This window comes from Hesperophylax consimilis, chromosome 16 (genome assembly GCF_061612785.1).
Source record: "Hesperophylax consimilis isolate HC1 chromosome 16, BYU_Hcon_1.0, whole genome shotgun sequence".
In the NCBI taxonomy this organism is placed as follows: Eukaryota; Metazoa; Arthropoda; class Insecta; order Trichoptera; family Limnephilidae; genus Hesperophylax; species Hesperophylax consimilis.
Window position 1 is genome coordinate 632,038 of NC_142851.1, and position 144,179 is coordinate 776,216.

Here is a 144,179-nt window from a genome sequence, read left to right on the forward strand (position 1 = left end):
TGACAAGAGGTATGACCTTACTAAATGCCCTACCAGCGGATATAGATGTGTTTAATATCACTATACCATGTTTTAAAAAATATATGTACATGTATTGTTAGTTTTAATAAAATTGTACCATAATTGGACTTACCTGTCTGTCGTACAATAATAAAAAAAAAAAAAAAAAAAAAATAGTAATAATATTTCCATACATTTAATGAAGACTGAGTAAGGTTTGGAAGAGAGGGGAGGAGGGAGGTATTAGGAAGTATTATTGTAGTAATTTAGTTGTCCTCGAGCTGATGGTCCTCGGTGCAATAGCGTCTATACCGAGGGCCCTCTGGCTGTGAGGGCTTTAGGGCCGCGGCTCAAGAGCTATCACTTCAAGTTTCATAGAACTGTCTTTGCTTTCACTTTCAAACTTAAAACGAATGTAAACATGATGTTCGATATTGTTTTACGGGCCTTGAATATTTCACTACTCGCTTTTTTATATGGAAGTTAATTTTATTTTAAAAAATACTGTTGTTACTGAATAATGATTGAGAAAATAGTAATTTATGCAAGTCTTTTAAATTTAAATAAATAAATCTATTTACTTCTAGTTTGAATGAAATAACTTTGTTTGCACAACACTTTATGTATATAATTCAAAATAATAAATGATTGACATATGATTATTTTTATTTTTTTTATTTCTGTTTGAAATCCAAATGTCTCAATAATAAGAGCGAGGTGAGGATTTTAAATATGTCATTTTGTATGTTTTTTGGAGAGACTGTTTTCGGGATAAAAGCAGACAAAATATTCGATTGAGAAAATGGTAGTTTTTACGTGAAATAAACTTTTATGCAAATAAACGAGTCGATTTACATTCCGGGACCTAAAGCAATATCGCGCGTCATGTTTTCGTCGTAAAAGTTATTGGTATATTTTGTAAATCTTAATGTTCTAAGATTTTTTGCTAATTGAGGCATTTAAAAAATATGTTTTCCTTTTTAAAAGGAAATTAAAAAATAGACATAATGACGTAGAGATATGCATAGCGCGTAGTTAAACACGATTAAGGGGGTAGTTCCGATACCGGAGCTAATACACAGTATGGTTTATTTAAATTATTTTTTTCAAACTGTTGTCAATATGTTTATTGTGTCATTTGAAAGAGTCCTCCGGAAAAAGAAACACACGAGTGTTTTATTGTGTATGGTCGAGTTTCACGATGTGCTCGTGCATGTACCTATATAAACAAGGCCACGAGAGGTGTCCGCTGGAGTGGTCGCCGGTGAACTGTTTAACACAGAAACACTGAACACTGAAATACTCGAACTAGAGGCTGAGTTAATCCGTCACTGGCAGAGCCGGCCGCAGTCCATCCCATATTATAGCCCGTTCTGCCTAGTGATGGTAAATCCCCAGTCTAACCAATGAGGTTGTCTTCTGCAACTAAATTTCACATTATTTACAACCGTATCATATAACATTACAGCATATTGAGGACAGAACTCTTTGAATTATTGGAAAATACGGAATAGTAACGAAGATTATAAACCGTCCAAATGACGATTTTTGAGACCGGCCGATAAACAAGTGATATTGTGTACTGCAGCACTGACATTCGAATTATACTAAATTGTCTCGTGTACACGATTGTATTATAATGTAGGGTCAGTGGTCAACAGTGAACCAGTAGGACACAGTGAACCACCACCTCTACAGCACTAAATTTAAGTGTGTTAGTGTCGCGCTTAGAGTAACAATATAAAGAGACCTCACTATGCAAAATATTGAAAGGAAGTCTTGACCTCAAACGACCAAAGGGTGTGTGACGAACTGATGCAGGGTTTTTTTTGTTGTTTGTTTTTGGGGTGTTATGCGTGTTGCGCTAACTCCTTCTTTAGCCGACGTTTCGGACAGCGTTGCAGTGTCCATCATCAGGGCAGATCCGGTAGATCCGAAGATGTTCACATCTTACACATCTTCGGATCTACCGGATCTGCCCTGATGATGGACACTGCAACGCTGTCCGAAACGTCGGCTAAAGAAGGAGTTAGCGCAACACAGCATAACACCCCAAAAACAAACAACAAAAATGCTTTTGGCCGTGAGAATCTAAAAACTTACCTGATGCAGGGTTGTCACAACTTAAGTAAATTAGGTATTTTGTCGTGAGTCGTAAATAATTATAATCAATTTATGTTAGATTGTTGTGTTTATTTAAAGACAATGGATTTTAGATAAAAAATACAAACAATCGAACTTATTAGTACATTCATAATATTATAAAATAAACTTCAGTTCCAACAAAAAAGTTTAAAAATGAATGTAATATAGATAAACAATTGTAAGTGATATAAATGTTGGCTTAATAGCAAAAGTGAAAAAGTACACCAAAAGTTATAATAATTTCTTAAGCGGGTTATCTGAATTATTATATTTCTATTTTATTTTCATGGCTGTACTTCATTTCTTCTGCATTTAATGTAAGCGCCTGTTCCTAAACATCTGAAAATATCATTCTATATTAGTTAGTAGTAATTAAGTACTTTAATTTTCAACAGTCATTAATAAAAAATAAAGATAAATAAATAAAAGAATGTTAATAATAAGGAAATTTTGCACCATTTTTTTGTGATTTCAAAACGGATCAAAGAAAATTAGCCAGGGGAACTTTTGGCTATTGAGGTACCGCGAAATCCTTTAGACGGAACTTTATTTGGGTTTTGTTAAAGTGCTCATTTAAGGCCGGTTGCAGTGCACGACCGACGGTCGGTGGGTACCTACGGTCGGTCCTGACGATCGCTTATCACCGACCGACCGTCGCACAGTGGGCTGAAAATCGCCTTTCATAGACATAGAGACTTGAATTATCAAGGGTATTTTTTTGGCCAGAAATGGATTCTGATGATGACTTCTGGCGACGTTACTGTGTATGTTGTACTGGAAGAATGGGGACGAACTAGTAGCAGTAAGACCATTATGAATCAACATGGCTATTTTAAGTACTTCGGAACAAAAAGTCAATTTTTGAGTAATAGAAAATGATTTTGTTATTGGAAAAAGCGAAGTGAATAATGAACACTGCCTAGCTCGTCGGTCGACCGACGCACAGTGGGCTGAAAATCGCCTTTCATAGACATAGAGACTTGAATTTTCAAGGGTATTTTTTTTTGCTAGAAATGGATTCTGCTGATCATTACTATGCTATAAAATGTCGTACGAAGCAATTGCGTGTACAAATGAAGGAGTTATAATTTTTTTAAGAAAAAATTGTATGGCGCTGACATTAAAAATGAGGCTATCTCTGGAATCATAAGGTTGGCCGTTCTATCTTTACACACAGATGATACTACTATTTATTTGTATTTTTTTGACATACTTCATATTGTGGCGCAAGGTGCGATTCTTTTTTTAAAAATCCTAAAGTTGAAAAAAAATTTTTTTTTTGTTGATGAATCATTTTAATGCTTAAATGCTTAAATGCTTTACATATGAGTATGCTTTGTCTAGTTTACAATATTTTATTTACACTGCAAGCCAAAACACTGTGCACAGTGGGCTGAAAATCGCCTTTCATAGACATAGAGACTTGAATTTTCAAGTGTATTTTTTTTGGCTAGAAATGGATTCTGCTGATCATTAATATGCTATAAAATTTTGTATGAAGGAATTGCGTGTACAAATGAAGGAGTCATCATTTTTTTAAGAAAAATTTGTATGGAGCTGACATTAAAAATGAGGGTATCTCTGGAATCATAAGGTTGACCATTATATCCTTACATACAAATATACTACTATTTATTTGTATTTTTTTGACATACTTTGTATTGTGGCGAAACTTGTGATTTTTTTTTTTAAAATCCTCAAAGTTGAAAAAAAAACTTTTTTATGTTGAAGATTCATTTTAATGCTTAAATGCTTTACATATGAGTATGCTTTGTCTAGTTTACAATATTTTATTTACACTGCAAGCCTAAAAGCATTTAAGCATTAAAATGAATCATCAACATTAAAAAGGGTTTTTTTCAACTTTGAGGATTTTTAAAAAAATAATCGCACCTTGCGCCACAATATGAAGTATGTCAAAAAAATACAAATAAATAGTAGTATTTTCTGTGTGTAAAGATAGAACGGCCAACCTTATGATTCCAGAGATAGCCTCATTTTTAATGTCAGCGCCATACAAATTTTTCTTAAAAAAATTATAACTCCTTCATTTGTACACGCAATTTCTTCGTACGACATTTTATAGCATAGTAATGATCAGCAGAATCCATTTCTAGCAAAAAAAAATACCCTTGAAAATTCAAGTCTCTATGTCTATGAAAGGCGATTTTCAGCCCACTGTGCGACGGTCCGCTTGCGCACGCGCTCGACCGACGATTCTCGTACGCACTGCGTAGCGATATACGCATGCGTATGGTCGGTCCTGCACTGAACGATTTATGAAATTTCATACAAATGACAGGCAACCGACACAAGCGACCGACGTACGCAACGACCGTCGGTCGAGCACTGCAACCGGCCTTAACAATGTGCTAAGCAGATTGCTCTGTGATACTTGGAGTTCAATTTTCTCCTTTCGTTGCATCGATCCATTTTTTCGTCTATTTCCATACTTTTGAAATCTGTAAATAGTTAAAGATTTAATAAAAATCCAATTTAAGCAAAGCCATGATTTTTTATGACGAAAAAAAATGTCAACACAAAGTTTATTTCATCTCTGTCCGTTCGCCAAAAATAAAGCGTTATTATTATGAGAGAAAAAGATACTGAGATACATTTAGAAGCCGAATGAAATGGTTAAGTTGAATTCTTATAATTTACGCAAGATTTCTTGTTGGTAAAACATATTAATAGTGCATTAAAACGCATACAAAACGCACATTTATTACATTTAAACAAAAAGTGAAAATATTGTTTAAATATTGGGGAAGTTACTAGCTGTTTCCTATTTAAGCTTATTAGATATTTCAGATCAAAGCTTGATGAATGATTCTTTAATAAATACCCTTTATCCTTTTGTACTTCGGTTGAAGCACCCACACACTGCACACTTAATTAACGGGTACGTAATTAAGTCAATATATTTGTACTTGTCGAGTTGTTTGACAAAAGACATTGGTGTGATATTCTTTTGGTTCTAAAAGTAGCTAAATATGTTAAAGACCCTGCACACCCAAACGGATTTATAATTTTGTGTAATAAACGTCCATCACCAATAGCTTCAATAGCTGATCACAGGGGTTCTATAATCGTTCAAAGATAAGGATAATAAATTAAAATGTACTGCATTTTGGATTACCGCCATCTTTTGAGATCATTCAAAACCAAAATTACAAATAAGAGATTGGATAGTCTTCATGTGTCATATAATTAACTAAAGCCACCATGAATTTATGTTATGTTTAGTGCAGCTGTTCCAAGAAAAATTATGTAAAAGATAAGTAAATAATTCGAACCGTTTTAACATCCAGTTTGGATGAAGAAACAGAAAAAATCTTTGCATGATTCAAGCAACGATACGAATTGGATGGAGAATGATGAGATTGAATCGACAGACAAAGTACTGATGCAACCGTTAGAGAGATTTCTGAGACTCGTCTGGACGTAGATACGAGAATTGGTCGTAGTAATGAAAAATACAAGAATAAGAATATAATATAATATACTAGGAAAGCTCTTGAATCAGTTTTCTTAGACTACTGACACGAGGTCCAAAACAATGTTCTTTGACCAATGTGATAAATATATTATCCCAAAACGTATTATATCTGGAAGCAATAAAGGCCAGTTCACAGAATTTGAACAATTCATTAAATAAGTTAATTTTCAAGTTCTATAAAGGTTATTCATGTTGCTATAACATTATTATTGGACAGTTGTTTTATAACTGAAATAATAATAGAACTAGATTTTAACTTTGAAACTTGATGAAAATAAAGTAAACTTGAGAGGCAGAGACAGTCATATTACAAATTTACTTTTACTTTTGCTATTAACATTCGGTCAATCTTTTGTTCATATCCTAATACAAAAAATACGCAAATTTTTTAATTATTAGAGTTTTCATATTGTATGATAATGTTTTTAAAGCTCTAGCTATTTTCATAATACGCTACTTTGTTTTTGATAATGGGTTTTCATATAGTGTAATTAAGTTTCTAAATAAAGCTCTGATTATTTTCTTAATATTTTAGTTTGATTGCAGGGGCTTGATAGCACAATTTAAAGGAGAATTAATGTGCTGGTTCACCGTGTGCCTCTTCGGTTCACTGTGTATCGTGACTGCGGTTCACTGTCTACCGTGACTGCGGTTCACTATGTACCATGACTGCGCTTCACTGTGTATCAGCATTGTGCAGAGTGAACCAATTTTTTTTATTTTATAAAAACCACTACATCTAAATAACTCTGCGAAAACGTGTTTATGCACATAAAAAACCAAACAAATACCGAAGACGACAACATATATTTAACCTTTCTACGCCAAATGTTGGTGAAAAAGATTGACTCAGAGAAAGAGTGGTTCACTATTGACCAACTGACGATTGTGTACATAAGGAGTGTTCCCTTTGAGGAAAAGGAAAGCCATCAAATTTTCTATGTAAAAATTTACTAAGAAATAAAAAAGGCAATATTACCAAAATTTCATAGCATAAAATACAAATAAAACCTTCACGTAACCCACAAAACCAATATAAACACACATCACTCACAAACACACAAGATTATTTTCAATGTACTATTTTTTTTTTTTTTAAATATATTATTATGTATTTTTAATTTTAATGTATAATTTTTCTCACTAAATGTATTATGTAGTTTATATTTCATATTATAAAATGAAGGCCTCAGCACGGGCAAGCCACCCAGTGAGGCCTACATTACTGGAAAACCTGAATTGTAAAAAATATTGTACCTAATAAAAAAAAAAAAAAAAAAATCCTTCACTACATTCATCATTACAGTTAGTAATTTTTTCTGTGTATTTCAAATGCTCTATATACATCTTATTTTTTATTTTTCCATAAAAAATACTGTTTTAGAAACAAGATAAAATTATCTTTCTGGAATGTGCATTTAAAATAAACATTACTAATTCTAAATAATAAAATTTGAATATCAAACGTGAAATATGTTGTCAAAAACGCTAATCACGTTTTTACTTATTTTTTTACTGCAATCATACAAAAATTGAGAGAACTCGATATTTCAAAACCAAATTCGGTTTTTTGGGGAATTTATAAGAAAATAATATTTTCACTTTTATCTTGTTCATATAATAAAAAATTAGAAATAATTTTCAAAGTTAAGCCAATTGTTACGATAGCGGCGGGAAATATTAATTATTCATTTTGGCCATTTATAGGATTTTATTTATGGATTCCAGTGTAAAGGTTTCATTGAAAAAATTTTCTTTCTGGCCTCAAAAAATTAAGTATTTCCGCATGATAGAAAAATAGATAAAAATACTTTTATAAAATATGGACGCCCGGTCATATATGACTCTCAAATGCTGGAGGGGTTAAGACATTAAATCATTTAATAAAGGTAGCTGCCAAAAACATGGGAAAATTAGTTGTGTAACGGACGTTGTTGGCCACATTACTTTTTTTTGTTAAAATATTTTTACATTTATAAAATGTGCCAACTCCACGCCACTGGCAAAATCCCCACTCCCCGCCACTGCTCATTTTGTATCCCGTTTCGGCCGAAATTTTTATTTTATTTTTACTTTCTAGATTCTTATATTCCATGAAGTGGTGAATCATTTAAATTTACTGAATTTAAAGTTAATGTTCTTTATACAAATAAAACGGCGTCATTTGCGCCTCACAATTTTTACCTCAAATGGGTTTATTTAAATATTACCTGGCTTTTATAGACTTAGAGGCCTTGTGTTTTCTCGGTAGGGAAAAAAATTTGTTACCTAAAAACCCTACTAAAATTGCATGTATTATCATCCAGCATCAGCACCAGCGGCGACCTACAGCGGCCATATACTACATACGTGTCTGTTTGTGTTGTGTTGGGATCGGGGTAGGAAATTTCGGCTGCGACCTATTGTTGGAATCCTTCCGCATTTGCCGTTGGGAGTAAGGAAAATCGCAGAAAACCTTACCCTGGAAGGAGCGGCCGAACGTCAACTTGAAACGGATGCGGCCTTCAGTAACATCGATATATGATGTCCTGCATTTTGTGGTGTGTGTGTGTGTGTGTCTGTTTTTATGTTGATATATACTTATGGGAAGATAGAAAATAAACATACATATACGTACAAATTATAAAATATTATATAAATATATAAATAGATATATAAACATTATATATTTAGGAAGGAAGTCGGGAGTTTAGGAAATACCTACTGCTCGCTATTCGTCCGCGTCTAATTCTGGTATGTACCATATGTGGTCATGGTCCATAAGGATGTGTTTGGGTAGTCTGTGTGAATATTTGAATGTCAGGTCGCTCGGAGCATTGTATTGTCCTATGTCTCATATGAGTGGATTTTTACTAAGTCTGAGTGATTTGTAAAAGGGTTCAGTCAGTCTGTGTGTGAATTCGTATAGAGTAAGAATTTGTTCTCGTTCGTGTAATCTCTTCAAGTTTGTTCTGAGTCTCGTGTTGTATGTGATTTTAATGCAGAGATTTTGAAGTGTCTGTAGTTTCGTGTGGTCTGAGTGTGAGATACTGCCCCATACGGGAATCGCATAAGACAGTACCGGGCGAATAAGCGAGTAGTAGATCAGGCGTTTGGTTTTGGGAAGTAGCGGGCTTCGTCTGTTGAAAATTTTTTTTTTTTTTTTTTGTTCTTTATTCAGTAAAGTTTATACATAACAGTAAACGGGTAAATTTGTGGCCACCACACTAGGCACATGCCCGTGTTGTAGTGGTCAATTTTATGTTAAGTATAATAATACAAATTAAAAATAAGTTGAATGAAAACAAAATAATATAAAAATAAAATAAAATAATTTATACATCTAAAACAAGTATGAAGTATAAAGGAATTAAAAATAATGCAAAATATCTATATAAGTTTAAGATATATGAATATAAAAAATAGGTGTGGAAAACAGAAAAATTTAAAATAATATAAAAAGTATATCAAAGAAAATACGTATTATTGAATTAAAAATAATACAAGGAGCATGTATCAAAAAAAAGAAAAAATACAAGTACATTTGTGTGATTAAAATAAAATTAAAAATGTAGTAAAAATACAAGTACATTAAGTACAAGTGTATTTCTAAAAAAAGAATACAAATACAATATAAAATCAAAGAAAGTACTATTTGGTAAGAAAGTAGGGATAAGTTATCTTGATGAGCGATTTGCATGTGCGTGTTATGGTAACATAGGTGTATAGATATATATCGGCAATTTTTGTGTAAATCCACGTTTGAGCTACGGCTAAGGATATGTACACAAATGTGGAATTATTGTCACAATATTTTTCGTAATAAATACTAGAGTATAAGAAACATATCAGTGGTGGTAAATATATATTTTTTTTAATGATGAATATGAAAAAGAAATATATTGTTTAGTAATATACAAGTTATTTAAATTATTTACTGGTGATATAGGTTCATATGTTCCTTAAAGAAATTTCGTCCCTTTTCAGATATCCATTTATGCACACCGGTTGCAAAGTGAGTAAGTGTTTTTGATGTTTTGATGTCGTTTTTTAACGTGTTGAATATTTTAGGTGCGATGTATGAGTATTGCCTTTGTGAAAAAGTGGTTTTTGTTACAGGAATTATGCATTTTCCGTGCTTTGAGTAGCGTGTATGTATGTCCGTTTGTGTAGAGTTTATCAATCCATTTTTCCAGATATGGATAAGAGCTATCTTGATATACAGTTGGCGAATATCAAGGGCTGTGAGTTTCTTGAAGAGTGGCTCTGATGGATGAGAGGGGGAACATTTGAAGATGACCCTTAGCAAAAGTTTTTGAACGGTCACTAGAGGGTAGAGGATGGATGCTGCACAACCTCCCCATCCTATAATGCCATACGTTGCTATCGATTGAAATAGAGCAAAATATACAGTTCTTAGAGTGTTTATATCAAGGATTGATCGTAGAGAATAAAAAATATGGCATAACTTACGGAGTCTCTTAGTTATGGAGTTAATATGGGCCTCCCAGCGTAATTGGCTATCTATAATGACTCCTAGGTATTTTATTTCATTTGATGGTTTAAGATTTGGGCATGAGCAGCAATTATTGGGTGATAGTGGAGATGTGTTTAGATTTTGTGAGCAAGTGTGAATGATTAATTTGGGAAGGTTTTCTGGGAGTGTGAATTTACGGATTGAAAAGTGTATGCATTGTGTTTTTTGTACATTTAGGGTGAGGAGGTTGGAGTCTAGCCATTTTTTAATTTTGTTAATACCATAATTTGCCTTCTCTATTGACGTCTTCCATGTTTTGCTAGTGAATATGATAACCGTATCATCAGCAAAAGATATTATATTGCCATCAATGTCCAGTTTCAATAGTGAGTTCATATATATGAGAAATAGGAGCGGACCTAGAACACTTCCTTGGGGCACACCGTAGGAGATAGATAGACATTTACTTCTATATGCTCGGTTTGAGTGAATAACAGTTGTTTGCGATCTTTGTGTAAGGTAGCCTTTAAACCAATTTAGGGCAGTACCTTCTATCCCAATCTGTTGCAGTTTTTTTAGGAGAATGTGATGTGAAATGGTATCAAAGGCTTTAGATAAGTCTAGAAAGACAGCAAGAGGTTTATTACCCTTATCAAGGTTATCGGATATCAGTTTGGTGAAGGTTGCAATTGCATCATCAGTACTACGGTTTTTGCGAAAGCCATACTGGTTATTTGAAAGGATTTTATTTTCCTCAAGGAACTTAACCAGTTTTAGTTTTACTATTTTTTCAATGATTTTGGAGATTGTACTCAGTAAAGATATTGGCCTGTAACTATTTCGAGAAGATCTGTCACCTGATTTGTAAATAGGGATAATTGAGGCATGTTTAAGAGAGTTTGGGAATATACCGGATTGGAGGCTAAGGTTTATAATATGCTCTAGAGGCTTGGCTATAAGTATTTTTAAATGTTTTGTAAGTTTAGTAGAGATTTCATCTATTCCTGTTGAGTGAGTATTTTTTAAAGTTGATATGATTTCTATAATTTCTAATTCTGTGGTGGGGGTGAAAAGGAAAGGACTATATCTCAGGGGAGTCAGGGATATTTCGTTTGCAAGTTCATGTTCCGAAACACTATTTTTTGCCAGGATAAGATTGGAAAGGTTAGAACCAATTGTGGTGAAAAACTCATTGAAATGATCTGCGATTTTTTCAGATTCATTACCTGTGTTTGTTAGTAATTGACCATCAACGTTAATCTTGTTTATGGGTGTTGTCGTTACTTTAGTGTAAGATATGTCTTTAATGATATTCCATATTTTTTTCTTGTCATTCTCTGCGTTATTTATTTGTTTTTTGTAGTAATCTTCTCTGGCCTTTAAAGTAATTTTTTTGCACACATTTCTGTATTTCTTGTAGAACAGGTGAGATTCATAGTCGCTGGGATTTTTTTTGCAGAGTGCGTGGAGTTTATCGCGCTTACGAATAGAGTGTAGGATACCAAAAGTTATCCAAGGCTTAAGTTTAGAATCATGGTGTTTAGTTTTGTGAGTTTTGTCTGATGTAGCGTTGGTTAGATGGATATGTAGTGTGTCAACAAGAGATTTGCAGGCCAGACTGGGATCACTCTGTTTGTAAACATTTAACCAAGTTTCCTGAGAGACCAGGTCATAAAGTGTATTGTAAGATATTTTCTTTTGTGTGATTACGTGTTGCAGTGGTTTATGTATTTTATGAGACAGAGATGTTATGGTAGCGTAGTGGTCTGTGACAGTGCATTGGTATACAAGAGATCTGTTTTTTAATTTACATTTTGAAAATACATGATCAATACAACTCACCGACGAGCCAGATATCCTGGTAGGTGCTGTAATGGCTGGGACAAATCCTTGTAGTGTTAGTAGGTTTATATATTCATTGACTTGAGGATGTGTGCAATTAATTATATTTATATTGAGATCACCGATAATAAGGATATTGTCACAATTTTTCACACATGATAGAGATTGATTAAGTGAGTTTAGAAATGGGGTTATGTTAGATGTGCTTGGTGATCGATATATAGAAAATATAGTTACATGGTTATCTATTTCAATTTTGAGACAATTAGAGTCGTTGATTATGATTTCGTTCACTGAGTGAGATATATGATTTTTGAGGAATACGATAACTCCCTCGTTCTGTGTTAGGTTATTCTGTGTGTTGTAGTGTGTGTAGTTTGTTATGTTTTTTGGAATGTAATTTTCATTGATCCAGCATTCACTTAAAATGAGTATGTCAAAGTCTGAATTTAGATCTGTGAGAACTAACAATAGTTCGTTGAAGTTACGGTTTATGCTTCTGATATTCATAGAGAAAATTTTTAGGGCAGGTTGAGTTAATATTTTTTGGACTTCGAGAGGACTGTTTGTCTCTGTACATGGAATTATGGACAAATTGTCCAATTGATCAACTATTTCTTCCATTTTTAGTGTTTGTATAAAGCATAGTAAGTTGTAATGGTTTTGATGCAGTTACAATAACACATTTTTTACATGATAAGAAAACTAGATTACTGAAAAGAGGTGATTGTATTAAGTTATTTGATCGATTAAAAACAATGATGGGGTACATGCTTTTGTTAAATGTCTTTGGGCTAGAAAAATCCAATAATATGTTTTTTGTAACAGAGAGTATCAAGTAATATATAGATGAATATATAATAATATACAGGAGAATCAAGTAAAATAAAAGTATACCAAAGGATGAAAATTGATTATAAGTTATTTGGTGAGGGAGATAAAAGGTTTTTGGTTTTTTCATTGATAAGTATAACGGGCGTCCCAACGTCTTTGCGTACATATACTTGTCCCCCTCTGGTCCAGGCAAACTTAAAAATATTGTCTCGTGTAGCCTTACGTGCAAGAAACCAATGATGTTTAGCTCGAAATGTCAAGTGTTCATTGATATAAATCTGGGAGCTCTTTCCTGCCATTCCTATGATATTTGTGTTTAGTTTATCCTCCCGATTTGCAGATCGCTTGTTAAATGTTTTTATGTCATTTAAGAAGATGTCACGGTCATCGTTTGTTTTGAATCTGAGGATTATCGGCCGTTGTAAATCCTTGTTGGTTTTTTGTCCAGTGCGGTAGGCTGCTTCCACGTTTTTCACTTCTGTTCCGGCATTTGTAATTTTTTGGATATTGAAAACAACATTTTTTAAGTCTTCTCCGCTTATTTCCGGGATTCCTCGTATTTCTACGTTTTTCGACCTGTTTTCCCTGTCTAAATTTTCAAATTGTCCTTCTATTTGCTCTAAGCGCGCTTCAAGATCACAGTTTTTTTTTTCAAGTTTTTTGTTTATATTCTCGAGTTCGTGGACTCGAAGTAGAATATCCTCGTATTGTTTACTCATTGCTGAGATTGTGGCGAGAATTTGGGTGTTTTGGTCGAATATTGCGTTTTGTTTTAATAATAGTTCGTTGTCCAAAGTTGAGGCACCGCTGGCAGTGACATTGAAAGCCGGAGTGTCAGATAGGCATTTCTTGCATTTAATTTGGGCGCGTCGCTCCTTAGTGAGTCGACGGTATGAGGTCTCTGCCACTCCGCTGCAGTGCAAATGGAATATTCCCTTGCACACGGCGCAGGTAAATACGGACTCGTCGGAGAGGGTGGGTTCTGAACAGGCATTGCAATTATTCATGTTGTGGTTATGTGGTTAGTTAGGTGGTAAAGTTTTCCTTGCGCCTGTTGGCAGGCAAAATTCGTAACACGAGTGATAAATTTTGAGTAGTAGTGAAGACCGCTGAAGAACTAAATTCACTTTTATATTGGGTTAGTAAATGATCCAATGTGCACTAAAAACTTTGATTTCTATTATTTATAAAAAAAAATATTATTTTGATGTTTATAAACACTGTCACCATCTACTGGGCAATAGTTGAATTAAAAATATTTTCCTTCGCAAGTTTGCAAGCGTTGCCATCTATTGATTCGTAGGCGTAACTCAGTTTATTTTATAAATTTTATGTATGTAGGTATTTACTGACATCTATTGACTAGTAGATTAAATATGCCATATGTAGGTAGGGCATCCAAATAATATGTTAAAATCTCGTTTTTTTTTAATTTTTTGTAATGAGTTTCTATTAAGAATGCGATTTAGTACATACATAAAATTAGTTCCAGAATTTCCGCCGCACTATGATGCACAGATACACAAGTTATATAATGTTTACATTAAACTTTTGCGCTTTATTTCACTATTTTATACGGAGCAAAATTATACTTGACGTCTGTCATTGACTTTGTTATTGTTAGTGTGCCGGTAATTGGTTTCATCATGCCGATCGCTTGTCGCGTGCGCGTGTGCATCTTTGCTTGGTGAGATTTCCAGTTGAGGCGGGAGTCCATGGTCAGGCCCAGATATGTCACTTCATCTTTCCATTCAATGCTGTGTCCTCCCATTTCGATGTAAAAGTCAGGTGTTCTATTTAGACTTTTTCTCGTGAACATGATGGCTTCGGTTTTCGCCTCGTTCAATTTCAGGCGCCATTTTTTATAGTACTCTACGAGCGCGTCGAGCGCCCTCTGTAGGTAAATAGCGGCCATATTCGCTTTCAGCGAGGAAACGTAAAGTTTGACGTCATCTGCGTAGATAGATAGATTGCATCTCTCGTCTCGGGGGATGTCGTGGGTGAACAGAATGAAGAGGAATGGTCCCAGTAAACTTCCTTGTGGCACGCCTTTTGGAATCTCACGCGTTGAAGATAGCACGTTCCTTATGAACACTCTGAACGATCTATTCTTTAGGTATTCCTGTATCAGCCTCGTTAGGTATATGGGAGTGTTAGTGCGGTGCAGTTTGTGCACGAGCCCGTCTATCCAAACGGTGTCGAATGCCTTCTCTAGGTCGATGAGCGCGGCGGCGGTGAAACGATGTTCGTTGAATTTTCTTGCGATAAATTCCGCTACTCGGGTTAATTGGTGGGTTGTGGAGTGCCTCTTTCTGAAGCCGAACTGTTCGTCTGGCAAAGTCTTGTTATCGTCGTGGTGTGGGAAAAGCCTGTTGAGTATAATTTGTTAAAATACCTTGCTCAGCGTAGATAATAGGCTAATCGGCCGGTAACTTGTCGGCTGCGTTCTATCTTTATTCGGCTTTGCGAAAGGCAGCACGGTCGCCGATTTCCAAATCTGGGGAAAATGCCCGGTCATGAGGCAGGCATTGAACAATTCTGTTGTGTAGATGATGGCTTTTTGAGGGAGATGTTTGAGTAGAATGTTGTGAATTTGATCGCTTCCCGGCGCCTTGTTCGTTCTGAGTCGCTTGATTGTGACCGCAATTTCACTCGGCGTAGCGAAATGAATATCTTCAGCGTTTGTCTGCTCTGCTCCGTTCAAATCTCATAGAGAATCAGCTACGATCCGGTCCGTAGCCGGGTCGGAAAGGCCGTCTGTAGCGGCGTAGGCTCTCTCGAACCCGTCGGCGAGTGTTTCAGCTTTTTCTTGTAGCGAAAGCGCCGTCTCTGGGCCGTTCAATTTCTGTAGCGGGGGGATTGTGAAATCTTTATGTCTCAGCGCGCTAGCCTTTTTCCATAGGGAATTATCCTCCGGCGAGAGCGACGCAACTTTTTTGTTCCAAAGTTCGCGCTTGAGTTCTGCGATTTCGGTCTTGATTTCCCTCTGCAGGCCGTTGTACGCTGTCTTGAAATATTCGTCTCGCGTGCGGTGGTACATGCGTCGCAGGCGATTTTTGTCCTTGATGAGCGATAAGACGTGTTCGGGAAGCTTGATCGTGTATGAATGTACTTTTTTGAGAGGAATGTGTGTATCTTGTGCTTTTTGAAGAATCTCTGTGAGAGTGCTTGTAGCTGCGTCGATTTCTTGTGGCCAGCGCAGAGTTCCCGAAGTGAGATGAATTCGTTCGTTGACTTCCTTTTTAAATCCTTCCCAGTCCGCATCCTTATAATTGCGCTGTTTTCTGGGGGTCCTTGAAGTTGTGCCGCCTATAGTAAAGCTCACGGGCAGGTGGTCCGATGACAGCTCGTCTAGGGTGCGCAGTGGAGATATTGTCTTAACATTTTTCTCGAGTACGATATCCAATGTACTCGGATATCTAGAAAGTTGCGAGTAGTACGTAGGTCTGTCGGGCGCCATTATCGAATAGGTATTTGTCTGCATGTGTGTAAATAAAAAAAAATTAAAAAAAATTCCTCTGTAGTTATTCCAATAGTTGTGTTTGGCGTTCAAATCGCCTTCCATCACAACAATTGGTCCCAGATTGAGCAATTTATTGAGGTCTTCTCTCAGTAGTTTACCTTGGGTGCAGTATACGGCGATGATGGTATGCGCTCTACCCTCTATGGTGACTTCGATAATCGTGGCTTCAGCGTGCTTCAACTTCGGAGTGGGTATTCTTGTGGACGTCATAGATTGTCGAACGAATATTGCGGTTCCTCCGCCTGATCTTTCCTGTCGATCGTCTCGATAAATCTCGAAGCCTTGCACTCTCAGCGGTACGCTTGGATTCAAGTGGGATTCTGATAGGAGAATAATGTCGGTGTTTAAAACGTTTGCCAAAGCGAGCAGTTTGTCTGTCTTGTAGCGCACGCTAAATGCGTTCCATACGAGGACTTTCACCATCTCGGTATTAGGCATCGAGGGTGTCTAGAAGCTCTATCAGGACGACGAGCTTGTCTGCTCTTGATGTGCAGCGGGCGAGCTGTGATCGCATCCTCAGGAGGCCTTGGAGCAGTGCCATCATATCAAGGTTGTCTTCTGAAGAGGTGGACGCGCGCACGGGCTCCTGCTGTGGGCGGGGCTGGGGGCGTGGCTGTGGAGGCGGCGCGGGCTCGCGCTGCTGTTGTGCGGGGGCGGTGCCTCCGGCTACGTTGGCCCATGTGCGTCCATCCGTCCTAGGCTGAGGAGGTGGCCTGCTGGGGTTCTGTTCTGCCGGCGGGCGTTGGGCCCTTCTGGCAGGTTGCTGCTGTATTGAGGTGACGTACGCTACCCGCTTGGGGCAGCCTCGGTAGTTGGCGGGATGCGGGCCTGAGCAGTTGCAGCATGCGGCGGGCTCGTTTCTCGTCCTCTTGGGGCATTCTGCCGAAGCATGCTCCAGTAAGTATTTAACGCACCTTGCTGTGTGCGAACAGTTTCGGGACCCATGCCCGAAGTCTTGGCACCTGTAGCACTGGGTGCCGTGCTGAAGGTGATTGCTCCTGTGCTTCTGGAGTCGAATGCGGCAGTGGCACAGGTATTTTACGGCCGCACGCAGCTGTCCCATGTTGACTTCCTTATTGAAGTGAGCTAGGTATAACGGATACTCGATTGAGGCGGTCATCTTAACCACCTTCACAGCTGGGAATCCCTGCGATTCCAGGTCTGCCTTGATGTCCTCCACTTCTACGAGCGGCAGGCCCTTGATGACGGCCTTTTTCATTTTTTCCGCTTCGGCCGTGAACGTGTGGAAGCTGCGAGCCTCCGCTCGCAGCCCGTTGGTAAGGGCGCGATGGTCCTCCATCGAGCGCACGAAGATGTTGGCCGTGCCGCCCCTGTTGTATTTAAAAGTAAAGAGCTTACTACACCCCAGATGTCCTTGGACCGTGGCTGTGATCTGCGCGTGTGTCATGTTCCCCAGGGTCATCACAACCGGGGGAACACGGTCTCTCTTGCCGGTACCTACGGGGGAGAAAGAATGATTAGTATTGGCACGCTTATTACGCGGCGCGCCGGCGCCTTCGCTTACCTCGGGCAACTCTTCGAATCGGTTGCCACACTGGAGCGGTCGAGGTCCCCATGGGGACATGGGCCTCTTCACGGGGTTGGACGGCCTCGTCCAGCCTCCATCCTGGGGGGCAGCCGTCTCCATCGGCTGCTGCGGCCTCGGGGGCGCCACGTAGGCCGACGCTGGGCCTATCGGGGGGCGCCTGGGGGCAGGACTGGGTCCTGTTACCCAAGAGGGGCCTGCTACGGGCTCCGTCATCTCGGTTTCATTGGGCGTGGTGGCAGTCGTGGTGGTGGATGGTCTCCGGGTCCTTGGGTTCTCGGGGCGGGGCTGTGGTGCGGGGATCGTAAGGCGCACGGTCCCAGTCTTCCTTCGAAGCGCTATCTGGTGAGCGCCGGGCGGTACCACGACCGGGGAGTCCTCGTGGTCTGCGGGGAGCATCCTCGTCGGGAACATCTTGACTTGCGGTAGTCTGTGCTTCCTCTTAAAAAGGGAGCACGTCTCGGGTGCTTGCGGGCGGTTTGTAGGGGCCAGCGTTAATCTGCGTTGTTTTAAGTATTTGCGCTAAAAAGCTTTGCCTTAAGAAAGGCAGTTGGGGGCGCGAGCGCCTGCTCAGTGGGCCGGCGGGATTCCTCCGGCCGGCAAAAATAATGGGGCCTGGCTGATTACTCAAGCCAGACAAAAAGACTTTTGTGGTTATATCGCAAACCACAAAAACTCCGAATATCTTTTCTTTTTCCTTTTCTGTTCGGCTTGCTTGCTGATGCTGAATATCTTAATCTTTCGGCCGAAATGGCCTGAAAAATCTTACTCCTAAAACTATCGGTACCGTATCGCGCACGTACCCCGGCCAAGCGGTACGATGTTCAGATTTTCTGTGTACAAATTTACTAAGAAATAACAATTTATTAAATGTTACAAATACCTATTTTTTACTAGTAGATCTCCTCGGCGGTAGTTAAATAAACACTATTTGCGATGTGCTACCACTGAGGAGATATTTAAAATGCCGTATTTTAACGAATTTGTATAACCATTTTTGTACAATTATTTTTACTTATTTTTCCTCTACAAAAATCCAGGAACCTCTTAGCATAGTGAATCTTTTCTCTTTCTGAGCGCTATGTCACGGGGGTCCTGCGAAAAATACTAACTTAACCATTTTACAAATTTGATCTCTTCAAGATCAATTTTACACTTTTATTTTACAAACTTTTCTTATTTTTTGTCGTATCTTGACAAACTAAAAATCTAGTTGTCAAGATACACATTGTTATAACTGCTATGTAATAAAACTATGTAATTGTAATTCAGGCGAGGTTGCAAAATCTTTGCAAACTCCTAAATTTAAGCGTCTGCCTTCGGCTATACCACCGGCAAAATGAATATGCAACATTTTACGGTGGCCTATGTACGCGTTTGTGGCGCTGATAGAATCCCCACCCTTTTTCGGCCGACAGCCAATGTCGGCTGGGAGTCAAGCTTATTGAATATAAGTAGCGACACAAAAAATATTAAATCAGTTCAACTTTACCACCAAAACAAGCATTTTATTTTCAACAAGTGACTCCTGCCCACCAACTGCCTCACCTTGCCTAGTTTTCTGCTCCAAACCTTCTGGTGTTACCTCATCAAGACCAGCCGGCCCTGCTTAGGAAAACCGCCAACGCAAGAAGCGAGCAGAGACGACAGCATACCCAGTGCCCAACATTCACCGAGCACCGGGTGCGGGAGGCAGATTGACATAATTTCGTACCACTATCATCATCGCATCAGAGCATTCCCATCAGTTGAAGACACGGTTTGGAACCGGCGCCTAAATCTACAGTCTTGTGCGGACTCCCGTCCAGTACAAGTTGCGAGATGAAATTGTTGATTCTGAATTTGAAATAGGATACCGACAAATATGTCGTTTAATTTCTTACATGTTTCATATTTCATGTTTCGTATAAATTTATTAGTTTATCTTCTTTTTCAATGAAAAAAATGTTTATGGCAAATCTACCAATCTGATTTATTTTTTAATAAATGTGCCAAGTTTAGTGGCAGATACAGATGTAAAGCGTCTTAATATATTCCTTAAGGCATAACATGTTATTTTTGGGGATGCGTACACATTGAGGACAAATTTTCCACAGGACCCCAACGTCGGAGGATGCCCGGTTAGGTGCCAAAATTATACGCATTGAGGACACAGAACTCGGAAAAAATATTTCACCTTTTTATCGAAGCGAAAAATGTTGCTAGTGCAATGATGGAGGACTCAGCTAGCAGTGCTTTGAAATGAAGACGCCTAAGTGGAAATCTGACGCATCTGTCCACTCAGCTACCAGCAGTTGAAGCCGATGTGATTTAATGGATTCCATTATAAACAACAAAATAAAATTTAAGTTAAATTTTCTTTTAAATATATTTAGGAGACTGACTCTCCAAGAAATTAAAAATCGAAAGCATTTATTAGTTTGCACTATTCATAAAAAAATTAAAATGATAAAATATATAGACAACCTAATTTAGAATAACTTTAAACAAAAAATTCAGACTTTGTGGACATTGTATTATAATATTCCTGAGTGCACATCCCTAGTCATAACTACCCTTGCTAAGCCCCATCCATACATAACAGTACAGACAGACCATTCACATTCACAGCAGTTTACGGCTGCTAGTGCCAGTGCTAGGGCTGTTTAATGCATGCCTGTGATATTGAACCTCGTTGGCTATTATAGGCTAAAGGCTATAGCATACTGGCTATTGGTTGTGGCAAGTGTCTGTCTCTCCTCTTGACATAATGACAGATCTTCAACAAATGTGTCAGTTTGCATGGATGGAAACAATTTAAATATAACTTTTACATAAAAGAATCCCAAGCAGCTTGTGAAAACTAAACGAAAACATTTTTTCAATCAGCAGTCTCGGTGATTTTTAAAAATATACCAATGGGATTGGGAAAAAAAAGCATGATGCACACTTGATGAAATATTAGTAAAATGAAACGATTCCATTCCAGATAATGAAAATTCATTTAATTTCTACGACAATACAATAAAAAAATATTTTTTTTACATTTTTTCATTTAGGTTTTACATTTTTAAAAATATTTTTGTTTGTGCATTTTCAATTACTAGTGAAATTTTATTATGGGCAATACTGACAAAAACTTAAAAAATATTTTTTTTATTTTATTTTTTGTTTTTTATTTATTTAACGGCAATATAAAGTAAAGTAAAAAGATACAATATTAAGTAAAATAAAAATATAAAGTGATGTAGTTTGTTCTCAGTCCTCCTCACTAGGTATTACTGTTCCGAGGCGGACTGTAGGTTGTTGTATGTGTGTTGATCATGATTTCCTCATCTTCTTATTTGTTGGTTCCCACAAAATATAAAATAAATAAAGTAAAAAGTATTTATGTTTGTTGTCTGTAGGTTGCGTTGGGGTTACTTTATAAATTTAATGATTTCCTCATCTTCATGATTAGTTAGCCATAATTTGATGTCCTTTTTAAACTTTTCTATATCCATGGTGTTTTTAATTTCAATAGGAAGGGCATTATATAATTTTATAGCATGGAAATAGTGGTTTTTCTGGCCGAAAGATGTATTTAATTTTGGAATGTTTAGTAGATTTGAGAATTTCGTCCTTGTAATGTAGGTGTGTTGTTCAGCGACGTACTCATATTTTTCTTTAAAATTGAGTAGTGCATTTTTGGAAAAATTCTTTTGACGGAGTACTTATACGTACCTTCAGGATTATTTTTATTATTACTTTTAGTGTTTTAACGAGCTGCTTCATGTGAAGGTTTGAGGTGTCTGTATTTTCATGTATTGTAACTAACAAAATATCCGACCATTATATAACAGGAGTAGTAATCGGGAAAGAGGTACTTACAAAGGATTTAAATAAAAAAAGGGAAATCATTGATAGTAAAATGGTATATTCTAAATTAAAACTAGTAAATTGGGGAAAACTATTACAAACTGAATGTCCCTCAGAACTGTACTATAGTTTGAAAAATAAATTTGATAATATTTATTCGTCCTCGAAGAAAGAAATATCATTTGTAAATAATCTTAGGCACAGCAATCCGTGGGTTACTGAAGAAATCAAGAACATGATTAAAAAAAGAGATTATCTTTACCGAAAATGTAAGAATAGCCCAAATAACCCGGTATTTCGTTTGGAATATACTAGACATAGAAACAAAACAAACAAACATATTAATATTACTAAAAACGCATTCCACAAAAATGTAATAAATAGCTTAAATGGAAACCCGAGGAAACTCTGGGACGAAATAAACAAACTAATAGGAAAACCTAAACAAAATTTAGATAAAATAATCCTTCAACATATGGGAAATCAAGGAGACACAAAATTTTTATGCGATAAATTTGCTACAACATTCGTAAATGAAATAAAAGACATTAGACACAATTGTACTACAAAATTTTTAGATCGTAACATGTATACAACTCCTGCTATTATGTCAATGAGATTTAGACCTGTAACAGAAAAAGATATAAAAAAAATAATTAATGATATGGATGTTAAAAAGTCAGAAGGCAACGACCAAATAAGAATTAAAGACCTGAAGTTAATTGCTGATAATATAATTCCAGTCCTTACTAAATTAATTAACCTTTGTGTAAATAAAAGCATCATGCCTGACGAACTTAAAACATCCATCATCAGACCTATTTATAAATCAGGAAATCACAAAAATTTCACAAACTATCGACCAATTGCGATTCTCTCGTGTATTGATAAAATTATTGAAAGAGCTATTTTTAACCAAATACAATTTTTTATAGAAAAAAACAGAATCATAAATCCCATACAGTACGGATTTCAAAAAGAAAAAAGTACTACACAATTACTTTCTAATTTCACTGACCACATAAATTGTCATTTAAATGAAAAATATTACGTTGGAATAATTTTTATAGACTTTAAAAAGGCCTTTGACACATTGGACCATCAAACATTACTAAAGGCAATGGAAGAATGTGGTATTAGAGGTCCTTTAAATAAAATGTTTAAAAATTATCTGTTAAATAGAAAAATTAAAGTTAAAATTGACGGAATTTACAGTGATGAAATGTTAACAGACACTGGAGTAGCAACAGGGTCGATATCGGGACCTACGTGTTATTTAATGCAAGTAAACAGTTTACCTAACGTAATAAAACGTTGTAAATGTTACATGTTTGCAGATGATACTTGCATCATATGTGCTGACAGAAATCTACAAAAAATTGAGGAATTTTTACAAACAGACCTAAATAACATAATTAAATGGTCCCACGACAATGGAATTATTATTAACGCAAAAAAAAACAAAATATATGCTTATACACTCTCCATATGCAAGTTGTCAGGATAAAGAACTGCATATAAAAAGTCATTCATACGATTGTTTTCACACAAAAAACCAATCTCTGCCATGTAAATGCCCAAACATAGAAAAAGTTTACCAATATACATACCTTGGTCTTACAATAGATGTCAATTTTAACTGGTCAAATCACATTGAAAATGTATGTAATAGATTAAGATCCATATTAGGGAAATTTTATCACCTAAAAAACTTTGTCAATAAAAATATATTATACTGTATATATAATGCATTAGCGGAATCAATTATAGGATACGGAGTAAATAGTTACGGATTAACGTATAAAACGTACTTAAATAAAATAGAACAATTACAAATCCGTTTCCTAAAATTGATATCGGGCAAAAAAAAAATACAATTATGTGTAGGCGATTATAAAAAAATGTTTTCTTTGTGTAATGTGCTCTCTATACATAGTAGGATAGATTACCAACTAACGCTAGATGAATTCTGGAATACAGAATTCAAAAAACCTGTAAACCATAACTACCCTACTAGGCATAGAGAAGCACAAATGTTTATTATTAAAATATCGCAAAATGTATACGGAGATAGAACAAAAAGACATAAAATTCCGGAATTGTTTAACTCATTACCAGAAGATATTAAAAATGAGACATGTCATTCAAAAATAAAAACGAAAATTAGATCGTTCTACCTCCGTCAAACATAAAAACAATTAATATTGTGGTACCAAGATATCAAGTTGAAATTAAATATATTGCTATAAGCTAATAAATAGAAAAAGTGAGAGATTTCTTACAATTAAACTGATTGATCAGTTTTGTAAGATCTAAGTAAGAGAAAATAATGTACAAATAAAAAAAAAACTGAATAAACACATATAAAAAAAAAAGGCAAATCCCCATCCAATAATTCCATATTCTATGCTTGATTGGCAAAAAGCATAGTTGACTTTATATAGATCATTTTTATTCAGTATATGGCGTACGTTTCTAAAGTAGTACATGAGTTTGGTAAGTTTCTTTGTAATGCTATTTATGTGAGTGTCCCATCGAAGATTTTCATTGATTTCAACGCCGAGATATTATATATTTTTGGAGTGTGTTATGGTGGGGCAGTGACATGATGGCGTTAAGTTTTTTTCCTTGACAATCATGTATTTTGAGAGCATAATCCTCAGCTGGTTGTCCTTTGGCCGTTATAGAAAATGTTAAGTATTTCATTTTGTTGACATTTAGTGTAAGTGAGTTTGTTTTAAGCCATTTTTGCAGAAGTAAAAACCCATATTCAGCTTCTTTATAATTGGTTATTCAATTTCTTAAATAAAATAAATTCATATAAATTCATTAAATAAAATAAATTCATATAAATTCATTAAATAAAATAACGGTCAACAAATTATTTTTCCTTTTGTGCGTATGTTGCAGATATCCTTAATATAAATCACAAATAATAAAGGTCCTAAGACACTTCCTTGCGGTACACCATATTTTATTGGGAGAGGTTTACTTTTATGCTTTTCAAATTTAACACACCGTGTACGTTCTGACATGTAACTTATAAGCAGGTTTAAAGTTGTGTTTGACATCCAGATTTTTTTTAGCTTCTTGAAATGTATTTTATGGTCTATTGTATCAAAGGTTTTGTAGGTCTATAAATATCGTCAAAGATTTATTTCCCCTGTCTAAACTTTTCGTGATCGTATTTACGATATCATCTATAGCGTCGGTAGTACTCAGGTTTTGTCTAAAACCATACTTTTTAGAGTTTTCGATAATAGGTTATTATCTTCTAGGTACTTCATAAGTTGCATTTTTCCAATATTTTAGAAAAGGTTCTTAGAAGGCTTATCGGTCGAAAGTTATTGATTTCATTTTTACGGTTACCGGATATATCATCACAATGATAATTGATCACAGCTTTAAAAAATCATGGAAAATGATGAAACGAAAACTTTATTAACTGGCTTAAGTAGGTTAGGTTAGGTTAAAACAATTTTTTTTCATAGTTTCTAATGACTTTACATCACTTTTTAAAAGTGTGTTGAATTGTCACTGTGTTGAGTTATCATGGAATAATTTATCATGGTAAATCATAATTAGAGTAACAATTGCGATGTGAACCAAATCATTCCGCTGCCACACCTGACACCGGGATGGAGATTAATTAATAAAGGAAGGGCAGCTGGTTTCTCCCTTCCATCTCTCAGTACCTCTTGCCTCCTGCTTCCTGCCTCCTGCCTCCTCCCTGCTTCCTCCTGCTTGCTGACTCTTGCTTCTTGCATAAAATAATCCAACAATCAACATTAGTCTATCTTTTTCATAGAGGACAGGACTTACAGCTGGTAGAAATTCCAAATTCGATATTTAAAAATATTATGCATTTAAACTCGTAATACAACGAGACACTGGTGAATCTGCACCACATTTCGAGTCGATTTTGTTAAACTTTTTTGTTTTTGTTTTGAGCTCTATTTTCGAGTATATTTTTTAATTTGCGTCGAAGTGTAGTCCCGGCCACTTTTTTGTAACCCTAAGCTATCCAAATAAAATGAAAAAATGTTAATTTATTTTTAATGAATCAACAGCTTTTCACTTGTACCTTCTACACCGTGTATAACCAACATCAACTAGATCACAATGCCGAGACACTGAATAAAAACGGCCTACTAACTATTCGTATGAGATCCTCCAAAAATGTTCTCTTGCAAATTAAGAGGCCGATTTTATTCAGCGTTGTAGCAGACGAAATTGTGAAAAAATTGTAAGCTTTTAATTAAAACGGTAGAAAATTCAACCCAAATACATTCAAATATACTATAAAGAATTTAGAAAATGAACAAAAGCACAAAACACCCATTTATATTTTTTATTATACTCGTATTATGCATTTCTGAAAGAAAAATCCTTAATTATCCATAAACTTGAAATAATTATTTGCATGCATCAGATACCGTGGAGTGGCCAATCAGATGTTGTAAAAAGATATGTGTTTATATTTAAACAAATAAATATCCGAACGCATTACGGTTATCGTGCCCAAGTGGGCAATATGAAGGGGCGTGCATCCGGTCTGCTCTACCCGCCACTGCAGCTAACGGCTGGCGCTGGTGACTAGTGGCACCGATGCGGACCGCAGTCACCGCGGCCGGTGACAGACCCACTCGACCTGCTTACTGCACTAAACTGCTGCAACACACAATACGCAGCACACACGTGCCGGTACATAACACCCCGCACCGGCACTGCCCAGTGACCAGTGACCGCTGTAACCAGTGACCAGCGACCATGAGCTGAATGGTAATTCAAGCCTTTCCTAATAGAACCAATGTTGTTCATTTCCGAAATCTATCATCATCATTTGATGCGTTACATGATTCAAAGCATTGTTTTGTAACCCTCACTCTATTTTTAAAATATCTTTGTATTGCACTGCTAGTTCTTACTTGCTTCCATTTTTCACGATGCCGCTACAGAATTTGCTTTTTGTAACAAGTTTTAGTTCTAAGAAAACTGACATTGGCTCCTTTTGAAGCGAGCTAATAATAATTATAATAATGAGATAAAAAAGAATTTGGCATTCTCAGGCTATAAAAATATTATCATTCGTTATTTTGGCTACTGGCATTATACCTAGCTCTCTCATTCAAAATTTAGGCGTATTAGATCTATCAAAAAAATTATATATAAAAATGCAAAAATCAGTTATTTTAAATACATGTTGGATAACGAAAGATTTTTTAAATATTTATGTTGAGGGATCAGTAGGATTTATAGGACCTGTTAGGAGTTCTACCGAGCCTGTAATGATCTGCCCTTTTTACTTCAAACTTTTCCTTCTCTTCTTTCTACGATAATTTTCCTTAAGTCCCGTAGGTAACTTTTCCATAAGGCTTTGGTTATATATATATATCCGGGGAGGGAAGGTCCTCCCTGCCGTCTTTTCTTTATTACACACCCCTTCAAGAGTGTACATCCTAGTTTGTCTACGTGACGTACGACCTTGAACGTACTCATTTCACGTGACGGTTCAGTATAAAAAGGCTTCACCGAACGTTGTGTTGGGTTTTTGTTTCTCGGTTTAGAAACCTAGTTATTTATGTATGTGTGGTATCCCTTGGTTCTTTTGAGATAGAGTGAGTTGAATCCATTACCGCTGTGTTTCAAAACCATTTCATAAACCTTATCTTCTAAGTCGCCTGCTCCCCCCCCCACTAGCTACTCGATTCTACCTATCGTAGGGTAATGTGAATATAATAAAGTGTTAGATTTTATATATGTGATATACATACGATAAGTTTATGGTGTTAGTTGTCGGCGCCATCCATGTATATATTTTGGGAGGGGAAGGAGAGGAAAGGAAATGAATTTTTTTCAAGCTAAGATTGACTCCTCCTCTTACCAAACAAAACTGATGGATGATAATTTGAGCAAGGCGATCGATATCTGCGTGTCTGGATATCACAACCGGCCGGGTCTCCCCTTGTTCCAAATCGGCAACCTTCACGCCAGAATAAAGAAAACCAGGTCTCATCACCAATTTCAGAATTGCCCCAATCTCAAACACCTCCAGGAAAATCTACTTTACTGAGTGTAGAAGGGGAAAACCATGACATCCCTTGTCACGAATCTAGTCGCGAAAATGTGACACGCAAGGTCCTAAGTTACGTGCCACCTCCAGAAAACGTTGTAACTCCCACGCCGTCGGGGATTTACATCCCTTTCTAGGTCAATACATAGGTAACACACGACGATCTTGTCGACATTTTGCCTGCTTATTAACGATAGGTTGTGTGCCTACCCATTCAGCCAATTATCATGTGAGATATATGTAAGGTCTACTCGAAATGCCAAATTTGGGATGAGGACTGTCTGTATTTTAATATTTGGTTCCAGTATTTATTTTATGAGGTTACTAGCATCCTCGTGTATTAGGTATGGGTAACTTCTACTGAATACCTATCCTCTCAGGTAAGGTATAAACGGATAATTGGTTTGATTTTTTGCATTTAATTTAAAGAGGCTGCCTACCTCTCGAAAGATACCTGTTGAGAAAAGTTGTTCGGTTGGTAGTTTTATTTCGGAGATTACCATCTCCCTCTTTTGACTTTAGATTTGTTTTTGTGCATCCCAATTCGTAACTTAGAAAGTCAAATAATAGATGAAAAGTATTAAATTAGAAAGTCAAATAACAGAAGAAAAGTTTTCATTTCGTTCCGTCTGGTTGCATCCGATCGCTTTCAATTTGGGACGGCATACGCTAGCAAAACTTCCCCTTTGACTGACTGTACTCCGCGCCTCTCGGCCTATATATGAAAAGGTCGTTGGCTCGTCTCTCGCTCACAGCTGATTGACGGTTCGCCTAGCACATCCCTGTTAATGATAACATTATTTGGGCGGCAGGTGTCGTAAACTTAGGCCCTGTACCTCGGTTGTATCCGTCTTTTAAAAAGGTCCTCTGAAATTTAATAAATAATATAAAAAACTCACCCAGTTAGGCACCTCTCATTCCCAGCGTGAAGCTTACCTGGTTACACTATATAGCTAAATCACTTTAATTTTCGACCTCCTCCCTACGCTTATAAAAGGGTAATTAAATATTCCTGTAAATAAAATTGTACCTCCCTAACCTGTTAGGATTCGAACCCACAGTTAATAATCTATTTGATTCTCTGGTTTTCGGTCTCCGTGGATAGAATGCCATCTCGCCAAATCAATAACTTAGCTCGATTAAACACTTCCTGCCTTTAGGTACATTCACTCTATTTTGAAAACGCAATCATTATTTTTATTATTTTCATGTTTTTAAGACAAGCAATCTAGTTCGAACTGTATACGAAATCACGTTTAAATCAACACAACTTTATAACACAATCGCGATTGCACAACACCTGGCGCCCCTGAGGTGGGTTTTTACAAAACGGCGCTCTACAAATTATCCAATTATTATTATTGTCATTATTATTAATTGTTTTCCCACTGAGTCGAACCACTTTCACTTCACACAAACACCGGATCAATAATCTTTCACTTTAATTCAATATTCCGCAATATTCTCTAATACCATTTGAATTCAATAATTAACTGCAATTTCAAACAACACTTCTGATTTGTATCCCTTTCTCGGGGCTGTCAATGCACCCAAGTTCAAAACTCGACTGTCCGTATTTTATCCCTTCCTGTGGAATGTGTTCACTTAAGGCCTGTCTGTCAATAAATCTCCCGTCGTTGTCTAAACAAATTTTTTTTTTTTGAGCTCGTTCGTTTCGTTTATTTTATGTGAGTGTCCAAAACATCACAAGCCGAACCCTCTGATATAAAAATATCTGGAGTCGGTGAATTATTTTCCCATTTGATCTCTGGTGAGTTGACGTGTTGTTCTTGTATTGTTTTGTATTTATTTTGCTTATATAATGCACTTGCATAATGTTGATTGACTAGATGATCCTTTGTGGAAAAGTGTGTGGAAGGTTTTAGTTTTTCCCATGGGGAAGATTTAACCCGGACATAAAATAAATTTATTTCACATAATATCATACAATAAAAATAATACAATACATAATCATACAGTAAAACATGCGGAAATTTTGACTAGCCAACTAGGAAGATGGCTAGCTAACTAGCTATATATATATATATAATTATTAGAATATAATATTGCAATAAAAAAATTGAATGAATTTTGTTATTATTTTTGTTACATTCGTGTGTAAACTATTATTTCCTCCAAAATCTGCTACCTTAGAATTAAAAGGTTGCTTTTTTAAAAATATTTTTAGTGATTATAGATTATTGTACCTTATCAGGTCGAAATTATTGTTTCCTAACTAGGCAAATTGCCCGTTCCAAGGAACCAAAAATATGTGAAAGTAAGTGTAAAATAAAAAAAACAATCGATCTATATAATAACAATAATGATATGTAGAGAGCGAGTACATTATATTGAGTATGTGTTTTCTTATCGAAAGTAGCCAATTGGGTAAGTAAGAATACAAATGTAGTATTATAAAATAACGGAAAAAAGCATACTATAACGATGCTTGAAATGACTTTGGCCGTGTTTGGTGACAAGATCTGAATAGCCAGGTACTTTCTCAAGTTTCTATTCCCCAACTCCATCCCCTTCCACTACCTAGATATAGAAATATGTAGAAGGGATAAAATGCCAACGGAATAACACGAATTCGTCAAGTATGAATGGCACAAAATAATTCTCATAGAGTTCAGTTATTAAGAAAAACATAGCATTGGTACTTTCACAAGTCAAATAACACGTTATGACTTTAATAATGCCCCCGATATATCAACTCCCGCCGCCCGCGCCGCGCCGCGCTGAATGTTCCGCTAACTTCACTTGCATATTAGAGTGCCCCCCATTAGGGTGGACACCCGAAGGGGACGCCCTAGTAGGGTGGAGGGACACCCTAGGGCTTAAAGCAGATCTGGAGGGATATCAAGAAGATTCTTGACTTTGAGAAATGTATCGAATATTATACGCCATTCACAGCCTGACTTGCACAATTTTTTGCTAGTAAAATTCCAAACTTCCGACATTTTGTCGATTTGGTTTTCGAGGCATTTTTATGTTCTTGTTTGCGTAGAAGATTTACTAGTATAATAACCAAATGATTTACACATTATAATTGAGAGGCATTCACGCTATCTTCTTTTCACACGAATACAAACTACACATATAAGGCACTCACACTGAAAAGATCTTACGATAAAAGTTAATTACCCACTCGCTTCTCGTGAGTCGTAAAAAGAGTTTTCTGGCCAGCTGTGTTTTTGGGTCATTTTTTGGCGATGTTTATGGGAAATGCCCATTGAAGGCAGCGCGTTAGCCAAAACAACCTCTAGCAAAAAATCCAAAAACACTTTGAGGCCGAGTGAAATGTAAGTTTACCCGCAGAACTGTAACAATGTGAAAGGGTTAGTTGTTCATTGTTCAGAGCGGTCAGCAGAAGGGGGAAGGAAAGGTAGGGGGAGGGTTGCTTTACTAAAACGGCCTGTAAAAATGTAACGCCTCTCTCGGGGTGAAGTAAGCTCATTATTTATTTATTCGTAAGCTATCCCTTAACCACGTGCCCTGGGATAATTTTTTGCCTTTTAAAAATTGACTGACTCTCCATTTTCACAGATTCCAAAATGTTTGTTTCGTAATTAGCGGCTAAATCAACACAGTGTAGGATCTTTTCACAGTAAGATAAATTCCTAAATATTGGGTACAAAATCTTTGTAAATTTTTTTTTTTGTAAAGTACAAATTAATATGCTTACGTCTTTAATGAAGGGATATAATTATTCATCTGAATAACAATCTTGTTAATCCACAGTGGCGTTCAGGAATGACTTCATTTAATATGAAATAAAATATAATTTTATTTAACTTCGACTGGGAACTTTCGGACTGCCACGTAGTACATTATCCAGAGAAGTACATCTCCAGCCCCAGACCCAATAAGGGATGAAACCGTCCGAGGTGACAACCATTTTCAAAGAACCCGCACCCACCTGTCGGAGGAGTTGGGGGTGGGTGGGCAGGTGCAGGTGGGAGGAGGTGGAGCTAAACTTACCAAATAAACATATATTATTTCAATAAATGTTTTACCCAAACAAGAAAGGAATTTCAAATATACTTTTTCAGAAGTGGTTTGCAATATCTACATGAAAAGAGAGAGCCCGAAGTTAGTGTGCAAACTGTATAAAAGGGTATAGGGAATATAATATGATTAAAATACTCCGATACCCTTTTCCCCGGCTTATTTTTGTTTCATGTGGTTTATTTTTCCACGTGTTTATTATTTGAAACTGTGCGGCATGTTATGTTTTAATATTGACTGTTGTGTTTTATGTGTTGTGTTTTACTGTTAACTGCTGTGTTTTCTCCTTTGAACAATATATTATGTATTTAAATAATGCTGGTGTGTTTTTTGTACATTCCATCAATTTTTTATCGTGCTTGTATTAATTATTCGTATTATGTATTGTTTAGTTTGTATAATAGTGTATTCTCTCGTACCCAAGTCTGCAAATGACGTTATCTAGCATCTCTATTATTTAACCTTCAACTGAATGCACCCGTGAGCTAATGCAATACAAGCCCCAATTATTTTAGATTTTCCTATACAATACGTATATAGGCAGCTTATTCAATAATCAAAATATATTTTTTACATGAACTTGGAACACAGAACAATTATTTTTAATCATAACTATTCATTTAAAAAATACCCACACATAATTAAACATTGTAAAATTTTAATCAGATTTTTTTTCAAATCCTAATATGAGGAGGCTTATGTAATGGCTTTTGAGGAAAATTAATTCAAATTATTTTTTTTTTTACATTAAATTAAATTTTTACACAAGAGACTGAGGAAAATAACTCGCCCCAGGGCCTATGAAATCTTTGGGAGGGTCTTTTTAGGAAATGAAGGATGGGAAGTTATGGGAAAGAAAAAAGGTACGAGATGTGGGTGAGAATTTAGGGATGAGGAAGTGCAGGAGGGACGGACGTATGAAACAATTCCTCCCCGTACGGGGCGAAGCGATGTTTCAATAGAGTATTCAACCAAACTCTCTTGATCCAGTTGGTGGACAGACAAATCCACCGCTTAGACCTAGATAAACCTCACCCTGTGAACCCGGAACCCCTGCTAAGTCACATTTCATTAGTCATTATCATTCCCAACGGTCTCTCGTGCGACCTAAAATTATTCCTAAAAATGGGAAAGGAACGTTAATCATATGAATATGTTTTCACTTGCACCTAAACAAGTAACTGAGTTGGTAAAACCATTCCCGTATCTTGCTGATATTATATAGGATCCCGTAATAAGTTGATACAAACAATGCAATCATTTATAGTAGTAGACTATAACCTGCGACCTGATAACAGTAAAGTTTAATTGTCAAATAATCCAAAGCATGTACTACTTAAGTCTCGAAATCCCCACAAATTGAATTCAAATGGTTGATTTGTGCGAGCTTAGTTATTATGAACTAACAGTTGGCAGTCCTTACAAGCTTGTATTATTAGGGAATCTTGTTGCAATCAGAGTTAGCCGCAGTTCCACGAAGAACAGTTCCACATTTCAACGATTCCGCGAGTTAGTTGACCAAACACACATACCTAAAGTGGAGTTGAACGCCGGCCTAGTGACTAGCGAGGGGGAACCGAGCCGGAAGATTGTTAGTCTGAAGCTCCTGCTTTGATATAATACTACAAACTTCGCAATATCCTCGTAGGTATAGAAATACTAATAGCACAGGCTAACAGGGAGCCGTAACGCGATCAGCTTCAACTACTAATAATTAATCATAGTTGATTTATTGAGGGTTGTATCTTACGCCTTAGTTATAACGATAATTCTAAACGAACTTGGACATTAAGGGACAATTAAAAACAGTTTTAATGTTAACTCTTGTGTTTTACTCTTAACTGCTGTGTTTTCTCCTTTGAACAATATATTATGTATTTAAATAATGCTGGTATGTTTTTTGTTCATTCTTTTAATTTTAATAATGGTGTATTTAACTCTTAAACCCTACCTGGGGTACTGAAGTACCCCTTGGTGTTAAAAATATCAACAATTTTGACAATATTGCACTGTTGCGAAAATCGCTCTAGATAATCTACTCTCGATAAATGGCGCGTAATTACGTCGGTAAGCCGTGACCTCCCGGTAAGTGCAGTCGCGTCCACAGGTGTTCCGGGGTACCCCAGTACCCCGTGGTAGGAATAGTGTTAGTTATTCCTTCCAGTTATACTTGAATTACTGAAGTTGTTTTTTGACACCTCTCTGGTAAGTTTACACATTATTTATGATTTACTTTACTTTGTGATAATGGCTAGAGTACAGTGTTGATAGAGATGGCCTGCGCCCAGTAACGAGACATTCATGGACTAATAATGTGTTATGAATGTAATGACAGTGTAATGAGGTGTTGTAACCTTGGGGGGGGGAGTAAAATTGCAGCTGCTTTGTTTCTGACGACGAAGAGCTAAACCTAGGAGAAGATTCAGAAGATGAGCCCGACGGTGTTATTGAGGATTTCTGGGACCATTCTGAAGTCCCATCTCATGAAGACGGTGATCAAGTGGAAGGAGATGAAGAGTATTTAGTGCCTGACAATGATGGGGCTGGTATGAATGAAGAAGATAGGCGCTTGGTTCGTGTGCTAGATTCTCCATTAGTTCGGTAAAGAAAATGTCATAATAATGTTATGGAACTGACTGCTCCCGTACAAGGTCTTAACAGAAACCTGACATGTAACAATTGGTTCACGTCTATACCCACGGCCAAGAAGTTACTGGAAAAAGAGATAACATTAGTTGGAACTGTAAAGAAGAATAAACGAGAAATTCCTCGTGAATACTTGGACACTGAAAATTGAGAAAGATGCACCTCAATGTTTGCCTACGACGGACCTCTCACATTTTTGTCGTATTGTCCTCTGAAGTCAGCTAAGAAGAAAGCTGTAATCATGCTGTCCACCATGCATGACAGCCCTGACAAGGATAATGAAGTGTACCTTCCAGAAATAATACATTTCTATAGTAAAACTAAATGCGGGGTGGATGTGTTCGACCAACTTTGTAAGAAGTACTCAACGTCCAGGAAGACCAAAAAGTGGCCCATGTGTCTCTTCTACGGGTTGCTAAATGCCGTTGTTGTCAACTCTTGGGTCTCATTCAAGCTGTCAACTAACATTGATAAAGAGAAAATAACTAAGCGGTGTGAATTTCTTAAGAGTTTGTCAATGGCACTCATATATTCTCATATGAGAGCGAAATTTCAATGACCAAGTTTACCCCGGGATATCAGAGAAACTATACGTGCAGTCTTGAATATTCATAGTGAAGATCATAGGCCAATCCCTTATAATCTCAAACCTGGTCGCTGCTGTTTTTGTCCGCGCACAAAGGACAGAAAATCTCGATCTGTCTGTAACACTTGTCGCTACCATATTTGTTTTGACCATCAATACAAAATCTGTCCTTCATATGACGACAAAAACGTCCATTAGTTTTTATTAATAAATTTTATTGTCTTTTCTTATTACTTTGCCATAATACAAATAAAATTTAAAAAAATATCATATACTTTTATTTTATTAATTTTTTTCTGCCCGGGGTACTTCAGTACCCCGTGGTAAGAATAATTACATTCCCAGAGTGGTAGGGTTTAAGAGTTAACTCTCGTACCCAAGTCTGCAAACGACGTTGTCTAGCATCTCTGTTATTTAACACCCACACATAATTAAAGATGGTAAAATTTTAATCAGATTTTTTTTTAAATCCTAATTTGAGGAGGCTTATGTAATGGTTTTTGAGGAAAATTAATTTATTTTTACACTAAATTAAATTTTTCCACTACCATGAATTTAACCTGTAGCTGCCGAAAACCCGACTACTAAAATATGGTAACTTTAGAAAAATTAGTAATAATACTGACAAAAACAAGCATGTTGTATAATTTGCGGTCAACATTTATTACAGCGCGCTGCCAACTACTTTAACTGCGTTGCTTGATTAAGGTTTGTATTAATTTGATCCGCTTTCGTAGAGGTGACGCACTTTAAACATCTGATGGAGATTTAATTAGTTTTCAGCTCACCCTGCTCACACAATATTATATTATACAGGAGTAAACGGCGCGGCGGTGTTACACATCGAATCTTGGCAGACTGCAAGAAATATAAAAAAATATAAGAAATATAATATAATTTTATATATATTATTAAATTTTCATTAAAATCAAATTCAATAATATGTGTAATATTAATTAAGTTCTGCAAGTATTTTTTGGTTTTTGTTATTGTAACAGCTGTTTCGGCTTTCAAGGCCATTTTAAAATTGTGGTTTTAGCCACGTTTAGACGACTTATTTATATGAATCCTTCCCAATTTAACCGGTAGTAAATCATTTTAAATTGGGAGGGGGTAAAATAGAATCATATAAATAAGTCGTCTAAACGTGGCTAAAACCACAGTTTGAAAATGGCCTTGAAAGCCAAAACAGCTGTAACTTTATTAAATATTTTCAATATATAGGTTTCCTGGAAGACTCGGGTGGACAAACTATGTTTTAGTATTAAAATGTTTACTCTTTATTTTCGAGACCGTAGAAAATCCATAAAACAATCTAGAAAAATGTATTTAATAAAAACCAAAAGTTATTTTACATATAAAATAAACACTCTTAGCCTTCGAAATCAACCAATGTCGTATAAAATGCTTAATTTTGTGCTTCGCGTAAGTATTCAATTATCCGCTTATAATCTCAATGTTATATTTCGCATTTGTCAGAAATACACTTGAATATATATCGCCAAATTGGAATCTAAAACATAAACTTTATATAAATAGTATAGAACGTATTCAAAACAAATTTATAAAATATCTTACCTCCAAATTCAACAATATCTTTGAATGTCCATTTTAAACTTTGCAGTAAAGGCGAGTAGTAGCTTATTAAAATTTATGCATATAATTTTAAACAATAACATCAAATGTACCAAACTTCTGTTTCTTATTAATTTTTACATACCTTTGAGATGGACACGACATACAGTGCTATTCCACACGTCAATTACAAAACAAATGCAGCATCTTATTTGCCAAATAACCGTGCTCTTCACTCTCTGAGTTTACAGTTGATGTTAACGAAATATTAGAGTTGTTCACACACATGAAAGTAATAAATATAAGTCAGATTTCTCGAATACATAATATATTCATTACTAGTACCCGAAACTTGTGTTCATTTAATTATTGCTCATTTGACTGCTCACTTTTCCGCAGGTTTCCCGCAGCTTCGCAGTAATGCGCAGCTTTGCAGTAGTGCGCAACTTCGCAGTAGTGCGTAGCAGGGCATGGAAAGGTTGAATTTTGTTAATCAAAATTGAATTAGTAAGTAGGGAAGATTTAAATTTCCAGGAATACGAACGGTACGTAACGCCCGTGAAATGATTCTCGATGGGAAACTTTTTAAGACGTGTTTCTTAAGTTTTTCAAAATAAGTAATAATTCTGTGGAAAAATTGCCCACCTTACTTCTACTTCCAGTAAGTTGTGTTAGGGTTTAGGAGTAACTTTTTATATGAAGTCATTTTGTAACTACCTAAGTATGTGTTGATACATTGTTACGAAGGTACCCATATCATAAAAAAAGTGATAAAAAAAAACGAATAAGGGTATACAAATCTTTGATACTTCTTAAAAATGTTTAAAGGATTTTTTCACCGTAAATTACATAATACTTATAATACCAGCTGAAGTAGCCGAATTTTTTTTTAATCACATTTAGACAGTAAGTTTTCCCTCATTTTGAACGTCAAATGTCCAAAATTTCGTCAAGATTTATTTGTTAAATCTGAAACCGCAGAATAGTCCCAACGCAGAATAGTGCAGTTCTGAAAATCCGGTACGACCGAGTGATGGGGGTAGGTTTCTGGGAGGTGATTCATTGGTGAGGTGAGTCGGGTAGATCTAATGATTTATTTACAAAAAGTTCATGTGGATTCACCTCCCGAAGTTAGTGCACTTTACCCCCGGACACCCTGTATAAAGGTATCGATGCTAACAGCTGTTGAAATATATATATATATATATATTGCATTTATCTTTTTTATTATATATTGAGCAATTTTTTAAATGTTAGCTTAATCAGCGTAACATCTATTAGCGACAAGTGATGTTGTATTTCAGTGCTACAACTTTCAGTTGCATTTCAGTGCTACAACAGTTCGGTCGTACACAGTATTCGTTTAGTGAACTGCCGCGAGTATCGAGTATCGTTCTACATTACCTACCTCGCAAAGTACCTCGCCCGGACGGACGAGTGTCTACGAAAGAACATGGATGAAATTCTCGAAGATATTAAGAGCGATATCGCAAAGATCACCTCTGTTAAAGATTCAAGAATAAAACTGAGTTTGGAAAACAACCTAAAGAAACTAGAAGAACAAATTATAATAGAAAATTGTATCTTACAAAAAAAATGATTAGTCTACAAGAGCAAATTATAACAAACAATGAGCACTATAATGAGAAATAAGAGAGTTTCATGGTAAAAAATATAAAAACATATGCGCAATCCACAACAATTCGCACAAAAAATCGAGAAACAAATTTCACAAAAGCACGCTATCATAATATCAACGATTAAAAACTTCAAGGCTGAAGAAACGAGCAAAAGAATTGAAAAAAAAATAGATTTAACCAAAATGAAAGTTGGTGTAACTGAATTTAAAAAAAAAATAATCGAAAAATCATAATCTCATGTGCAAAAAAAGAAGACGTACACAAATTGACCACAAACATAAATGAAATATTCGGCGAAAACATGAACGCTGAAGAAACAAAAAGATAAAACCAATAATGATCGTAAAAAGATTACAATCAAATTTATCAGAGGATGAAATTGTCCTGGGCATAACTCAGCAAAATGAGGGGCCACAAAATTTCCGAAAAGATGATTTCAAACTCATAAAAGAAATCAAACTCAAAAAATTCGACCAACAAAAGACGTCCCAACAAGACATGTCAAACTACTTACTACAAACGTCAGGAACCATCAGAAAAAATACTAGTTAACATTTGAAAAATCAATATAAAATACCAAAAAGTCCCAATTGAAGATCTTAACCCCCTTACGCAGTGTTATCATTGCCTGAAGTATGGACACACAGCATTAAGATGCCTGTACAGAGCGCAACCTCCTAATTGTCCCCATTGTGCAAAAGATCACACCCTAGCAAAATGCACAGAAAGAAACAATAAACCAATCTGTTACAACCGTTCCTGCAATAATAGAAAATTCAAAGCAAACATACCAGAAAACCACCGTGCTGATAGCATCAACTGCACATACAGACAAAAAATGCTTCAAATCGCCAAAGAGAGAATAGAATATGAATAAAATTGCACACCTCCTTATTAGCGATAAAAAAAACACAAAGGCTCTCAACAAGTCCGTTCTCCATAAAATCTAACTCCAACAGTGAAACGAACAAAGGTGATTCACGGCTACTAATGAATTTCAATATTATTATTTCTTCGATATGGATGACTTTGTGGTAAATGCTATAGATAAAACTATATCAATAGACGAAAGAATATATACATCGGTGAACGAAACAAACAACATATTAGCGATAAATTCCGAAGTTAACCTGACCATATTTCATATGAATGTAAGGAGCATAGAACGGCATTTAGACGAACTACTGGTAACAATAAAATCACTTTACAGACTAGACTGCATAATATTAACAGAGACGCATTCATCGAGCGATATAAATTATAATATTCCGGGTTATACATACTATGCAACAAATAAACAAATTAATAAAAACAGCGGAATCGCAATATTTATATCAAATAAATATGTTGTGACTTTTGACAGAGAAATCCACATGCACAATGTAAACATTTTGAATATGGAAATCAGTTTCCAAAAGTACACCTTTAGCATATTCGCTATATATAGAACCCATGCCTCAATATTACCAACCTATGTAGATGAACTAAAACACATTCTTCTTGCGAACAGAAATAAGAAAACCATCATTGTCGGAGACATTAACCTCAATTTCGCAAATGATTACTCATCCAAAAATAACTATCTGAATATGATGGCAGAATTAAATTATATTCCGTGTATTAATTCATTTACGACAATTATCCCAGGTCAACGACCTTCGTGCATAGATCATGTGCTCACAAATATTGAATGCAAAAGTTAGATAATGGAGAAAAGTGCCTCGGTATCTTCATTGACCTCCGCAAGGCATTCGATAGCATATCACATTCCAAACTAATAGAAAAACTAAAGCAAATTGGAATAAATGGAATAGCGCTATCATGGTTCCAAAGTTATTTAAATGAGAGACTCCAATATGTTAAAATAAATAATACCTTTAGTGAACCCAAAACCACCTCTTTTGGCATTCCGCAAGGAACTGTCATCGGTCCAATCCTTTTTACTATTTATGTAAATAATTTGTTCAAACTCCCAATAGTTGGAGATATCATATCGTATGCAGACTACACTGTACTGATAACAAAGGGAAAAACATGGGAAGAAACAACGAGGATAGCAAATTCTAATATAAACACTCTAAAAATATGGTTTAACCAAAATTGCCACTAAAAAGTGAGAAAACATATTTTATCCCATTCTCATTGAAAGAAAAAAACGTCGAAAATAATGTTCGAATTAAAATCCACTCTGCCGAGTGTGAAAATAAAAAAGAATGTAATCATGTGAAATGTTCACCCATAACGGAAAAAAAGCATTAAGTATCTGGGTGTTATAGTCGACAGTCAATTAAAATGGAGCGAGCAAATCAAAAATACCATAACTAGAGTAAGAAAAATAATATATATATTTATTAGATTAAGAACAATCCTATCATCCAGTATGATTAAAATTATATATTTTCTCTTTCCCAATCCATATTACAATATGGTATAATCGGTTGGGGAGGGACTTTCAAAACTAACTTTTCACCTGTAGAAAAGGTTCAGAGGTTAATTTTGAAAGTCATCCTAAGAAAACCATCGATATTTCCAACCACGCAGCTGTTTGACTCGCTTAGGGTTCTTAGCTTAAACAATTTTTTTTAAAAGAATGCACTGTTACAAACTCATAAAGACCATTTCAATTCAACAATTTCTACAAAAATAAGTAACCGACCTAGATCACGTGGCAACTTGGAAATTCATAAATGTAAAACTTATGCTGGTCAACACCATTATACTTACATTATAACATTGTTTAATACCCTTCCGGATAAAATTAAAACTGAAAAAAATTACAAAACTTTCAAATCAGAAATCAAACAACTTTTAGATAAACCCAACGGTTATCACAAGATTTAATTTCATTGGATACATTTTTCAAATAATTGTTTATATGAACTCATTTATAATTTTTATTGATTTGATTTTCCTAAATTCACGTTATGAATTTAGGAAAATTGATTATAAGTTAGTGAAAAAAAATATTTTAAAAAATTTGTATTTAAAAAAAAAAGCTACATATATATTTTTTTACATATCCTCTAAAGTTATATTATGCGCTTCCTAATGTGCGTTTATTGTTGTTGCATTTTATTAAGTACCCATTTCATACAAGATTGCCAACTCGGTCATTGAACAATTTACAACCAGTACTGTACCTACCTTCTTTCTAAGTTCTTCTTATTTTTTCTAAGTTTAATAACTTTTTTATTACTTAAGTTATATTTTTTAGTTGGTAATTAAATTTCTTAATTATATTGTGTTATCAAATTTATCATCTTGTTTTATAACTATTTGTTAATTTTTAGCTAAATCAACTAGTGAAATTTTACAACCTATAAACCATAATGACTCACAACACTCCCCAACTTAAACACGAGAAATTATTTCTCAATTGAGTTGGGCAGTTTTCGTTAAAAAAATTCTAATTTTTTCGCAATCAGCCTCAAAATATCTACATTTGTAAATTATTGTAATGTGTTTGCATATTCAATAAATAAAATAGTATATGCAGTAGGGTGGTTACAAGGTATAAGGGGAAAAAATATTTTCATTCTAATTCCGGCCTGACCCCTCTAATATTTGCCATTTGTCTATAAAATAAGATTTGGAAAGTTTTAGCTCTATTGGATAATGTTAACCTGTGCCTCATCGAGATTAAATATGAAAAAATGATTTTTTGCAAAAAAAACTTAATTTAATCACTCTTGATCAAATTTTGTTTCCTTTGAACACTATACATTATTAACAATATAATAAACAACATCATATTTAATAAAATAATATAATATATAATAAAACATAAAACAAACATTTTATTCAACTTGCAATGTGTTTTGATACCACTGCGGGAAATACTGGTCGCTTCAACGGAACCTGCGTTTTGTTGGAGCAATTATTAGAGAAAAATCTTCTTTATTTACCATGTCGCCACCACATTTTAGAAATTATTTTCAAATCAGTTTTTGATTTAAAAATGGGCACAACTACTGGACCCCACTCAAATATTTTTAAAAACTTTCAGACTGGGTGGTCGAAGCTAGACAAGACAAAATACAAAACTGCAATTGAAGATAAACATATTAGACATAAAATAGGGAATTCAGATGAAATATCAATTTTTCTTACAGAACAATTAAAAAACAAACAGCCGAGGGATGATTACAAAAAATTAATTCAACTTTTGTTAGTTGTGTTAGGACGTACTCCCTCAAAATATACTTTTTTCAGAGTTCCTGGTGCCATTCATCACGCTAGATGGATGGCAAAGGCCATTTATTGTTTCAAAATATATCTTTTTAGGGATCAATTTACATTAAAAAATTTAGAAAAAAAAGCTATTACTGACATTTGTTTATTTTTAATAAACATTTATGTAAAGGCGTGGTTTAATGCCCCCAAACCCACTTTGGCCCCCAACCAAGACCCACAATTTTTAAAATCTCTTGTAAAATATAGAGAAATCGATAAAGAACTTGCAGACAAGGCACTGTCTAAAATGATGAATCATCTGTGGTACCTCAATTCTGAGCAAGTCGCATTTTTTTTCTTCGATGAAAATTTAGAAAAAAGTGTCAAAACAAGCATGGCTGTAAAAAGTCTACAATTAATTCCAATTGAAGAACAAACATGTGATAGGGATGTGAAAGCAAAACTCAGTCTCCATCAAGTGGATAATTTATTGGACAAAGATACCGATTTTTTTGTTTCTCATCAAACTCTAATTTTTTTCAAAAGATTTGAAATTGATACAGAATTTTTAATTTTTAACTCTAATTTTTTTCAAAAGATTTAAAATTGATACAGAATTTGTAAATACGGATATGGTGTGAAAATGCACATTATTTAAAAGCAAAAAAATATAGTGAACGGTTTCAAGGTTGTCAATGACAAAACTGAAAGAGGGGTAAAATTAATCCAAGACTTCAATTCCTGTTTGACATAAGACGAAGAACAACGACAGTTTCTGTTACAAGTTGTATCGGAATGTCGAAAAATTTTTCCTGACTCTTCAAAAGCCAGGTTATCTAAGCCATTTACACCTTAATCTGATAATTAATTGTAAATTTAAATAATAATAATAATAAATTCTTTCTTTCATAATGCTTTCTTTTGTATATTTTGAATAATAATACTTTGAACGTTATTTCTTCTTGTTTTTTATACCTTTTTGCATTTCTTTTCTCGTAAATCCATCATTTTCAATTTGAATTGTGCTGTATTTACTTTGAAAACAGTTTTAACTTCACCCTTTTTTATGTACCAGTTGAAAAAATAAATAAAGCAAAATCTGGACAGCACGTGTAATTAAATCTTGCAATATTGAAAGGTTTTTTATAAAAAAAAATTTTTATAGAAAGTTAAAATCCAATCTTGATGAGGCACAAGTTAATCTTATTCAATTGAGCTGAAACTTCACCAATCTCATTTTTTAGCCAATTGGCAGCTTTTAGGGGGGTCAGCACAAAAAAATTCCAACATTGATTTTTTGTAACCACCCTAATATGCAGTCATACAAACGACAATCACAGATCATTTCGGGTGCATTTTTACGTACAATTACGTAAAAAATGTTTACTAATACAAACTCTAACTCCGGAGAAGGACAACGGCCGACGCAAAACGGTCAACATAAAATGCCCTATTACAATTATGATTATTTAGATTACTAGATAAAGAGAAATGGCACAACATCTTCAATTGTAATTGTACTTTGGGGATCATTGGTGAGAGGCACGAAATAAAAGACGTGTCGTGAAGGTCACAGTATTTATTTGAGTCAGAGTAGCCGTAATGAAGAGATGACGTAGGACAGATGTATTCACCGGATGCTGGGTGTGTTGGCAGGTCAAGCGCGGCTCAGTGAGTCGACGCCGGGCGCTGTGACGGGACTCGATGACTGTCAGGCATTGGCGATTTTGGGAATCAGTACTCCAGTGCTGACGGGAAGGCCGGAGGTGCGGCGGACCTTGTAGGCGGTTGAGCGGGAGCTGCGTAGACCAGTGAGGATGCTGCGTGTCCTCGTGGTGGTCATGATGCGTGGATGAAGCGCTGGTCAGAGACGCTGGAATCAGGGCGCTGTAATCCGAGTGTCGCTGGCCAGGGACGTGGCCAAGACGCTAAGATGATGTCCCTATGGAGTCCATGATTGTATGGGCGAAGCCGGGTGTATTGTCCTTCGCGGGGGGCGTGGGGCGCACCGATTATCACTCGCGAGATTTGTCCACTGACGGCAGATTGATGACTGACTGATTGACTGCTCACTGCGTCGGACTTATTTATTTTGTACGTGTACGAACACAAAGGACGCGGGTTTCTGCTTTCTGATTAGTCGGCGCGTAGGCGACCGACTTACGCAGAAGCGCCAACGAGAATGTTTGTATGTAAACGTATGAGACCGCACATAGTGAAGGCAGGTTCAGATTTGTGTATGCGCGTAGCGGCGCCGATAAGCTTTACCGGAATGAATTCTTAATTCCTACTCGCCGGTGACGCCGGTTAGTGGCGCTCATTTTATTGAGCAGGAAGATAGTGTCAACATGAGCGACCTGTTGATGAAAAGAAACACTCTACACACTGTACACAAGTTTTATTTCTTAATTTCAAGAAAGTATTCTCCAAAAGTAAAAAAATTTTCGTCTGACGAGCTCGAAATTTTGTTAAAACTGACAGCTACTGTCAGCTACCGCACAGGTGGCGCAGATTTTACCCATGTTGTACGTGTCCACAAGTCGGCGCCAACTGCCGCCGGCAAACTTGGGCACTGAGCACCGATAATCTGAAAGTCGAAACACGCGTCCTTTGTGTTCGTACACTACGGCCGGTGGCAACAGTAGGTAGATGAATTGCAACTAAATTGGAGCCACTCGTTCAGTCTGGGTGTTTCGGGAATCTTCGGCAGCGCGGCAATTATGCATAGACGGTAGACTCAAACCTTCTGGCGAGTTGTCGTAATGTACCGGACCGACTTGCGATCGTATTGTCGCCGGTAGGCGAGTATACCTGAAGCGATACCTAAAGCAGGTAGGTTGCTTTGTGTTGTTTACGATTTCGGCTGCAAGTACGTACCTGCAAGTACGTACCTAAGTAGATCCTATTATTAATGAGTTAATCTGGATTCTTCTCGACGCCACAATGCGAACAAATGCCTCAAACAATTTGAAAAAAAACTATCAACGCACGTAAGTACCGCACAATTCATTGATTCCAGAAAACAATCATCAAAATTTAAACCGGTTAAGCCATGGATAACTTTTGGATTAATTGTATCAATCAGACACAAAGAAGCACTATACAAAAAATTTATCCGACAACCTCCAAATGAAACACTAAAGAATCACCTAAAAGCATACAAAAACAAACTTACTTATTTAATAAAAAACATAAAAGAAAACTATTTTCGGCAATAATTAGAAGCAACGGAGAACGATGCAAAAAAAGTCTGGCATGTTGTAAATGAAATCATAGACAAGAAAAAACATTAAAAAATGAAATACATAGCATTACACATAACAATATTAAAAAACGATGCAAGAAAAATCCTTTAGATGCCGCTAACATATTCAACAACTTCTTTGCAAATGTAGGCAAAAATCTTGCAAATCAAATTCAAAATGTACCGTCCAATGACGTACAGAACCTTAACATTAATATCTCAAACAAAATTGACATGTTTCACCTTACTTCAGAACAGGAAATTGAGCAAATCATTTCAAGCATGAAGGGAAGATCAGCACCAGGTTTCGATGGAATTACTGTCGAAACACAAAAAATTATCAAAAAGCATATCTCAAAACCCTTAACACATTTAATCAACATTAGTCTCCAAAGCGGAATATTCCCAACTGTATATAAACAAACCATCATTACTCCAATTCATAAATCTGGCAACCCAGAAGAAGTGACAAATTATCGTCCAATATCGCTGATCTCAAACATTGCGAAAATCTTTGAAAAAATTATCAAAAAAAGATTGACTGAATTTATTGATAAAAATGACGTAATTCAGGGGAACCAATATGGATTTATGAAAAATAGAAGTACCCAAGATGCAATTGCCAAATTATTGAACATAATCCAGGACACATTAGACAAATCTTTGAAATGTCTCGGAATATTCATAGATAAAAAGCTTTCGACAGAATACTGTCCAAATAATAATTAGAAATATCTCATGATAAATTTATTGAAAAATTGAATTGTGTTGGGATAAATGATAAAGCTCTAAAATGAATAAGAAGCTATTTATTTGAACGATACTAAGTAGTCAAGATAAACAACTCACTTAGTCTACCACTAACAAGTAATTTCGGGATACCGCAAGGCACAGTACTAGGCCCCTACTATTTATAATTTATGTCAACGATATTTCCGAACTACCACTTAACGCAAACATAATATCCTACGCCGACGACACAGCTATCATAGAGAATGGGATCGACTGGAATATAGTAAACGAACAAGCAAATAATAGCATGAAAACATTGAAACAATAGTTTGATACAAATCTTCTCTCATTGAACACTAACAAGACATACTATATACATGTCTCAATTAACAAACTACAAACACTCCCTAACACTAAAATAATTTTTCAAAATAACAAACGAAATTAAAAAATATGCATCCAAGGCTGTTCAATATTGAACTCAGTATCAGAAATTAAATATCTCGGAGTGATAATGGAACAACGTATGAAGTGGAAAAGACATATCTGTTAATTGGTTAAGCGTATCAGAAAGTGTGTATATATATTCATAAGATTAAGAAATATTAAAAAAAAAAAAAATAACCTTCAAAAAGTATACTACGCACTAATCCAGTCGTTAATTCAATACGGAATTATTGGATGGGGGGGGGGGTCATACAATTAGATTCTAACCCCGATCAAAGTGGTCCAGAAGCTAATCCTCAAAGTAATCCTCAAGAAACCCTCCACGTATTCAACATAAACACTATTTACAGATTTTGGGGTGCCCCGAGTAGAAGCTATATTCAAGAAAAATGCAATTATCCAAATTTATAAAGATAATACAGGGTGTATCGGCACGTACCCGACAAACTTTAACCAGCTATTCTTAGCATATTTGGAGTAAAAAATCTTATGTGCACTTTGCTGTCCGGTAACGTTTTTTTTTAAAATTATTTTTCATATTTTCACCACATGTCACCACTGTTTTATCCTTTGTCAAAGTTTGAAAACCCATCTGGCAAATATTTTATTCGAATTCCGTTGAATAATGCACGTGTGTACCTATATTGGCGCACTTTTACAATCACAACGAAATGGCACGGCACCATTCGTCTCATTCTTAACTATTATTATTTAGTGTGTGCGAAAGAGCGAAGACGCTTTTTGACATACTTGCTTATAACAGCTGTTGAACACGAAACGCAATGCCAATGACAGTGATGTAGTGTGGACATTTTATTTTTTTTTGTTTTTAACTGAAAAAAAATGCTACCGGACAGCAAAGTGCCCATAATATTTTTTACTCCAAATGTGCTAAGGAATAGCTGGTTAAAGTTTGTCGGGTTAGTGCCGATACACCCTGTATAGTCAAAAAATTTGAAACCCACTTATCTAAAAGATATCAATTCAATATCAAAAAGGACTACCAAACAAATGCAAAATAACTATAAATATTTAGGAATAAAGTATTTAAACAACCTTCCGGTTGAAATAAAGAAATTAAAGGATATTAACATATTTAAACTAAAACTGAAGTTACTCTTTGAGAAATAATTGCCTGTTTTTCCCTTTATTGATTTTTATTATCAGTCTATACTCATCTCCACTGTATTTAGATTTTTTATCTTTATTTATTGTTCGTATCATATATATAAACTTACTATAGCATAATGGTATTCTATTTTTCTTATAATTAATGTGACTTTCTCACCAAGCACAAGAACCAGTTTCTTCATTGGTGAGATTGCGAACATAAATATATTTCGTAATGTAAATATATTTTTATGTACTCATATTATATCCTGTATCCACTTATATACATTAAATAAAAATAAAAAATTTTTAAAAAATGTTTTGTTTTTTGTCATATTTATTTATATAATTATAACTACTGCTAATTTAAAAAAAAGCGGATTGCATGCCATTAACGAATGAATGAACAGGTTTCTGGTTAACTTATAGTTAATTTTTGAATACATTAAATATTAATTTTAGTAAATTTTGAATACATTAATTATCACGATATCGGAACACGTTGACCGTACCATCATCAGGAAACCGTGTGTGCTCAAATCATTTTCATCCTAAACGTTTAGACTGCAATTTCCTTCAGGTTCTTTATAATCTTTGAGCATGCTGTGTGGAAGAGATAATGTAATATACCCACAAATGAGGTATCGTTGCTCAATCTGAGAAATGTTATTTTAGTTACTGGTTGTTATTGTCTAGCTTTGATTAAGCACCATCTATATATTTCACAAAAATGGCACAAAAAATAGACCAAATTAATAGGTATTTCTCTGAAATCGTATGACATTACAGCAGTTAATATACGAAATAAATATCGGTCTTAACCCGATCGGCATGCATTTGGCAAGGTTGTTGGCGCGGTTCACCCCATTCCTTGTGAAGGAAGGTACAATCATAAATTTTTTCCGTAAATATGTAAAGTTGTGCCTATATTTGAAAAAAGGAGACAAACACAATGTAAAAGCTTATTTAATGGGCATAAATTAATTGATATTATTACCATGTAACCCCCACTCTCCCTTGTCCCACCCCACCACACCCTCTTTGAAGCTCTGCCTCGTCTGATATGTTTTTATCTCGCTTTATTTTAATATTATATTTTATATCTTAAATGTTTGTACCTAGACAAGTTTTTTATAATGCTGTCTTATAAACCTAACAAAGTCGTTAAAAACAAAATAATTTTTTATTTGATTAAAGTGTCAAGCCACAAAGTAGACGATTTTTTGATAATTATATCCTATTTTATATGAATAATTTTGTAAATTCATAAAAATTTTGCTCCATAGTAAATATGTGTACGTTTCCCATTTTGGTTCAATATGTAGTGTATAGAATCCAAAACTCAAAATGTGAAAATAAAAATCATTTTGTGTTATTTATTAATCCTTTACCTGATTCAGACCTGGTTTAGCAAAAAAAATGTTGGTTTGGTGACGGCTTTGTATTCAAATTACAACAACACCTCGGTAACAAAATGAACGCTGTTCCTTGGTTTCGCTTACGAGTTTGAACGCTTGTAAAAGGAGTTTAATCAGAGTTGGGTTGTTAAGTTCATCTCCATATTTGTGACGTACGCTATGTGGTGTCATTTTTTAAATGAATTTAACACTCCCGTACCGGACGGGGGGAACACACTTACACTAACGAGAGTTTTATGCTATATCTAAGTTGTTTTTTACACCACATACTCTGTAATTTAGTTAATCCTAAAAAAACTATTTGGTTATCGATCTGCATTTAAAAAATATATATTTTATTTCTAGTTTCTTAGATATTAAATAATTTGTACAATATTCCGGCAAAATTCCTGTCCCCTGCCCCGCACCTCAGCTTCGTAGCATCGGCTAAAATTCCCCCGTCCCCATCCCCACTATCCGCTCACCACCGAGAACGATCCAGCGAGCTACGAACTGGACCGTAAAAGTTGCATTTTATGGAAAGGGCTAACTCCCGGTCGCGTACACTGCACTACTGGTATTTCCTTTTGCGATGCTAAAATGTTCACTTGCCGGACAAAGATCGGCCTGTCTAGCTTGCATCCGGTAAATGTTTCATGTTTAGAGACAACATTAATATTATATCTGTCTCTATTTCTCACATGGAAAAGAAATCGGTCAGAAAGAGACACATATTTTGTATACATTTTTAAGTAATTTGAAGGAACTTGAATAAAAACAGAGTACTATATGGTTAAAAAGTCTATCGCAAACGTCTGTTAAATTTTATATTGGGTTATAGTTGCTAATTCTCTTAATTTTCGTGGTAAATAATTCTCTGCAAAACCGGACTAGTTTCGCCCTGCTATGGGCATCTTCAGACTGGTAAGTAGTTCATTCACACCTACTTATGAAATGGTGTTTATAAATTAATATCTATTTCAGGATTGTAAAATATTTATTCTGTACTTTTAATATTAGAATTTATGTAATCAGTCGGCATGTATTTATTGCAGTTTCTTACGGCATATTTACCAATGTTTTAAATTAGATCATAAAATTCTATGGTTTTAATTAATTTGTGTGAAAGCCGCACAAGAGCCCCAACAGTCCTATCCAGTGGAACTATGGCATCCCCAATTGGGGTATTTTGTGAGGCTGAAGATAGTGGGGATGGCGAGGGGGAGGATATGGGTAAGACAAAGGTGGAAGTACATGCATATTCACATCTAGTTACCATATAGGCTTAAGTCATTTCAAGCAACGTTTGGATTCTACATGGTGGTCTTTCACTAGGGCGATACTGAAAGCATCTACCGCCCTGCAACTTGATATTATATATTTTTTCTTTCATAAATATTACAGCATCCGTTGTCGAAGGGTAAGGCTCTATACTAGTAAACCGGAGGTCGCGGGTTCAAATCCCGGTGTGCGCAAGTAAATTTTAATCTTTGTGATATTTCACAATTTACTGACTAGAATTCATTTAGGTTGTTGCTTGAAATAACTTTGACCTTGTTTGGTGACCAGTACTGAATAGCCAGCTGTTTCCCCAACTTCCTCTTCTCCATCTTCTTCCCCTCCCCACTACCTTTAGCCTTACAAAATACCAGTACCGGCTCGTGACTTTTGGGTCTACTATTAATTGTAATATTATTACTCTTTCAAATTTTATTTGATTGATTTGTGTTATTTCACAATTAATTAATTAAAATAATATATAGTCTATTTGCGGCACGTTCCAGAGTGGAAGATACTATCAGTATAGCCCTGGTGTAAGACCACCATTCAGAATTGAAACGTTGCTCCAAATGGCTTTAGCCGTGTTTAGTGACTAGATCTGAATAGCCAGGTACTTCCTCACCTTCCTCTTTCCCTTCCCCACTTACCTTCAGCCTCACAACATCCCCCAATCGGGGATGCCATAGTCTCACTGGCTCCAGACGGGAGCAGTTGGGACTTTTGTGAGGTATTCACTATAAAAAATAAATTAAAAAAAGTATCGCCCTGGTGTAAGACCACCATTCAGAATTGAAACGTTGCTCCAAATGGCTTTAGCCGTGTTTAGTGACTAGATCTGAATAGCCAGGTACTTCCCCACCTTCCTCTTTCCCTTCCCCACTTACCTTCAACCTCACAACATCCCCCAATTGGGGATGCCATAGTCTCACTGGCTCCAGACGGGAGCAGTTGGGATTCTTGTGAGGTATTCACTATAAAAAAAATTAAAAAAAACTCTACACCTAAAAGTTCCGAACCGCCACTCCAACATACCCCATTTGGGAATGCCATAGTCTCACTGGTTCCAGAGGATTGGATAGGAGCAGTTGGGACTGTTGTGGTGTTTTATATAGAAAAATCAAAAACAGGAATATCTGAGGTTACAGTAAAATATAATTTACTCCACGTTTAAGTTCTAAAAATACCTTTTTTTTCACTATATTCGAAAAATTCGTTGTATTTCGAACCCCTCGACATACAAACGAACCCATTATTTATGGTAAGGCAAACACTACGATTTGACCCTAAATGTAAATATACTACATAATATCATAAATTAGGAATTATAACCTTCACTAACATCTAAATATTCCATAATATTCGAAATAACATCCGTACCTAGTTTAGTAGTGGTAGGTTTTTAAAACTTAAAAATATGTATTTATAAATAGATCCATCATTTACGGACCACCCTGTGCAACAAACTAGCTACGCTGTAATCGCCAATCGCCAGTCGACATTCAGAATCGAGGAGTTATGCTCGTTATCGGCCCGCCTTCCCTGTTTTGTATGGAAAAAGGCGCATTATTATCTAAATTCATTAGAATATTAACTACGACTTTATTTATGAAAATATTTTGATAATGACTTCTGAAACACTTCGAATATACTCCCCCCTAATTATTACTAAAACAAATTACACAATATTATGCCATTAACATCCTTTAATAAGCAAAACAAATTGGGGTCTCTAGTGACCCCCCTTCGGATCTTATGTGATTTTTTTCTCTCCGGGACGAAAAGGTTAACTAGACAGGGCTTACATTTGTATCTACATCAATGGATTTACCACTTCATGGAAAATAAGAATCTAGAAAATAAAAAAGTTGAGTAAAACTGGCATTGGTAGCTCGTGGGATATTTTAGTGAATTATTAAAAGTGAAGTAATTAAAAGAGCTTCGCGCACAGCTAACGATAGTTACATATCGATAATCATACAAAAGAAATTATTTCAGAAACGTTTTTCCGTATAAAGCCATGAAAATGAAAATGATACTTAAATCACACAAATAAATAATTTGTTGTTCAGGAAATTCTTTTTCACGCTAAAGTTTTTTGTTTATTTTATAAGAGCAGGCAATAATAAATTCAATTCTTTGGATTATTATACACTTCTTTGTAATTCTAATGGCCTTGGTATATTAAACACTTTCATGATTTCTGTAGTATTCTGTCAATTTGCTCCTGACTATTAGCTGAATTAAAACCTTTATGTGATTGAAGTACCCAGTTGGTACCTTTTTTCGTTTTTAACATGGATGTTTTTATGTTTGAGTAGAAGTCTAACCGTTTGAAACATCTCTACAATAATGAAATAAACAATTTGACATTAACTTTGGGTTTGTGGAGAACGCTAGTGGGCGGAAAATGGTTTAGTTAAGCTTTCACCACCTAACGACTGAAGAAGTACTCGGGTTACTTCAAATGCTGTACTTATATTGAATTTGACACAACCTTTGGATTCGTGGACAGTGCTACATGGGGGGAAATGCTTAAGTTTACGTAGGTACACAATTTATAAAAACATTGATTTGTAAAATTATTAACTTCAACACAAGCTTGTCCTAGTGAAGTTAAAAAATCTAATGTAAATAATGATACAATGTAAAGAAACAATAAAAAAAACAATAACTTTACACCGCCTAACGGCTAAGAAGGTCTCCGGGTGCCTTCATAAGCGTTATATTGAATTCTTAACAAGATGAAATAAAAAATTGAATATTTTAGTTTTATTGTGAAAATAGGAGTATAGTAACAACGGATATCTGAATATATATTTAGTATTTTTGCAATGAAGTTGAGTGAAGGCATCCTGGTATGCTGATAGACAGATCTACAGCCGAGGGCAAGGGGCGAGTGACAATACTGACAGTACTATAAAAAGCTAAAGTGGCCAGCGATAAGTTCTACTCCTGACAATGTATACGTAATTATTTCGGGTTTGGCAGCTCTTATTGGATCCCCGATATTATTGCCTTTTTACTCAGACACATAATAAAAGCATTAAGTTGCTTACCTTCTTTAATGAATGCAACGTTATTGTACCGTATTGTGCTATAGATAGCAATACCTTTGAAATATAATATACATATTGCCAAGTAAAATATTTTATTGAGATGAACCTGAAGACCCGCAAGAAGGAATACCACGAAAGGGAACCCTTAAAATTTGCAAAACTTTTTTATCGTGTATTATTACAGCAATTCCTTTTTTAAGATAGGGGAATCAAGTATCAGGAATCAAATATTAGGGCTCCAGACCAAAGGTGACTGCCAAATTGAACAGTGGGGCAACTTACGATTTGTACAGGGTCAGCAGTTGTGTACTATCTGCGAGCCCTGTACAGTAGGGTGGAACACTTTTGTATGAAAAAAATTTTTTTTTTCGAAATTCGAATTGGAATACCAGGTAAAAGTTGCTTTATGTAATTCTAAATAACACTTCTCAATTTGGAACTTCTAGCTCGATATCTTGAGGTCCCGCCAAAGACTTGAAATTTTATTTTTTAAGGTTTTATAGACGTTTTGTATTAAACACCCTATAAACAAAATAATAAGTAAATATGATATGTTATGCATGAAATTATAAAATAAAAGTAGATTTTAATTAATAAAAACATTTTTTTCAAAATTAAACACAGATTAAGAAAGTTATGTTGGTATGAATAAAATCATTTTTTATAGCAAAAAACCATTTTTAGGTTCAAACTTTGGCATGAGTTTTCGAGATGTTAATTTAGATTTTATGAATCCCTCTCGTCTTGTCTTGTCGAATGCACTTAGAACTGCTTCTGTCACAACTTGTACAAATCTTTCCACAGCCTGGGTGTGGCAAGTGAGTCTCATAAACTTCAACACTGTATCTTCTCCATTTTCAATAAGATCTTGTAACTGATCATCGGAAATATTCATCAGTATTGAGGGTTCGTATATATTTTGTTGCCAGTCAATCATGTCTATGTAAGAACATGCATTTAAGTTCACTTTTGGCACCTCGAAAATGCGCGAAACAGATTTTTTATTAACTTGACGAGCCTTTAAAATGCGTCTTGCAGCGAGTTCTCTAATTTGCTTACGTGAATTTGTTATCATACTCGACAACAAGTTTTCTGGATGAGCGAAGTAATTGTTACAAATTATAACAGGGTTCCACTATCGCTAACAACTCGTTGGACAAATATCTAGTGCTGTTAATGAGCTTCCATAAATGATTTGAACCATCTTTGCAGGATGAATGTGTTTTGATAGTAAACCAGACAGGAGCGTATGATTATACAACAAACGTAGCTAAAGATTTTTTTGTGGATTTTCTGTAGAAATATACAAATGCAGTATGCGATTAGCTCTCGTCAACCAGCAGGCATGGGGTAGTTTACCTGGGCTTCTCTTTAATAAATCCAGGAGACCAGGATCCATTTTTGACAGCAGTAGTAATTTCTTGTAAATATTTCTGGTCTGTACTGAGATCTGTGGATATTTGTGGAGGTAGTTCACCTTCTATCTTCTCAAAGTTAGCCAACGGCAGCGTCTCGCATATCTCTAATGCTTTACCAATTTGACCTGCAAATGATTTAGGTCCTGCAGTAGGGCCATCCAAAAAGGTAAACAAATGCCTCAATGGTAACTCATTGGAGTGTAAGAGACAAATTATCCATTGCAATGGTCGAGATAGTCTGTTTTCCCTGTATTTGTGTTTTTTCCATCACAGCTAACAGCCATTAAACCATCTAGTGATATCTTTTAAGTCGTTAAAAATCTGTGGATAGCTCTTTCAATATTTCTTGCACTGCCCGATGTTGGAACCCCATACCCAACATAAACAGTACCTGGTTCTTTTATAATCGAAATATGTTCCTCTTGTACAATCATTCTAAGCCTCTTCGATCTTTTTAAAATAGTTTTAGCCGTCTTGTCTTTCCTTCCATCGAAATATAATGAAGGAATTTCTGTTACTCTTTTTTCGGTTAAAATTTGCTCGCGTCTCATTCTGTCTCATTGTTCTTAGTTTCATCCTATCTATTATGCCTCATTTCTTGTTTGAGGGTACGTAATCTTCTATTCAGCATATTTTTACTATGGATAAGATCAGTTCTTCCTAAAGCCATTAGTCAGTTAGTGCGTTGGTCTTCTTAAAACATTTGTTCCTCTTTTGGAACTTTTTTTTTCTCTCAAACAAGTACAGTTTACGGATTCTTGACATTTACTTGAAGCTATGTCAAAAATCTTTCTACTCTGTACTCTGAACTCTTTTAACTTTTCTTCCTTAAGTTTCTTCAAAGACTTTTTCAAATCATAACACTTCGAGTGATAACTTTTTAGTAACTGTAAGATTATTTTGTGTGTGACAATTGGAATAGAAGATTTTATCCACAATTCTTCAATTTTCGTTCAAACTACTACGGCAATTTCCAAATACGAAGGTTATTTTGTTGTGTTATTCCTTACTTTTAAGTCTTGTCTAACCCATTCGTAGAATTTCATCACATTTTCATACGTAGGTAGGATATTCTCTTTCAACTCTGCACTTACACCAAATATCGGACATTTTAAATTTTGACTTCTAGAAATCAGTTTAATTCACTTAAAAAACGTTTATCAACAAGTACTCGTGAATATAATTGACGCGCGACCTTTCACCTTGAGACAATTATCGACACTAGTTTAAACAAAACACTGCATTTCGTAGATTGTCAGGTGCCGCCCCCCGCTTCGTCCCGTACTTTGCACCTCTGTCACAGCACCAAAGTATATTAAAATAAAGAAATATTTGATTGCAATAGCTATTTAACTATATTTGAATATGTTTTTACATAAAATAAACCTATAATAAATAAATAAATTCTGTAGTATTTTCTAGGCCGCGCAAATATCCCCTAAACTGTCGTTTTTGTAAATGTTCGATGTCTTGGCGGGGGCTCTTACCGTTGTCTGATATTATTTATATTTTTAATTGAGGTAATTGATGGCAATTGGCAACTTAATACAACTATTCCAAATCAAAATTAGAAAAAAAAAATTTCGTTCCGCCCTACTGTACAGTCAGTACACCCAGCTTCTGTGAGGCTAACATGACTCTAGCTTCGATGGGGCCTCCGTGCCTGGGCTCGTCACTTAGAATGACACTCTCGAGGTAACATTCGAGTGTAACTTAAAAATCAGTATTTTTCGATAGTTGTTGATTTTGTAGTTGAAATAATTTTCAAAGTTGAATTTCCGGGAGCTGCCTACCAGTAAAAAGAGTGATCGACCTGATGTACATCCGATTGTACTATAAACCCACCTGTGGGGTAAATTAGCAGAAACAAGACAGTATTTTTGTAAAAAAGTTTTTTTTTTGTTAAAAGTTCAATGGAAATATTGAATAATTTGATCGCCGAGGATTGCTTAGAAGTAATGAGCCTTTGTTTCGAAGTCGGGAAGCCAGTTATACTCGTAAAGGTCTATGTTTATATTTTCGGACCTTTCGGATGCGCGGAATGCCGTATTTTTATTCTTCGCCCATAAAACACTTTTTCATAAAGAAAAAGATTCGCCTTTTCTTGGGAAAAGCTGTAGAAGATCAATGTCTCGGAAGTAATCGGAGGAAAAGAAGAGGACGCAATTCCCGAATAGTCTTTTATTTCCCTGGAAAAATCTGCTCGAATTATTATCGGCGAAAACGGGATCATTTTGCAGATTTACTGAAAAATTGAATAAGAACTAGTGACGCCTGCGCAGAGAGCTATCTGTTTTCTCCTGTTTATGAACAATGGAATTTAAATATTTTTTACCACAGTGTTTTTACAAATATTTATGTAGATGACATGCAATTGTTTATGGATAGCATTGTGCATGCTTCTTTCCTGAGTAACGGTACAATACATGTTTTATTATACTCAAAAACAATATAATCGGTGCTTACGCGGTTGAAGCGGTATGAGTTTGAAAGGATAAAAAACAGGATATAATTTATTTTAAAGATAACCTCCCAGCGTTATTTTGGTGTATGTTTTGATGAAAATTAATCTCGGTGTCTGTTTATAAAGTGTTATCTTCCAAACGTTCATAAAACCCGCGCCATAAACCCGCCGCGGGTGGCTGCTGTTCTCTGTACTCAGTGCTCCGTCCCTAGTACTTCCGGCGGCTGCGGATGGCGTGGCACATGGCGCATACACCTTTATGGCATTACACGCCCCACGTGACTTGTGATGATGAACAGTAAATGACATTTCATCAACACGTCACACAAAACTGGCTAACTTTATACTTTATTGCTTTCTATGGTGAGGTTTAGTGTTCAATCTCAATTTATCTTCCGGTGAAATGTTCAATTACCTTTTATGTTGCGATTAGAAGCCTCGTGTTCAAAATATTTACTTTAAATATCTCATCCTCCCGCAAGATGCGACACAAGGGGGACTACGTCTAAATGGCAGACTTATTTATTTTATTTTTATTTATTAATTTATTAACGACCGGCAGTTAATATAACGATTGAAAATTAAATTGAAAACAACAGTATAACACAAAATAAAAATTAAATATTTTTAAAAAGAATGAAATTTAATATACTTTTTAATTTATAACTTTATAACTTTAAAGAACCCTTAAAATTTATATACGAGTAATAAAAAAATATTATTAAGATATTCTTAACACTTGAGCAAGTGCGTAAATTATGATAACTTGTTATTTACACTAAGTAAAATGTGCTGAACTATTTCGGTTTCGAATGTGTGAAAATTTAAATCAAAAATATCAGCGACATCTATTATTTTTTTCCTAGTATTGCCTAGTGCATTTTTTCCATAACAGAGTTGAACACGAAGTTATGTTGCGAAGTAAAATATTCCATCCAGTAAATAAAAATTTCAATAAAAAGAAATAATTTAGATAAATTGAGTATGCTTCGTAAATTTCCATAATCAATATCATTAATAGTACCAATTAAAATGAAATTAAAATGTGTGAAAGTTATAATTTTTTGATTTTTTATTTGTATGTTACGCGAAGAGAGTTTCAGAAGAGATTCTTGATAGTTAATTAAATATAAAATTCGGTTAGTAATAAATGTTTAAATGCGTTCAGTAGCTTCCCGACATGTTTGGTTCTTGACATTATACCTATGAATATGGATTACGCCAAAAATATTAAAAGTTTAGCTGTAAAACAAGGCCTCTGTACTTAGATCTAAGAAACACCACAGTCGTGGTCATTACTTTAAAAGGTTCAGTCAATGTTGAAATATTTAACATAATAAAACGCAAGCCATCGATTTTAATCAGGGATTTTGTTACATTCTGCTTTTCATTCAGGATGAAAAAAATATTTGAACTTCAGAAATCACACCAATCAAACTACAATCTTCCATGATACGTCTTACATAAGGTGGGCCACAGATAGCTGCGTACGTCTACGCCCACGATTCACACGAAAGCTACGTGGCTTGATACAGCTATGTGGTCACACATTGCTAGCTGAGCTTAGCCACGAAAACGCCCAGTTTCTCAGCTTCAATATCAGCAGTCAAGGCGGGGAAATATGTGGGGGGGAGAAATATAATGAGGCCGCCGCGGCTGTAAGCCCCGCGAGCATCGCCCAGCCGGCCACGCGTATGTTTTTGACGTCACATACCCACGTAGCCGTGTGTATGTGTGGATATGTATGGCAGTTCTTAGTGAACGAAGCTAAAGTCTGTGGCCCGCCTTACCCACCGCCGTAGGCAAAGAAATGAAGGAAGTTAGGCGCGATAGTGATGAGTTCGGGCACCATAATTTTTGGTCACCACATACCTAGCGTATTTTCTCATTTCAATTTAAAGTTAAATGCATGAGTATCTAATGAGACAACTCAGATCAAAGAACACCTTTTACGAATTTTTCTTACTTTTTAGGTTTATTGTCTTTTAAAGAGATGTGTGTTTTGCCCCAGAGAAAATAATAGAGTTACGCTTGTGTTCATGCTCACAATCGATGCGATGCTTATAGTTTCATATTAAAGTTATTGCGACTTCCAAATGGGAGGCGCCAAGATCACGAAACGGCTTTCATGGCCGGAGATACAAATCGGTGTTAAAGTTTACATTTGGGCAATAAAAGGTTTGACAAGAGAACACTCGCACAATCACGGATCGTCAAAACTAATGGAACAACTCGTCCCCATGTGAGATACGGCACGCGGGAGTGGTTTCGTTAGGAAAAGAAACGAACGCGATATTAGTGTAAGTCTAAAGTCGAAGTCCGCCTGTTAGCTAAGTTTAGCTGGGAATTGTGTTCTTAACTAGAGATTAACGCTTCTTTCATCTCTTCCTAAAGTAGTTTGGTTAATACACTGCCATTGCTGTCCCTCACCTATTTGCCTCCGAGCTGCTTCATTCTAATAAACCACGCTGATTCAAATCACATCTTTTACTCGTATTACCTTATATTAATTTGTTTTTTATATTCTCTGTTTTCCTCTTAAACAAATGGTAACAAATGCTTATATTAAGGCATTTTTGTTTTGTTTTATGTGAAACAGCACAACTGCTCCCAACCTTCTGGAGCCAGTGAGACTATTGCATCCCCAATTGGGGTTTGTTGTGAGGCTGAATGTAGCCGGGTGGAGAAGGAGATGGAGAAGAGGAGGGTGGAAAAGTACCTGATTATTCAGGTCTGAACACTAAACACGGCCAAATACATTACAAGCAACATTTCAATTCTGAATGGTGGTCTTACACCAAGGCGATACTGAGAGTATCTTCCACTCTGGAACGTGTAGCAAATATACTTTGTGTTTATTATTTTAAAATGAGTAATTTTTGAAATAACTCAAATTAATCAAATAAACTGTATTTGCGCACGCCGGGATTAGATCCCGGGACCTCCCGCTTGCTAGTCGAGAGACTTACCACTGAGGCCGTCATACATTTTATATAACCATTTAAAATGTGCAATTTTTGATTTTCCGCTAAAACGACACCTTCGTTTTTGTTCGTGATTATGATTTTGCTGACGTCACATCGGCCAACGTCGGTGACAGCTTCTTACAGCCAGTAACGCTTTCCACGTCACATCGGCCAACGTCGGTGACAGCTTCTTACAGCCAGTAACGCTTTCCACGGCACATCGGCCAACGTCGGTGACAGCTTCTTACAGCCAGTAACGCTTTCCACGGCTCATCGGCCAGCGTCGGTGACAGCTTCTTACAGCCAGTAACGCTTTCCACGTCACATCGGCCAATGTCGGTGACAGCTTCCTACAGCCAGTAACGATTTCCAGGTCACATCGGCCAACGTCGGTGACAGCTTCTTACAGCCAGTAACGCTTTCCACGGCACATCGGCCAACGTCGGTGACAGCTTCTTACAGCCAGTAACGCTTTCCACGTCACAATGACACTGTAGCAAGTTGCAACCGTTTTGGTATTAGATCGTTTTTAAAATCAATTGTTATGAAAGAAAATATTGAAATGACCTTTGTTTAGTAAGATGATCGGAATCTGAAATATAAACTTTAAATCTTCCGCGAAGTTTTTAACGGTATTTATAGCTTGTGAAAATAACCCATTCAATGCAATTAAAATAGCTACATTTATATTTACTTACTAATATAACTACATTGTTAGATGATAACAATTGTTTAATGCCATTATTTTTTCTAAATTATTTTCTAAAAGTATTTAGAAGATTATATTTCACCATAAGATAGTATTTTGTATTAAGAGTTGTGTTTTATCTGTTGTGTTAAACATATTCCCTTTTACTGTGAGAATTAACATGATCTATCGATTCTGTGACTAAAAACGATCATATTTCGTTTTTTCCACTATTCTTGTCCATTATAAACGTTTGGAAAATAATGACGTTACGTAGAAGTTTATCTGCGAGTTTATGAAACAAACTATTTATCTGTTGCTACTCACCATACACAACTATACAGTTGCAATGGTGGGGATTTTACGCCTGTTTCGTGTTGAAAACCCCAATGAAATATTTATGTACAGTAAAGTTCACAAACAAAGGTGGAGGATTCCAACGCCAATAGAATTATTCAAATAGTGAAATGGGGTTTTCGTGAAATAAACGCCTTTCTGTATCGCTTCGGGTGACGGTTCAGCTTCAAGTCAGTAGTCCCTAGACCTCTATTTTAAGGGGCTTTACCATAAATTCGTAGCACTACACTCTGATATTTTACATGAAGAACGTGGAATTAAATTTTATTTGGCATATTATAGTGGGTTAAGCAACATAACTTGGAAAGTGGGTTTTACGGCACCAGATGTACCATTTTCCTGCAGTAAAGTTAGAAAAAAAAATATAAACCCTCTCCACAAAACTTAAAAAGGATGTCATTGCACGGCCACTGCATTTCAATGAGTGGCAATCCACTGAATTCAGGGGAAAATAGTTAGTTTTGCCGATGACACTGTTCTTCTGTTTGCAGCTGACACTTGGCCAGCTGTCTACAAAAAAGCTGAAACGGACATAAGCATTGTAAAAAAATGGTTGGATACAAATACGCTCACACTGAATGCCGAGAAAACCAAATACATCACATCAAGCATTAATATTACAGGTCAACCTCATGACGATACCTCTATTAGAATACACACATGTTTGAATTCTGAAGAATGTTGTCAGTGTCCCTACATTGAGCGCACTGCTCAGATAAAGTACCTCGGCCTCACCATTGATCCATACCTTAAATGGAATCTTCACACTCAAAGTATTGCAAACAAATGCAAGAAAAACCATGCACTTCTTCAGAACGATACGAAACTTCCTCAACTTACAACACTTGAAAATGGTTTATTTTGCACTCTGTCAATCTATTATTGAGTATGGTATCATAGCATGGGGAGGTGGAACTTCATCTGCACTAGACCCAATCATAAAGGCACAGAAAACTATTATAAAAATAATTCTTAGGCTTCCTCTAGTTACTGACTCGAACTTGATCTTTAATATTATGAATGTGTTTGATGTTCGGCAGACATACGCAAAAACAATACTCACTCACCTATACACAAATATACATACATACTACGAAAAAAGATCTAATACTCGCTGTACTCGAAGCATTAACAAAGACTTACTTAAAATTCCTTTAACGCACACTTCTTTTGGACAACGAAATTTTAGATATCTTGCGACTAGACTTTATAACATTCTTCCTGATAAAATAAAAACATGTCATTCACAAAAAAATTTCAAAGATAGCGTAAAAATTTGGATTAAAAGTAATGATAGGGCCTTTACCGGTGTACTCATCCAAATTCACAGTCATTGATGCAACCTAATTATTGTATGTATTTTCATATAATTGTAGGTATATTATTAGGACTAGAAACGAACTTGGTATATGATGTATTGATAATGATGCTACCTAACTATTGAGTGTTCGTATTTTTATATAATTGTAGGTACGTTATAGTACTATAAATAAACTTGGTAGATAGCTGCCTCAACACAGGCTAAGCCTAGTGAGGCGGGCTATGATAAACCTCAACACATAACTACATTAACATTTCTATTATTTACATTTATTTTACCTACTGTTTATATATTAATTTCCATTGATAAAATTATATACTCTTCTAATTTATAAACCAATGTACACAAAACAGACTTACATGTATTTCTATAGTTATTGTTTGAAAATTTGTCACAATAAAGATATTTATTATTATTATTATTATACTGAATGTTACAGATACTCGCTTTTTCGTTAATTGGTACAAATTGACACCCTTCCCCGAGCAGGTGGCCAAAAGTAAAAATCCGAATTATGATTTTCAATCTATAGTTTTTTTTTCACATTTCTGTATAAGCGACCTAATGAGCTTTAAGATCTGTACATAAAATCTTAAAAACCAAACGGCAGCCTATAGAGTAGAGAAATGGAAATCAAACGGCAGCCTATAGAGAAATGGAAACCGTAAAGTGATCGAATTATGGCGTCTTCAGTTTTGCTTAAAATAATGCCTACCGATTAAAATGGAAATTTATAATTTTATTAGTATGTAAAAGTTAAGAACAAAAATCCATTAAACGTAAAAGCCGTTTCAAATAGGTTTAATCCGAAGTAATCTGGGAATAGTGATTAGAGAAATTGTATTCCACCGCCTTTTTTACACGTTTGCTTCAATGGTTTAATTTCCTAAGTAATATTTTATTACCCCTTGTACCGACTGGCAACTTGTTTAGTTCTGAATAATTTCCTGTAATATTTACGAAACAACTCTTGGACACCAATAATAATAATTACGCAAACCATAGGGCTAATTAATTTATTGGTCATATAAAATTAATTTATATTATAAAGAAAAAATACCTTATTAGAGCGGATTTACGGGTTTCGGAGGTAACTCCCTCAGCTATCTTACTGAACACACTTTCAAATAATATGATGAAAATGAACATGATTCATCTTCTTAGTAGCAACTCTTCCAGTTCAACATATCTTGCCTAAGACTCAGAAATAATAAACTGCTTGTCCTCTCTCGACACTCATCATAGGTACCATTCTATCAGGGTTTTGAAGTTTTTGGTGCCAGTCTAAATGATTTTAGTCGGTCTTTAAGGAATAATGTCTAAATCTTGGACATTACCAAAACCTTCAAGCTTCGTTAATAAAATAAAAATACATGTTTCATTAGATTTAAAAATATATCTTTCAATAGATTTTTAAAAATACGTTTCATTAGATTTAAAAAAAAAGTTTCCTTTGTGACTAATTCAGATGTTTTGTCTTCCTAATTCTCCAAAGAAATTGTTGAATTTGTGCCATGGTAAAAATAAAGTTTAAAGTTGGTCAGGCGTTTAGCCTCTCCCTGGGTATGCTGTTAGTTCTACTATTCCAGGAGACAAGAAGAATAAGAAAGTCGGAAAGGCATAAATAATGAATGAGGGTGATTTTGACAACCTGCGAGGACATTGCGGAGAAGCAAATAGAAGCTTCAGAAGCGAAGGTGGAAAGGAATGAATGGAATGGTTAGGTGTTTTGTTTATCGAGCGTCAGTTCCTCACATGATTTGAGTCCCTCGATAATCAACTAAGTGCCCTTTTGGCTTCTTAAGAAGGTATTACACATGTGCGTTATACACAGGACCGGCCCTATGCGTGCGCAATTTGAGCCGTCCTCTCCAGGCGCCGAATTGCCAAGGCGCTGATAATACCTAACACATGGATAAAAATGAGTATTGGTAATTTATTAAGAATCTTTTTCAACGTTGAAGAATTACTTGTGGCGTCATTTTAATTATATTACAATTTAACACTTTGTATACTCCAAAAGCGTATATCTTTGGTGAGCACAAAGTATTTCATTTTCATATTATTTAGAATCTCTTCAAATTATTGGTAATTCGATTAATCGCGGCATTTCACGATAATTCATTCGTTCAAGGCCTTTTAACCGGATTATGAATAAGTTAAAGAGATAAATCAGCAATCCTCATTCTACTCCGTGCGTTAGTATAAAACTGAAATTATTACTATTTATATTTTTGAAACTGACAAATCATGGTGGAATTCCATTATAATATATCATAATAATGCAGTGACCAGTCTGAAGATGGCTTTAAAGTTCTGAAACCGGTTATGGTCAGTAAAATTAAAGTGGAAAAAAGTTTCATATTTTTTTTATATTAACTCCACACAGGAGGCCCTGAAGAAAATAATTTCCCTCAGGGCCTATGTCATCTTTGGGGATGCTGTGTGGACGGTCTTTTTGTGGAGAGGAAGGAGTGAACATGAGTCTTGAAGAGTCCCATGTTGTAGGAGGGAGGAAACACAGAGGCCGGCAGTTCGTTCCACAGCCAAGCTGTTGTACTTAAGAACGAATCGTAGAAGCGACCCGTTCTCGTTGGACAAATTTCAACCGTGTACAAATGTTGGGCGCGCGTTTGGCGTGTATCCCGACTACGCACCAGTGCCGAAGGGATCAATGACGCTAGTTCCTCAGAGCATCTTCCATTGTAATACCGATAGAATAAGGACAGCATACCTACCTGACACCTGTGCTCTAAAGATTGCAGTCCGTTTGTTAAGATTGGGGAATCTATCAAACGGACCGCCCGTTTCTGCACAGAGTCAAGGGTTTTTTCAGGTATTTAGGGGCTCCGGACCAGAGATGGCTGCCAAATTCGACAGTAGGCCGCACTTGCAATTTGTACAGGGTCAGCAGTTCTGTTCTATTAAAGTATCTGCGGGCCCTGTACAGTACGCCCAGCTTCTGAGAGGCCAGCTTTACTCTGGCTTCGATGGAGCCCCCATACTTGAGCTGGTCACTTATAGTTACACCATATCAATGGAAGGCCTGTTCGGAAGATTGCTTCCGTTGAAGGAGACTAGATTATCATTAAGATCCCATTTAGACGTAATCAGACAGGATTGGGTCTTTGAAACATTAAATTCAACGAGATTATTTTTAGCCCAGGAGGAAATACTCTCGAGATAACCGTCCATTCTCTGCTTCAAAGCCCTCCGAGCCATTGGAGTTTGTGTGCCCTTTGGGGGCTTGTCAAACAAAAAGCTATCATGAACTGTACTGTCATCCGCGTAGCAATGAATCGGTGCACATGTCAAAAAGTCATTGATGTGCAACAAAAACAAAGTCGGAGACAGAACCGATCCCTGTGGGACGCCAGCATTTATATAGTGTGAGGATGAGGTGAAACCGTCGACAACTGCCTGAATCGACCTATCCCTTAAAAAGTCAGCAATCCACGTACACAGGGATGCGGGAAGTCCGTAAGAAGGCAATTTGTTGACAAGTCCTCGGTGCCAGACCCGGTCGAAGGCCTTGGATATGTCTAGTACGACCGTTTGGGTCTCACCGTGACGTTTCAGGCACCGCCCCTAAACATGCGACACATACGCGAGAAGATCACCGCACGAGCGGTTCCGCCGGAATCCGTATTGACGGTCGTTGATAATTTTGTTCTTCTCGAGGTATGTGAGCAGTTTGTCGTTGATCACACGTTCCATCACTTTGGACAGAACTGATGTGATCGCTATGGGGCGGTAGTTGGCCGGGTTGGAGCGGTCACCTTTCTTGGGAATAGGGTGAATGACCGCTTTTTTCCAACCAGAAGGCACAGTGCCACACTTTAGGGACATTTTGAAAAGCTTTGTCAAAACTGGAACTATTTCCGCAGCACACCTCTGCAATACCAGGGCAGGTATTCCTTCAGGTCCACTAGCTTTGTTAACATCGAGCCCCCGTTTAACGTGGAGTACATCCCGATGCCGGATCCTCAGCTTTTTCATATAGAAGCCCCAGTGAGGAACCGACGGCGGAACAGCACCTCCGTCATCGAGGGTCGAGTTTTCCGCAAACATTTTCCCTAATAAGTTAGCCTTTTCGGTGGCGGTGTTTGCTAGTAAGCCGTCAGGTCTGGTAAGAGGTGGCAAACTGGGTTTGCGAAAATTCCGACCTATTGAGCCCGCAAGCGACCAGAATGCTCTGCTGCCATGCGGGCAGGCAGCCAGCTTTTTGCTGATCTGCAGGTCGTGTTCGAATTTCGACCTATTAATGATTCTCTTGCATTCCTTTGCCGATTTGTTGTATGCTGATATGCTTTCGGGCGTTCGAGATGTGTTGTAACGTCAAACTGCTTCGGAGCATTGTCGACTGAACCACGGCTTTGAGCCCACACCAGTTTCTTTAGTAGTCGATTGTATGAAGCCATCCATCGCCGATTTGATGACTTCACCAATCTCCTGGGCACATCTTGAAGGATCTGAAGTCCGAAAACAAACAGCTGACCACGGAAAAGCGTTGAAATGGGCCCGCATACCGAACCAATCTGCTGACCTATAGTGCCACACTTTTCTCCTCAGCCTCTCATTGGTTGGTCTGAGGCTAACGGGGATTGATGTCGTCACTAGGCAGTGGTCAGATGATCCCAGAGGCGCTATGACGTCAATCTTATAACCGTGTGACACAGTAGTTAGGAATAAGTCTAACAGATTGGAACGGTGAGTCTGGACATCAGGAACCCTTGTAGGCTCCTGAACCAGTTGCTCTAATCCGTAGCAAATGGCAAAGGATTCCGCCTGTCGGCCAGCCGAGTCCGTTGGGCCTGAGAACTTCAACCATGGTTCGTTATGAACATTGAAGTCCCCCAGAACAATAAACTCGGCCGAAGGGTAGCGGGGCAAGAGATCATCAATAGTATCTCTCAAATGTTTGAAGAGCTCGGAAGTTTCTGATTCGCTATGGTTCGGTGAGCGGTATAGACATGCGTAGAATCTTGCCGTACTGGCAAGATTGATACGCACCCACATTACGTCGAATCTGGAGTTTTCCAGACTCAATAGTCGTACACAGTTGACGTCAGCTCGACTATAGAGGCAGACTCCTCCTTTGATTCGGAACTTGCTTGCATGGGTAAAGCCCGGGCAGTCCAGATAGGAGGAGTCTGGCGGCTCGGCTATCTGAGTTTCGGATAGGAAAAGAAGGTTGGGACGTTGGGACAAAAGATGGTGATGTACAGAATTTAAATTAGTGTGCAGACCGCGAATGTTGGCAAAATTTACCAACAGTTTTGGCCCGCACCGGGGACACCTGCTACTTGCCGCTGTAATGATGTTAAGTTTGTTTTATTGAATATTCATGAATTTCATTTTTTTTTTTTTTTAAGGGTATGAGGGGAAAGGAAGGTCTGGAATGGAAAGGTATGAGGGGTGGGTAGGAATCTGGAGTTCAGGCTGTCCAGGAGTGATGAGCGTTTGGTTCCAGCCCACTCACTGCGGTGCTAGGCGATAGGCTGGGAGAGTCCGGCTGGAGAGGGCATCCAATGCGCCCCAAACGCTGCTGCTGGGTCTCCTCCGGTCACGAACCGGCACAACAGCAGTGGCGGGGTTTTTTCACTCGCTGATGGGGCAGCCCACCCTTAGTCGTGAGCCTGAGGGTCGGGCCCCTGTACTATCGAGCGGCCCGGACAGCGGTAACCGGTTGTAAAGGGTCTCCCTCAACCAGCATCTCCCAACCGGCCCGCCACGCAAAAGGTGGGCCGACGCACCCGCCACCAAGACCTGGGCAAACCTTAACCCATGAACCCGGGCACCCCTGCTAAGTCACCAAACGTAAGAACCACTTGGGGTGACCTGTGGCAGAGGTGTTGGTCATCCAATAAATGGTTCCCAGGGCGGCGGTACCCATTCCCGCCTACCAAATTAAAAATATTTGTTTTATTATAATATATTTAAATTATTACAATATAAATATTTTATAATTTCATTGTTTATTTTTATAATTCTTACGGAACTGCTTTAATGTATCAAAAGATGAATTTCACTAACATTTTAAATGAAGTAAGTGTATAAATAGCAAAACGTTTAATATTAAGTTTATAACTTGAAACGGTTTTGAGTCAATAATTTGAGGCGAGGTTTTGAAGTAACGACGACTGGTTTTGATAATTTCAAGAAATCATCTTTACTCTGTTACAACTGTTTAGGTACTCGTTTTAGGTACATACTTAGTATTTATTTCATTATTACTCTGGACGCGTGTTTTATGAGAAAAAAATAATAATTAGTTTTTTTTCATTAGTACGCAAAGTTGTTAGGATTATTTTACCTTTTTAAACCGACAAACGGTTGCAGAACATCAATAGTTTTATTTTATTTCATAAAATCAAGCCAATTGAAATCACAAATTTATTTGTTTTCTTTATGTCCCTCTTCATTTAAGTTTAACGAACTTTGGAACTCAGATGTGTGAAGAATTTTGACAAGCAATAAAGTACTTACCTATAATATAATATTTTTAACATTTTTCAAAATTGGTAATGAATTGGTGAGAATTCAATCTACCCCGCTATTGATACCACTATAAAATAATTATTCAAGAACCTGTACATTCAAAAGTGAGATATTCCAATAAAAAAGAATAAAATTATTATATTTAGGTACTATGGAAGAACTTTTTTCAAAGGACTACCGGAAGAAATTAGAAGCATTAATGATAAAATTCAAATATAATAAATACATAATACCTTATTGCTTTAATAAAACCAAGGCATGGTTGAAACATTGAAATACAGAGAAGGAAATCCTAAAAGTATAAAATACGTAATGTAGTAAAGGAGGGACCATTATCATTGGTTAAAGAAGTTTTCGGGTCAGATTAACAACCAACACTCATCCGGACTGAAAACGCTACTTATATTGTGATCGAACCGGAGATTAATCATTCAAGCAGTCCTTTTGACGTTCATTATTTAGTACCTGCATGGTGACTATAGGCGTACTGATTGGGGGTGGGGTGTGGAGTGTAGAGTAGGGGGTGGTTGTGGGAGATTTAAAGGCTGCTGAAAGTAATGGAAAAACTAAAGAGCCGATCAAACTTTACGGTCGCGAGGAGGAGGGCTGGTTAATATCCGACCAACGCAGTGCCAGTGGTGCCCAAACTTTACGGTCGCGAGGCGGAGGGCTGGTTGATATCCGACCAACGCAGTGCCAGTGGTGCCCAAACTTTACGGTCGCGAGGAGGAGGGCTGGTTGATATCCGACCAACGCAGTGCCAGTGGTGCCCAAACTTTACGGTCGCGAGGAGGAGGGCTGGTTGATATACGACCAGCCAAGTACCAGTGGTGTCCTGACGGTACGACATATATTATACAACATGTCAAGGGGGGGCATTCTATATGTTATATAATCTATGTATTATATTCATGTAAAGTCTGTGGCGGACACTGGGAGGGACACTATCATTGACTAAATACAATATCAATTTCTACGATGATTCGAATTTTAAACAAATCTATATGCCGAGAATGATGAAATTTTTGAAAAAGGTGCGTGAAACTCGGCAAGAATCAAAATAATAGAAGGGAATGCATGAGTTTATTTATTAATGTGAATTAAGCCAAGAATAAGAATGCGCCAACACCAAGTTGTTTAGCGGTCCGTCCTCTCTAACTACCCCTGCAGAGAAATGACGCGATGGTTATTTAGATATTCGATAGCAAACACAAGACAGTAGGAACCAAAAATGAATATAAAATACCGTCCTAACTATGTGACTCACAATTACTATGTGAAGCGGATAAGGTAGCACTGATAGTATGCGGGACCTATACTAAGGAATGCCTATGACGTGCTTTATAGACGAAATCAGAAATGTAACGTTAAAATTGCGTTAGGACTGACATATTCATTATTAATTCACGAGGAAAATGTTTCGTAAATAATTACCCGAACGGCTGGATCTGTACCTTGTAGAATTCTAGGGTATTCCGGGTTGAGCTGGGTGGGAGACTCGGTGACCTCTGTGTTCCGAAGACCGCACCCGGAATTTGAAAAGCTTTAATCAAATATCCCCACTTCACGCCGCCACGCAATACCTCATCCGTCACGCGTCATGCCGTTTTATAAGGATGTCCTAAGGAAATTACGGCATCAAAAATAGGTAAGAGCATTGTCTTCGAACCAATCATAAATTCCTTTGAAACGTTCTCTATAAACCGGTTCAGATTGAACCGCAAGAATTTATTTTGTGAACGCAACCCGATATTGATGATACGTCCTATTTTCACCATTTTTCATCATCAGAAAGTTTTCAATATGAATATTAAAGCGTCAGGTATGTGCTTTAACCTGCAATTATTTTTATAATTACAGTTTTAATTTAATATGGATGTAATGTGTGTTACAGAAAACCTATTTTTATCATTAAGTTTTAACGTAATATGGATGTAATGTATATTTAGAAACTCTATTTTTATCATTCCAGTTTTAACGTAGTATAGATGAAATTTATGTTTTAGAAACACTATTTTGGTTAAAAAATAGATTGTAATGTTTACTTTATCTAAAGTTTTTAAAAAAGTTCCACCGATTTACACGACATTTTATTACTAGTTTATAAAAACGTTAAATGTATGTCCCCCTTTTTCCCTTTGTAAAATCGAGCGCATCCTTTTCACGTATTTCACTCTAAAGGAAATGAAAATTATGAGAAAAGAACTACACTTTTACAGAGTTAATAAAATTAACAGATATCGTCATTTATACTGTTGTATTTATCTAGCTCACTAATTCCAAACTCAGAAATAAAATTATATTAAATATTTAAACAAAAAAATAGGATGCCACGAGCACCTAACCCCAACTAACCTGGATTAGTTGGTTTTTCTGAAATATTTTCTTAGGGACTCTCGTCAAAAGCATTTCTGGTCAGAATATTAAATAAACTATATTTTTGGCTTGGTAAATTAATAATTCTGCCTAGTGTGCGGCGTTACTCGAACTTCACCTGCCTCGTCATCCCGACTTCACGAGGTCTGGTTTCTACACAAGAACCAAATAAATCCCACTAAAAGCTACTGAACCGAAAAATACCAACACCAATTTAAAGAACACTGGTATTGCCAATTTACACAAGTCTTTTCGACTCCTAGAAATTATTTCCATATTTGAAAAATGTGACTAAATTATTTATTTTTATGATGTTAAGTTGGTAGAACTCGATTTAATTTATTTTTAATATTTAGTAACCTTATTATGTAATATTAGTCAGCGTAATAATTGTGCAGTAAAAAACACCACGTAACTCAAATTATTAATTCTTAAATACTAATTCGCCCACTTAACGAACTTTTATCAATTTTAAACAATACAAAAAGTACGAACACTTTGCAGGATACTAACTCTATAATAAAACTGCGTAATCAATAAGGGCATTCGTAATAAATAATATGAAAGCAATTTATCAAAAGATTTACAATATAAGTACCATAATAATAACATAAATAGATAGTCTGTGAGTGGTTTGCTAATGCCTTCGGGAGGCTTCCACGGGAACAGTAAGTACAGAGCGGAACTTGTTTATGAAAAAAAAATGTTTTTTTTAAATTGAATAAAAAAAATATTAAATATAAAAAACTTAAAATAAGAATATGTCATCAATGTCACCAGACATACTATATTAATAATAATGAGTTTTTTCCGAGATATGCAAAGGTTTGTGCAATCCCACACTTCCCATAAAACATGTACAGTAATAATTCGAAAATATTACAATACTACTACAATAATAAATGATTATGTACAAAAATAAGAACTAAAAATTCAAGGACGTTAAACATTAGATTGACGGGGCTAACCAAAACCTCCTAGATGTAATCTAAGAGGTATTGGCCAACACCTTTCTCCAGTGTGCTGCGATGGTTGAGTCTGCACTCAAGCGGTATTCCACGAAAATTATATTTTTGAGTTATTCGTCCTCTCCAAAACCTGGTACTCGCCCTTCCATGAGCATGTTGGAAGCACTGCAGTATCTCGGGAGGCCAAACATTATGCAGTAGGCGTTGTTATACTGCACGCGTAGAATTTCCACACTGCTCTTCTTAAATGAACAGTTTTACAAGTTATCGTCATTTTACAGTTATATTTACCTATCTCGCTAATTAAAACTTCAGAATAATTAAAAATGAAAATTTTAACATAAATTCACTTTGCTTCGGATACGTGGATACGCCCGCCATACGTTTTTATCGCCATCTGTTGTGAATCCCAAGCAGATGATGGAAACGATCACTTTATCATGGAAACAAGTGCGTGTTGTTGATCGGAATACGCACCAGCGCGTTCGAGTAATAAAAACATAAAGAAGGATTCCAATACGCACTCTCCCTCTTCACATTCTAGTCTAGAATATCTCAATTTCTGCCAGATTCCAGATTCATAGCAGTTCTCAGCCATGAAAAAGTTCCGTTTCGATACTGGTGATTAAAAATAATTATTTTTTATGATTTGTTTTAATATTCTTAATTCTAAGAAATAGGAGGAATATTTTAATAGGTATTTCAAGTAATATATCGATATAAATAAAAATGTAAATGTTCGTTTGTTCGAAATCTTAAATCTCTGAGATCTTCTTTTAAGAATGACAAACATTCCCGGGTGACGGATAACCTGACAATATTTGAAAATCTCCTAATACCACCACAGCCTTCACCGATTGCCTTGAAATTTTGACACAACGTTGCAGTCAAGCACGCGTGTGTTTTTATATAGGTGTCATCTGTTGGTCATAATGAGCCCGAAAAACGCGTGGCGGGGTACAGATAGTAATTAACCCCTCCGAAAATCGCCATGTAAGCACTTTAACTGTCTTTAACGAAATGACATTTTACGAAAACTTTTTGTTATTACCGCTTCACAATTAAAGCTCTATAAATGAAACATTTCTGAACGTAGCCGAATAGTAAAAACTGTTTTAGAAAAGTTACAAAATAAGCTTTCAAATTATTATATTACAAATAAATATTAGCATTTTTAAATATTAAAATTTAGAACGCAAACATTAAAAATAGGTTAAAAATGACTCACGTCATGTTTTTAGGTGAAAATGGTACTAAAATCGCAGATTATGTAAACAAAAATATTTATTCTATTGTATATATGTGTAATAAACACTTTTATCACCTCATTTTTTTATTATTTCATATAAAAATATTTTATAAAAATTTAATATGTGAAGCGCGCGGCGCTACCGGCAGACATTTTGCGCGGGTAAAAATGTTGTGTCAATTATGCGACTGTCAGCAGATTCCTGTTTTGTATTTCCATAGACAACTTGGTAGTGATGTGTAGCTTGATCTATAATCGACCTTTTAGTTTTTGTTTGAGGGATGTAACTAAAATAATAACGGAGTAAGAACGATTTCTATGGAGAGACACGCGTTGACGTGTAAACACGCTTATTGTACTTGACTGCTGTCGTATTTTTAACGCATATATCTACTTACGTTGCTGAGGGGTTAATAAGTAAGTAAAAATACTAAAATCACTAATCGGTAACCTCTACAGGAAAAACATTCAAAATCATATAAATTAATATTAATCAAATTAAAGAGTCGTCAACCTTTTATTACCTAATCATTTCGTTTTTATCTAGCACATTATTATTTAATAGGTAAGCCGTCGTAAAACCACTATCGACAATCTAAGCACACACCGGGAACTAACTAACTGAAGTTCCGCACGAGCTTAACTTACGTGGGAACTTGCCGTATGGGCGATGGCCGCGCGTTCTACGTTGGATATTTAATTAAACTTTCACGGGGCGAGAATTCCTCCAGTCTTTTCGGGGATATTATAATTCTGTATTAGTTGAGCGTTGAGTGCTGAGTGTGTGCCGTATGCCGTGTCAGCTTACAGCTTAGTCGGGCTGATCTGAACCGTGGCAGTTTTACTAACTCACTGCAAACACTGTAAACTGAACCAAAAATAGAGCAGTGAGAATGAATAATAGGTTTTTTAAATAAACTAAAATGAGGAGCTAAATTGGTTAACAATGAAGTTTGATGCTGACATTGAGCGCAATGATATTTATTCATAAACTATTAAACGACCTGTTACCAAAATACTTTGAGTCCCGTGGTGGGTCAGAATGCCCCAGTGTTTCCAAAAATAATTATTACGCTGTAGATATTTCATCAAATATTAATCCACAATTTGAGGTAGAAATTAATACAATCGAACAAGGTTTGAGTGAGTTATTAGTGTAATTGTGTATAAAAACGCGCACTATCGCAAGTTGAAAATGGACAGCCGTAAAAACTTGTTCGTTCTAACTATATCGGAATAATTATTTTATAAGCAATAATTATTAGCTTGAAACACTCATCCACATTGAAAAATCTCCTAATAAAAGATACACGACGCCAACGGGACTTGAACCCGTGTCCTTTCAAGCTAATAATTATTGCTTATAAAATAATTGTTACCCTTTGTGCTATGCATAAAAAATCTTGTCTTAAACATTAGTTTACCAAAAAAATAATAATTAATATTTGAAAAGTTCTAGTATCTTCACCAAAAAATGTAGACAATTTGTCTCGAAGCCATCTAAAGAGAGAGTTAGCACTTACAATGCATTTCTCATATAAAATAAAGTTGGCTGTTTCAGGTGAAAAAAATGTAACAAGTAGTAATTGTTGAATGAAACACTAGTATATATTGAATTATTTCACGGATAAGAGATAAGCCGCCATAGCTCAGTGGTCAGAGCTGTCGACCGGAATCGAAAGGACACGGGTTCAAGTCCCGTTGGCGTCATATATATTTTATCAGGAGATTTTTCAATGTGGATGAGTGTTTCAAGCTAATATAATTATTGCTTATAAAATAATTGTTACCCTTTGTGCTGTGCATAAAAAATCTTGTCTTTTTTTTTTTTTAATTCCTTTATTTTCCCAATTTTTACATTAATTACATACAATATTATATAAATCAATAAGAATAATGGGAACCCACTAAAGCGCAGCCTGTGCGTGGCTAATATATTTAAGTTATTATTTTATTGTACCTAGTAATAAACAAATTGTGGGCATATAAAATAAAAACAAGATTACATTTTGTATAAGCGTTTTGTATAAAAAGTGTTTATAATAGTGTATAGTGAAGTTATAAGTGTTTAGTGTAATATATGGTGAATATTTTATGAGAAACATAAATTGATACAAATTAAATAACAAAAGTTTCAACTGCTGTATCGAAAAGCCATAATTTTAATTCTTTTAAATATTGAGGAAGTTTAGTTATCACTTGAATATTTTTCGGTAAAAGATTGAAAGTACGAGGTCCAATGAAACTGCAGTGTGTTTGCATTTGTTTTGTGTTCGTTTGGGGAGTATAAAATACATTATTATTTCTAATGTTGGTTCTGTTTTCATTTATTTCGAATTTATTTTTGTTTTTAAAGATGTATTTCATAGTTTGCAAAATAAATAGTTTACGGAGACAGAATAGTTTAGATTCTTTGTATAACTCATCCGTTGAAAATGTTCTTTTCTGACTATACATAACTTTGATGATATAATTTTGAATTATTTGTAAAGGTTTGATATGTGCATTAAGCGCACCGCCCCATCCTATTATTCCGTATATGAGTGAAGATTGCACCAAAGAAAAATAAATAATTTTCAGTTTTTCAACATTGAGCACTTCTTTTAGTCTGTAAAATGTGTATGTAAGATATCTTAATTTACAGACGGTATTATTAATTTGTGACTGCCAATTTAATTTTGTATCAATAACAATACCTAAATATTTAATCTTTTCAACTTTTCCGAGTTCAAAGCAAGATGAGCATATTTCTTGATTACAGTTAACGTTATGTATTCGAATTTTAAGGTTATTAGGGGGTTTATTTTTACTATTTTTAGAAAAGGTTAGGTAAAATGTTTTATTATAGTTAAAGAAGAGTCTATTACTATTTAGCCATGATGAGATATATGTGATACATTTTGTTGCCTTCAAAAAAGTTTCAGGCCAGGATTTTCCATTCACTATTATTACTGTATCATCTGCGTAAGATACAATTTTACCAGGGATTATAACATCACATAAATCGTTTATGTATATTAGAAAGAGAATTGGGCCAAGCACAGTTCCCTGTGGTACTCCATTTTTTATTCCTATTTCAGTACTATAAAAATCCCCTATTTTTGTTTTTTGTTTTCTGTCTTTGAGATAGCTAGTAAGAATTTTTAGTGTATCATTTTTTAAACCTATGTGATTGATTTTTTTAATAAATAGATTGTGATTTACCGTATCAAAAGCTTTTCTTAAGTCTAGGAATATAGCTAAACTCTTTTTATTTTGATCAACAGATGTGTATAATTTTTTAGTCAGATCGAATATTGCATCTTCAGTGCTTAGTTTTGTTCTGAAGCCATATTGATTTTGGGACAGAATTTTGTTTTGTTCTAGGTAATTCATTATTCTATTTTTGATACATTTTTCAAATATTTTTGAGAGGTTTGAGACCAAGGAAATAGGTCTGTAGTTGTCTAATATGTGCGTTTCTCCTGATTTATGAATTGGTATTATGATAGAGGTTTTTAATTGTTCGGGAAAATGTCCCTCTTTTAAGGATATATTAAAAATATGTAGCAATGGAGTTAAAATGTAATGTTTTTTTTTTGTGTGTTACCTGATAAACCATCAATTCCTGTAGAATTTGTTGATTTTAGACCGTCAATGTGTTTATCAATATCATCTGTTGTGATGGGTGAAAAATATTCTAAGGAGTTAATTGAATCTTTAGTTGAGTCTAAGTGTAAAGATGAGTCTACGGGTATTGTATTATCAATTTTACTAGAAGATTCAAGTACTTGATCTACTACATTTGTAAAAAGTTGTTAAAGTTTTCTGCAATAGTCGATTTGTCAGTTATAATATTTTCATTTATTATAATCTCATTGACATCGGTTGATACTTTTTTTTTGTTCGTGAATTCGTTAATAATATTCCACGTTTTTTTGGTATCATTTTTTGCACTATCAATTTGTTCACAGTAATACTTCTTTTTGCAATTTCTTATTAACCTATTTAGTAAATTTCTGTACATTAAATATTTCGTTTTCATGAAAGGCATAATTCTTGTGTTATTTTTTTGGCAGGCTTTTTGATAATTTAACATCTCTTTGTATAATTTATCTCTTTGTTTAATAGAGACTATTAGTCCTATAGTGATCCAAGGTTTAATTTTTTTATAATTTCTCTTAGCGATGACAATTTTATTTGTACTCTTGGAAATATAAGCTTCTAGAGTTTTATAAAATAATTCTAATGCTGAATTTGGGTTAGCTATTGATAGTATGTTGTCCCATTTTTCTGAATGAAGTAAATTGTTTAATGTGATGTAATTAATTTCATTTATTTCAACAGTGTTAGAGTATTCTTTTGAATTTGTGGTTAAGATGTTGTGTCCGTAGAATGTTGGGTAGTGGTCAGTAATGTTTGTTTTTAGAGTTGAAGATTTAGTTATAACGTGTTTGTGTGTTTTGATAAATATGTGATCTAGAGTCGTGGAATTATTTAGATTTTCTCTTGTTGGTGAGTTTATGTATATATTGATATCCTGCATATGACAAACAATCTAAGTATTCATTTATAAATTTTGTTCTTTTGTTGTTTTCAATGTTTATATTAATATCACCAGTTAATATTGCAAAATTAAAGTTATTTCTGTTAGTCATTTTATAAGTGAATTAAGTTCATTATTGAATAGAGATTCATTTAAGGAAGGTGATCTATAGATAGCTAATAGCAAATAAGTACAATTACTATGGGTAAATGTTAATTTGATTGCGTTAGCTGTTTTAAAGTCTAGAATTTCGAAGGCAGGTTTTTTAAGACAATTTTTTATAAATAAAGTGATTCAATCGTGACCAGTATGTTTACATTCGGATGAAATAGTTATATATCCTGGCAAGTTATAGGGAATTACTTCTTTCATTTGCGTTTCTGTTAAAATGACAATACTAGGAGAAAAATCAAGACTATCGAGAAGAATACAAAGTTCATCAAAGTGCCTTCTTAAGCTTCAAATATTCATATTAAGAATTGAAAAGTTAACGTCTTTAAAGTGATTATTTAGTTCACTTGTGTTTTTACAAATATAATTTTCATACAAAAAATTTTCATCAGACATTTTGTTAGATATAAGTTATTTTCACGTGCTAGATGTTAGATGGTCCTTTATTCTGAAGGTATGTCATTCGGCTGCCTTATATGGATGATTGGAGCTGTTTCATTTTTTCTCATCATAACGTTTCCGTTTTTTGCCCGTTTGTCTTAAACATTAGTTTACCAAAAAAATAATAATTTATATCGGCATATTTACTTTTTAAAGCCATTCCATTCAGGAAACATGTGAGATACCGTGAGGAATTATTAATTATCAATTACATACTAAAAATAAAGAATATTTTAATTTAATTTTTTATGTAGTTATTCTTGTGGATATTTTTTACAAGAGCTTGTAGATAAAAATTGCATGGAAAAGACTTTCCATGTGGGTCTATTTTTAACCATCACCGCTGCTTGTGATAGACAGAACCTATAAGAGTCCTATTCAATAATAAAATACATATTTATAACACCAAATGATAAAAATAAAAGTTTCAGTGAAAGAAGAGATACATGCATAATTTAATAATAATAATATCTTTATTTAATATAATTGCTAAACTGTAAACATGTAAATAAATTGAATTCATAACAATTAGATAATGTTGCGAATTCTCATAACCTGCCTCACTAGGCTAGTAAGGCTAGCGGCTAGCCTGTGTTGAGGCACTCAACTAAATAGTTTAAATACTTGTGAGTATACCTACACTTATATTATAATACAAACACTCAATATTTTTGTTGCATCAATAGTTTCGAATTTGGGTGAGGTCACTGGTAAAGCCTCTATTATTACTTTGTATCCAAATTATAATATAATGAATGAATGACGAAAAGACAAACGTTTATATTTATGATTATATGTACATTAGATAGAACATTCAAATCAAAGCCTGAATAAGGTTTTGATAAAATTCATGATTTAGACATATTTTTTTCTGTAAAGTCCGACAAAAATAATTTAGACTGACACCAAAATTATCGATGCCCGGTCTCGACATTATGAACAGTGGAGATCAGATCGGTACCCATAATTAGTAGATGAATTATATAAAACAAGGGCATTCACAGTCGTAACGCTATGTAAGAGTATATTAACATTATACAAGTCATTAATGCATCCCTAAACCATCATAGATTCAATTACATGAAATGCAGTAATTAGGTAATGACAGTACACGCATTGCACATTCAGTTCGTAGTTTGAGAAATTAGAGCAAATATCTGTTTATTTCGGTAAGACGTTGGTTGGGAAGCAGGTTCCGAGTTCCTCATTAAACTCTCTTCATTACTTCCTCCCGACTTCACGCTTCCGTATTTAAATGACTTCACGTCTGCATCATCTGGGTGCATTCACAGGGCATTATAAGCTACCTACTCCATCTGCGGGCAATATTAAATAGACGCATGATCAGCATTCAACAAATTTTAACTTTTCGCATGAACTAACTGCATTTAGTAAGGACTCGCTGCGCAGCGCTGCATTGTGTATGATGATATATTATGATAATAGTGACTTGTTATTGAAGAGAGCGCGTTCAGAATAATCACGCGTTTATTGCTGAATTTGTGTTTTACTTAATCAACTTATTCCTAATTAGTTAGATTATATCTAGCAGCAAATTATTTTGCTGAAAAGCGAGAAGTCCAAATTCGGCCTGTATTGTATATTCACCAGTGTTCAGCTTATGTTTTTTTAGTGTGTATGATAGGCAGATGCGTGTAAATTAGAAATAATACTTGCTGGAATCTATGAACATAAACATAAGGTTAGTTTGCCCTCTCTTTGTTATTCGACTCCCGCCACCATAATAAACGTTGTAAAATTAATGCTCTCCCTCTTTGAATACGATCATAACACCACGTTGGCGCAGCTGGTCGCCATTTTTTAAATGCAACTTCTGAAAAATTTCAAAACAATTTTCTTTGAGATCAAAAAATATGAATACCTTCTCGATTACGAACATGGTGTGCTTCCGATTTATTGGGTACGTAACTAACTTCAAATTAAGTCAGACCCAAAGACCTCGAAGCCCGATGACGGAACAAACAAAAATATTGAAGTTCGTGCCCCAGTAGAGCCATGGATATTGGACAGGCCAATTCAATCCCGGAATGTAACGCCATAATGACGATGGGGTGTTTTAGTAGTTTTGTTGAATTTAGTAAATTTAATGGATTAACCCTAGAGGCCTCATCTACGCCTGCGAGGCGTACACGGAACCTAAAATTGCCTAACGGTTGAAGGTAGCGTATCGTGTTTTTTAGCGAACACGGTGGCCGACGGGAGCTTGCCAATGATACCTGTGTCACTAAGGTAAGTCCCGCCGTTTTCGACTTATTGAGGTACAGTAAACCTGCGAGACGTGTGTTTAGGCTTTGTCTAACTTTTAACTAAGATAATGTGTTTTTACTTTTGTACATTTAATGTTTATTTTGGCATTGTTTCAGATACCAATATTTTACCGGTCATATATTAAACAGTGACGATATTTTGAATATCTTAGATAAATAAAATACTCTTTCTCTGGGAGAGTCAGCTTCTGAAGATGAGGAAAACCAGATTATGGACGAAGTTCAAAGCGAAGATGAAAATAACTGTATTACTGAAGAGGCTTTCCCTTTACAAGAATCTGCGCCCACTGAAGAAGCCGACTCAAAATTGCAGAAGCTGACCCTGCATCTGATTTTGATGATGTTTCGCAATCTGCCAACTCAGGGCAAATTCGTTGTGTTCCTGGAAATACTCTTCGCTGTAAGAATGGACTTGTTTGGTCAACTAATAAGGGTCAATCATCTCACAGAACTTCAGCTATGAATTTAGTCCGCACTTCTAGAGGACCAGCTCAAATTAAAAATTAACTGTAGTGGGCACTATTCGATCAAATAAACGGAAATTCCTGAACAATTGAAGAGCTCAAGATCTTGACCTGTTGGCAGTTCTACGTTGTGTTTTGATGGCCCCTTGACACTTGTATCGTACACACAAAAACCTGCAAAGATGGTTTACCTCTTACATTTTTGTGATGAAAATGCAATAATTAATAATTCAAGTATCAAACCAGACATGATTCATTTCTACAACCAAACAAAAGGAGGAGTAGATTTACTTGATCCAATGTGCTCCTCAATGTCGTGCAGCCGCAAAACTAACAGATGGTCAATGGTTGTATTCTATGGCATCTTGAACATGGCTTTTGTTAATTCTGCTGTAATTTATGTATGTTTACAAAATGATCAAGAACAATAAGAAACCCTCGAACAGAAGAGAATTCATTAAGCAACTCAGCACAGATTTGGTCAAGCCTTGGATGGAGATAAAACTTGAAGCTTCGACTTTGAAGAGATCTTTACGAGATAATATGAAATTAAGCCAAATTCTCGTAAAACCTACTGATTCAGATGATGAACTTCGACCAGAAGAATCAGGGCCCAAAAAACGTAAATACTGCGCTTTTTGCTCCTACAAAAAAAGGAATTGGCTAAATTAGTGTGCTATAAGTGCAAAAAGTCAGTATTTTTTAGCACAAAGTTGATGTCTGTTTAGATTGCTCTAAAATTATAGCTAGTAATTAAAATATTTGATTATTTTTTAATGTTTGCCCTAAGAATAAGTAATTAATGTTAAAAAAATATTAGATTATTTAAAAAATACATACATTTCAGTTGTTTTTAAGAAGATAATTTTTTTGTTTGAATATATGCATAGTGTTTGTTTCGTTGTAATAAATACCTGTTATGGTATTTTGGTAGTTTTTATTAATAAAACTGTGTTTTATCATTAGTTTATATACCAACCATAACTTTTTACCGAAAAATAGGTTACAAGTAGATATATTTCGTCCTACCGGCTGTCATTTAGATTTAGATTAGGCTTCTAGTGTTAAGTGATAGAACAACTCTTTCTTGTTAAGTTGACAACGAGAGAGGAAGGCAAGTAATTTCCCATACATTACGTACAATACACAAGCCTCAACTCGAAATATAGAATTGCTCACATACTTACATGTAAAGGCTCCGCGCATCCCACATAACATTATAATCACATTCCTATAAATAACGTACAATACACAAGCCTCAACTCAAGAGAAAGAGTCGCTCAAATACTAGCAAAAGCTCCGCGCATCACATATTACATTATAATCACATTCCTATAAATTACGTACAATACACAAGCCTCAACTCGAGAGATAGAGTTGCTCACATACTTACAAGCAAAGGCTCCGCGCATCCCAAATTACATTATAATCACATTCCTATAAATTACGTACAATACACAAGCCTCAACTCGAGAGAAAGAGTCGCTCAAATACTAGCAAAAGCTCCACGCATCACATATTACATTATAATCACATTCTTTTTTGCGTTAGAAGAACATTGAACATCTTCCCCTTGTGAATAATGTGTTTTGAATATTTAAATAAATTTAATTGTATCTCCTCCTTTCCGAAGAAATATATTCACGTCGTCGATTTGGGATTGTAATGAACATAGACACTGCGCGAATTCTACTGACGCATAATTTGGCACAATACGAATATAGCATGTACTCTCCGCGAAGGAATGGTGCCTTCTTTCTGAAAATATTAATAATAATTCACCGTTATTTAATCTAAAAACCGCGTCTCAGCATTTTCTATAAGCATCGTAAAAATTTTGTCTTCCCAATACCCTGTTCATGAATTAATTATTTTGCGGCAATATAAAAGGGAACACCAGGTTTTCAAAATTGCAAAACGTTAGAAATTCCAAATTTAATCTTTCGTAAGAAGGCACGTCCGATGTTTGTGTTTTGGCGAAAACCTTTTATGAAGAAAATACATCAAGGAGATGTTAAAATAAAATAAAAAACGTGGTTGCGTAGGTATTTCCTGTTCGCTTTTTGCTAAGGCATATTTAATGCCGGGGATATGGGGATCTGCCCACTTCGGCCACATTGCCCGCGGTGCGCTAGGCTCGTATCCGTGCTAATCGGGACGCCTGTACTGTAATGGCTTTGGACAATTCATGCCTTTAGGAACACAGCCTCCTTGAATCATCTTCTCCACTTATCAGATACGTCCAGTGGCGTGAGTTATATATTCTTTTTGCTCCCTATATGTGGTCAAACATTATTTATACGTAACACGAAAACGGCGTAGAGGGAAGTGGTTTGAAAGGCGTCAAGGTTTAATATTTGATTTAAAATAATCCAGAGTTTTTACGATAAGACGGTTTCCACAAATTCTTGTCTGCTGGTGACGTTATCAGATTCATTTTAAATTAATTATTATTCAGACAGTTCTAGTATTGGAAGTGGTGAAATTGAAATAAATATATTAAAAAAAAAAAAATTATTTAACCCTCCAATATATTTTTTTGAAATCTATAAATCTATAGCTTAAAGTTTTTATAATATATCGATATCACACACGTTTTAAGTGTAACTTGAAAATTCGGCAACAATTTTTTTTTTTAGTTTTTATCCATTCTTAAGTAATGTAAATTACCCACAATATGTCTGTTAGCAAAGAAAATAATCTTGATAAATGCTTTACAAAATATGTAATTTTTTTAAATTAAAACTGCACTTAACACATGTGTGTGCTTGCTCATCGATATGTAATTTAGATAATACTCAATGTAAGTAAGTTCTCTATGTTTTGTTGCGTTAATTATCAAATTCAAACAAAGTGGTTTTGACATAAAGGCGATATATTTTTACGAGAGTATTGTTAAAAAGATTCATAAGTTCTTATTGTTACGAAAGTGGTATTTACCCCATACATAATGGGTTAGTAAGCACTTTGAATACAGAAGAAGTGCCTAAAAATTTGTTTTATTCATACGTTTGTAGTTATGTCGGGAGTAAACCGCCTAGCGCCAGGTGGGAGGACTTTATATAATCTAATTATGCAAATATTATACCTGTACAAGGCGGCATTAAGGATCATTGTAGCGTACTCGGGTACAGTGGAGTTCGTACCTTATACATTTATTAGGAGGTATAATTATATCAACGTCAAATAAATAGCTACACTTTATGCGGGAACTATTTCCATCAGCCACCTGCTATAATTTGAGGATAATACTGAAACTCGTCAAATGGCGGCCATTAGAACTGGTATACCTACAACTTCTTACTTCCTAATTCCTACCTGAAGTACCTACCGCTACCGACGGGCGCTCTTTCCGCACTGTTTGTATTTCTAGTAAGAATAATTACTATCCCAACCAACTGGTCCAGGTAAAATGTGATACCATTAATCTTTCTGTTTTTGTTTTTCTGCAAATAAACATCGACCGGGACCCCGGTCATACCAAAAACCTTGTTTCCTTATAAATGCTCTCCAGATGTACCTATGTATATTTTATTTTAGTGAAATTTGTAATTTTTTTTATATTTAGTAATGAATTTCCGAGTAACTTCGGAAATTATGAATGTTTATTACCTTGTACATGTTCCATACGTGTTATAATATGTTATTGCATTGTTTTAATTTGACTGAAATTCGGGCCAAAATTTTGATTTTTGTTAAGTCGACGAATTTGGTGTTTCCAAAAATTCGAGGCCTTGGAGTTTCCAAATTAAGATTTAAGAAGAAGCAAGGTTTTTTACTGCATAATTTTAATGTATCAATGTCTATAAAAATTAAACAAAAAAACTATTAAATAAGCATTAGTTATATTAATTACACCACAGAACTTGTTTATAACTGAACCTCTTTTTTATTTGAATAATGATAATATTATTAAATACTAAAATTAAATATAATTGATAACAATAAATATATATAGGTAAATGCTGTACATCTTGTATTTTTTAAGTCCATTTCCAAAATAAAATTAATAAATCTGGAGAAGATTGTTCTGCAAAAAAAGTTGGAGGCAATTCCCTGACATTCAGTTCGAAAAATATCTTGATATCATCGAAGAATAGTCAATGCCAGGATGTGTCTAGCGAAAAACACTAAAAACTTTTTCATCAATCTCATATTTAATATTTGGGTCTCGATAACTCAGTAGTTAGTGAGTTGTCTTGGTTAGAAAGAAATATTGGTTTCGATCCCCAGTTGCGACCGTTTCCTTTTTACTTGTTTTTTTTGGTTTAGGTTAATTTAATTAATTCTTCTTCAATTATTAAATATTATATTGATGCTTATAATCTTTAAAAGTAATTCCAATGAAATTGAGAGCACTATTATGGAAAGCTAAGTTTGCGACGCGAACAAAACTCGCAATGTCTTGTAATGTGTCACGCGGCAACCAACATTGGTAATAAACAAAATAGCTCTCCCACGCAAATCTCCAGTCCTCAGTCCTCAGTTCCCAGTCCCCGGTTCCCGGTCCAGTGCCTGTAGTCGGCAGCCAGGTCGTGCGTGAGACGAACATCGCGCTCATAAATGGAAAAAGTAATAATTTGAATCTAGAGCATGATTCACTTTTAATACATTTAAGGATGAAACATATTAAGGTTCGGGTCAGGGGACATTGGTTGTGGCGGGGCCGGGGGTGAGGGACGGGTAATGAAGGTGGAGCAGGAGGTGAAAGTGGAGGGGGGTGGTTGTAGGGCACCCATTCTTGCCGCGCAAACACTATTTATTTCCCACGCCAAGGAGCCAGATTAAACGAACCTTCCTTATACAGGATGATTAAAGGAAGCAACCTTCTTTTTGGACACAGATATCCTTTCAAAGAGATTTTATGGTAATTTTAGACTTGCGATCAGAAAATCAGTTTCAAGTCACCATTCAGGGTTTTATTCGGTGAAAAATGGGTTCCACAAAATCTACCATCTATACAACCTTTCTCCATAGATATTTTGATAATAAATCAATGAACTTTGGGATATAGCCATTCAATCAAGTTAAACGATCAAATCATTATACTTTTAACGTTAGAGTAGACTTTAAAAGCAAATATAATACATAATTTAACTCAAAATGAAGATAGTCTCAGTCTCTATCTCAGTCGAAGTATAATACAGTGAAAAATGAGTTGATAGGTCGAATTAACTCAGTGGTCAGCGCACTTCCCGTGCAAGGAAGAGGTCTTGGGTACAATTTCTAGATACGACTGAATCTTTTTATGTATTTTTTGTTTAGAGTGGTTAATATTGTCTTCAATGATAACGTATTATTTTTGTTAATTTTTTGGAGCGTGTAAATGTTCTTAGTCCTCCAACCCTTTACGATTCATAAAATATCTTCAGTAGAATTTTCTTCACCGCCAACATCTCTGAAAGAGTTTCCAAATGTTATCCAAAAACAAACCTATCACACCTATGCCTATTAAACAAAATGTCTCAAGTGTTCATCATAATCCATATGTGACGTATGTATCTCTCACGATCAATATTTTGTAATAAGTGTCCATGATATTCATGTTAAAAGTATATGTCATAAACCATATTATATTGAAAGTATCTGCTATGATCCATTTATGTTACATGTATCCATCATGATCTATATCTTGTCAAAACTATATATCATGATCCATATTATGATCCAAATATCATGATGTCCATATGTTACACATATCTATCACAATCATTATGTACACGTATCCATTATGATCCATATTATGTTCCACATATCCATCATTATCCATATTTAACAAGTTCTATCATGATCGATTTATGTTCCAAGTATCCATCATGATCCCATATGTTACAATTAGTATCATGATCTGTATTATGTTTCAAGTGATTCATAAGTTGTTACAATTATATCTATTAGTATTAATAATTTCTTATTTGAAATGTAAATTTCTTTGTTTAAATTTTTGACAAATGACGTAATTATTCAAATTTAGTAAAGACGTTCATTTGAAAGTTTAATTTATGGTCGTCTCTAAAACTAATTATGTTTGTTCTTGAAAAGCGATGAATGATATATTATTTTTATAACAGATTAATACTTTCAGTTTCACAAATCCTTCATTGCAATGATTTTTCACGGGTCTTCCCAGTATTTAATAATATTATTTTTTAAATATCGTTTATTTTATCTATTACATTTACCAAATATTCTCAAATTTTCTTTTAAATCTTCGTAATAGGGTTCAAAATATATGCCTGGACGATTAAACATTTTTTTTGCAAGAAGTGACAGCCGATAGGGAGTTGAACGATGCGAGACAAAAATCTCATGAACTTTTTAGATATTTACAGTTTTCGAGTGTCACATAAATAAACCATAAGAGATACTTCAACATAATAATACGTAAGTTATTTGCTTTAAGCGCTTATGTTTAGTTGCAGCTTTCGTTTTGTTGGAAATGCATTTTATCAAAACAAAGGAAAGGTTTTCGTGCGAAACCGAAAACGTGTAAATCGGTAAAAACCATCCAACAGTATTTCATTGAAGAAGTAGATAATTCTAATATAAAACTAAAAGAAACATGAAACAGAACAAGACACAAAAATTATTAAAAGTTGGTTGAAGCGTTGCCCGGTAAGACCTCTTGTAATCCTGGGTTCAATTCCCGGATGCGACCGTTACCTTTTATTTTTTTCATGTATCGTTTTATTCGTATTACCTACCTTCTTCAGGTGTATAAGTATTATCTATCTATATTAGATTTGTTAGAATTACCTTCTTATTCAATTCTATATTGATGGGTATAACCTTCCAAAGTTATGAAAAAAAAAATATTTAGACTTTAAGAAAAAGTCAATAGATGTCCCGAATATAAAAAAATCGGTCATGTTTATTTGATACACTATCCATAAATTCGGTAAAACTTCGTTCTACCGAATTCTTCGTTCGGCCTAATCGTTCAAAGTCAAAACTGTTATAATATGCTCAAAATGTTGTAATATGTTTGTAATTAATGATTTTACTTTATGTCACTCTTACGTCTTACTAATATTGCTTCATATTTAGTTTTTTTTTCTAATTAGTTTTATTTTTTTTCATTATTTCTTAAGCGTCAGCTACACTACTCGCTTCGACGCTTCGACGAAGTTAGCCGAAGTTCGAAGTGCGTGCGCACACACTCGTGCAACTTCGCGAGTAACTCAGTCCAACCAGTCAGTGATTGGTTTATTTATGCCGTGACGCTTCGAGTCCTTTGACTCGGGCGCATTTACCGACAACAATCGGAAGTCGGGCGAAGCGAAGCGAAGTTGCCCGAAGCGAAGCGAAGTTCGTGCCCACACTATCGTATTCGGTCAACTTCGCGAGTAGTGTAGCTGGGCTATTAATATTTTCTCGTTATACTTGTAATCACAATTTTACAATTGTGTATTTTATTCCTACTTTACAATGGATTACATCTATTTACTGTCAGTATCTCCTGTATAATACAGATATTCTCCTATGTACGCTGCATAATGTATCACTTTTATGTAAAAACCTTTTTTGACGTATTTATAAATAAATAAAAATACCACGTCTTTAGGTACTTATCATGTCTATGATATGTAATAAAAACTCTCTTCCGTTTTATCAGCCTAGATAAGTCTTTGCACACAAAAAAAACTATGGGAAATTTTAGTCGAAATACGAGACACACAAAATTGACATAAAATAATAGGTCCCAATGGTTGAATTGGTTGAGGCACTCTCCCGGTAAGACATAGATCCTGGGTTCAATTCCCAGCTGCGACCATTAACTTTTTTATTTTTCTTTGTCTTATTCTGTTTCACGTTTCATTTCGATTTTTTAATATTATCCTATTTTTTGATGATATATTACATTGATGGGTATACCCTTTAAAGTTATTCTAACAAAATTTCCTAAGCTAATGTTTACATGTACAATACTTATGTATAAAATACATCGTCCGAAGGTCTGGAAGACTTTACAGTCGATTTAATAATGATAATTTATCCTTGAATTTCTATTAAATTAACAGCTTTTGCAACCTTCTGTGACATAGATCTGTCCAAATATAAGGTAATTGGAATTTTATGTATACCTACGACATAATATGCAGAGTGGTAACCGTTTTTTTCTAACATAAAATCGTATTTCCAAGTTATTTTATGAAGAATGTGCTTTTTAATTACGAATTCACACAAGTAAAAACTCGTGTCAACAGGGTTAGCACGTGTGTTAGTAGTGTGTGTTGAGTGTGTAACGGAATATGATGAAAATGAAATGAGAATCGCGCAGATACCGCAGACGGCGTTGCGTTGTTGTGAAATATACCAACGAATACCGAATCAGTAAACCATAAAGTAAACTGCCTGTATCTTGATCAGATCTGTTGTAATCAACGCCACACGTAATGTCCGCTCAATCAACTAAACTAGGGTGGGATTGGATAAGTCTACCGCATTTGAATTGTTCGATTACACTCCGCTTATAACCTGACTAGTAGGTACGAGTACATTTAACTTAACTGTACACACTAACACCGTAGACATAACCTACGCAGCTTATCCGATTATCAATTCTTATTTTAAAACAACAAATCCAAACCCATAATCATGTATCAATTCAGAAAAGGAAAAAAAAAACATTTCGCACCATATTTATATTAAACTAGTGGGCCCGGGCAGACGTTATCCTGCTACAGACCATCTTCTCTGTAGGGAAAATGAAATTTGTGATTCTCGTCCAGAATATCGTCCTCGAACCTCGGAATAAAACTGTAGATTTATACAAAAATCAAATCCAGGGTAGCCGCCGTTCGCCTCCCGCTATAGACTTTCTTATCTATATTAATAAGTAGACAGAAGACAGAAGATTATTAGATGATATTTATGATATTCACAGTCAAGACGACAAATGTCGGTACAAGGACTAAGGCCTCTGCCACGTGACGATGAATCCTTAAATACAATTAAGCAGATCTGCTGTCGGTCGAGCTGTGTTCCCCACTCCTGTAGCCCCCGCTCCGGGCAGATAGCTGATAGTGGGTAGCGGGTAGCGGGTAGCAGATACAGATAGCTGACAGATAAGCCGGGCTAAACACCGACACTATAAAGTATTTCCGAGTTGAATGAGGCCGATATGGCGGGAGTTCATCGTTATTATTTGGATATTTAAGCATTACGGTGTGACGTAAAGCCCGTTGATTTGGATGATTCCTTGCTTTGTTTCTATGGAGCTATGATAATTCTGATAGCTTATTTATTATTGTTAGGGGCCTAAAGCGGTATTCCGCGGAACAACGTCCCGGAAACTGGGCATTGCGCATTGGATAGAACATTTCACAAAATTAAATTAAATGTATGATAATTAAATTTCTACGTGCATAGTGTGTATTTTATGCACGGTGTTCGGAAACTTGAGGTACGAGCGGGACAATGGTGAATCTACATTTTTTTTAAATTTGAGAATTCGTTTTCGGGTAAATCAAATCGAAAGCTGAAATTCGTCAGGTCATATTAGTTAAAAAATCTTTACGGGAAGTTGTTGTAAAGATTTAAAAAAAAGATGACTCAGAACACATATAATATTGTATTTTCGTGAAAAGCAACCACTTTGTACTTTAACATAATATAATATTAAATAGACACTTTCAATTTTTTAAAACTGTTAAAGATCTTAACCCAATGAAGATATTATAGTGATTTGTTTTTGAGGTATTATGCCGTGTTGCGCTACTTCCTTCTTTAGCCAACGTTTCGGGCAACATTGCAGTGTCCATCAGCAGGACAAATGTGTAATCAGATTAAAATCCCTGAAAATCTCAAATCATACCCAATGGAGATATCATCATCATCATCATTTAAATAAATTAGTTGTTTAACAGATAATATTATTTAATACATAAAACATACAATATCGTTTTTGAAACACCACACACTTTTCTAATAAATTTCTCAGTGCTGACAATGAAAATACACGGACAATGAAAAGTGATTTTTTTTTTCTAAGTAGTTAACCAACAAGATAATATTCTTCAGTGAATTTGTGATTCAATAAAAATATTCTTATCCTCTACAAGACAGGTATTTACTGACCCAGACTGATTACTTAATAGTTAACCATCAAGATAATAATCTTCAATGATTTCGTGATTCAATAAAAATATTTTTATCCTCTACAAGACAGGTATTTACTGACCCAGACTGATTACTAAGTAGTTAACCGACAAGATTATAATAATCTTCAGTGATTTCGTGATTCAATAAAAATATTCGTATCCTCTACAAGGCAGGTATTTATTGAACCAGACTGATTACTAAGAAGTTAACCAACAAGATAATAATCTTCAGTGATTTCGTGATTAAATAAAAATATTCGTATCCTCTACAAGACAGGTATTTACTGACTCAGACTGATTACTAAGTAGTTAATTTCTGGCCTAACGTAGTATCCAGTTTCTGGTCTAACGTGGTATCCAGTTTCTGGTCTAACGTGGTAACCAGATTCTGGTCTAACGTGGTATCCAGTATCTCTATAAAAATCATCATCATCAAAAATACTCATTTCGGTTGCGTATCTCTGATTCAAAAAACTCATTTGCCTTGACTGTAAGTATAATTTAAAAATTGTATTAAATTGAATGAAATAGGTACTGACATACATTTTAAAATATATTATTTAACAGAAAATTATTTCAATTAAATTTGGAAGGCGGGTGTGGATATCGCGGCCCGGGAAATATAAAACCAACACCTCTGGCATAGGTCACTTCAAGTGGTTGACTACGTTTGGTGACTTAAGGGGTGCCCGGGATCATCAGGTGAGGTGTGTTCAGATATTGTCGGCGTAATCGCCTGCCTACCAGCTACGTGGCGGGCCGGATCTCGCACCTTTGCGGGATGATTTGAGGGATGGATTCATACGTCTGTCACTACTGGACACATGATCCCTGTAACTTCCTGTCCTTCCTTTCTTTAAAAAAACCCCACACAGCATTCCAAAAGATGAAAAAGGCACTGAGGGAAATTATTTTCCTCCTTTGTGGGGTTAACTTAATATTTATTGTAAATGTCTTTTTTAAAATTGAAACTATAATTTCCCATGATTTTCCACGCGTCTGTACAAATAAGTTATATATAATGGTAGAAGATAAGATTTGTGTGTACTTGCGTAGTATTCAACATTATTTTGGAAATCTTAGGTTACGTTTGTGATTACTTAACAAGGCAGAATGAAGACATTCACTGTTACAAGAGGAATTGGAAAAAAATAGGATATACAAAAACAGTCTTTGCTAACTGTAAACCTAAATTGATCAAAGAGATTATTGATAATAATTAAAAACCGATTTAGTTTTTTCCAAAAGGTTGCTGTAACATAAAAACAAACAGATAATATTGGGGTAAGTATTTTGATAGTAGAAAGGGCTTTTGTTAGACGAAGATATGTTATACACTTATGAAAATAAGATATACACGACCAAGTGAATCAGATACTTGAGTCGGGCCATGTCATGAGTCAGAACAATAGAAGAGTAGAATGAGACGATGTATGAATGTGAATGAGGCAAGGAGTGTGTGCCTAGACCGAGTTATTTGGCGGTCCGTCCTCTCTTCCTACCCCTGCGGGGAAATAGCGCGATACTTAGTTAGTTAGCTAAAATATTGTACCATTAATTTCTAGTACGCAAATTTTCAGTCAATATAATAACATTATACAGCGTTAGCATGTCCCCCACAGCACCAAATGTGTACGTCATTTAGATGAAAAGACGTAGGAAATTTCATGCCAGACCATTTATATTATTAATTATTATAGTAATTGTTGGGTTAGATGGTTTTACATTAAAAATTGTTTCGAACCGTTTTGCTCTTTAATTATTATGAACCGATAATTCCTTTACTGGCATAATCGTGGAGTTATCTGTCGTGTTGTCAGTTTGTTGATGGTCGACTTGGAAAATATCCACTTCTCAGGGGTTAGGAAATGAAGGAAAGGTACATAAAATACAAGAATGTTTATAATTAAAACAAGCTCTTTTGCTACATAAATGTCCCTTTTGGAGACCTGTATTTCAGCAAATGACTATTCTAGCTTTCTTAGATCTTTAAATAAACCAAAACTTGTAACCATAAATAAATTCACGTTACCCATCTTTAAGATTGATTTTTAACTTTTATTCTATTTAAAAAACATTTTCCAAAGTTCTATTAAACAAAGATGATTTGAATTAAAAAATAAAACAAAGATACAAGAGCTTAAAGCCAGATAGAGCTCTACGAAGGTCTCCTGAGTGCCGACTTGACCTTGCGACTCCCTCCCTCAAAACTCTTTTCTAATGAAAATGCGTGTCAGTGTTACCATTTTTACGACCAAATATTGAATACTCAGTGTCTGGCGTAAAATATCTTACGGGTTGAAGTTAAACTTTCAGGAAATTCATTCAGGACAAGTTTAAATATACGTATTACTTACCCAAAGATTGACATCATTTGGCAGAACAACAAAAATGTATAAGAACGGGACCTTTGAGAAAGAATTTTTTTGTTCATCTTGATTTGATGATAGAGAGGAGTATGAAGGCGTAATAATGAAAATACGATTTGAAAAAAATAATATAAAAGTCATTAGAATCATGAAAGCCTTAAAATAATAACAATTTAATCATTATAATGACAGTAAAAACATATTGCCTCTGGCCCCACGTGCAATTTTGTGTTTTCTTCCTTTCTTTAATTACGAAGTTTATGTATGTATGTTTCCCCACATCTTACTTACCGTTTTCTGATGTTCTGTGTAATACTTTTTCTGTTATTTCCAATATGATAGTAATTATTATACAGCCCTGATGAACCGTGGGTACAACGGAAATCTACACAGAATGGTTCTAAATAATTAATTAACAGTTATATCTAAATAAAGTTAAAAAGAGTGTTTGATTTCTAAGAATCTGTGAAAATTACAAAAATATTATTGTAACGTTTGTGAAGCTGAAAGTATTTTGAAAACACTTGTCTCGGAATCATTGCCTTCAAAATCAAATACTGTCAATTTTCGTTTATAATAATGACGATATTTTTCTTCGATAAAATAGAGAGACATCAGAAATTTACCTTTCGAATGAACACCGTTAGTAAACTTTAAAATCATTAGTGATTCAGATATAAATCTGCCAGTTTTATATGCATCTCAAGTAGAGAATTATCAATTGTTAAAAGTAAAGTCATTTTCTGATTACAGGTAGCTACTTTATCGCTTGTAGTATCAGTTCGAATTTTGAAAACGACACTTCAGCTCATGGAAAATTTGAGCACGAAAATATTTCATCACGTTAATCATCACAGACAACCGAAATTATTCTTAATAAATTAACCTCGATGTCGTGTGGCAGTTTTCGTTTCTACTTCGTACTTCACCAAAAGCGGAACAGTTTCTGCTCCGAAAGAGAACCGTATACTCTAATGGTTCCAAATATAATGTATACTATCAACTTTTAATGAGAGCTGGGGTAATAACGCACCGAATAATAAAATAAAGAACAAAGAAGGGTGGGATAGGGAGGGAACAGGGAAGTACAGTCAGTGCACAGAGCAGCCAGAGTCGCAGCCAACACCAAACAGCACAGCGCCATTCGCTGCCCGCTCTGTGTCTAATTGCATTTGGGACAATGAATTTCGTCGTTGACTTCCAGATTTGGATTCTAGATTTGGCTATTTAATCGAAAGTCCGTTTCACTTTATCAAACTATCGAGCAATGCAATATATAGCCTAAAATTCATTCGAGCTGAAGATTCTCCATGACGGTGATCAAAACGACATAATCGTTGTATTTCATTTCACATAAAACCATCCGTTAAATTTTGAAATGTAATTTTTTTTTCTATTTTTATTTTATTCGAATAATTTATGATACATATTTTATATTATATATGACCAATCTAAACACTTATACTAAAAAATTTTCACCATTAATCATGTCAAATGAAAATTTATTATTTAATTTAAAGACAGGCCTATTGTTGTACCTAAAAATATTGTGTCTACCAAATCAGTGTCTCATCAGTGCAAGTAAAATTCTAAAATTCTAACCCATTTTCGTGTTTTTTTGCATATTTACTTCATTTTTGGTAACTATTGTTGTTATTATTATCATTTTTATTATTACTTTTATTAAAACATAAATATATATAAACTTTTGGGCATCGTGCCCGTTTAACTACTTAAAAGAAAATAAAATAAATATGTAATTTATAAGAGACACTGCTAAAAACACAGCTGCAAGAAAAGCGCAACTGAGCAGAGACCTTTTTATAATCATTATCAAAACAAATATGATGTAACAAACTAATTGACAAATAAATATTTTAATATTCTGGTAAGTTCGTGTGTTATGTATCTAACTATCTAGCTATATTCAAGAATTGCTTTCAAAAGATCGGTTGTGACTAAAGTCATGCACATTTTCGTATAACAGCGCTACACAAGTCAGTCAATTATTATTATTATTTTTTTTTTAAAGAAAGACAAATATTCCCGGGTAACGAATAACCTGACAATATTTGAAAATCTCCTACTACTATTTGATAGTATTAATACGCTAACGTCTGGACGATTTCGGCCCTCTGATTGGTCAAATTCAAATCTTATGTTTCGGGTAAATTCCGCATAGCCTTCGTGCAAAATAGCGGCATAATAGCGCATAATAGTGTTTTATTTGAATGAATCCATAAAAAATACGTAAACTTTCATTTATTCAAAAAACGGCAATTCTTTACGTAAAACTACCGTTTTAATACGCCTGTGGGGTAAATTATAATTAATAAGCATCTCCAGAAAATAAATATAATATTATTTTTACCCACATTCTTGTAAGGCTGGTATCATTGTAAACCTGCTCGCGATACCCCGCGCGGTAAATGAGATCATTCTGTCGTCAGCAGTCCTGCCGTCGGGTTGACCCTAAACCTCCTCTAGCGTACGCGATTATTTGTTCGTAAAATTATTATAAGTGAGTTTTGTTAAAACTAAAAAACTAAATTAGAATTATCCAAATTCTCGTTATTTCATACTAAAATTAATCACGCAACCTCGGATTCTGCGGATTTGGAGAACCGCAGAATCATTTAGCCATCAATCCATTTAAACTGGAAATAAAAACCAATCCTCCAACAATGACAATAAACAACAACTCATTGCATTCACGATTTTGAAAAATATTAATATTTAACAATAACATGAAGTTCGCACGTAATACGCGTTTGTTTGTTAGCAGTGGCTACCAACCCAATAAAAAAACATGAAACACAATCGGAAGCTAGAAACGCTTCGTTAATTGTAAAATTAGCCAAAAAATCTCTAATCTGACATGTATATGTATAATAAAACAATCATTTTGCCAAGTATTTATATAATATATATTAATTTACCTTTTCCCATTCGGGCAATTATTCGGGATCTGAATGCTTAATACGACTTTTTTTAAATAAAGCGATTTTGATTTTAGGTTAGGTTAGTTTGGGTTATTATAGGTTAGGTTAGGATAGGTTAGGTTAGGAAAAGTTTGGTTAAGATATGTCAGCTAGGTTGGGTTATTATGGGTAAGGTTGGGTTAGGATAGGTTAGGTTAGGTTGGGTTATTAAAAGCTAGATTAGGATAGGTTAAGTTAGGTTAGGTTGGGTTATTATAGGTTTGGTTAGGATGGGTTATGATAGGTAAGGTAAGGTTAGGTTGGGTTTTTATAGGTTAAGTTAGGTCGGGTTAGGATAGGATAGGTAAGGTTAGGTTGGGTTATGATTGGTTGGGTTAGGTGAGGATAGGTTTGGGTTATTATAAGTTAGGTTAGGTTAGGTTAGGATAGATCTGGTTGGGTTAGATTGAGTTTTTTTACATGTAAAAATATTTAAAAAAAACTTGCCTTACCAATTTTCGTTTTTAATAATGTTAAGTTAAGTTGGGTTGTTTTACATGCAAAAATATTTAAAAAAAACTTTCCTTAAATACCCTTATTTTACTAAACAATGGGTTTTTTCACACGTAAACTATCAAATTTATACCCGCGGAGCGGGTTTTCAACTGCTAGTATCTATAATATTATTACGCTAGCGTCTGGACGGTCTAGGCCCTCTGATTGGTCGAATTCAAATTGTGTGTTTCGGGTGAATTCCGCGTAGTGGGTTTGCAGGCACGGAGGCTATAGATGGCCGACAGAGCGCACCTCTGGCGGCATAAGAACGAACCAAATGACTGGCGCGAATATTTAAATATGCAGTAACAATACTCATAGTTATGTGAAATTACTTGACCATACTGCGCTACAGAATAGCCGAGACGAGTCAGCGCTACCAGAGATCGGACAACACTCTTGTCCAGGCCGTTGCCCAGTGGCAGGGAGCGCCTCTACACCAGAGATGGAGAATTCCACTCAAGCCACCATAAAGTCCTAATGTGCTCATCAATATATTCATTTTTTATTATTTTTATTTATTTCTTTATTGATTTTCTTTTTATGTATGTATTAACTTAAATGTAAACTTTTATGGCAGGCAGAGCATTGCACACACCGCTCTGTCCAGCTGAAATAAATTATTAATAGATGAATTATTAATATTATTTTAAATTATAATAAATAATACTATAATTATTATTAACAATCGTTTAATAAGAAGATTTCTTCTGGAAGCTTGTCACTTTGTGATGGCATTATTTATTTTATTAAAACATAAATAACTTTGTTTATATTACTTTATTATAAACAACCCCTACATGTTTCATGAACGAAGTTCAAAAGACCAGTTGAGTGGGAAAATATTTAAAATTGGGTTTATAATTTTTTTTGCTTATTAATTATACCTGATTTTATTTTGCTAAGTTTTATAATTTCTAAACATTTCAAAATTATTTATTTGCGATGTTTTATATCCTGAGTGAAGTATTTTAAGACCTGAATTTTTATGGAAAGTGTGATCATTATTCAAAAGATGATTTGCAAACTCAGATTCACTATTTCCATTTAGGGCCCTGACTTCAAAGTTTCTATTGGTTCTACCTTTGTAAAAGAAATTACAATCATCCCAATTGAGTTTATAAACTCTTGAATTTTGTTTGATTTTCGCTATCTTTATTATTAAGAATATATTTCTTCATTTTGTTATTAGTGTAAAACGCCGGTTGAATAGTACCATAAATGTTTTATTTATAATTTTAGAAGTATCGTTATCCACAAATAGAACTCAACGCCATTATTTCAATCTTTGGAAATAGGGTAAATATACCGTTTGAAGAGAATATGTTTCATTTTTTTATTTCGTGTTTCAACTATCAATTTATTAAAATAACCGTTATTAAATGCTATTTGTTTTATGAATATATTGTTTTATGGTTATATGCTGTTTGTTTTTTCAGGTCTTAATATACTTCACTAGGATATAAAGCATCGCAAATAAATAATTTAGAAATTTTAGAAATTAGAAAACATGTTAATATAAAAGCAGATATAATTAACAAGAATTTTTTTATCAACTCTTTTTAAATATTTTCCCACTTGGTATTTCCCGTCTAACGATATTGTAATTCCTAATTCTTATAAACCCAGCCTACTTTTACCCCTCCCCCCTCCTTCTACTTCTTCTTTCCAATTGTAATCTATATTTAATTATTGACTTCGGTGTATACTCATTCCCGATTGGGTGAACTTCGTTCATGAAAGATGTATTGGTTGTATATAATAAAGTGATGTTAACAAAGTTATTTGTTTTTTTAATAAAATAAAGTTTAATCAGATAAAATTATTTTATCTATTTCCGTTCTATATCAATTCATATGTACACAATAAAATGTATATTTATTTATTTATTGGCCATTTTGCATAGCGCCGCTTTTGTGAGATATCATCTCAGGGGCGCTATATTATAATAATCTACCTTGATATATAGATTTTTACTCTCCTGATGAAGGTGTATATATAATCACAGTACAAAAGTACAGACTATAAAAGTACAAATGTTTTGCGCAAATTGGTCAACGACTGGCTCCTTGATTTAAAGAGGGTAAAAATTGAAGATATGTTGATCAATAGATAATCTCATTATAAAAAATATATATGTAAATTATTGTCAAAACACTGATACATAATTTTTTAAAGTCCATACAATACAAAAATACATATTTATCACCTCTGAACACAATTGTCAATTCTGTATTAATCTATACTTTATTTATCAATGCTATCGATTATTTTCTAATCATCCAACTATATTATAAACTTATAAACTACCCTTCCCAATTTTTTCTACCTTACAACTCCTGTGGTGATCTGTCTTTTTATTACTACTATATGGCTGTTATTTACTTTACCGGTTTTGTTTTATATTAATTGCTAAATCATAATATGAACTAAACTTGTCAATTTGACTGGCCTAAAACAGGATCCATTCCTAGTTGGCTAGTCGAAGTTTCCGCATGTTTTATTGTATGATTTTTATGTGAAATAAATTTATTATTATTATTAATCTAACTTTAAACTTTATTAGATACAGCAACAGTTGTAGGTAAAGAATTACCACCAGTTGGAGTAAAATTAACACTTTTTAATTAAACCGACTGCTAATCTCATCGCACAATTAACCTCCTTTTATTCATAAACACAGGTACAATTAATCAATATGTAATAATCTATTATTTCAGTCAACTTTGTTGTGACTATCTTTCATTGTAGTGACAAACTATACGATATTGATACAACTTATAGATATTGACGGTTGTAACACATATTTAAGCACTGCAAGTCTCCTATGAGCGAATTATATTAGAAACGATAACAGTTAATATGAGTTGTAGACATGTAGTCAAAAATAGTGTTTCATTTTAAAAAATCCATCACAAATACGTAAAATTTCATTTATTCAAACAACTGTCATTATTATTATGCCTAAATTGAGCATGTTATTATTCATTAACTCCTTTCTGTTCCGTGTTTTAACAATATATACTCACCATCTCTCTGTGAATGACCTAATATCTACCTATTAAATGTAACTGTTGTTAGGATCACTTAAACTGGGCGAAGCCCAATGAAGTGCCGCCCGCAGGGCCTAGCAGCAAAAAACCGCGGAGCGGGTTTTCGACTGCTAGTTAATATTATTACTTGACGGCCTGTGAGTGGTTCTGATCCTTGGCTACGAATTCTTCGGCTGTGGGTTCAAATTCAGGCCCGCGCAAGTAAATTTTATTTGATTTTTGTGATATTTTACAATTTATTCCATTAAAATAATGTACACATGTATAGTACATTTGCGGCTCGTTACAGAAATACTCTTAATATCTTCCTGGTGAAAGACCACAATTCAGAACCTAAACGTTGCTTGAAGTGACTTTAACCGTGTTCGGTGACCACTTCTGAAAAGCCAAAAAATTTCCCACCTTGTTTTTCTCTCATCGTTACATCCAGCCTCAAACATACCTAAATTGGGAATGTCTTGGTTATACTGGCAGTTGGTAATTTTGTACGGTACTCACATAAAAAAAAATCTTGCTTTAATCTGAAAGGAAAGTTAAAGCATGGCGAAGTTTTATATAAATTTCATCTCTTTGCCAAACAACGATCATCTTATTTCAAGAAATTTCCCCATCTCTTATAATTCACGAAGATTAAACAGTACACAGTACAAAGTCTTGTTTGAACAGAATTGATTGTCAGTACGTCTGATAAACAGATTCCTGGTATCCGATGAAATGGAATGAAGCGGAGATTGAATCCAACGTTCGTGATATATAGGAAGGAAATGACTTCATTTATAGCCGCTTGAAAGTCGTTTCCATATAATAGAAAATTTCGCTGCATTTTTACATCTTACACCGGATCAAAAGATTCGATCCAGCGGAAACTCAGCTATTTATCAAGCTGTCTGCTATGTCTATTTCCGGGATTTATGAACATTTTTACGTTAACCGTCAACCCACTCAAAATATTTCTCGCGTAATAGGTATTGTACAGTATTCAATCTCAGAAATGAACCTTATTACGTAAAGTATTTCATAACTTATGTTATGGGTTCCCTTAAAAATAGATTAAAGTTCCCTGAAATAATAGTTATATCTTGATCAGCTATTCTTGACAACTTTCTACAAATTATCAGAATTTTAGGTAGGTATTATTATTTTCATCAATGAGAAAGTGCTTGTTTCGAAACTTTGGAAAGTCACACGTTTATAAATTTCACTCAAAAATTCGAAAATGTCCCCGAAATGTGGTTCTGTACCATTTGGATAGAAAAAATCGGTCCTACATACATCCTCTTCTAAAGAAGGGTGACCGCTCTAATCCAGCCATATACAGTCACATAGTGATCACATCTATTATATCCAAGGTACTGGAACGTGTGATCAACGACAAACATACCTCGAGAAGAATAAAATTATTAACTAACTAACTTACCATCACACCGGTAGGCAGAGAGGACGGACCGCCAAACAACTCGGTCTTGGCACACACTCCTTGCGTCATTCACATTCATACATCATGTCATATGTACTCTTCTATAATTCTGACTCTTGATATGGCGTGACTCAAGTATCTGATGTACTTGGTCGTTCCATGTCTACCATAAAAGTATACACACAATTATTGACGACTGTCAATATGGATTTAGGCGGAACCGCTCGGGTGGTGATCTTCTCGCGTATATTACACATGTTTTGAGGCGGTGCCTGAAACGTTACGGTAAAACCCAAACTATTGCACTGTAAATTTCCAAGGCCGTTGATCGCGTTTGGCACCGAGGAATTGTCAACAAACTGCCTGCTCTGGCATGGAGGCTCCATCGAAGCCAGAGTTGTAATATTCTCCTCTTTTCGCCATTCTTTTATTTGTTTAAAACAATATAAAATTTTCTTCTCTCTTGGCTATGACCGATATTTAATTTTTTTTTTCTCTAAGGCTTTGCATATGTGTTCGCAGGGATGGAAAATTCCTCCCCTACAACACATAAGCCTCCATGAAAATTGGACCCTTAATTTCTTTGATATCTACAGAAAGCTACTTAAAGCTCTCTTGTACTATATATCTTTATATACATGTGTACTTAACTAATTAATACGTTATTTACGAACTTGAACGCAAATATTTTCGTATTTATATTGTAATTAAATTCCATCAAACGTTGTGTAATTTTTTGATTTATGATATAGGATTTTAATTACTTTCATTTTGTGGTAACCCTCTTGGTTCTGATCAAGGCGTTGCATTTCAAAATTGAATTGGTCTTTCCATTGCAAACCTAGACTTAAATGATTTCTCTGAATGAGCTAGCTTCCCTATTGTAACTATTCTGATTCCCTGCATCCTAACAAAGTCGTAGTTAATCGCAGGTAAAAGATATTATACATGTTTATTTGAACAGGTGATTAGATATAACTCAAATGGTTAATTGTTAGTAAATTTGATTTTAGTAAACTCTTGTGTCTATTTGGCGCCACTCCTTTATGATTCTGCTGCTATAAGGTACATGTAAAGATTGATTTAGTAGGTTAATGTAATTAGTTAATTGCATATTTGACGAACTCGGAATAGCCCATTTGCTGGCATAATTTGGCTCCTATCCTCCTACAAGTAAACGAGATGATCGAGAATCAACGGGAAATTCGCACAATCTTTTGACACGGTTCATTGGCTGGTACCTCAGTTACCGTGTTCCAAAGAACCTTCCATCGTCATCATGCACTGCCTTCAAGTCTCTTCTCAAGTCCCGAAACTCCCAAATTCCGACTCCTCCTTGGACTACAATATACTTAGGGCGAACCGGTTTTGTCCTATATACAATCATATACACACGGTTGGTGTGGACTTACGGGTCGTGAATCCTCATTCCACGTTTAAGAGAAAATGCGAGAGTGGTCCAGAAGACCTAAAATGCAAGCTGTATGCAGGTCCGCATTCTCCAGTAAACAGTACATACGAATAAATATATGTATACATACGTTTTGGGAAAGGTTTATAACTTGCAATACAAGACTACTTGCCTCGCATCCCAAGCTCGGATCTCGTGCCAAGAACTCTGCGAAGCTCTAGGTTTGGTAACCGAATAAATACGTAATAATAAGGCGATACTAATAAATACTAGTAAAATAAGATCTTATTGATAGTTTTTTTTGGAGAGCTATCGAACTCCAGGCTTTTTGTTTGGTTTTGACGTTTTTATTTAAGAGAATCGTCATCTCTATTTTGTTTGGTTAATGGTCTTGTTATAGGAGTGACCACTGCCTCCTATTTGATGAACTGTATTTTTCTTTCCCCAGGATTCAACATTATATTTAGTTCATCCTATCCCGTGATTTTTCAACTGTTTCATGTGATTGATTGCCACATAAGAGAGAACACGACTCTCAACTGTCTCAGGCAACTGATGGGGGTCTGTATGAGCACCCAATCAATAATATTCAAATGTTTCGTATAATTATTCGATATAAATCTTACTAACCCGTGATTTTTCAATTGTCGATTGTGAATGATAGGTATTTGTAAGCACGCAGCTTCCAGCTGTTTCAGGTAACTAATAAAAATCTATGCGACTATCTAATCAATGGTATTTAAATGTTTCATGTAATTTTTCGATATAAATCTTGCTAACCCGTGATTTCCAATTGTCGTTTGTGAATGATAGGTATTTGTGAATACGCAAAAAAATCACTGCACATTGTACAATGACATCCTGGTAATTATCTAGTTGCGGCCAAGGTCGATCTCAAACCATGCTGTTGACACAGTTCTCCAGTGACTTTATTTGTAAACAAATCGAATAATATAAACACCTTCTTTGACACACTAACCCAGATGCGAGATTGTTTATTTAAGAAATATTTCTACCTCTCCTTGTAATTCAGTTATATTACCTTTTATTGTGCATAGTTAATTAAAATATTTTAAATTCCCTTTTTGAAGTTAAACTATTTATTTCATTTTCCGAATTTAGTAAATTTACTAAAGGTTAAATGCAAAATAAATATAAATATATATTTAAGTACACATATCTCGATTGTCAAAATATGTTAAATAAGAGTACATATATTAATAAATAAATATAAAATATATGATTATACATAGTCTTGAATATTAATAAATACATATTTTCTTTTTCAATAAAATAGATATGTCCATAGGCAGGTATTTAAGATCGCTACCATTCCAATGTTTCGTTAAATGATAAATATATTTATATATAACTACATTACTCATATATATATTCTTTATATACAATATACTATTTATTTTTATATAGATTAATTCATAATAAACATATATTAATGTGTAAGTACTTTTTTGTTGTTTTATTTTAATATTCAATTGATATACCTCCACCTCACAGTCCTCCTGTGCCTCCTGGGACCTGAAACTTATTTATAAAAGGAAAACTTACCCCCATCAAGATTTTTCCGGTTGGGTGCCACACAGCAAAATCTTATCGAAGAAAACCCTACCTAATTAATTGTATTTTCCAACTAATTTCAAAATAAATCTTTTCGACTATTTATTCCTATTTAATATTTTATTTCTTGCTTGATTCATATAAATTAGCTGATATTTAATATTTGTGATATAGATGTGCCGGAAAACTATAAATTATTTAGGTCGAACTATTTTTGTTATTTTCACTCTTTTTTAATTTTTTTATATAAATTTATAAGAAAATTCATTCCGAATTGCGCAAACTTTTAATTATTTCGATTCTGAATAAATTAAATTTTTTCTAACTGTTACTTTTAGAACAAAGGTTTGAACATTTGTTCTTATTTCTTCTCGAACTGTCTAAATTGTGTTTATTTTAAACTAAGATGTAAGTATTAATTACTTATATTTTTTCTAACCAAACTGATGGCAAATTATAATCTATTTTTAATATCAATCCGCGATCACGTTCACTTTAGTTTAACGATAACAAACTCTTAAATTTAATTTGAATGTTTTCACTTTGAATGAAATAATTATTTTAGAATTTAAATAATTTTCATATTCATTAATGGCTTTTTTTTCACTTTTCACTCAACACTTTTTAGCACTGAGTTCAACCATATTTATTTTCACGGTTTAATTAAATAAAACTGACTTAATAAAATTTCACTGATTTTAGCACTTGTACATTTCACAAAATTCTCTAAGTCCAGGGACTTATTTAAATTTAACACTTAAACTTGTTCAAAATTTAACACTTATAGATATTTCACTTGTTAATTTTTACCAAGAACGTAGTACTGCGGCGTATCCACCTTTTAAAAACCTCGACTGACTGTCCCAAAACTGGTGTGCATCTTATTTTATACCCCTCTCAGGTTCCAAAAGACGTATCTGAATTTTCTTTGATAATCAATTCTATCTTTTAACAACTCGCAAATCCGAACACACCTTCCCCTAATTTCAATTGTGCCTACATACGATCTTCTGTTTTCCGGCTCTGGGCGGTGGTCAGTTTTTATCTCACGACTCTAAATCGATAGGGTCCGAATCGGGTAAGTCTGCGTTAATCGCCCAAGCTTCCTTTGTCCTCTGTTCATACAAAATGTAGTCAAAATCTGATTTTGCGTTCTTTTTTTTCTCAATTCGCGATAGGTCCGTCCTCAATTACATATATATAGATCTCAATTTTATGCATCTCGTGCGAAAATTGTTTAAATCCATGTCGAAATCTTTACTACGCATTTTTGAATTTCGATTTGTCTAAATTCTACTTAATTTTATTGTCACTTATATGAACTTTTCTATTTCCACCCGTACTTTCTCTATTTATGTCGCAGATTTGAGTTTTCCCTTTTTCTTTGAATTTTATTTTATTCGCGACGTTTTCCTCCACAAATTTCTTCTTTATTCTTATGTTATTTCTCATAACTCTAAAACTAATTATTTTCCAAGTCGTATTTATTTATTTCACGGATAAATTTGAATTGTATCGCTTTTCTCCACTTGGATCATTCCTTATCACCGTTCTTTACCCTTTCTTTTATCTTTTCTCCACTTTTTCCGATGTGTGTGGTCTCCGGGAAAATTTCATACTTCATTTATCATTAATTAATATATAGTTTTCCACACTTCCATGGGAGATATACCTAATTTGACTCTGGGATATCTGTCACTTTTATTGCCTTACTCGATCTCCGCCCCATCTTCTATCTCTTACATACAAGATTTCACATATATCATACGTCTGGACATCTGTTTACGTCTCGAATTTATGTACTACGGCCGTAAATTTAATTTAATTTTAGAGCCATTAGTTTTAATCTCTTTTGCTTTATCTAAATATCCCATAAGCCCCACGTTAAATTTTATTGGTTTTCTAATCGTTTATTACCTTAACGTAAATAAGAATCATGTTCGAATTTCGATTGTTTATCCTTTAAAATACACATGAGACTGGCAACCTTTTATCTCATGTCACCTCTTCTGCAGTCTTGTGTAACTCTAATATCTATCTACCCTGATAATCATGTAAAATTCCTACGTTTCCTGAATTTAATCTATCTCTATATGTTTAGCTTTATTGCCTTCTTATGTTACCCTATTTTCATGTCCCTGGGACCTTTGTAGCAGCTCAAAATCTTTGTATTATCCTTCCATTCGGTCGCTGCACTTTTCTAAAATGTCTATTTTTTTGCGAGATTTTCATTCAAAATTGATTTACCAATATGTCCGCTTCATCTTAAATTGATAACGATTAGTTTCCATTGTTTCCAACACTCTCACCTCTCTTTAGTACGATTTTTATCGAACTTGACACCCTATCTCTATCATAAATAATTGCACTACAGTTGAAAATTCTGCCAGCAACTTTCTTTCGTTTTACCGTCATTCTTTTATACTATCACGTTTATAATTTTTCCATTTCATTTTCGCGTGTGTGTGTTTTTCAACTTGTAAAAACTTCTAAGCACTCGATTTCTATGGTTCGCTATCTCATAAATGTATCGGTTTTTCTTAACATTCCCAGGACTCGTGCCCTTGAACGTCGATTGTTTACTCTATAGTGCGTTCGCCTCTAATTTCTGTGGGAATGGAAATGTAATTAATTATCTATTTTAATGTCGGGTCCAAAGTTCATTCCTTTGTCTTTCGTAGACACACGCCTTTCCGTTCACTGATTGGTTACTCAAAATTTTATAGCTTTTTGTTCAGATCTATTGGTTGACAAAATTCAATGTTTATATTCAGGCCTAGACAGGGGATTCCTTTTTCGTCCTAGACGATTTAACCGGTCAGCAACGTAAGCAGATATACACGATAAAATAACGATAGCAGTCAAGTACAATAAGCGTGTTTACACGTCAACGCGTGTGTTTCCACAAAAATCGTCATAACTCCGTTATTCTTCTAGTGACATCCCTAAAACAAAAAGTAGAATATTTGTATTGAATGAAGCTTCACATCTCTATTCAAAGTTATCCATAGAAACCCGTAAAAAGACCTACTCAGTGGAAGCAAATTTTACCCGCCAAATCGTAAAACGACGCCAAGAAAGCCATTTGACGTGCCGACCCGCCTCGCAAGTTTAATTATTTTTTTAAAAATATATTTTGTATGAAATGGTCAAAAAGTGAAGTGACAGAATTGTTTATTGTACATTTGTACGATGAAATAAGTGTTTTTTTTTTACATTATCCGTGATTTTAGTATCGTTTTTACATAAAACATTACAGGTGAGTCATTTTTACAATTTTTTCATGTTTCCATTCTAAATTTAAATATTTACAAATGTTAATATTTATTTATGATACAACAATTTGAAAGCCTATTTTGTAACCTTTCTAAAACAGTTTTTACTATTCGGCTCCGTTCAGTAATGTTTCATTTATAGAGCTTTGATTGTGAGGCGGTAATAACACAACGTTTTCGTGAAATTGACATTTCGATAAAGACATTTTAGCTTCAAGTTCGTGAAAAGTCGGAGGGGTTAACGAACTCTCTGCTTTCGTCCCAGAACCTCGATTTAATTCCAACTATTACAGGTGTCTACTGCAAACAAACTGAATCAATCTGAACTCAACAGATGTCGCTAGAATGACGGTTTCCATAAATAATTTGTATATTTTTAGCAGCTATGGTTTATCTGTTTTTTCACTGTGATTTAAGCCTTTCATCACAGAGTCAAGCTAGCCTCACAGAAGCTGGGTGTACTGTTCAGGGCCCGCAGATACTTTAATAGTACACAACTGCTGTACAAATCGCAAGTTTGCCCCACTGTTGAATTTGGCAGCCATCACTGGTCTGGAGCCCCAAATTATCTAAAAAAAAACCTTTACTCTGTGCAGAAACGGGTGGTCCGCTTCATAGATTCCGCTTTATCAACAGGCGGATTGCAATCTTTTTTTATTTTTTATTATTTGCATATAAATGCAAATAATAAAAATTAAATGCAATAATAAATAAAAATGCAAATAATAAAAATTTGTATAAACAAAAAGGTTTAAATAATTTGTTCAGGCTTTGCCTGCCTCACTAGGAAATCCTGTGTCGAGACAGACTACTTTACAAATATTTGTCGACAAGTTTACACAAAAACTATCTGTTTAAAAATAAAACAAATACTTTTTTATAAAAATACCTTAAATATTTTAAACATGAGGCACAAAATCAAATAACTCATACAAACACCTAAAACAAACACAATATTTGGTCAAAGAAATTTCAAATACATTGCGTCTAAAATATGCAATAACCTACCTGAAATAACAAGACAATCAAATAATATTAACAAATACAAAATCCTGATCAAACAATGGATCATCCAAAAAGTTCGTGCAATAATTAGTCACCTCACCCAAATATAATCCTCTATATCATTATTGTTACCACTACCTACCAACCTGAAAATTTTTGTCAAATATTTTTGCTTTATTGAAAAATGTAATTTATTTTAATATTATAAAATATTTGTTAACTAGTCTGTCTCGACACAGGATTTCCTAGTGAAACAGCCAAAAAACTTTATTTAAACCTTTTTTAATAGATGCACATACTAAAATAAGTCTGAACATTCAGTAATTTTTTAGGTATATAATAATGCCGTGATAGGTTTCTGTGGAGAAATGAGTATAATCAGGAAGGTGTTTTGTTACATTAATCCAAAATTCTGATTATTATGTTTAGAGCATAGGCGTCAGGTAGGTGTGCTGTCCTTGTTCTACCGGTATTTCAATGGAAGATGCTCAGAGGAACTGGCGCCATTGATTACTTTGGCACCGGTGCATAATCAGGAATCACGCCATATGCGCGCCTAACATTTGTACACGGTTGACATTTGTGACATGAGAACGGGTCGCTTCCACAATTCGTTCACGAGTTCAACAGCTCAGCAAGAAAAGTTACAAAAAAGTTACTTTCAGAAAATTACACATTTATTTCAAGATATTATACTGTAATATAATAACGTGTTATATAATAAATTATTTTAAAAATACTGTCGTTGGTGAAGATCCATACCAACACCAGTTTTCTCGACTGAAAAGTGCTTACGTTTGTTAAGTTTAATGTAATGGGTAATCCCCTCCATAGTAAAGGTGTTTTAGATATTGCACGATTGGTCAAGAACCTTTTACGTAGAGTAAATTATTGAGGTTTATTTGTAAGGCAACTCGTTGTGCTAGAAATTCACATTCTAATGAAGTTCCTTTCTGGATCGGAAGCCGAAAATCCTTTGTGAAAAAGTTATGGTTACTTGAAATATTCAGTCTTCGCTACCAGGCGAGCCGTACACATTTCTTCACACTCTCCAATTTTGCCCTATATACATAATACTACAAAATAACTAGTCAATGAACAAAGAGAGGCTTTCTGGCTGCTGCAGCAGGCTGGCGGGCAGCGCTATTGGAGTTACCCTCAGGCAACAAGGCCATCGCCATTGTGGCTAGTATGGCACGGCGGCTTCTTCCCTAATAACTGGGATGTATTTTTACTTCTGAAAAAGCTAGGCGTTTTCATTTTTTATATAATTGTATAACATGCTCAATGCTTTATTCCATAATTATTATCATAAATAAAAGAAAAATGTTTATTTAATATTGAGTTAGCATTCAGCGCTCGCATAAACTGAAAAGAAAAGAAAAGGAAATATAAAAAAATATTATCTCTCTGCATAATAAAATAAAATATTGGATGTCATATTGTGTTATCGATGCAGATGCTTATTTTTTCATTTTTTTCAACAGTCATTGCTTACTAACTAACAAATAAATAAACCAAAATTATACTAATCAACAACTAAAAATATTCCTCGATTTCATAAATAAATTCCACAACAAAAAACACCTTAGAAACAGGAAAAAAAATTAGCATAATTATTTCGATTCGAACATTTCTATTATCAAAAATAAATTTAAATTTAAAATTTTTCGTAAAGACGAAGAAATGGCCATACATAAAACTCAGCTTTTCATGTCGTGCCTGGTAGATAAGTTATTATTCCCCCCATCTTTTCAGGTCGCGGCCTAGTAGATTAGTTATGATTCCCCTGTCTTTTCATATTGCGGCCTAGTAGATTGGTTATTATTCCCCTGTCTTTTCAGGTAGCGGCCTAGTAGATTAGTTATTATTTCCCTATCTTTTAATGTCGCGGCCTAGTAGATTAGATACTATTCCCCTGTCTTTTTATATCGCGGCCTAGTAGATTAGTTATTTTTCCCCTGTCTTTTCATGTCGCGGCCTAGAAGATTAGTTATTTATCCCTTATTTTTTACATCATATGATTGAACAAATTGCTTTTGCAATTTGCCGTTTACCAAAAATATAAGAAAAGAAATTTAAAGAAGTGGAGAAAAAAGTATTTTTAAATAACCCTAGTGTAAACTTAGTACTTCTACCAGCTTTTTAAACTAATAACAAATTAAAACATTGTATTTTAAATAACATGGAAAAGGATATGTCTATAAATTAATTTCCAACGATTCTCAATTTTTTTAAACAAGACTTCTTCAACAACCGCTCATTCTGCACGAACTTCATATCGGTGTCCTGTCAAAATGGTGCGAAATTATTATTTACGTAAATAATATTAAATATCAATATTTTTCAAAATCTTAAGAGGAGATAGTTGTTTTTATTGTCATTAAGTAAAATAAAATGTTTGTTTTTTTTTTTTAATGAGTATTAAAACGGTAGTTGCAGGTAAAGAATTGTAAAGAAAGGTAGAGCCAGAGGTGCACTCTGTCGGCCAATAGGGAAACTACTCGTCGATCTAGTTCGTTTTTGTCCACAAGGCCTTTTTTGGCGAAATTGAGTTAAGTATGCAGTTGTTCTCAGAAATCATTTATTTATACGAAACAAGTGAAAAAAAATGTGTTTTCAAGACGCAGTTTGTCTCAAGTCCACCAAAATTAAACAACATTCCGAACGTGTTTATCCAATATTTTGTCATCGGAGGATTGAGTGGGTTTTATCGGTCGATAGAGTTAAAAAAACTAAACAAAACTGCATTCTTAACTGATTATAACAAATTTTGTCATTTAACTGGTTTTATCAGTATACCGACGATATGAGCTATTGCGTGTATTTTTTATATTATATCTATTTATCTACAATCTAAAAACTTGTCCCTCTCCATTGACATAAATACAAAGACATGTTATGTTCATACTAATTGAACAAAAAATATTGAACGCTCGTGTTTCTAGATTGAAATCGAATTACGAAATGCATGAGGAAAGAATAGCCACAACAAATATGTGAGAATGAATGAAAGGGCTATAAACAAAGGGGTCAAATCTTGGCCCCTTGCTTTTTCTAATATTCATAAATGATCTTGTTCCAAAATTAAACTGTGATTTTTTTTGCATTGATTAAGTTTTCGTAAAATTAAGTCCATTTCCGATCATCAACTGCTTCAAAATGATAATATTATGCACTTAAATGTTGAAATGTTACAACCTAAACATCACTCAAAATATAATTATAAATGATTCTTGTTATAAATAATTCTATTTTTAAATAAGTATTTTCCATAAGTGATCTAGGAATCACTCAAGATTCCAAATTCACATTGAATGTACATTAATGATACATTTATTAATGCAAATCACTTAAAATGATGGAATTTATTTAAAGAATATTTAAACCTTTCAAAGTCCTTCAATCAATTTTAAACCTTTACAGTTCTTTAATTAGAAGTAAGCTTATTCAAATGCAAGAACTATTTGAAATCCACGTTATTTTAAATATAAAATCATTGTAGAATCGGTTAAAAATGCCAAGGTTTTTATCTTTCAAATGTGGTCTACATAACCATCTTCGATCGTACAATATTGAATAACGTTGAATATTTCAAGATGAATATCGCCTATATTAGCCCTCTGATCAAAATGTATCGACTATATATCATTACCAATATAACCATCATACTCAACACAATTACGAAACAAGAAACAGACATCAACACATGATCCCGAAGATAAATACCACCTATGGACAAAGACATTTTCATAATCTGGCCCCAAAAATTTTCAATTTAATGGAAAAAGATATTAATGACCTGGCAACAAGTGTAAATATAAGACACAAAATCCACACATGGATAGTCAACAAAGGCATTGTATACTGCGGACAGATAACATCTACAATACCATAAATTATAGCACACCCAAAGCCTGAATTTTTCTCTTTTGTTCTCATTCATTTATTTGTATTTTCATTATTTCGTATGTTTTTTTATAATTTTTATCTACTTATCTAATTATTTAACTTTTTTATTTATCTTTTCTATATATCTTTTTATTTATACATCTTTGATTCTTTGTAAATTGGCATTATCTAAAACTAGATCAAAATCCCGCCACCTCGGAACAGGCTCAGCTTAGTGAGGTGGATTATACCAAAAAAATGTATGTTAATTTATTGGTTAATAAATAATTGTAAAAAAATATTAAAAAATATAATGAAATTGAGTGTGCTGAAGTAAAAATTTTCGTTGATAATTTATATGTATTGTCACGAAGCAGATCTCTCAAACGCATTTTAAAAAACCCCGCGAAACAAAATTCAACGTAGATCCTGGCAGCACAGAACGACGCGCATCCTATTGCGCATCAACGCCAAACCCCAGCGGTTTTTGTGGCCACCCGCCATCGCCAGTCCAAATCTAGCCTTGATCTCAACAACACGTGCGGTTGGCTACTGCGAAACCGGTCTCGGACGCTGAGCGCCAGACTTTGGACCCGCAACATTACCAAAATCCAAAACGCGCGCGTTTTGCGCGTGTAGACTATCACAACCTTGGTTACCACTTCACAATGGCTGTGAGTAACACCTCGATGGCTTCTCAACTCCTGCTTCCCCTCGGAACAACTTATGTAAGCATATACCAAACCTTTGCCCCATTATTTGCCTTATTTTAATGTCTGTTTAACACGTCTGCCAGTCAGAGCAAATATGAGAAAGAGATTGTTCAATTCAATCAGCCAGGAAATAACTAAGGATGTATACTGTGTCCCCATTTTGTGTTATACTATATACCTGTTGACTGTAAATACAATCATTTATCATTCACATAGGAGTTTCATTTGACGAGGGAAGTGGAGTCTAGATTGTTGAATGTCCCCCGTGTAAAGGCATTATTTGCCGACCCAAACCTGAGCTGAATAATTAGATTCCCATGATTCTACCACTGACAATGCCAAAGCCAACACTGGCGCCCTACGTGGTTCTCAACACTGGCGCATAACGTCGGGAGCTCCAATACTCAACACTGACCCCCCACGCCAATACTCAACACTGGCGCCCCACGCCAATTCTCAACAGTATTCAGAAAAAATATTCTTCTTTTGCCAAACAATTTGTTGTACTAATTTAATTATATATTTGTGTTTCTTACTTTTCTGTCTTTCATATAATTAATATTTTTGTGTTTTTATTTTTTTTATATTTTCATATTATTTAGATATATTAAAATTAATGTATCATATGTGTGAGTAGATTTTTGTAATTGGTGTACCTATTTTTATATAAACTAAGTTTTTAAAACTGAATTGTTCTCACGTAAGTGAGATCGACTGTAAAAAAACCCAGTAAAAGTAAATGCTTGTTATATTCATAGAAAGTAGATTATAAAAAATCAGCCTACTTATGTTTATGGTCGCTACTCAAAAAGCAGTCAACCGGAATTGCCGAAAATTTCAAAGTTTGTATTTATTAATGCCAAGAGTGATTAGAGAGTGGTTTGAATGGTAGAAGAATTCGGGGACGCCCGAGGAATACACAATATCTCTGCGCCAGAATGAGATATGGAGTCGAATTAGACGATTTATTGTAGTTTTTTTAACAGTATCATTGTAGTATACAGAAGCGAATGGTGGAAGAATTCGGAGATTCCCGAGAAATCGCTCGACTAGTTATTAATAAATAGATAAAATAAAACATATTTTTAGGATAAATAAATTTGCAAGTCTTTTGAGCCTTAGAAAGAAATTAAGTGCACAGGGCAATATTTTTTTTATTCTCTGTTTCTTTTCTAAATCACGAAAAATGCAATATCACGCAAAAGCGCATTACAAAGCTTTGATAATTAAATTGTATTGGGAATGATGAAATAAGGAGAGAATCAAACCACCAAAATCACTGTTTTATAACAGGCTTTCAACACGAAGTTCGGAAATCTAAACACAATTGGCTGGATGGTGTCAAAACTTCGGCTAAGGAACCCAAAATTGATCGCAGAATTTTGGCAGGAGTGAACACGATTTCAAAATGCAAATATTCAAGGGATAAAGTACCAAAGCCAGTTATATTATAATTTAATTCTGCAATTATAACATACAACATTAATAATAAATAAGTCCTAAACGCCTTAAATAAATACTTAAATTACTTATAAATAAATACTTTTTCTAACTCAGCAAACTTATTTTGTGGCACCATTTTAATTAAAAATTAATAAAATACTTCGTTTTAACCACTTTTATTATTTATTACCAACATGTTTCATGAGCAACGCTCACTTCTTCAGGGTTTTTAATAAAACTAATTATAAATAATAGACATAAACAATGGTGTCAATAGATAAATAATAGACATAGACAATGTCTATTAAGTCTATCTATCAATGTCTATTATTTTTAAATGACCCAATATTAAACCTATTCCTTTTGTAAATTGTTCCATATTGCCTCCCTTTCCCCTATCCGTTTTATCTTTTCATTGTTGTCATTGTTTTTGTCTATTATTTTTTAATGACACCATTGTCTATGTCTATTATTTATCTATTGACACCATTGTTTATGTCTATTATTTATAATTAGTTTTATTAAAAACCCTGAAGAAGTGAGCGTTGCTCATGAAACATGTTGGTAATAAACAATAAAAGTGGTTAAAACGAAGTATTTTATTAATTTTTAAATAAATACTTTCTTCGGATATCTTTAAATACTGCCATAACGATTTAGAGTATCGTTTCGTATTGATAAACGACGTTGAGGGAATAGACCATAATAATATAATAACAACGTTTCAGCGGAGCTCTCGAACAAGTCTAAAGCCGCGTGAACCTGGAACCGAATTCGCTTGGAATACCAATTGAAAATTTCCTTCAAGGCATAAGGCATGACATATAAATGTATCCAATTGCTTACTTTATTTGCTAGAGGATAAATGAATTTTGTCTAAGGCATGGTTATTCAAATTAGTGTTTGTTGAAGTGTTATAGGTATATTATTTAATTAATTCTATGATTTTCATTATTTATTTTAAAATATAAATACGTATCGTTGGTTTTCCTTATTTAGGTGTTCGCTTCGTGTTATCCAATTTTTATGATGTCAATCGAGTAATGTCATCTGTATTAATAGTAAACTCGTATAATAAACTATCTCGGGAAGTCGCGAAGCAGCGAGCTGTGCTCTATGCAACTCCGCTGAGAGGGTTGCTCCAATAGTCATTTCGTATTCTCGCATAGGGATAGGGAGCACAGGGTCGAGCACAGGGGAAGACGATATATCCAAGTTTGTTCCTAGCTACGAGCACTGGGGGCTTAAACAAGACTAAAGCGGAACAAAATGTTATACTTATACCTGATAGTAAAATATTAGTTTTTCGAAGGAAGAAAATACTTTGTGAGATGTTATATATTATAATATGAAAAATCACACTTTGTAATACACCACTTTAATTTTTGCATTAACAAAAATCGCCAGCGGGGTTTCGCTTTTCCCAATAATAAGTCTTGACGAAGCTTGGGAAAAGCGAAACCCGGTCGGCGATCATTGTTAATTCAAAAATAAAAGTGGTGTATTTTAAAGTGTGTTTTTTTCGTTTAATAGTAAAGTATTACTTCAATTTGACTACCATAATACGGACATGTGTCTAGTGTAGTAGTCGAAAAGCATGTACAAAACCTGTATCCAAATATATTTTTATGAAAAAAATAAATAAAATAAAATAAAAAATTAAAATTATATGGGCTTTTACAAAAAATGTGATAATATGCACATAATAATTCGGTGGAACAGTAATCAAAAGTTACATTTTCTTTAAAAATTATATAAAACTCATGCAGAAGAAAAGTTTTATGATAACCTTAATTGTTATAATTACTGAGATATGTTATTATAGCCGCAACTCTATACAATCTAAAATTTCTGCTAAAGTATTGCAAACTGCATGCAATCTAGGTACAAGCAATTATCTAAATGACTCAGTCCTTATATTATCAATGCAATTGAACAAAATTTGTATATTGAAGGAAATTAGATTAAAAAGTTAGGGCTGTCTATAATTCCATTGATATTTTTTTAAATTAAAGTCATGTCAGAAACAAGTCTTCTATCGGAGAATTTTAATAATGTTTACTCTTTAATAAAGTGGTTGTAATGTAAAGTTTCTATTGGTAGACCGAGGGTGGGTATAGTTATTATATGTTAGGAATTTATGGTGATTTTTTTTTATTGAACTGGAGTGGATTTTAACGTGAGGGGACCAGATAAAAGAATTATATTCGACTTGACTTGGGTGGTTAGCTACGTTTGGTGACTTAGTAGGGGTGCCGGGGTTATCGGGTGAGGTGTGTTTAGAATGCTCCTGCTCACCAGCTGCGTGGCGTGCCAAATCGAAAGTGGCTAGTTTGGGGAGACCCTTTGACCTCTCCAACTGGTCTCTTGACACCCTTGGACACACTAATCCCTAGATTCATACTCAACCCTGATACCCGAATTGTATAGGAAAGCAGAAGCCAGAAGAATTTCCAATGTTGTTCAACTTGGTTATTTGCACCTCAGCGGTACTCATATATTGGCTCTGTGATGTATTTTTAAATTAATTGTTTCTCATGCACCCTGTTCAGAGATAATTAAAATAAATTATAATTTCTTCATCTGACGGCCTCTGTGGCCAAGGGGTAAGGTCTCGACAAGGCGGAGGTCGCGGGTTGAAATCCATTCGTGCGCAAGTTAATTTTATTTTACTAATTTGCGTTATTTCTCAAGGTACTAATTAGAAATAACACATAGCATGTTTACGGCAAGTTCGGCAAGTTACGGCGAGTGGATATATCCTCCCAGTATCGTTTTTGTGTAAGACTACCCTTTTAGAATTAAAACGTTGCTTGAAATGGCTTTGGCCGTGTTTTGCGACCAGATCTAAAAAGCCAGGTCCTTCCTTCTTCTCATATCCTTCCCATCTCCACTACTTTCAGCCTCACAAAATACCCCAATTAGGGATCCCATAGCATTATTGGCTCCAGATGGTCGGCAGTTGGCACTCTTGTGCGGTTTATAACCACATTTAGAATTTTTTTAAATTTTGCTTAATAAATAGGCTAGGAACTTTACTGGCCCAATCAGTCAGATATTCGAAGACGGTAATAGTCATTGCTTCATTTTGAAAATCCTCACCCAAGGTCCCTGAAGAGGAAGCCGGCAATTTTCATAGTCAATGTACTGGCGTCCAACAAACTACAACACACACACCAACCGGTTTCGACTTAATCTCGCCTTAGTCAGTGCACAAACACAAATCAACTTAACGTGTATCCTAACAGAACCTGAATGCAAGGTTATGTCGAAACTGGTAAGCGTATTGTTATAAATTCCAATGCTGTCCACAAAGTCGCTACTTCATGTACTTATTAAATATCTATATAACAAATCCTCGGCAATATTCGAGAGCAAAATTTCATCTCTGCGCCACGAAAAATTCATTCAGCAAATCCTCAACGCTACTGACGGCCTTACTATTGGAAAACGTGCAACTCCACTGCGCCTTACAGAACAAGCTTTGAAACAAACTTTGCCAAATCTATGATCGAAAAACTGACTAAGCTAAACCTCACTTTATCCGGAGAATATTCAACAATCCTCGATACTAACTCATCTACTGAAATAACTACAAATAATATTTCTTTTATTTTATGATATTTCAAATTTCATAAATTATGCATAGTAAAAAAAAGTGTTGTGCAAAACATATTACTATTTTTGAAGTAAAAAATTATCTGAATTCTCCAAAGAAACACCTCCCGAAAATTGTGCTTAAATTACAAAGCGAAAATTTTCGGAAATTAGTATTTATATTTACAAATAAGTAAATATTGCATTTTTATTTGAACCCTCTTCTGTTCTGTGTTTAAATTAATGTTGTTTTTATAAAAAACTACAAAATATTCATTTTTTTTAAATTTCGTACATTTTAGTGTAGACGTGACATTAACTAGTAAGCGTGTTAGATTTGCGATTAGCGGTCTCCTGGCTGTTGACCACCATTCATTTGGCCCAGAAGCCCGCGGCAGCTTTTTCTCTTTTGCGAAAAACGGTTTGCTTTCTATAGAGAAGCTTTCCTTCCAATGTGTTAACGTATTTCGTAATTATATGTTGTGATTAAATTACTTTATCTCAAACCTTCTAATAATTATAATTTAAAACTCATTTTATTTTAATCAGCCAACCTCTCCCCCCCCTCTCACATCACAACATAATGTAGTTAGTTCGCCAAAAAAACGATTTAAAAGTTGTGTACTTTCCATAATTATTTAGTTTGTGGACAGCTAACACAGTTTTTTTCCCATTATTTCTTGCTTTCACCCTTCAGGGGTGTTCTTGGCCATCATTTAAAATTATTGAGAAATGAAAGGTGAATTTAAATATTAATTTTATTTGAATGGGCAAATTTCAAAATTATAATTAAAATTAAAATCGAGTTCAGACTTAGAAGAGATGAGATTTTGAATGGAGGGTTAATATAACACTTAATATATTAATAATTAATTTTGAAATGCACACTCCGCGACAATAATAATTGTTACATCTCCAGAAATTTCAACAAATTTTAGAATTCTTTTAAAATGGAAGTTGAAAAAAAAATACTATGGCAACACCAATTTTAAATCAAAATAAAGAAGATGCAAATTTAAAGTTATCTTTCACTTCCGGAACTAACGTGGACTTGGGACAGGACAATAACATATAATTTAGAAAATTTTTCTCAACTCAAAAAATTAAATTGTAAAATTATTTTTTTCAAATTATATGCTAAAATCTTTTTTTTTATTTTTTTTATTTATCAATATTATTTGTATATTCGAATTTTCTTTCGTGGAATCGTTTTTCTATCACCCTATGGTACAATCAAATCTCCAATACGCTGTAATCAGCTGGGGAGCTGCATACAAAACAAATCTACTCCGTGTTGAAATTGAACAACGTCTAAGTATAAAAATAATATTTTAAAAAAACTAAGATATTATCAAACACTCCTAGTTTTTTAAGAATTTAAATTATTAAAATTTAATGACTTGTTCGAAAAAACATAATAATTCAAATGATAAAAGAAAAATAAAATCACAGATTTTTAACCGAAAGTCGTACTAGTCAAAAACATATATATATATATATATCCAACGACAAAATGTAACACCTATTTTGCTCTACACCATTACACAAATTTAGGGGAAAAATACTTCCCCTAGATTTATGTAACATCCTACCCGAAAATATTAGAAAAATCGAAAAAGATAAACACCTACTAAAAGCGATTAAAGAGAAGTTAAAAATTACCAAAATGATATCTTTTTAATTAATTATAAATTTTAATATTCATATTTCCTTAAATCATAACTACAAACAATAAATATTCTTCATCTTGATGCTTACCACTCTTCTAAACACAAGCGCCAGCTTCTATAAAAGAGAAACAATGATCATACTCTGTAAATTGATTAATTATTTAATAAAGGAAATATATTTTTTTAAAGTTTATCGACATAGTGTTTACTACATGTGTAGATTTATTATATTATCAATGTGTTGTTACATATGTATATTGACAAAAAGCCAGTCTGAGGAAGTGCGGGTGTGTCTAAATCATTGAATAGAGAACACTCTTTATTCTATGGCCTCAACAGTCGCGTCCCCACTTCCGGATTCAAGTCACTCCAGATCCCGTTCTCCAGTCTGACTTCAGACTCAGACTGCAGAGTTATCGCTGAGATTTGACTCTTTATCTTTACATTAGAGACAGCCGTTAGTACGCTTCCCTTTCCTCTTCCGATTCCTTTTCCGGCTCTCCCCTTTAGAAGTTACTGTGACTACCTAAATATTCATCTGAAAGGCTCATTATCACTGCTTTATCATGTAATCATGAAAGTTTATTACTTTTAGTCATCATTTTGAGAGGAGTTAAATGTTTAGTTTAATTTTCACTGTAATTTTCTGACAAACCAGAGTGAAGCTCTGACATTCCCGCTAAGGAAATGTTGTGATGCCGATCGAAATGTGGGGAAAAAAGTGCCATAAGTGCTTACAGTGATTTTCGATTTTTTTTTCTTAAGGCAGTCGAATTTCAGCAATTTAATACTGTGTATCTTCCACACTACAACTGGGTTTAATACGCTCTGCTCCTCCACGGATGTCGTCAAACTGACTACTAACGTATTTAAGTAATTCTATTTCATGTGATAATATAATCCTATGTATCCTAAATAGTGAATAACAATATAAAGCCCTGAAGATATTTGTTTAAAATACTGTGATAAGAATCTGCCCCAGGAAGCTTAGCATAATGCATTTGCCGCATTTTACAACGTCCTAACTTGCACAAAGTTGTGCATCAAACTATCACTATTGCATGATTGTAGGAAGTTTTCTTATTTCCTCCTCGCTCGCTGCAGTAAGTAGGCGGACCGGGAGGTTGGGAGGGGTTAGGGGGAGGGAGAGGGTGGGACTGCACCAGCTTTTAAAAACTCAAAGCGTTCCCGGAATAACTTATTGTCCGACCGAAGAATGTCTTTTTGGATTCCGAAATGCAAAACTCTTCGCCGCTTTGTTAACTTTCTACTTTGTCTCTGATTCCTGACTAGAGGTCTTTGGGTGATGCTATGGAGCTTGATTTGATCAAACAGTCCTTTGAGGACATTATTTTAAAGATTTAAATATAATTTTGCTATTAACGTAAAACTTTTTAAATGTTGTGAGTTTTTTTATAAGGAGGTAAAGCGCTCATAGTAAATTTTGATCCAACTAATTTTTTTTATCAAGTTTGTTTCTAATTCAACCATTCGTTCAAGGTTAAGCCCTCAGTTAATATTGTTGTGTCATCAGCGTATGAGAGAGGAATTTAAAAAGCATAATTTATGTAAATAATTCAAAAAATAGGTCCCAGTACGGTTCCAAGGGATGCCAAAATCCGTGATTCGCTCAGAAAGCCATTTAACTTAACAAATTGTTCTGTATTATAAAATTTATTTTAATCCACGTTAAAGCATCACTATTTATACCAATATTTGCTAGTTTGGAGATAAGATTAGAATGTGATATAACCCATTCAACTTACGGCGCAAGGGATTATCTTAATCTTTTTTTAAGTACAAAAACTTTAATAGACTTTAAATCACACTTCAATTACTTCCTTACTTTAAATCCATTGCTCAGAAGGTGCGCGTCTATTTATTGACATCAAATAAAATAACATGATTCCATAAAGTCGAATAAATGGTCTAATTTTAGCTTTTATCGGATCTCAACATAAAATACAACATTTTCATCATGCTCAGTTAAAAATCTTTATTTTGATTTAATGAAAATATATATTTATAATATATGCTCTTGCGTTTCCGCCAAAAATTACATAAACAATAGTAAATATATTTAATTTTACAAATAAAATTATGAACTGGTCATAAGAATAGAAATTATGAACCAAAACATGATTCGAATCTCACATCACAAACCGCAAATCAAAACTGAAACGCGAAACACACGCGCATCGCGTATGGCGAAATTGGCGCATGCGGCAGTCTGCCAAATTACAATGTTACCAGTTCTTTCGCAGCGCCAATAGAATATTTTATTCATTGTATATATTTTTTATTCATTGTTTAACAAAAACACAGTTTAACGGTTGTGAAGGGATTTTTTGTTAGTTAGGCCGTGTGCGTTTAAGATTCTTTATTACCTGGGTTGATTGGCGTTTTTAATTGTTTTTTTTACTGTGAAATTAAAACATAATAAGTTGCCTAACCAAAAGTTGTCTTAACCCAAAAATGTTATTTTTGATTAAAAAAATACAATAAAATTGGAAGAAATGTGCGAAAAACATGACAATATTTTGCCCAATAAATTAAAGCACCCAGTTTAGCCTCCGAGCTATTTGAGTTGTGGCGGAGAATTTAAAAGCAAAATAACACCAACTCTGAAACAGGAATATAAATGTATATTATCTTTTCCCAGAACAAGTTAATAAATATCGCGGCTTTAAATAATTCAAATAATAGTGATACAATAAATTAATGTTGGCTTTGTGAAGCTTTGTCTTTTAGCACTTTTCTTTGAAATGTTTGCACATTATTTTATAATTATTATGACTTGATCTCACTTGAACAACTATCAATTGCATTATGTAATTACTGCACAGGTTCCAACAATCCAAAGTAAACAGGACTTTGGGTATCCCCATTTACAGAAAGACGACCTCGTAGTTTCGATGCATCTACGTGATTTATTTTTATTTTTACATTAACCTTCCTAACCTTCCAAACTTCCCCACCTTCCTCTTTCCCTTCCCCACTTACCTTCAGCCTCACAACATCCCCCAATTGGGGATGCCATAGTCTCACTGGCTCCAGACGGGAGCAGTTGGGACTCTTGTGAGGTATTCACTATAACCCTACACAGGAAGCCCTGAGGAAATTAATTTACCTTAGGGCCTGTGTAATATTTAAGGATGCTGTGCGGAGTGTCTTTTTTAAGGAAAGGAAGGAGTGGATGTTCTGGGAAGGTAAACGGTATGAGGATTGGGTAGGAATCGGTAGACATCAGTGTGTCCAGGAGTGACAGAGGCGATGGGTAGTGGGTAGAGAGACCACTTGGCATGACCCATGGCAGAGGTGTTGGTTATCCAATAAATGGTTTCGGGGCGGCGGTACCCTAACCTGCCTCCCAAATTAAAAAACAAAAAGTAGTTTTTTCCTCCTGCAACCAACGGGATGAAGATTTCCCTTTTATAGATAATTTCAAGACGCTCGATCCCCCGGATATTTGATCCCACTTCCAGTTGATACCTCGGTCACTTGTAATCCCCCAAAAGATTATTTCTGGAATACTCGTACATCCTCTCTGGTAACGTATTATGCCGAAAAAATATACGGTCATATAAGAAAAACTAGAATGTACGTTCGGATGTGTATAATACATATGCAGAGAGAATATAGGTACCGCGGAATAACAAAATACGGCATATGTATCTATATTATGTATAGTCGGCTTAGGGAAATTACGATAAACATACATACAACATAAATGAGGTGATTTTGCGCAAAAACGGCGCTATACAAGTCATCCAATAATGATTATTATTTTTATTATTAAATATATAATGTAACTAAGTGTCCCCCTGTATCTTTTCTGCAGACGCGACACGGCTTTATTGTTGGCAAAAATATTTGTAAAACAGATTGCAACTTCAAGACTCCTGAAGTTATAGTATTATACGACTATTGTATGGTCGTTTATTATTTGTTCATACGATACCAGTAAGGAAGTACAACAGAAATAATTATTTAGGATCTGGGGTACGAGGGATCAACTGGCAGCAGGATCAACTGTCCGGAAGACGCCTTGTCGGTGAATCAACTATCGGGCGATCGACTGTCGGGGGATCAAGAGTCGGGTCACCATTATAACCAACATCCCATTCATTCATCGGACAAGACACCAAAAGAATATGCAATAGTCTAAAAAGGTTTTTACGAAGCTGTGAATTCGAAATTCCAACATTCAATGCTTAAATATCATCCATAGCTTGGGAAGTTCATCGTAGATTCCTGGAATTTTACACGCTTGACGTTGAAGGTTTGGGGTCCTTAAAAGGCCAAAGTTTCACAACTTTTGATGCAGGTTAGCATCTGCTCTTAGCGGCCCCATCTGCTAACATTAGTTATTTAACGATCATCATTAACCCAACATAAGTTATTTAACGATCCAAAATTTTCAATAATATTGGTATTTGTCCCGAAATCACTTATTTAAAATAATGTATTTTATATGTTAGTTGTGGTAGAAATTTAAGAACGAAAACCTTTACAACTTTAAACTCGACTTTGAAGAACGGGCTAGGCAGACTGCCCAGACACGGATGCTAGTCCTGAACTTGACTTTGAAGAACGCGCTAGGCAGACTGCCCAGACACGGATGCAAGTCCTAAACTCAACTTTGAGGAACGGGCTAGGCAGACTTCCCAGACACAGATGCCAGTCCAAAACTCGAGTTGTAGGAACGCGCTAGGAAGACTGCCCAAACACGGATGCCAGTCCTAAACACAAGTTTGAGGAACGCGCTAGGCAGACTGCCCAGACACGGATGCAAGTCCTAAACTCAACTTTGAGGAACGGGCTAGGCAGACTTCCCAGACACAGATGCCAGTCCAAAACTCGAGTTGTAGGAACGCGCTAGGAAGACTGCCCAAACACGGATGCCAGTCCTAAACACGAGTTTGAGGAACGCGCTAGGCAGACTTCCCAGACACAGATGCCAGTCCAAAACTCGAGTTGTAGGAACGCGCTAGGAAGACTGCCCAAACACGGATGCCAGTCCTAAACACGAGTTTGAGGAACGCGCTAGGCAGACTGCCCAAACACGGATGCCAGTCCTAAACTCGAGTTTTTAGGAACGAGCCTTAGGGTTTCGACAGTTAAATAAACTCGGGAAAGCAACAACAGCAAGCTTTTAGGCTAAATTCAATTCCAAATCATTGTTCTGACTTTTGGTACAGTATATTTAAATGTTCCGCTGAGCAGACGCCTTCATGTTTACTGGTCTTAGTATAACCATAATAATTAAAATAAAATAACTTTGCTTGAATACCACATTATTGTATATATTTATAACCAACAGGTTTTAGTTCAACCCGAACCTTAATTAGGGTTAACCGGTTTCAGTTATGGGTTGAACTGAAAACGGTTGGTTATAAATATACAATAAAGTGGTATTCAAACAAAGTTATTTTATTTTACCAACAAAGTGTTTGCTACAGGTGAAAAAAACTTAATATAACCACCTGATAAAATAAAATGAAAAGCTATCATACCTGTAAGTAAACCACCCCTCCTTAATTCAAATAAATCTTTTCGTTCGAAGCGATTTCAATCAGATACAGGATTTATCTCTTATTTTGGCAAGTTCTATAAGTCCGGCAGGTCGGGAAATACCTACCTATAATTAAGGTAAATACTACCATACCCGATGTTTTAACAATCAACTCGAAAAAATCTCCACTCACTCACTCGTAGATTATTGTTTTGACATTTTCGGGTTCTCACCTTAGTAAATTCACTTATAGATACGTTCGAATATTATATGTTTATACTTTTTTCAGCATTATTGAATTATTTTATCACTATAAATACTTTACCCATTTCCAAAGCTACTGCCCACTAAGCATGGTAATCTATATACATTTTTTCCCGCAAAACAGTTGGTACAATATGTATTTTTTTAAATATTGTTACGACCGCCATGGTGGGGATGTACCTGTGTTATTATATAATTAAGTATGTATATTGTATCAATATTATTACCATCTAAATTTACTATGTAAATACTAGGTATTCTCTAAAATCCGGGCGCCTTGCAAGGCGCCAAGATAATCCGAGATTATTGTTTCTTTACATTGCATTTTTGTACGTTAGAAAAACTTAAACTCAGTTTCAAAACATCACACAAAGATATTCCACGGCGTATATACATTTACAAAATCATTAAAAATCAATTGTTCATAGTTTAACGACGATACCAAGTATGGGACACCCTATTGAATACATTTAAAACTTTGTCCAATTATTTTGCCCTAACTTAACAAATAGGTTCTCAAGTCTTCTAAGCCAAGCAAATTCAGTGCAAGCAAAAGCAAATGCAAGCAAATTCAGTCAATAATCAATGTGGCCCATTACGATTGAATAAGTTTGCGGCCCGCTGTCCAATCAATACAATACGGTGGTAAAAAGCAGTTTAATTTCAGGAAGTGTTTCTACATTAATATAATAACACATTATTACAAATTTACTGAAACTGAGAACTGAATTTGCAACAAAACTATTATATTTTAAAAGTTTTTTTCTTTTCGATTTTATTGCTTGAAATAATAATCAGTACCTAATTCTGTGCGTTTGAAGATAATCAAGATGCAGGAAAATTCAAATTAAAAGACAAAATTCGGTGAGGCTGGGTGTCTGAAATTTACAAATAAAGATAGCGAGATTAGAAAATGCTTAAAATTTCATCAGTGTGAGTAGTTATTATCGCCAATAAGACGAAATAAATATCCAGCTGTCACACAATCTGTGATTCTGGATTCAAATCACCTTTGGTCAGTTTTTAAAGAAATCACTTCGAACAAGTTTTCGTCGAAGTAGTAAAGACGATAGCAGAAAAGCGATGCCAAGAGTCAGGGAAAAAATATTTTACGGTTGTTTTTATACTATAGGTACTAAATAAACCTAGACATGTTTAAAAATAAAAGGTTTTGTTTTGAGCTGCCTACATAAACTTAGACCTTAAGTATTTGGCCCGTAGAAACTCTGAAAGGAAGTGCTTGCTCCAAGCTTTATATTTCTGTGAGTCATTCAACTTTAAAGACGTAGACATATTTCTAAAAATCATTTTATTCATTTTCTTTTTATGATTTTAAATTTATACTGTTTTTTTTACCCAGAATAAATTGAATGAAGTTTTATTTTAGTAAGTTCATATTGCTATTCGATCACAACAAATAAATATATAAAAAGAAAAGAGTGGGATGAAATCACAGTTCTAATGGACTACAAATCGCGCTGTGAAACACATCTGTGAATTTTCTATGTGAAACATATTGCTTATTCATCGTAATATGGGTATCAAAATTTAAAACTGTAAAAATCGTGTAGATGTATTTTCTAAATCAATATTAATTTTTTTTTAAATCGAGTTTATATTTTCTGCTATGTTAGGTTAGGTTAGGTTAGTAGTGAATGGAAAACTAAAGCTTCAAACCGTTTGATGGTTTTATTGCTTTAGATTTGTGAATACAAACATTAACTTCATCTAATTTACGAAACGAATACAATTAAAAAGCGGTGTAAGGAGAATGTATGACTTGGACGACCGAACGACCGGAATTTCTCAACTGTCAAAACTTCTTCACTCTTTCGTCGCTAGTTGTTCATTGGCAAACTTATTCATTCTAATATTAAACATGCATTATAAGCCGCACACACATACGATGCCATTCTCCATCCCGATTCGGAAATGTTATTTTTTTAACCAATTTTTATAAGCAATAATTAGTCACCTAAAATATCCACTTCAGGCGACTAATATTTTGTTACCTTTTATGCTATGCATGAAAAACCTTTTCTTATAAACATTAGTTTATCATTTAAAAAAAAAAAATAATATTTCTTTTTTGGCTGGAGTCAACCTCACTAACAACGGAGCCAAATCGCAATTGGGTAGGACTGACATTTACGTCGTATTTTAACTACTGTAATATCATCCTATTTCAGAGAAATCCGTATATGTCCTCGTGTGTATGCGTGTTGCCAATGTGTTGATATAATGTATTGTCTACGATAACGAGTCTATCTGGCGAGTTTCAGCTTGATCGGATGTCGGAAAGTGAGTTAATTTCTGTTTCCAAAATTGGCATTCATTGATTACCGAAAACAAAAATGAAATTCAAAGAGAGATATTTTAAAAAGTACACCACTACTATTTAAAATAATACCAAAAATATTTGGAAAAGGAGAAATGAGTAGATGGGAAAATAATAACTAAAAAGTCTAGTAAGCTTATTGAACTTGTGGTCTACCGAAATTGAGAACCATATTATTTCAAAATAAAGTTTTCGTTGAGCTGAATTGATGAAATGAATTTGTTTAAAAAATTAACCTTAAAAATTACAAGAAAAATAGAAGGAACGGGTTAAGGTAACGGATATGTAACGCATGTAATTTGAATAGTTCCCCCGGCTGTAAACAGTATAATGGCCAATAATATGATATTTAACATATCTAACAAATCTAACCTATCAATATACCATCAAAACATTAGATCAATAAACAAAAACTTTGACCAATTTCTCATGCAACTCGATATTACGAAAATCAAATATGACATAATTATCCTAACAGAATGTTGGTTAACACCTTCTTATACCCCCAAAAACATCCCCAATTACACCCACCACCAAATCATAAATCACATGAGACAAAATGACGGCATTGTGGTATACACATTAAACAACACTTATAACTCGTATAACGTCAAAGAAATTGCCATTACTAACTCAAACTGCCTTCAAATAATACCCAACGTCAACACATATATCATTGCACTCTACCGTTCCCCTTCTAAACCAAATATCTCCCCATTTTTGCAAGACTTAAATTACTGTCTCACTGAGTTAAATAAAATAAATAACCTAGTTTAAATTGGAGACCTCAACATCAACATTCTAAAAAATAACGAACATCCCCAATGCCAAGACTACCTAAATACTGTAATGTTTCATGGAATGGTGAGCACAATAAATTCACCAACACGATGAACGCAATACTCATCATCCTGCATCGACCATATTATGGTAAAATCAACCAACCGACACACCTCTGAAATTCATACGTCATCAATTACAGATCACTACGCCACTTCCTTCACAGTGGGCTCTAAATATAAAAAAAACAAAACCAAACACCAACTGCAATTGCAAAGAAAACAATTCACTACGACAACCTAAACAAAACGATGACCTCTGAATCCTGGAACATACTGTACAATATAACAAACACAGAGGATGCCTGGAACTACTTTTATACCTACCTACAAGACAGCCTTAACCAGACACAAAAATCATCACCTTAAACCATGGATTAACCATACTATTATCAACTGCGTTCGGAAACGCAACACTATACACAAAAAATGTGTCAAGAATCCATACGATACCACACTCCACAATTTCTACAAAAGATACAGAAATATTTGCACACAAGTCATCAGGAAAGCCAAAAATTTATACTACAATAAAAAAATCTCCGAATGCAACAATGACCCTAAAAAAATATGAAAAGTCCTCAAGGAAGCTACCAACTCACACAAAATCACCGACGTCTTAAACTATCTCAAAATCAATGAAAACACTGTAGACTTTAAATCGAAACCTAACACAATTGTCAATCATGTCAATCATTATTTTTCAAATATAGGTTCAGAACTAACACATAAAATCAAAACAAATAAATATACACTTGACCCTACCAACCCCGCAACAAAGGATAAATTCCCAACACGCCTCGTTCTTAACAGTTACAGAAAATGAAGTTTCGATAGCAATAAAGTCTCTCAAAAATTCCTCATCTTCCGGCATAGATGAAATACTCAATACTGTTATAAAAAAAATTGCCCTTGGTATAACTCAACCACTAACTCATCTTCTTAATATTAGCATCCGCCAATGCCTTTTCCCCACTATTATAAAACAAGGTCTTATTATCCGTATTTTCAAAACAGGCTCCAAACTTGACGGCAGTAATTATCGCCCTATTACTTTGCTTAATTTCTTTTCGAAAGTGTTTGAAAAGATCGTTAATACTAGTCTGATGGAATACTTGGAAACCAACAAACTACTATCGCCACGTCAATTAGGATTCAAAAGACACAAAAGCACTAACGATGCCATAGCCCCGGTTACTGACTATATCTCTGGCCATCTTGATAAGGACTCAAAATGTCTATCGGTATTCCTCGACCTTTGCAAAGCATTTGATACAATCTCACATATCAAATTAGAACTCAAAATGTTCAATATAGGTATTAGAAATAAGGAATTAGACCTTCTCTCTAGCTTCTTATCTGGCAGATCACAATGCGTTAAAATTAGAACAACAAAGAGTCATAATCTGCCAATTAGTTACGGTGTCCCACAAGGCAGTGTTTTAGGTCCAACCCTCTTCCTGATATATATTAATGAGTTATGTAACCTTGATATTGATGCCACTATTGTCAGTTTTGCCAATGACACAGTCCTACTATTCCAATCGAAAGAATGGACTACCGTATACGCCAAAGCAGAGGAAGGAATTCAAGAGGTAAAACAATGGCTCGACTCTAATTCACTAACTCTGAATGTACCTAAAACAAAGTACTTACTCTTTAGTCTCACCAATATCCCAATGTCAAACCTAACTCTAAAAATACACGTTTGCGAAAATTCTCCCCTTGACCGGAATTGTGACTGCCCATGCCTAGAACAAGAAATCAATATCAAATATCTAGGTCTAACCTTTGATACACACATAAATTGGAAACAACATATCTTTAACATTACAAACAAAATTCGTAAATCTATTTACTTTTTCAAACAAACACGTAATTTACTTGACCTTAATCTTTTAAAATCAGTATATTTCTCACAATGCCAATCACACATAGAATTTTACAGACTAAAAGAAGTGCTCAATGTTGAAAAACTGAAAATTATTTATTTTTCTTTGGTGCAATCTTCACTCATATACGGAATAATAGGATGGGGCGGTGCGCTTAATGCACATATCAAACCTTTACAAATAATTCAAAATTATATCATCAAAGTTATGTATAGTCGGAAAAAACATTTTCAACGGATGAGTTATACAAAGAATCTAAACTATTCTGTCTCCGTAAATTATTTATTCTGCAAACTATGAAATACATATTTAAAAACAAAAATAAATTCGAAATAAATGAAAACAGAACCAACATTAGAAATAATAATGTATTTTATACTCCCCAAACGAACACAAAACAAATGCAAACACACTGCAGTTTCATTGGACCTCGTACTTTCAATCTTTTACCGAAAAATATTCAAGTGGTAACTAAACTTCCTCAATATTTAAAAGAATTAAAATTATGGCTTTTCGATACAGCAGTTGAAACTTTTTTTATTTAATTTGTATCAATTTATGTTTCTCATAAAATATTCACCATATATAACACTAAACACTTATAACTTCACTATACACTATTATAAACACTTTTTATACAAAACGCTAATACAAAATGTAATCTTGTTTTTATTTTATATGCCCACAATTTGTTTATTTCTAGGTACAATAAAATTATAACTTAAATATATTACCCACGCACAGGCTGCGCTTTAGTGGGTTCCCATTATTCTTATTGATTTATATAATATTGTATGTAATTAATGTAAAAATTGGGAAAAATAAAGGAATTAAAAAAAAAAAAAAAAAAAAACGGAATTTTAGCGTGGGGTACTTCTTAATAATAATAATAACGTAATACTTCTTCTAGTGCCCTCGACCCCATTATTTAAACACAAAAATTAAACATACAAATAATTCTCAAACTTCCTCTTTCTACCAACACTGATACTATCTTCAATACTATCAACGTTATGGACATAAAACAGCTCTTTGCTAGATCCATGTTGATTAATTTACACCAAAACACTATACAAACCAACTCAAACGATACACAATACCCGAGCCAAAAATAAAGAACTTCTCCAAACACCTTTTGCTAGAACTACCTTTGGGCAAAAATATTTTAAGTACACAGCTTGCAAACTATACAATACACTACCAGCCACGATTAGACAAACAGAGTCAATAACCAAATTCAAACATGAAATAAAGAAATGGATAACAAGTATTGGGCGTCCCACTATCGCAAACATCTGTAAACCAAATTACACGTAAACAATAACAAAAATTCAAATACAAAATAAAATATTAGAATCAATACTTTTATAAAAACCCTTTTGTAACTACGTCCTCCAACTAAATGCATTTATTTTGCATATATATTTACAATATTGTCGTACCTGTACCTACTCTTTCTATTATCTATCTATTGACTCCATATTTTAAAATGTATACAACTTTGTAATTTGTATTATGATTTAGTCATGCCTGTAAATATTCTTTAAGTATCTGAATACGTCTGTCTCGACACAGGTGTACCCTAGTGAGACAGATGTCGATAAATACACGTAAAAAAACTTTATATTGATAGATAAATAAATAAAAATGAAAAAATAAAAACAGAACAAAGATAGAAGAATATGATTACAAATGTTTTAACAATTTTTCAAAAAGTCTAATAAATATTTGGAGCACCTCCATGAGTGCTGTGGTTTAACTTTTTAATTTGTTTTTTTTTTGTATCCACTTCGGGTTATTTTCCAAAACACAAGGAACTCTGATTGATTTTCTTTACTTTGTAGATTGCTTTTATAAATGATTTCCTTTCGTTGGATGCATCGACTGAGATTTATTTGAAAGGAATCAGCTGCAGTGACGGAGAGTGGTGTGGGGTGTGGGGTGTGTGGTGTGGCGGGGATAAATGAGAAGCCCGGAGGAGCATTTGTCTGCCCCGCGGTGGCGGATGTAAAGAGATCACCACGGGCAGATGGATCGGGGGAAGGAGCTCGACCAACAGCGAGACGCCGCGGGACATGGCCGAGCCGAGGAAGCCAACGGGGAGAAGATCCGAGTGGAAAAGTTAAACAAAACTCTTTCATGCACAATGCTCTAGAGCAGAGGTTCCCAAACTTTTTTGCTCCGTAGACCACTTGCCAAATATTTTTTTTTCCGTAGACCCCCTGCCTGCCGAATATTAAAATTTTCCTAAAACTATTAACGTCCCATGTGATAATCATTTATTTTTTTCGTAAAAAGATTCTCTTCCCTTGCCTGCCCTACAAACGGGTGGCGATATAGTTCCTCTGTTTTTGCATTGTGCAGACAGGAGCGCCCTTGTGAGGTATTACACCAAATGAAAATGAAACAGGATAAGCAACGGCAATTTCTTTCTGTAGCTGGCCCTACAGAACTGCCCCTTAAGTTCTTTGTTAGCGCTTATACCGATCAGTTCTTCCTGTCATATGATATCCGATTCTTCAACATTCCATTTCCACAGTCAAAATGTCCTAAAACTTAGTTATTAAGTCTGTGTGAAGTACATCTAAATGTTGAACGTCATTATTACCCTGGTTTTTCAAAAACAAGTTGGGGAATTAGGAAAATTCGCGGCTTCCAATGTGCTATGTTTTGTTTAAATATATTAATTCTGACGAGAAAGGGAACGTAGACTCTATTTATATACCTCAATAAACAACTTTACGATATATAAACATACATATATCAAATAAGTAACTTCTCAGTCTATTATATTTGTGTTAGGTTTATTTTGTCATTTACGGAACTCCTAAATATTGACTTGAGGTAAATGGGGGTCGGCTCGTATGTACCCCCATTTGAATCTCGTGGACCCCCAAATTTTTTTCTCGCTGACATAGACCCCCAGCAAGCCGATATCGACCCCCGGGGGTCTATATAGACCACTTTGGGAACCTCTACTCTAGAGTTTCCGTGAGTTTTAGAAGTGTACTATATTAAGTTTACTATTTTGATAAAAGAATGAGCAAAAAAAATGTGAATTGTAGAAAGTGTTCGTAGATTGGGTTAAAAGTACTTATGTCGATGACGATACAAACTTATAAAACCAAAAGCATTTCTAGGAACATTATGTCGTTAAATGGATCATTATTTTATTCGAAAACAAAAGAATTTCTATTTTTTCAGGAATCCAACCGTAAACTCGATAATGGTTATTCCTATTCCTAGATTCAGTATTTGTAGATTCAAAGCGACGTTTGCATTTTAGCGTTTGACTTTTAAATTTCAATTCGTCCAAAATACAAACGTTCTAATGCGAGTAAGAAGATACAGGGAATGATTGATTGTTTCCGTTGATTTATACGATTCAATCTTTGAAAATGTACCTACCTATAACTTTTTCAATATGCTTTATTTTATTTTTAAGAACTGTTTACTTTACATAAACAAACATCAACATTGTGTATATTGACAAATTAATATTTCCGTCGAAAGTTACAGCGATGTATTATTATCATAATAGATTTCACATATTAGGGAAGACATTATCTGGCACAAATTGTACTACTGGAAATAAACACACCCTTATCATCTAATCTATCATTCCCACTCCATAAATATTTAGAAAGGATAAAGAAAATGCGGAAGACAATTTATATAACAAATAAAAGGATACAATCAATTTCCTGCTTTTACTGTAATAAGCGCTTCTTCTTCTATTATAGCAGCGGAGCCTAATTCTGATAACATAATTCTTTAATTAATTTGTCGCAGCTCAATTGCGCCTTGTGCCTCGTATCTCGTGCCTTGTGTCTTGTGCAAACAGATTTTCAAAGGACGTTATTAGAATAATAACTGAGAGATGGCTCTGGAATTTTCCATTGAAACACTTTAAACAAGATACATAATTGTAAAAATAAAATCGAGGGCCCGTAGAGACAAGGAGTCACACGGCTGCAAAGCAGGTGCCGGCTTAGGGCGGGGAGGGCGAAGTCACACGGCTGCAAAGCAGGTGCCGGTTTAGGGCGGGGAGAGCAAAGTCACACGGCTGCAAAGCAGGTGCCGGTTTCATTTTGAAAAGTTACGATTCGGTTAGGTTAGATAATGTTTTAGATTGTAATTAAGTTTAATACATATTTTCATTGCTTTGCTATTTTTGTTTTGCCGTGCACGAAGTACGGAAGTTTCAATTGCTTAACATTATAGTGAACAAACTTACGCTAACCAAAGCGCGGTCGAAAATAGCATGCGTTACTTTAACGCCTGAACATTACCTTCTTGTTAATATCGGCTGCTCCCTCCCCCCACCCCCTGCCGCGCCACTGCCACTCGCCACTTGCTACCCCCATTTTACAGTAGTTTGCAGCAGCTCGAACAATGGAGAGTGGGGGCATGTGAGAGCGAAATTAACGTTTCCACGCTAAAGTGGCGAGCAGTTTACCTGGGATGTTTGCAACCCACTCCGCTAACGGTAGCAGCTACTTAACTCCGGCCTTCGCGCTTCGGGGAGATCAGTCCCAAACGTGAATATACATAACCACACTTTGCAATTAAACCCAACTCCCCACTTATATTGGACATATTCGAAGGTATCGTAGATTAATCTCGGTAAGTGCCTTCGCAATTAACTGCGTAGAGAATACCTATATTCTCTTACAACACCGCATCACGTTCAGAGCGGGTAGATTGAGTCTTGTACATAATTTATGCGGGGTGTGGAAGGAAAGGCAGATTCATATAATGCTGAAAAGCATAATTATTCCATTCATCAATCATGTTTGAAGTAGCCCCTCTTGTTGGAACTAACTTCTGTACTTACGATACTAACAACCCGACTACGGAGGTACAGATGATTGGGTGCCACTTAGATACGCGTATTCTGCATATTTTATCTATTTTTATTGTTCTTGTATTATCTTTGCAATCGCATTCTCCTCGATTTTTAAATGTACTACATTTCGCGAAGCTTTTCTTTGATTTTTAAATTTCTACGATCAGAACCGAAATTAGAAATAATCTACTGTATATTATTTAATCTTTGACGAAGATATATTGATATTATCTTCGTCAAAGATACTCAAAAACTCTGAAAAAGAAAATATGTAACAGACGCAGAAAATAAAATAAAAAGGCATGACGGAATGTAATTAGGTTGCAATAGCTCAGTTGGTTGACTTCCGATCCCGCTGAGTAAGACTAGAGGGCCTGGGTTTGTATCCCAGTTGCGACTGTAACCTATTTTATTTTCTGTGTCTGTCTGTTTCATATTAATTTCAGTGAGAATTGTTTCTATATTCTTCGTCGATGATTAAATATTACAAGAGATTTATAAGCTTTAATAACTTATCCCTAATAAAATTGAATACATATTGTATTTTTATTTATTGAATATGTACAATGAATATAATGAGAAAATGGTGTATTTATTATTAATGTTTAATAAACGTAGGTACAGAATCCGATTTTTTTTTATTAAATGTGAAAACGCGTCCCAACTGCTCTCAACCGTCTGAAACCAGTGAGACTATGGCATCCCCAATTGGGGTCCTTCATGAGGCTGAACGTAGTGGAGAGGGGAAGGAGATGAGTTATAGGAAATAAAAGAAATTTGTGTGAACAAAATACGACGATGACATTTCTCGTTTTTAAAACACGATTGTTACACACAGTTCAAAATTTCGCGCCGTACCTATAACATAAAAGTTTTTAATTATAAAATACACAAAAGCCGTGACCGGAAAGAGCTGGAGCTAGCACGCAATCTTCGTCGATCCCTTTCTGCAGCGAAGCCTTCCCATTATACTGTGTGACAACCTGTACGCCCTAAGGTCTGGGGATGAGGTACTAGAGAGATACTAGGGTAGGTACTAAGGTAGGTACCACACTGGCCGGGGAGAGGACCGCAGAAGGTAAAAATAGAATGCCCGCTGAAAAGCTCGCATTTAAAAAACATTTAGCTTACAATAGAAGCTCCTGTTTTATCTTTCAATTTGAACGCACATTCATCTGCCTGTCGCTGAAATGAATTTTATTCTAAAGTTTGTTCCGCGTGTGTGCGTGTGTGCATGTGTGCGTGTGTGCAAGCGTAGTAGTGGGGCGATCAACTCGGATTGGTTTTTAATCAACCTGGAATGCTGGTATCCGAGGCAGATATTTCAAATCGTTAACGAGAATGTTTACTTATGGTGTTGTATTTATTCATTGTTTTGGAACATTTACAGATTATTACTGTGACAAAGTTATAAGATTTACTTCGAGAATAGCGTAAATGTTAATCCACTAAAAATGTTGACAGAACGCACAGTTTACGATTTTTTTCCATTACGTACAGATGTAAGCAATAATTAGAAATGATAAGAAACAAACATCGCATAATAATAATTTACTGTCTAAAGTAAATAAAAACTTCACATTCACATTAAAATATACTTATTCTCGATTACGTGTTATTTTGGTAGATTGCTAATTTGCTTTTTAAAATATGCGAGACTGTTCGTATAGATCTATAGAGTCACATTGAATAGTATTATACAGACGACACATTCGAGACGAGTGTTGAAGTAAGATTGAGGAATTCACCACTTGTCAATTGAGTGTCATCAGTTTTTCCGTTGATAATAAATGTTCCCTAAAAATAAAACTGACCTGTGACCTTTCTCTCGACGCAATGCAATTAACGATTTTTTGAAGAATCTGCGAAAGAAGATGCCTTGTACAGAATTTGACATTTTTTAAAAATGTTTGTTCTTCTGAACATAAACCTATTAAAGTTTATTTAATATTTAATAAAATTATTATTTAATGCCTCCGGAAGGCAAAACAGCTGTCACGCGTAATAATAATTACACAAACTTACTTTTATTAAAAGTAAACTGTTTTTTTTACACTTTAAATAAAAACATTTTTACCAAAAAATGCAAGTAAACTTGTTGTATAATAAACAAATTCCGATTTATTTTTCGGAATAACTTTATTGAGTAAAACCTCAAATTGTAATATTTAAATATTGAAGACAATATTAGTGATTTCTAAACGAAAATCTGAAACAGAAAAATCAGAAAAGGAGATGTGACCGTTTCCTTTTCTGATTTTTCTGTTTCAGATTTTCGTTTAGAAATCACTAATATTGTCTTCAATATTTAAATATTACAATTTGAGGTTTTACTCAATAAAGTTATTCCGAAAAATAAATATTTATTCTAGACTTGCAGAAAAGTCAACAGATGTCGCACATTAAAAAAAAAAAATAAGATAGGTTTATCTAAAAAGACGCTGTCTGGATTGCATTTAGTTCGGGTTGAATCTTGCGATCATACATAAAGATAGTTGCCAATAAAAATGTGCGGTGAAAAAAATGAAGACAATGTTGGTGGTTCTTATTCGAAGTATGTTACAGTCAAAAGTGACCGAGGGGAATAGGGTCCCATTAGCTCAGTCGGTAGAGCACTGTCCCGGAAAGACAAGGGTCCTGGGTTCGAGTCCCAGATGTGACCGTTTCCTTTTCTGATTTTTCTGTTTCAGATTTTCGTTTAGAAATCACTAATATTGTCTTCAATATTTAAATTCCGATTTATTTTTTATTATTTTTTTTTTAGTATTATAATAACAAATATTATTAATTATTATTATAAATACTAAGTATTTCAAAAGTGTTTGTTTTTTTGCAAATGTTTCTGTTACATAATGTAAACCTTCATTAATTTCTTTGTTGATTTACATTGTAAAATCATAAATATTTTCTTGGAACATAATATTACGGTGTACTGCATAACGTGTGTAGTATGTGACAGACGAGAATTTTTTGGGATATAATAATTATAATAATATTTTTGTTAATAATTTTATTTTTTTTATTTTGTATTTGTATTTATTTTTAAGTATTTATGTTGAGGGATCAGTAGGATTTATAGGCCCTGTTAAAAGTTCTACCAAGCCGAACCCACTGATATGAAAATATCTGGAGTCGGTGAGTTATTTTCCTATTCGATCTCTGGTGACTGGTGAGTTGACATGTTTTTCTTGTATTGTTTTGTATTTATTTTACTTATATAATCCACATGCATAATGTGGATTGACTAGATGATCATTTGTGGAAAAGTGTGTGGAAGGGTTTAGTTTTTCCTGTGGGAAAGATTTATATATATATATATTACGGTGTACTGCATACCGTGTTTAGTATGATACAGACGAGATTTTTTTGACAAATGTAATAATTGTTACATATGTAGGTATATTTATGTTTCTGAATATTTTTTTTATAATACGTCTGTTGTGTGATCACTGTTGTTATCAATCACTGATTTTATTACCTACTAATTTATGAACTGAATTCTATCACTTTTTATTTAAAATTTCATTTGATTTCTTAATAAGAAAGTTTCCTAACACCATCACAGAAAACGGAAAATGAAAGATAGCTTGTGTCATGGTGGAGAGCTCCGGCGGCCGAAGAATTGAATTTCCGGCCGGACTACATTGTAAAAGCTAAGTTGTAAGTAAAGTAGGTAATCAACAATCTATGTAATTACAACCATTAAACAACAAACTTGTTTCGAAATGAATAGCGATATTAATGGCTACCTATAATAGTCCATAGCATTAGCAAGTAATATAATGGGCCCTTCAACATCCAATCATCATCCTGATAGGCCCTTATTCCCGGGAACTACAGCCCATAGTTCTTATTTCAGGCCGTCGACCTCACATCGGCTTCATTAACGAAGTCCATTGGCGTTAAGGTCGCTGCTAATGTCTGCTAAAGTTGGGAGATAAGCTACGTAAAGGCATACCCCTAACATAGCGTCATAGGCCCGAAACATCTTCTGGACCTCCTTCTCGTCAGAACTTCATTTCGTATGGTTATTAAGTTTAATCAACTACGCAAAACATACCTTCGTGCTGTCATTAATGAAAAGCATTATGTATTGAAATTGATATGCAAATATTGTGGGACCCAACGAAACTACATTTTATGTACTCCAAAATTAGACATTTTTATGGTTAAACTAGAATCATCAGTATTAAATAAAATGTATCGGTTAATCGCTTGTCGATGAAATTCCAGGGTTCGTTAATGCGTAAATACTGGAGGTGTCACACACCAAAACCATAGAAATAAATTATAATATTAATATATAAATTTAGTAGAACGATCCACACACCTTGTTACAAATCCTTTATACAAAAGTTCTTCGATGTACGCTACAATTACTATAGGTTCTTCAACATTAATTATAAAAATACAAAAGATCTTAGATCTAATGCAGTAAAATAATCCGTCAGACAATAACATTTTTTTCAAATATTATATTTTTATTAATGTTCCATAATTACAATGAAGGCCCGTTAACGCGATAGATAGCAATTTGTCAAAGGGTTCTCATTAGCAATCTACTTTATTTTTTTGATTTTAGAATCTATATGAAAAATCAAAGTAAAAGATACATAAATAGTAAATAAAATAAAAATCTCAACTAACAAAAATAAAAAAATACATTGTGTGGCAAGCTTACGCACGACGGAAGTGAAACTTTTAGTATTCTTCCCTCTCTCTCTTTTCATTTCATTCTCTCTTTTTTTCTGTCTATTGACATATTTATAAGTAAAAAAACAAATCGTTGATAAAAAAATTAAAAGTTATAAAAATATGGGATTCGAACCCGGCTCCTGCATAACGAGTGTCGAACGCTCTGCCTCTAGACCGCGAGGAGAGATATTTCGCGCGACGCGGCGTTATCGGCCTTGATTAGTAATTTTAATGATTGAAAATAAAAATAATTAATCAAAATACCGAGCGACTCTACCGGCACGATTTGTAAGCTATATTTCTACCAAAATATCAAATAGGTACCGTAAAGTATATTAAATTTAAATTAACAAATTTATCTAATTTTAACTACATTATTACAAATCGTTGATAAAAAAAAATTAAAAGTTATAAAAATATGGGATTCGAACCCGGGTCCTGCATGACGAGTGTCTAACGCTCTGCCTCTAGACCGCGGTTATTACGTATTCGACCAAAATATCATATAGTCAAAATATCTAGAAGTCGCAGCACGAGAGCATTTTATCACTTTAAAAAAAATTATTATTAAAAAATCACAAAAAGAAAAAAAAATAGTTAAAGCGGGGATCGACCCTCGGTTCTTCACGACGACAATCGGGCGCTTTGCCTCTAGACCGCGAAGCTGAGTTTGGAGAGCGACCGAAAGTAGGTATATAATATTGGCTAGGCTCCTATAGCAAAATGATCACGGTTTTTGATGACGGTCAAGAGTTGGTTTTACTCCGGTCCTCGAAATTGCATAACGCGCGTAAAGAAGTTTCACTTCAAAAGTTCAGAGTAAATCTGAGAGAAAAATTTAACAGTACAAAAATATTTCTAAAAATTTTTTCAAAATTTTTTCACAATTTTTATTGACTTTGGTAACATGTTAATTTTAGGGAAATCGTTTTCTTTGTTAGTTCTTTGTCCGTATTTATTTAAATTTTTTCGTAGATTTCATTAAATTTAGTTTCTCTTTTATAATACAAAGTAGTATTCCAGTAACATTTTTTTTAAATTTCTTTATTTTTTATTTTTTTTATTTTATTTTATATTAAAGAAACAAACAGTACATGATTTACAGAGATGAAACAATATACAGGAATAAGGTACTTCATGTTGTGTACCTATGATATGTTTCCTTGTAATGTCTACTAAGTGGAATGTTTATTCCTTACTTACCAGGTGACTTGTGTAGTTTATAGGTGTGTGTGTGTGACGTGTGTAATGTATGTGTGAGTGTTTGTGTGTGAGAGGGTGTGTGTGCGTGTGAGAGTGTGTGTGTGTGTGTGTGTGTGTGTCTGTATGTATGCGCATTGAATAGTTTAAATTATTGACATGATGCCACGTTTGAATTTGGGCAGTGAATCGAAAAAATGTCAATGTTAGAGTTAAGACAAATATTATTTAGAGTATGAAGAGCTAGGTTAATTGTCGAATTAGATGCTGCATTTGTTTTATAATTTAGCGTGTGGAATAGCACTGCATGTTGTGTATGTCTCAAAGGTATGTTAAAGTTAATAAGGGACAGAAGTTCAGTACAGTCAATGTCATTGTTTAAAATTCTGTGTATAAATATTGAGTCAGCTACTGCTCGTCTTGGCTGCAAAGTTTCAAATGTACACTCAAAATTATTGTTGAATCTGTAGGTAATATATTTTATAAATTTGTTTTGAATACGTTCTATAATATCTCTTTAAAGTTTATATTGTGGATTCCAAATAGGCGATGCATATTCCAGTGTACTTCTGACTAATGCGAAATATATCATTACAATTGTACGCGGATTACTGAATATTTTACTTACACGTAGCACGTAACCAAGCATTTTATACGACCTATTCACGATTGAGTCAATGTGCTTACTAAATATAAGTTTGCTATCAAGGTAAACGCCGAGGTCTTTACATTCCGTTTTAAAGATGACAGGTTCATTGTTGAGTGAATATGAGTACTTAATTACGTGTTTATTTCTGGTGAATGTCATAGTGTGACATTTAGAAACGTTTATACCTTGACAGTTAACTTTGCAATACTTGCAAAGCCTATCTAGGTCACTCTGTAACGCTTCGCAGTCAGAAAGAGAACGAATAACTTTGAATATTTTCATGTCATCGGCATAAAGTTCATATTTGGAATTTTGAAACATGATCCAATGTCATTTATATAAATGTTGAACATTAGCAGACCTAGGTTTGGGGTAGTTCTCTGAAAAACCTACCCTTGTGAGGACACCAGATTTTACCTCGATAGATTTTGAGAAGACACCGTCGATTAAGATTACTTGATTACGGTTACTAGTGTAAGATTTATTTTTATAAGCAATAATTGTTTGCCTGAAACACTCATCCACATTGAAAAATCTCCTGATAAAAAATACATGACGCCAACGGGACTCAAACCCGTATCCATTCGATTTCCAGTCGAAAGCTCTGACCACTGAGCTATGGAGGCTTATCTCTTACCCGCGAAATTATTCAATATATGTTAGTGTTTCATTCAACAATTACTGCTTGTTACATTTTTTAATAATGTTTCAGGCGAACAATTATTGCTTATAAAAATAATTGTTATCCTTTGTGCTATGCATAAATAAAATCTTGTCTTAAAATTATTAATTTATCAAAAAAAATAATAAGTGTAAGATTTGATCCATCTAAACAGGTCATCGTGCATACCAAATAGGACGAGCTTCTTCAAAAGAATTGAGTGTATTACGCGATCGAAAGCCTTAGAGAAGTCTGTTCATCCATCTTGCTATGCAAGAAGTTAAAGAAAAATTGAGTGTATTACGCGATCGAAAGCCTTAGAGAAGTCTGTATACATACACTTTGTCATCTATCTTGCTATGCAAGCAGTTAATGAAAAGGGCCAGGTTGGATGTCGTAGACCGACCGCTCATGAATCTGTGCTGATTC